The 121,896-nt window shown below is 43.6% G+C and overlaps 1 long non-coding RNA gene across 2 annotated transcripts; it reads right to left on the reverse strand.

The window, feature by feature from the left end:
• Positions 1-6,477: 6,477 nt before the first annotated feature.
• Positions 6,478-106,398, reverse strand: LOC146079689 (uncharacterized). Of its 2 annotated transcripts, none has more exons than XR_014474700.1 (3): positions 106,215-106,398; positions 94,300-94,501; positions 6,478-6,562 (listed from the first exon to the last, which is right to left on the reverse strand). It is a non-coding gene; the product is annotated as an uncharacterized LOC146079689 (long non-coding RNA). The 2 variants fall into 2 exon arrangements; XR_014474701.1 differs by lacking the exon at positions 6,478-6,562 and adding an exon at positions 73,052-73,802.
• Positions 106,399-121,896: the final 15,498 nt, after the last annotated feature.

Genomic DNA, 121,896 nt, shown 5'->3' on the forward strand with positions numbered 1-121,896 from the left:
GTACACCTTGTACAGTCAATCCTAAGTACCTACACCACAGGTCTTCAACCTGTGGCCCTCCAGATGTTGTGGAACTACATGTCCCAGCATGCCCTGAGGTTTTTTGACATGCTCTTATAGGAACAAATGTGGCAATGCATGTTGGAACATGTAGTTTCACAACATCTGGAGGGCCAAAGGTTGAAGACCCATGACCTACACCATGGGTCCTCAAACTGCGGCCCTCCAGATGTGGTGAAACTACAATTCCCAGCATGCCTTGCCACAGTTTTCCTATAAGGGAGTGTTAAAACTGTGGCAAGGCATGCTGGGAATTGTAGTTTCACCACATCTGGAGGGCCGCAGTTTGAGGACCCATGACCTACACCATGCAAAATCATACATACAAAAAAAACCTTATCCACTCTTGTATGTTATGTCATGAAATATATGATCATGATGCTGCCACCACACCCACACACTTGTGTGACATATACATTTCACAATCTCTATATCAGAAACACAACCACACTTGAGGATCACTCACACTTGTCCTGGCCAAAGACTCCTCACTCAACTCAAAACATACACCCGCTACAACATGCCACATTGACCCATACATATATACCTGCATGTTACTGCTTAATAGCTAAACTGCATGATAGCTAGATAGATAGCTAGATAGAATAGATAGAATATATAGAATAGATACCACAGGAAAATGCTCGGCTACTTCCTCTGCCCATTACTTCATGATTCCTTGTCACATTTGACACATAGGTGAAAGGGCAGAACTAATCCGCTTCCATCCAACTATCAATTTCTAAGCTCAATCCATCATACATAATACCTTACAAAAATACATGACAACAACACGGGCACACTGTCTAGAGGGGGGCCCATGCAAACTGTCCACATGGGACTCCAGTATAAATCAGGCCTGCCCATATTCCATAGAAGTGTTTTTGTTGCTTCTATACAAAGAGCATCCATAAATTAACACTCATCACCTACATGAGCATCCAGATTGCACGTTAGCAGCATGGGCCTATAACACCAAAGTGTGTCTGTTGTTTTCCATTTTTTGGGACTACTCTTTACTATATTATAGGAAAATTGAATCAGCTGTGCGACATAACAACCTGTACCTAACTCACTAATGAAGCATTATGTCTACTTACCCCTGGCAGGCAGCTCGACCAGGTCATCCTCCTCCACATTGGGAGGTGGTGGAACATCCTCCAGGGGTAGGGGCACCTCCTCCTCCTCCACTTCCACCTCCTGCCCGACCTCCTTTGCCTCCTCTGTGTCCTCCTCTGTGACATAGCTCAGGTCCTGTGACTCGTCGTCAATGGCCCCCGCTTGTCTGGCCTCCTCAATGGCCATCTCCTCATTGGCCACCTCCTCTGTGGCCTCCGCACTGGCCACCTCCTCTGTGGCCTCCGCACTGGCCACCTCCTCTGTGGCCTCCGCACTGGCCACCTCCTGGGCCTCCTGACGGGCCTGTCTTGCTCTCTCCCGTGCTGTGGGTTAAACATACAAAATGGGTGAGTGTCATTTCACATTGAAATAACTCTAACAAGTACATCTCATAACCACAATATATATGTGTTATATATCACACATATAGTATATGGCTTTTCTATGTCATAAACTCCCAATTGACATCATGTAATATTAATATTTAATAATGTTAAAATGCAAACACTCAATGGCCTAGATGCACTAGCCTTCAAAAGTGATACAATGTAGAGTGATAAACACGCAGCCAATCAGATCCTTCCTGTCATGTCACAGACTGTAGTTGTAAAAGGCCAGGTAGGAGCTGATTGGCTGCCTGTTTGTTACTCTCCATTTTAAAAATTGTGAACCAGACCGAATCCTGCCCTCTGTCAATTATATGTATTTGCCCAAAATACTTACAGCGTTGCAGACGCCGCCTCAGAGCCTGCAGACGCTCCGGCTCCCGCCTCCGCAGGTCGGACCATCGCCTCTCTAGTTGGGCGATGGTCCTCCGCACATGTGTGCGGGCGAATATGCGGCGACGGGCCGCAACATATGCCCAGCGCTTGTCCCTATTAGTTATGAAGGGGCCTGCCTGCCCCAGTCTCCTCTCCATCACTCCTACCAGCGCCAGTAGCTCCGCAGTGGAGAAGGGTTCTGCACGCTGGTAGGAAGCCATTTTAGGAGTGGCACTAATCAAACTATCATGTGCTGTCATTGGTTGGTTAGAGTGATATTTGGTATTAACTTTATTGTTCATTTTTACACTAACAGCGTGTATGCGCCCGAACATACGGCTAACCCATTGTATCGCACCCCCATCCTAAACACACAGTCTAAACTAAGATGTAAACACATTATATATAATCTATAACATTCCCCAAACATGGGTATAAGCACCAGGTGAAATAGTCTGCATCACTAGACACTAACACCTAACTCAACAAGGTAGTAAACAGGTATTTTATAATGAAAGCTATGCAACAGAAACATAGCAAATAGTGGCAGACCTTTTCAAAAAATTTTCCCATGCTGCCATGTGTACACTTACCTTCTACTGGCCCCTAATACAGAGGTGGAATGAAAAGTAGCTAGCATACAGCCTGAATTTGGAGTGCTTTCACATGTGATTTGGATGCTAGCACTGATTACTTGTGGCTAAGTGGTGGACTGGATTGACATATGGAATGGGTAGTGTCAGTTGTACTACATAGCAAACAAGTGCACAGTACAGAAGTACATTCAAATATACATGTCATGTCTGACCTCAGTTGTATTTGGTCATTGGTGTTGGAATCTGCATTTAGCAAATAAATCAGACTTACTGAGTTTGCCAGGTTTTTTGGGAATATTTTTCCACACCAAGGGGCGGCCCGTATGCGCCGCACGGTTGACGCTGGCGTACGGGACGCGGCCGTACGGAACGCAGCTTGCAGCTGATTAACGCCAATTACAGAAATAGTATTTAAAGTGGTCCTAGAAAGGCAAACACTTGTTGCAAACATGGCAGGGTCAGACTCAGAGGAAGAGCAGGTGGTGCATAATCTGTTGGCCCGCATGGAGGCCAACACCACCTATGTACCCCTCAACCCAGAGGACCGAGCTGGCCCGTCAACAGCAGGCCAATCAGCAGCTGGGCCATCCTCAGCAGAATCATTGGGAACACAGCAGGTGGCTTCCCAACAGAGTAGCCAGCCCAGCACTTCAGGTACAGCAACCGGTGGGCGTGGCCGTGGCAGTGGCAGTGCCCGTGCCAGTGCCCGTGGCCGCAGTGGGGCAACACGGGAACCCACAACAAGAAACATGGCATATGAACCGCGGGAGCTTGACATCCTGGTGACCCGGGCACGTGATTTAATTGAGTGTCCAGCGGTGAAGTTGACACACACAAGGAGATGGAAGATCTGGGAGGAGATAACGGCGGAGATTAATGCAGTGGCTCCACAAGTTCGACAGGCAGAGCATGTTAAGAAGAGGCAAGTACATGTGTGTTACATTAGAGTAGTACAAGTCCAGTAATGTTTACAATCAATATTAGATCTAGTTGGGCAATGGGTGTTCACGTTGCTTGGACGCACAGACATGTAGGCCATGACATTGAATTGATAGTTATTGGAGGGTGACTGTTTTTGTATCTTCTAAGGATTGGTTTGAAAAAAGAATATAATGTAAGTTTGGTGTCAGTAGCCACATGTTGTATTATGTTTCAGATTGCAATGGGTGCTACAGCAAACATGAGGAGTTACATGTATTAATATGTACACTTTGATTGCAGGTGGCACGACTTCAAAGGCAACCTCAAGAAGAAATTGACCGACCGGTGGCAACACAGCCAGACCTCTGGGGCTGGCCCCATGCCATCCAAGCTGAAGCTCACCCCCCTGGAAGAGATGGCCCAGTGCTGTATAGCAGTGGAGGAGGTCCGGGGGGTGAGCACTATAGACAGCGAGTCCCCAGCGGAAGTGATGGCTTCTACTCTAGAAGGTAATTATTTGCAAGGCCATAAGTAGATGTTTAACATTTTGCATGGAATGTGTGGTAATTTCAATTTTCTTGTTCAACAGCATCGCCACCGCTTGGTCAAGATTCTCTTGAGGAGGTTGTGGAGTCTGTGCCACCTGGCCCCAGTAGCAGGCCCGTGCAGCAGCCGCCGGGATTGTCTGCGGCTGAATTGTCCATGTGGGGCCGTGTGCTGGATAGTATTGTGCAGCAGGGAGAGTCGGCATTCGAGCGGGTGCGTAGGGCCGAGGAGGTGCTGCAGGGTTTGACCACCAGCCAGCAGAGTATTGCTGAGAGCCTGCAGGCTATGAGTGCCAGCCAGCAAGCTATGGCTGGCAGCCAACAAGCTATTGCTGGTAGCCTGCAGGTGCTGGCTGATCAAGCCCTGCAGCAAAACGACCTCCTCCTCCGCCATAATGAACTTATGGTGGAGCTAGTTAACAGCAATAGGGCCCTAATGTCACCCGCTTCGGGTGCATTACCATCCTCATCACTCCCTGCTGCCAGAGGGGGAAGAAGATCCACCCCCTCACCAGCATGCGCTCCACATGAGCCACCATCAGCCTCTGGCCGTGGACGAGGCACAAGAGCTGCTGCACGTGGCAAGGAGCCTGCCAGGGCCAAACGTGCTCGCAAATGAACTTGTGTCCCCATTAATCTCCACCGTTATGTCTTCCCAAATCTTCCATTGAGCTGTGTGTGTCAGCAGCCTGTGTCCAAATCCGTGCCCAGGGTCACCACTTTTGCCCTCGGTTCAAATGTCATGTTTGGTTCCTCTGTTGCCCTGTTTCAGTGTGCTGTACTTGAAGTGTTGGTGCTGTACTTTTGTTGTGAAGCCACCTGATGTGTTCCCAATGATTCTGCTGTGGCTATTTATTCTTTATTATTTTATTTGGTCCTGGTATGGTACCATTTGTTTTGTTATGTATTTTCATTTTTTGCCTAAGTTTGTTTAATAAATGTTATTTTGGCCCCACAAATGTCTGTATTAATTTAGACATGCAGAAGTGGCATGTGTATTAGTATTAATATTATTAAGTTGTGTGCATTATTTGCAATGTTAAAGTGTGTGACAAGTGCAGCATGTAATGTTCCCTTTAAGCTGCAATGCTTCCAATTGTAGCAGTGAGAAGCGTGTAATTAACAAGTAATGGGTAAAGTATGTGATTGTATTGGGTTCAGGTGACATTGGTTGAGGTGCGTCCGTCCTGATTAGGCGTTCCGATTGCCTAGCGCATGACCGAGTGGTGTCCGCAAAGCAAGAGTAACCTTTTGGACACCGCACATTTCTTCCCTTTTTGTTCGCGTGCATTCGGCGTGCTGTCCGAATGCACGCCTACCAATATATGTGTACTCCCCCGTGTCCGCCCATGTTTCCGCCCAGTTTAGCCCACTTTTAAACTACGCCCCTGTGTCATTCCGCATGACGCCCATAACACACCCCTATTGGCCGAATGTATGCGGTGCACAGTTCTGTACGGGATTAGTGAGAACAAGTACGGAGACCATGTGTGGCACATGCGCGTCGCGTTCTCCACGCATGCGCAGACGGCTAAAAAACGCCATCCGAAAGAATGCGGAAAAGTCCGCACCGATCAGAATAAGGGCCATACTGACAGGGAGTGCTAAAGATCGCTACTGTTCATTTTCATTCAATGGGTCGGACCCAATTTCTTAGCAGGCAATTTCTTAGCAGAAAACTATATGAGCTGGGCCTGGGGTCCGCTAAGCCTCTGGGCCCCAAAGCAATGGCATATCTGATGCATGTCATAGAAACATAGAATTTGGCGGCAGATAAGAACCACTTGGCTCATCTAGTCTGCCCCCTTTTTTAACCATGTTACCGCAAACCTTATTTGATCCTTATTTCTTTGTAAGGAGTCCACCAACCTTCCCACTTTCCCATTAATCTATCTTTTTGCTCCCATTTCAGAACCATAACAACTTCAGTAGAGGTGTGAATTCAACCAGATTAATAAAGCTCCCCAGATTTTGGTCACTGGCACCTGCATTAATAGATATGCACAACTAATACATTTATGCAAATTTTTTTCTTATCCATCAAACCTCCAGTAGGTTTGTAGAATAACATAATAAACATAATCAACTTCCATTCTATGAAATAAAACCAAAATTCCCTCTTATGGAATAGAGTAAATTGTACCATTTTTGTTATAATGCAAGTTTTGATACAGTTATAAACGTACAATCCTGTAAAACACAGTTCAGTTCTGTCCATCTGGCAGCTCACAGTGCAGGTGCAGCCCCCAAGGCAATTTAGTGTCCCCCACCTTCTCCGACAATCTTTATAGGAGTTACTCGTTTTGTTAACAGTATTTACCCTACAGGCACATTGCTGTATAATTGATGCCTTACCTATGAAACCACATGGACAGCAAGACTGTAGTTCGTGTTTCATCTGAGATAGAAATAATGTTATATTATCTTGGGTTCTGCATTGTTTAGATTAACATCAGCATTGCGATATTAACATACCTCAATACACAGGAAACGCTTAAATGCAGAGTCAGCTGTTCTTCCCAAAGTTCTAGCAGACCGTTGGCGACATGGACTTTGGGGTCTATATAAAGATGAAAAGTATCAGTGATTAGAACTGAGTTTGAAATAGTTCACATTTTAATGATTTAAGACAAAATTGAATAATGTTGTTGGCTATAACCCTTGCTTGATTGCTGAAGTGGTCGATATTTAACAGTGTCAATTCATCACTGTCTACCTGGTTATATTTAGCACTTTCTCCTGCTACCAACATGTCTCTAGATATCTGCTTTACAAAGGGGTCAGCGGGCCATTGTTGTAGGTTCATGTGCCCTGGCTTCCAGCTGCCTTTTTACTGTCGTTATTAATACAATGGGCCAGTATATATTTTAAATGGATTTGACCCGCAAACAAATAATACTGGTAGGAGGAAGGAACCAAGCTCTGTGCTCTCTTGATTAAAAATGCAGGTGGATAGATGGGTAATGTGCTTCTGCCTTTAAAAATCAAAACATCTATGTTGTCAAAATGCTCAGTTCCTGGACTTCCCTCTTATTTTATGATTGCCGTCACCTGCGTTGAACTAGTTATTTTATAAGAAGGAGTTTCACTCTAGGTGATGGCAATCATATATTAAGGGCCTTGTTCTGGATCAATTGCTACCACCTGCGCTTTCGCAAGGGAGATCGATGTTTTGCATCTGCGCATAGGCATGTGCAAATGCCGGGTGGGAGCGGGCATGGTGAACTGCAAGTTTGCTGTCCCGTTCGCACCTAGCAGTGCGTGCGGCAGTGAGGGGTCGCACCCATCGGAGCACCCAGCGTTTCATGGGTGTTCCCATGAAATGACTGGGCATTCAGATCGTAATTCGCCCGTGACAAACAATAAAACACATAATCAGTCCAATTTTTATAAAAATATAATAAACATATGAGGAGGAGGAGGTTGAGACTAAAACATAAAATATCATATTGTGATTAGTTTAATTTTCATAAAGAAACCATTAGAAATAGAGAATCCTAATGTAATAGATGGAATTAATTCATTGGTGAATAGTGGTCACCTGTCAAGGAATGGACAGGTTTCTAATTGGTCTATCATTATTAGATCAAGATGCTAAACATACATTGGCTAAATTCATAGTGCAAGCTTAAGATACAGCTTTATTATTGGTTAGACTTGCTACCCTACCTAACTAATCAATAATAAAGCTGTATCTTAAGCTTGCACTATGAGTTTAGCCAATGTATGTTCAGCATCTTAGTCTAATAATGATAGTGCACTCAGGCCTGGAGTCCCTGGGAGGAACCAAATTCATCACAGTTTTCAATTAACAGGTGGACGGTAATTCAGCTCTTGCACTTGCACTTTATATGGTCCTGATTCAAGGCATTATAGGAACAGACAGCCCCCCCCCCACCCCCTTTCCCAATTTTACATGTGAGGCCAATCCGCATCTAATACCAGCAATCCCCTTACGGTTTTTCATTGTATGTAATAACATGTATTTATTTTCATGTAAAATCAGTCCAATTTTGTTTTATTTGATTTTAATCAATTTAGTCAGCGCTGCTTCTTTCTTTTTCGTTTTGGTATTTGCATAGTTCAGGTCTGACTAACCTGACACCTACAGCAGCTGCTAGTGATCCAGCCCAAGTCCAAGCGCCACCTTCCCCCTCCAATTATGAGGGGAGCATTCCATTTTGACCCTTACCCTCCCCACTAGTGTCTAAACCTATCCCTCCCATTGCACAGCATTACCTTACCCTGTGTAGAATGTGTAAGAGAGGCATTAAGATTTGAGATCTATTGTCTAATGGGCATTTTGACATGTGGCATAATGTGTAATGAACATTGTAGTGTTTAGCATAATGTGTAATGGACATTATAGTGTTTAGCATAATGAGTAATGGACATTATGGTTTGGGGCATAATGTGTAATAGGCATTTATTGAATTGTGGCTCAATCCATGTGGCATTATGTGAATTTTGTGTACAATAATGTGTAGAAGTGGTATATGGTGTGGTACACTACACCAATTTGGGCTCATTTCCTATAATTGGGTCTGCTATTTTGTTGCATAATGTGTAGAAGTGGTATATGGTGCGGTACACTACACTCAAGGACACTCCCCCTTTTCACGAGGCCAAACCCCCTTTTTTCAAACCACATCCTTCACTTTTGTCGCCAAGGTGGGCCTGTGTACTTTAAAGGCCAGGGCCTATTTATAATCCCATTACCACCCTCTCTCTGCTCTCCTCCTCTATCTCTCTCTCTCTACTCTCTGAGCGGGCACACTGGCACCACTATCACCCCCCCTCCCCTATCATGGTGCACCCGCTGTCATTTTCTCCTGGATCCGCCCATGAAGGCTGCGAATAGATGTTTATGCTAAACATCCATTCGCAGCCCTGTGGGAACTGGGCAAGCGAGGGGAAGGGGGCGGCCATGCAGGCGGCATTACATCCACACGCAATGCTGCAAATTTCGCAGCATTACGTGTGGACCAGAATAAGGTCCTAAGAGGGAAGTTTGGGAACAGAGCACAGCTTATCTCTGACATTGCTCCACTGGGCAAGGCAGATGTTAGTTATATAAGTAAACATATTCACTAATCCTAATAGGGCGTACACACATTTTTCTATTCGATTTTGCTTATATCACACATTCGATTTCGATTCGATCCCAATGCGGGGCTCCGTAGCATCGAAATCAAATAGAAAAATAGACTGTGCAGGCAAGACTAAATAGTACAGATCTGTGCTATATAGTCTAAATCGAATATGTACACGGTGCAGCATGATTCGATCCCGATTTGGGATTGAATTGTAAGTACATTGCACCATGTGTACTCCCCTTAACTGTTAGCTAGAGCAGAGTGTATGTTTCATTTAAATCCCCAGAGTGGTTGGGCCATGGAAGAGTGAAAATACTATGGGCCTAATTTAAAGTGTTACAGATCTTGCTTTTTTTTTTCTAGCTGCACATGCACCATAGCTAAGCATATGCAAATTGTATGGCTATTCAGAGTGGTACATATCTCATTCACCAGATCCACTTGTGCCTGAGGTGTTGTGGGCATTTTGCGGGTGGAATTGAGGGCTATTACGGTGCAAATCAGCGGCGTAGCTTTGTTTGGGGCGCCCCCCCGCCGTTAATGGGGGGGCGCCCCCCCTCCCCACCCGTCCCCCGGCCCCCCGTGCCTTCCCCCCCGTGCCCCCTGTGCCCCCTCCCCCCATTGCCGCATGCTTACCTGTCTGCGCGTCCCGGCTCCCCTCCTGGCTTCAATAAATTCTATGCAGACAGACCACGATAAAATGGCCGCCCCCATACCGCAGACAGTTTCAGAGAACAGTCTGCTGTATGGGGCGGCCATTTTATCGTGGTCCGTCTCCATAGCATTGATTGAAGCCAGGAGGGGAGCCGGGACGCACGGACAGGTAAGCAGGCGGGGGATGGGGGGCGGGGGGATTACTATAGCACCGCAGCCCCCCCAGCGCCCCCATATGCACAGCGCCTCCCCCGCGACCGCGGGGGCTGCGGTGCTATAGTTACGCCACTGGTGCAAATGTTAGCTTATATTGATGATACATTAGCTACTTTCTCTGATGGGCAGGAGAAGTGCAACTGTCGCAAACATACATACCAATCCAATTAGGCCTTAAATTATGTAATCCATTTAGTCATTTAGATACTGCAGAGAATCGATAGGTGAAGAACTAAAGGTAGCCATACGACTTTTCACAGCAGTGTAGAGCCAGCTTATCTCCCTTAAGCCGCGTGGGACTTTCCCAGGGGGCGGAACAGAATTGCATGCAGTCCTTTTGCGTGTGATATATCACATGTGATCCCAGCAAGTGCTGCCAGAGGCTGTCCGATTTAATTAGCCCTACATTCAGCCCTGCAATGCGCAATGGATGGTGCATCGGAGCAGATCAGAAATATATGTGATTTGACTGCTTGACCTTGATTTCTCGTACCGATACGTCAGAATCAGGTGATCGGGCCAACTCACACTAGGGTGTGTCCACCTTAAGAATGTCTCATTGAATTGCTGGTCTATTTATCCAGTGTGACCGAAGCTTGTTATGTACAGAAACAAAATATGACACACCACTTCTATTGCATACTGAGTAAGCTAAAGATTATAATGGTGAGAGCAGAATATTTTTAGAAAAGACACTTATTATTATTGGTCCCGCTTTCACTCAGAGCACATGGCAGGGACTGCCTCCTTTTGGATCCCTTATCCCTGCAGGTGCTCTTTAATAAATTATGCACTTATAATCGCATACTTCATTACAATTTGGGTGCCTCTATTAAGCCCAATGCAAATGCAATTATTTATTAATATGCACCCAAGTGAAAGTTGGACGTCAGCAGTGAACCACCGGTGCTCATCGTTTGCTGTCACTTGGTCCCATAACCAGAGCCAGATTAAGGTCTAAATGGGCCTGGAGCTGAAAATGATCAAGGGCCTGTTATGCACAATAATAGCAGTAGTGGCCAGCACCTAATAATGTGGGGGGCGTGACCAGTGTTCTGGTTGGGTGGTCTGCTCATGGGTGTGTTTCTATCTGTGTAAATACTTTCAACTAATTATATATGCCTGGAAAAGGCAGGGGGCGGGCATATGAAAAATGCAGGGAGATATATTGGCGGGTGCCCTCCAAAGGTGTGCACCCACAGGATGCCGATGTCCTAAAATATATGCGGGGTGAGGCGGCACTCCAGTCATAAAAAAAAAATTGAAAGTCGAAAACTTGGTAGACAACATTTCAGCACCTTTTATGTGGTCACCTAAATTCACTACACCATATACCCCTTATACAAATCATGCAACACAATAGTAACCCCCTTATACTGTACTTGCCTCTTATACAATATGCCACATGGATTGAGTCAAAATTCACGTTATTGCCACACAGATTAAGGCAAAATTCACATTTTGCCACATGGATTGAGCCAAAATACACACTATACCAAACAGATTGAGCAATAATGCACAATACGCTTCATAAACAGGGACATTGCGTGAAAAGACACGCATTAAAAATTTACACCATAATGCCCATTACATGTTAAGCCGCACACTATAATGTTCATTACGTATTATGCCAAACACCATAATGCCTATTAAAAATGATGCAACATAAGTGCTGCTTACCTACATGCTCATTGCCAGGGGTTCCATGCTCATTGCCATGTGGGATTACATGCTCATTGCCAAAGGGGAATAGATGCTCATTGCCAAAGGGGAATACATGCTCGTGGTAACTGGGGGACAGCAACCGCCGGGCAGAAATGACAGCCATTGACAGCAGGGCAGAGTGCAGGGGGCTGCCCAGCTGTATTCAGAGCAATGTAGGTCCCAGCTATTTGATATAATACCCCTTTCATACCAGAAAATGCAGGCACTTATCCAGGAATTTGGTCCCATGATCAGGCAGGGACATTCCCAGACTGGCCCCTTTTACACCAGCCTAGTCCCTGCATTTTCTGGTGTGAGGGGTAGAGAAAACCACCCCCGCACCCCTTTAAACAACCAGCTATATCTTCAGAACCAACTGACCCATTTACATGTAGGCTTCGAATGATTTTGGTCCCGTGAAACTGGGCCTTTTGGTTCCAGAGAAATCTGTCCTCAAACAACATGAACAGCCATGAAATTACATTTCAGAAATGAAAAAAAATATATATCTCTAGAACCACTGAACCCATATGGACCAGGTATCAGAATGAAGGCCCAGTGATTTGGGTTCGACGGGATAAACCTCGAGCTTCTGTGATGCTGTAGGGGGAACTGGCAGCCGTTGGAACCGGGTGGAGGTCGGAATTAGCAGTTCCCATGTTATCCTATGGGGAAAACGTTCAAGGTTTGCCTGTCGGTATCTCCAGTTCCCGGTGGGCTTCGAGCTTCTGTGATGCTGTTGGGGGAACTGGCAGCCGTTGGAACCGGGTGGAGGTCGGAATTAGCAGTTCCCATGTTATCCTATGGGGAAAACGTTCCAGGTTTGCCTGTCGGTATCTCCAGTTCCCGGTGGGCTAGAGATGCGGGGCTGGGCTTGTTGGAAAGCCCTGGCCCTCAGCTACAAAATGGGCCTATTTGGAGAGCTGTAGCTCCTTCAGGCCCATTGTTAATCTGGCCCTGCCCATAACTTACTACTTCTGTCAGTGTATTGCTGCCATTATCAGTAGAACTGAGGGCCTGATTCAGAGATGTAACATAGAAACATAGAATTTGACGGCAGATAAGAACCACTTGGCCCATCTAGTCTGCCCCTTTTTTTTAAACATGTTACCTCAAACCATATTTGATCTTTTTTTTTGTAAGGATATCAATATTCTTATCCCAAGCATGTTTAAATTGTACTACTGTATTTGCCTCTACCACCTCTGATGGGAGGCTATTCCACTTATCTACTACTCTTTCTGTGTAGTAATTCTTCCTCACATTCCCCCTGAATCTTCCTCCCTCTAGTGTCAGTGCATGTCCTCGTGTTCTGCTGCTCCTCTTCCTGTGAAGAATGTCTCCCACCTGTACCTTGTTCAAGCCCTTGATATATTTGAAAGTTTCTATCATGTCACCCCTTTCCCTTCTCTGCTCTAAAGTATACATATTAAGATCTTTTAGTCTTTCCTGGTACGTTTTGTGATGTAGGCCATGCACCATTTTAGTTGCCCTTCTTTGTACAGTCTCTAATGTATTTATATCTGGAGATATGGCCTCCAGAACTGAACACAATACTGTAGGTGAGGTCGTACCAATGACCTATAGAGTGGCATTATTACTTCTTTCTTTCTACTGCTGATACCTCTCCCTATGCAACCAAGCATCTGACTTGCCTTCCTCATTGCTTTGTTACATTGCCTACCTGCCTTTAAGTCCCCTGAAATAGTGACACCTAGATCCCTCTCTTCCTCAGTAGTTTCCATTATAGTGCCATTTATACTATATTGAGTCTTTGGATTTTTGCAACCCAAGTGCATGATTTTGCATTTTTTGGCATTAAACTGTAGTTGCCATTCTCTTGACCATTTCTCTAATCTATCTAGATCCTCAATCATTTGTTTTAGCCCTCCTGGTGTGTCTACCCTGTTGCATACCTTTGTGTCATCTGCAGTCAATGTACACAGTGACTGTGTTAATATATACCAATGACACAGGAGGCATCTTGTTTAAGTAGACTCCTGCCACCGTCTCTGATCTGCTGCTGATGCACACGTAGACGCATCATTGAATCATCGGAATAACCATCGGTCACTTCAGGAACCCAGTGGCCTTGGCCTGTGGAACTACGGTACAAGCATTTCTTTGTTCTTTGTGGAACGACAAATCTTTTGAATTTAGACTTAGGGTGTGCAGTCCAAGGCCCCTCCCCATAAGTACTATTAGTAATGTTTGCTATTTATAAATAGTGTGGCAAGTACATTTTAATTTAATGTGGATGTGACCATAGGAGCTTTGTAGAGAATAATCTAAACCATTTGCTGTTTCTGTTAATACGTTAGAAAAGGACGTCAGTCTCTTAACTAAAACCTTGGGAGTAAGAGTAAGTGAGTGTTTTAATTACATTCAGCCTTAAGTATGGAGGACTGTAGCACACAGGAATGTGGACGCACACGCTGTATGCATGGCACTCTCATGTCTGGCTGAATTTAGTTAATTTGCTAGAATAAGTGCATGCTAGAGTTACAGAAAATGAACCCACCACATGACATTGTATTATATTACTGGCCTGAAGCTTTCCATCGTCATAAAACCCGTCAGCCCTCAACATCACTAAGGACACCAATGATTCAGGAGTGAATTAATGAAATAAAGTGTCAGTAGAATGACTTTATAATTAAAATATATACCGATAGGAAACAAGTGCCTCGCAGCCATTTGATGAGGCTGTATAGGGTGTAGCTTATTCTATGCAGGGAACTGCTGCAGCTGCAACAAAGGAACAACTCCTGATCTGCTCGCGCAGCGCAGCATACAGTACATCCTCATCTTCAATAACTCTGCTCCTTTATCTCACTCTGGCTGACTCCTCATAAAGTGATTGCTGTTTACTTTGCACCAACAACTAATCTGTTAATAATTGATTTTATATTTGTGTAGCCATTTGTCTGTGACAAGAGCTGGGTCTGTGGATTACTGACGTTCTTGGATTGATGAATTAAGATTTTTAAACTCTTTTTCAATGTAAATATAAAACAGTGTTGTTCGGAAATGTATCACCAGCATAATTTTTTGGCTACTGGAAGATATGATAGGAGTGTACTTTTAGGCAACCAGCACCAGCCAACCAGGCAACTGTTTGCATTTTTCTACTTGTACCAGGGCCCAAACTAGGATTTCTGCCCCCCCCCCCAAAAAAAAATCCCACCACGACTATAGACTTTGCCCTAAAAACCTATGGCTGATTTACACTGTAATGCCTAGAACACATTCTACCACATACCATAATGCCCATTGCACAACATACCATAATGCCCATTACATATTATACCATACACCATAATGACCATTACACATTATACAACACACCATAATGCCCATTACACATTCTTCCACATACCATAATGCCCATTACACGACATACCATAATGCCCATTACACATTATACCACACACACCATAATGCCCATTATACATTATAACACACACACACACACACACACACACCGTAATGCCTCTTACATAATTATGCCACACGCCATAATTCCCATTACATATACCACATGTCGTAATGCCTATTGCACATTATACCATACACCGTAACGCATATTACATAATATACCACATAAGTGCCGCTTACCTACATGCTTGTTGCCATGAGGTACATGCCCATTGCCAGGGGTTATGTGATACTTTCAAAGTGTTATAATTGATTTACAACATGTTGTTGTAATAATTAAATATGCTTAAAATGTAATAATGTATTTGTTTGCTGTTACCCCTTACAGAGGGAAGTAACCTGAACCCTCACAGAGGGAAATTTATAAGTCCCCCTCATGGAGGGAAGTTAAACTGAGCCTAAATGGTCTCAGCCATTTACTTTAACAGGCCTGAGACCATGGATCAGACAGTACCACCACAATAGAAGGGGGTAAACAGGGCCGCATGTGTATTAAAGAGAAGGGCTCGAGACCAGAGTGGGAGACACTGCTGGTCCTAGAGGAGAGAGTACAAAATGGGGAGCACGGCTCCAACTGCTGAGGTCAGCCTTCATTGAGGTGAAGGGCTATAAAGACGGAGCAGCACTGAGGGACTGGGCAGTGATAACAACCTTACCTGACAGCAGCGGCTGAGGAGCGAAGATGCTGGGCTGTGACAGGGAGATGCCCAGGCTTCCCCAGTAACACTCCCTTTGATCAAGATGGCTGAGAGTTACAGCCTGCACAGAAGGGACCGCAGCAGGTGGAGCTCCTCGGAGGTTCCCCGCTGCATCGGATGAGAAGAGGCGAAGCTGAGAGGACACTGGCGGCTGAGTAGAGGAGCTGTGCTGTTAGATGGATCAAAACTGACTGGCTCTGTGATTACAGCAGGAAAGGCTGGCCATGGCATCTCTTCTATACTGGTGGACAGATGGGGGCTGCAGCTTCTCCCACCCACCTCCCTTGCCGTCTTCCTCCCTCAGAAGCCTTCTTCCTCCCGCACCATGGCTCTTCCATGTTACTAGGCTGTCACTTTTTCTATTTATTTTATTGATGCAAAAACATTGAGCACATCAATGCAATGTTTACATACTGTATGAAACATTGGGGGTGATTCTGGTTGACTCACTAAGATGTGAAAAATTACTGCTTAGCGAGCCATCTCGCCCTGAGTGAGCAAATGCCTGTCCCCCAGTGGTCCGAACATCCCCGCCGCTTTGCAAATGGATGTTTAGCATAAATAAATGTATTGCCCTGTGTATACCCAGGAAGTGAGGGCACACATTTGTATGTAGGCAGATTTGCATGACACTGGTGGAACGGGAAGAAAGAGTAATTCTTACATAGTACAGTAACATCATGTTCGTGCTGTTGTGATCTCCTGCAGACCAACACACAGATGTATTTAAACCTGTAAAAGTCACATTATCTATGAGCAGTCTGGGGCAGGTGCAGATAGCAGTTGATGATGATGACAGTCACCAGCACCATAGGCTACAGCGGACAAATGCCTACAGCTGGGCAATCTCCGGAATGCTTTGTATTTTGGAGCTAGGTAAATCTGGACACTTTGCCCCTCCATAGAAGAATGTCTTACAATTGTGTGACACTAAATTTTTGCAGTCCACCTTGCCCCGAAAAACATGTATTTTGGGGGACAGCGATGACAAAAATGCTGGACAATTGACAAAAACATCCATTTACAAAATTGGTATCAAATGGGTTTAATTAACTTTTTTCTGGCATTTTTATTGTAATTAGTTCCGATAAATTATTAGATTTTTGATCCAATCAACCAATTAGTTTCTGGTTGAACATATGTTTAGGTTTATTAGCTAAGATTATCTGTCCAACTAATCAAACAACGAACCAATCAAATCTTTGGTTGGACTGAAAATCTGTTAATGTAAATGGGAAAAAAATGGTCTTTCATACAAATTGGTTAAATAAAGAAGATTTACCCAATTTGTCTGAATCACTAGTATGGCCAGTTTTTCAGTGTTTGGAAGAAGATAATCTATGATCATTCACTCCCATATATTACCAGATTTCATTCCAATCAGTGATTAAGAAAATTTACACAATTGTCGGTTTGTTCAGTTAGTTGGACAAATAATCATAAGCTGTGTACATATCAGACGATATGCTGTCCAATGCCACAGATCAGAGCAACTTGTCATACACATCATCTGACGTGTTCCCTTAATTAGTACTGTGGATAAGTACTGTGGATTTTTATTTCTTCTTGGGACAGCAGGTCCCGAGAATAAATAATCACTTAAGATCTCCATGTTTAATAGTGGAGACCAACATAATTAAATATAACTCTAGTGACAGAGAGGAATCTTATGTGGTTTTGGGGCACTTTTTATATAAATTGAAACAATTAAAATATAACCTTTATTGATATAAACTAAAATATGTATATTCAATCACCCTCAATAGAAAGTTTTGAGAATTAAAATAAATAAAAAAATAAATAGATGTAACAGCCAGTTTTAAATTATCCAATAGTTTGGATAATATAGTATTATGTAAATCACACTGGTATGGCTGTATTTGTTAATCAAAAAAAGAACATATGGTCGGGTAGTAGAACAATATGGTGTCCTAAAGGATGACATTTTGAACAAAAAGGAGATCATAAGTAATCATGAGTATTATTCTTTAATCTAAAGGTCATTCAATATGTGGATGTGAATTCCTGTTATGTAATGTTACAGTGTATATTAGCAAGTGTCAAGGGATAGTAAAGTAATCCTGTGACTATAATCACAATAGGAATCAGATGTCCTTCCATTTGCCTAGTGTCAGTGGACGTTGGATGAGAGTACCTATAATACCTCCTTCACACCAGAAATGCAGAGACATACCAGGGAATTAAATTCCAGGGACAAGCAGGGACATTCCCGTGTTGGGACCCATTCACACATGCTTTTGAAGCAGGAACAACCCGGGTCGGCACCTTTCACACTGAACTCGGGATGACCCTGCATTTCTATGAGAATAGCATTGAAAATGGCCTTTTTTAGGCTCACATTAGATTATTGATTATTAATAATTAAGATACAAAACATTTGTAGTGTTTCAGCCTTTGTTTACTTGTATAAAACAAAATAAAAGGCATATGAAAGCATCTTACCCTCTAATGTTTAATAGCTCTCTCACCTCCTCATTTGTCCAAGACATGGCACACATTGCAGGCTTTCAGGGGTTAAAATGAACTTCTGGAGTCTGTGGTGCCAGAGAACATGCACAGTGTCCCCCTGCATGCTGTATGCTGTCTCTGGGCGTGTCTGTGAGTGTCCACCTGTGGAAGTCTAGGTACACACACGCCATTTTGTGATAGTATGGCCGCCATTTTGGTTCGCAGAGTTGCGCAAATAAAGTTTCCATACCCGAGTATGTGTGACAATGTGGACCTGAAGGGTAGACATACTATCACATATAAAATTCATAATAACACACTTACACGAAATGAAAATAGTTAAAAGGTTTAGAACGCCACACATAGCTTAGTTAGCCCTGCACACACCTGTCTATATCGTGTTTAGTACCGTTCCATTCAGCTCATTATGCGGAGTATTCCGGTCATTGCGAATATTTCGCAATGTACACTGTCCGATAGTTATGGATTAAATCCATATTCCAGAGACAGTTTCTGTTGAAAGTAGTTAACAAAGGAAACTAGATAAAACCGGTTCTTATCCTTGCTGACGCCGAAACCACCGAACAAAGGACTCTTAAAGTTCACTCCCCTGCACCTGGTCAGACCAGGTACAGCGTCTAACCCCCAATCACAGGGGACCGGACATATGATCTCTGGCCAATGAGAATGGCCTTTGACCTCCCCCTTCTGACCCTATAAGATAGGCGACCCGGAGCAGGCTCGGTCACTTCGGCACAACTAACTTCCCTGGACTTTCCTACCGGACTATCGCTCATTCCTGAACGATAGTGAGCTCTGACCGGACGGCGCTTCGCATACTAGAGTAAGACGGGTAACGGTTGCATTTCACGGTATTTATCCTTGTAGTATTGTTGGCTGGTTGTGTCTTGTATTATTGTATTCTTTCCCCTTAGCAGAGATTGTTAGTATTCATTGTTAGTATATTGTATCACTTGTTATACCTGTTTATTCTTATTTCTGTAACCCCCTTTTGTCCATTAGGGACTTTAATACAACCTTTTATATGGAGTTCTAACCTCCTTACTTCTATTCAGTGGTCGTGTCTGGTTATTCGCATAATAGCGATAAGGTACATTGCGGACTCTGTCCTTTAAAGTATATTCGCAGAATTAGAGACAAAGTCCTGCGAAGAGATCTCTTATCAAGGTATTGGTTCTTAAGTGTATAACATACAATTAAAAGGTACGCTACGCTGCGCTACGTTTTGTTCGCACGTAGCTAGGTATAAAGGGTAAGCAGGTTACGGACACATTACGTAACCTGCGCTTTCCACTTATTGTCTCCCTGGTCATATCACATCAGCATTAACAATTGGGGACATCGTCCGGTCGTTTCACATTCCAGAACTCAGTACCAGGCGTGCGGCCCGACCTATACCAGCAAAAGGGTGGAGGTATTATCCATTGCTGGATAGGCCAGGTCCGCGGCGGTGCGGGGTTCGGGAAGTGCTAGCGTTGAAACCCGGGGCACAATAAGTGAAAGCCACGTGTTTAAAAGCATATATTAAGTGTGTAGTAAACTGTACTTCTGCCTGCCACAAGTAGTTTAACGGGGTATAGTGTCTTGAGTTGCTTGTTCATTACAGTATATGTACCACGTGCGATAAGGTTCGCACACGTGGAATCTGTGTTTATTATAGTACATAGAGGATCCCCTCTGTGCAAAACTATAATTGTTTATTGTTAGTTACCGCAAAAACAGGGACTCCGCCACGTGGCGACAAGTCCTGGGCCTTTTGCAGTAACGTAAAGCGTCTATTGTGTATTACGCAAGGTGCGCGCGCACGTGCCCACATCGGGAAAGTTTCGCATCTTTGTACGTGATTTACGGATTAAGTGCGGGATTTATTTCGCATCTTGGTACGTAAATCTCGGACAGAGTTAAGGGACTTATTCCACATTTAGACGCAATTACTGCGTATAGCGAAACCCGAGCGCAACCCTGCAAATACACTATAGAACACGTGGGTGGCCGATTCATCGGCGGCCTGTGAACAGCGCACGTACACACGTGGCTGTTCATTGGTACTGCACATGCAGCACACATAGGAATTAAGAAGTGAACAGTATTAAACCACTAGCTTTATTTAAACCGTATAGTAATATACTGCGAATAAAGCGGTGATTAATAAAAGAAAATAAGTTTTTCTTTTTGTTCATTTTCTCATAAGCAAGCAACTCAAGCATTATTTTAATAGATTCCTATAGTTTATTATAAGGGATTTATACCTGCATAAGAATCTAGTGAAAAGCTACCGGCCTGGGAAAATTTTCTGTACAGAAATATTTCAAAAATAAGCATAAGACCTAGGTGTAACTAGCGCCCAGTGTAAAAAAATAACTGAGGCGAACGGGTGTGTGACGGCACGACTCAGCGCAGTGTAGTCCAGTGTAGGACAGTCCAGTTAGGACCCGGGTTCACGTGACGACGTGCCCATAGGAACTGCCCCTTCAGTGGAATTAATTCCGCTAGGAGGGTACAAGAAGATATATCGGAACGCACTTGTTTCCGATTAGCTACTTTAGAAATCCGATTTTTGGGGGTATAGGAAAGCAAGTTTGCTATACCCTGGAAAAATTGTGCCGCATCAAGCAAGTTGGCTAGAAGTTCGCTGCTAGTTGAAAGACTTGGTGATTGAGTAACATTACCTCGCATTGTGGGCTCTTCGCTTGATTGCGTTGAAGTGTCGCTGTGTGGAGAAGTGAGTGGTTGGGGAGCTCTCAGATAAGAAATAACCCACCGATTATCTATTAAGCTGTGAACGTTTGTTCCTGTAACTATGGGTAATAACGGGTCACGCTGTGATAACGTGCAGGATAGGGAGGAAGCAAGCCGGCCAAGAGGATCGGCTGCTTTTATTATGTGCAGGAAGCACGGTGAACTCGCAGTTGTTTACCAAAATAAATGGAGAAAAATGACACAAGGCAGCAAGTTAGAATTTCCCAGTGTTGGTAGCTTCGATCCAGAAATCTTATCGGCAGTAAAAGATGAAATATGCCTACTCTCCAGTCGTAAGGAGAGAGTGAAGCATATAAATATTCTTAAATTGTGGCAGAAGGAAGGACAGGAACAATGGGGAACCAGAGGTCTGGCAATACCTGATGCAATCAGCCACAATAAAAATGCAAATGCAACCGCTGCCACACTAGAATCAGCTCCCCCACCCCCATATGTGCCGAAGGGGTTAATGTCTCATAAGAAAGACCTAAGTAATCATGTACCTGTTACTAACTTGTACCCTGTTTTATCCCCTTACAAGGAAACCCGAGAGGAAAACGAGCAGCTGTTGGCACTGGCCGTCTCTCATGCAATAAATATGATTGAGGGAAAAGCTCAACCCGCTGTTGAGGCCCCAGCACAGGAGGAGGAGACGGCTGATGCCAACAGCATAGTATTGGACTCAGGTAATGATGCACCACACAGCACAGACACAAATGACTCCCAAGCAGGTCCCAGTAATGCGAATGTGGTACAAACATACCCTGTACGCACACTGGAGGTTCCCTATGGTAAGGCAGACAGAGAGGGTGTGATACCTACCAGAAAGATGACCATGCTAAACCCATGGACACGGTTAGAGCTGCGGTCCATCATTACAGATTTCCCTGATCCTAGGAAAAATCTGGCTCTGTGCCGGAAATTTGTAAGGGATCTGGGAAACTCTGATGAGCCCACCAACAAGGATTGGAGAATCATGTTGAGGGCCTGTCTCCCCACTCACATTGACATCCCGAAATTCATTCAGGATAGTGGATTGAAAGTGGACAAGGAGATAAATGATGAGATCAACCAGGAAAATATACGCCTGATTAATGTACAGTTAGGAGTGTATTTTCCTGCAGCAGTGGAATATAGCAAGATATTCACTATCAAACAACAAGATGGTGAAGTAGCTAGCGAATATTTCAACCGGGGTTTGATGGCGGTATCAAAGTACACTGGTGTCTCCGAGCCTAAGGACGACCCCCACCTGAGGGAGCTGATTGTCTCTGTGCTGGTGGAAGGGCTTAGCGAAAACCTGAGAACCAGAGTCCAAACTTCTTTCCCAAATTGGCGTGGAATGACAGTGGATGCCCTACGGGAATCTGCTGTGGACCACGACCGCAACATTAAAAAGCGCAAGGAACTGCAAACTGAGAAACTAATGATGGTTAGCATCCAAGCCCTTACTAATGCCCCAAACAAAGTTGCATACCAACAACGAAACACCAGGGACACAGGCAGAAAGCCCATTATTTGCTACAACTGCAATAAGGAGGGACATATGGCAGCACAATGTAGGTCAGGAAACCCAAGGAGTTACCAAACACATAGGCGAGAATGGGAATCTCACAAAGGTGAGACACGGAGATACCCAGCCCCTAGACAATGGGAGGAGACAGACAGGTCACGCAACATGCCTCCTCCCCATCTGATGGCTGACACTGTGCTAAGGGCAACCCAGGTCAGACCATAGGAAACAGGTCATACCTGTATCCTACAGCCAGTTAGACTAACACAACACCTTGGAGAGGAACCTCAGGTGAAGGTTGATATAGCTGGAGTAAGACAAACCTTTTTGGTTGATACAGGGGCGGCCAGATCTGTTCTCAACACTCCTCTTCACTTGGGTTTCACTAACCAATCAGTAGCGGCAATTGGGGTAACAGGAAAAATACAACATTACCCACTGACGAAACCAGCGGAGGTTACAATCGGGCCTCTGCATACCAAACACTCTTTTCTGTTGGCTGCAGCGGCCCCGACTAACCTCCTGGGTAGAGATTTACTTTGCAAAATGGGATGTGTCATCTATTGCACCCCCGATGGGGTATTTCTGGACACTCCTAGAAATCTTACACAAGAAGTGCAAGATATGCTGGATAGTCCTCAGAGGCTAATGTTGTGTTCCACTGTTGTAGAATCAAATCCATCTAGGGTAGCTGAAATTACAGCACAAATACCGAGTTCCCTTTGGACTAAAGATGGACAAGATGCTGGGCTGATGGCAAATGTAGCTCCAGTAGAAATCCGCTTAAAAGAAGGCAGGATAGCCCCAAAAATACCGCAATACCCTTTAAAACCTGAAGTTGAGCTAGGAATATTTCCAGTGATCCAACGATTGCTCCAACAGGAAATCCTAATTAGAACTTCCAGCACGGCCAATAGTCCCATTTTTCCTGTGAAAAAGAGCGGGGGGAGGGGCTACAGACTAGTGCAGGATTTGAGAGGGGTAAACAAGGTAGTTGAGAGCCAATTCCCCGTAGTGCCTAACCCAGCTGTCATCCTCATGCAAATCCCACCTCACTGTACCCATTTCACAGTCATTGACTTGTGTTCAGCATTCTTCTCCGTCCCTTTGCATCCTGACAGCCAGTATCTGTTCGCCTTTACTTACAGAGGAGTACAGTATACCTGGACACGACTCCCCCAAGGGTTCATAGACAGCCCCAGCATCTTCTCCCAGGCCTTGCATGATTGTCTGCAATCCTTTCAACCCATGAGCGGTTCGATACTGATACAATATGTCGACGACTTATTGTTGTGTTCTGAGTCACTGGAGTCATCAGTGGATGACACTAGACAGCTACTGATGCATCTCTCAGAGACAGGACATAAAGTATCAAAGGATAAACTACAATTATGCCAGATCAGGGTTAAGTATCTCGGTCACTGCCTTACCCAAGGGCTGAGACACCTCACCGACGACAGAATCCAAGCGATTCAGAACATGGTACTGCCACAGACCCAACATCAGATCCGTACGTTCTTAGGCATGTGTGGATACTGTCGCAATTGGATCCCAGGATTCTCTATTCTGGCATTACCACTGCAAGAGATGGTTTCCTCAACTAAGCCTGATCGGGTCTCTCATACTGAGGAATCTGAGCTGGCTTTCGAGGAACTAAAGGTGAGCCTAACAAAGGCCCCAGCACTGGGAATGCCAGATTATGGGAAACCCTTTGAACTGTACGGAACTGAATCAGGTGGGTGTGCGGCAGGAGTGCTTGTACAAAAACATGGTGATGCCAACCGACCAATAGCGTACTACAGTGGCCAGCTGGACACAGTAGCACGCTCACTCCCAACTTGCTTACGAAGTGTGGCTGCAATAGCACAACTAGTAAGTAAGAGTGAGGACGTAGTGCTGGGACACGATTTAACTGTTCATGCTCCCCATGCTGTCTCTGCTCTCCTAAATTCTGCCCAAACACGTCATGTGTCCTCAGCACGGTTCACTAAGTGGGAACTGGCGCTGATGGCCCCAGTAAATATTACCATCAAAAGATGCAACACATTAAACCCAGCCACATTTCTTCCTCATGTGCCCTCCAAGGCACAAAGGGTGGAGGGTGATGGAAATGTTGCTGAATATGGTAAAGCAGAGTTTAGTGAGAGTGAGGACAAACATGATTGCATGACCTACCTGAATCAGACCTTCACAGCACGTCCTGACATAAGCGACAGCCCATTAAGTGAGGTAGACATAACCTTATTCACAGATGGTAGCTGTCATAGACAGACGGAGACAGGAGAGCTTTGCACAGGCTACGCGGTAGTAGATGGAGAAGGTATTGTGGAAGCTGAACCCTTAGGACCACCTCACTCAGCGCAAGTAGCGGAACTGGTGGCACTGACCAGAGCATGTGAACTGGCTAAAGGGAAATCAGTGAACATATATACCGACTCCAGATATGCTTTCGGAGTAGTCCATGATTTTGGAGCCCTATGGCGCCTCCGAAATTTCATGACGGCGGCTGGCACACCAGTGGCGCATGCGACGTACATTAGGAGACTTCTGGGAGCTATCCAGCTTCCAGACAGAGTGGCTGTTATCAAGTGCAAAGCTCACACATCAGAGAAAGACCCGGTGTCACTTGGTAACAGCCGCGCTGATGAGGCAGCGAAAAGGGCCGCATGCCCTGTAAATATTTTTACCCATCCCACCAACCTTTGTACACTGAACATGGTATCCACATCCAAACTGATAGACATGCAGAATTTGTGTTCCCCACAGGAAAGAGCAGTATGGAAGTCGAAGGGATGTGGCCAAGAGTCCACCGGACTTTGGAGAGATGGACACGGGAAACCAGTGGCCCCCAGAGCATACCTTCCTAGTCTAGCCGAGGCGGCCCATGGGCTGACACATCTTGGGAAGGAAGGTATGTGCAAGCTGGTAAAGGCCTACTGGTGTGCACCAGGGTTCGCTTCTCAAGCAGGTAGAGTGGCAATGTCATGCCTCACCTGTTTGAGGAAGAACGTTGGAAAAGCCATCCCAACAGAGCCATCCCACATCCCTCCTACAGAAGGCCCTTTCCAGGTAATACAAATCGACTTCATACAGTTACCACCCTGTAGGAATTTGAAATATGTATTGGTTTGTGTTGACATGTTTTCCAGCTGGGTGGAGGCTTTCCCCGCTGCCTCCAACACCGCTACCTTTACAGCAAAGAAAATATGTCAGGAGTTTGTCTGTAGATATGGTATCCCAAAAGTCATTGAGAGTGACAGAGGCACTCATTTCACAGGAGAGGTCTTCCAAATCATGTGTAAACTCCTGGGGATTAATAGTAAACTTCATACTCCATATCGTCCCCAGGCGAGCGCCAAAGTTGAGAGAATGAATGGTACTATTAAGAACAAATTGGGTAAAGTTATGGCTGAAACAGGGTTGTTATGGCCAGAGGCACTGCCTATTGTGTTGTATAGCATTAGGACCACTCCCAGGACTCCGCTCAACCTGTCCCCCTTCGAGATACTGTTTGGTCGGCAGCCACACATCATGATAGACCCACAGGATGATCTAAAATGTAATAATGAGCTAACTGTACAGTATATCCTAAAGCTAAACAAACAGCTAAGGGAGCAACAAAAGCAGCTGAATTTTCTGAACCCTGATATGCCTACCGAAAATTGTCATAATCTTAAACCAGGAGACTTTGTTATGATCCGAAATTTTTTACGCTCAGGTTGTTTGATAGACCGTTGGGAAGGACCGTACCAAGTTTTGTTGACCAGCACTACATCGATTAAAGTCGCAGAGAGAGAGACTTGGATACATTCGTCCCACTGCAAGAAAGCCAGTAACCCAGAATCCCAGTGTGCAGAGAGCGAGAGAGAAGAAGTGTCGCTAGAAGCATTGTTTCGGGAACACTGAGAAGCAGCCAAGGTCGAGCAACCTGAGTGAACAAAGGTCTAAGAGCAGAGCAAAATAAAAGTCTCCTGGGTAGAGATGATGGAAGGACTCCAAGCAAAAGGTTCACAGTTATGCATATATGTCTTTGTTTTCTTTCTGTGTTCTTTCTTTCATCCAAAAATACTTGGTGGCTGCCACATTCTAGAGCGATCGGAGCGGAGTCCTGACAGTGTAATAATGGACCCAGATATGGGTGAGGTAGAATCCCTAAACCAGCTTGACACTTTGCCCATGACAGGAGAAGGTAAAAGGTATGAGGAAAACGTAGTTCAAGGGCTATGTGATGATTTATTGTCTGGTGAGTACTGTGTCTGTAGGTATTGTCAACCTAAAATGGAAGAAGGATGCATCCAGCGATGTCAGTCGACCAGTAAGGCAACTACCGGCCAACATCCTTTGAGTGATTACCACTCATTAGTGGGTAAGGTTTTAAACCAAACAGAATGCTGGGTGTGTTCTCAAGTATTACATAAAAGGAGTAGTGTAGGCCTAGTCCCATACCCGCTTAATATTTCAGAGATAAGCGTATTAAACAAGGGGAGGCCATTGGATAAGAGATACCTGTATACCAGGTCCCCTAGTCTTAGATTACACCCATACCAAGTGGATAAATCCCTGGTATGTATGAACTTCTCAAGTTCCAGAACAATTGGTACTTGGGAAGTGACATGGCAAAACCAGACAATAACTTACTCCCAGCGTCCAGATGGAGAGCCCATAGATAAAGAATTATTGTTAAAAATCCGAACCAGTGGAAGACACTATAAATATGTTTACACGGTGAAGAAAAGTAAAATGATGGCCGGCAGAGTATCAGCCGGCTACTGTAATATGACCCTACAGCCAGAAACATGTGAGGAACGAGTCAGGGAGCAGGGGACGGGGATGTTCTTATGGATAATGTGTGACAAGATAATGAAATACTCTGTCCCTTATTTTCTCCCTGACGATGTTTATTACATTTGTGGTAGAAGGGCGTACAAATGGCTCTCCATGAACTACGTTGGTATTTGTTATCTAGGCAGAGTGTTACCGGAAGTGATGACCCTCACACACGATGAGATGATGAACGTACACAGAGGTATTTCTCCTCCTTACACTCATACCCATTATGACCAAATCCATAAAAGGGATTTAACAATAAGAAAAGAACCCCTAGCTTCTGAAATGATACACGAGTCGTTCGGTATCCAATTCCTCATTGCATTAGATATCACCCATACCGCCAGAGGAGTTATCAATTTTAAGTATATACAAGCATTAGCAAGCTTGATAGATAACATCACTGAGATTTATGATGACACCTTTAGATACACTGGGAAGGAGTTACAAGCGTATAAAAGAGAGCTAGTTCAACATCGAATGGTGTTGAACTATCTGACAGCGATGACAGGAGGATATTGTGTCACCCTCTCTACACAGTTTGGGGTGAAATGTTGTACATATATCACCAACAATACTGAAGACCCAGAAGAAATCATCGATCACCGGATGGATGAGATTCTTCAGCTTAAATGGGAATTTAGAAGGGAACATAATATCAGCCTGGCAGAAATAGGTAACAAAGTTAGCGAATGGACCTCCTGGTTGAATCCAATGCACTGGTTCTCTGGTTTAGGAGAATGGGCGCAGGGGATCATAGCTAGCATAGGAAAACTCCTTCTCTGTATCGGTGGTGCCATCATAGTCTTTGTGCTATTGTTCAAATGTTTAAAGGTGGTGACCCGGGGAAAGGCAAAACGTACCGAAATCATGAGTGTAAGAACGAGAGATACAGAGGAAGACCAGGGTTTGGTATATGACCCAAAAATCGAAACCACCTCCCTTTAAAGAAACCATATTTGTGAACGTGTATATGTTGTAACCGCCCCTGTTTTTATTTTTATCCCAAAATTGTACATTATCCTTCGTGACCCTGAGTAGATTGTTCGATAAATGCGGCCCATCGTTTATCCATGATCCTGGATCGGCCGAGAGCAGATGGTTTACTCCCCTTATATGTTTATTTCATGTATCCTAATTTCTCTGTTTGGATTATGAATTTCTGTATTGTCGTGTGAAATGTTTTGTAATGTAACAGTTTTATATTTACTGTTAAAGGGTGGACTGTGGAAGTCTAGGTACACACACGCCATTTTGTGATAGTATGGCCGCCATTTTGGTTCGCAGAGTTGCGCAAATAAAGTTTCCATACCCGAGTATGTGTGACAATGTGGACCTGAAGGGTAGACATACTATCACATATAAAATTCATAATAACACACTTACACGAAATGAAAATAGTTAAAAGGTTTAGAACGCCACACATAGCTTAGTTAGCCCTGCACACACCTGTCTATATCGTGTTTAGTACCGTTCCATTCAGCTCATTATGCGGAGTATTCCGGTCATTGCGAATATTTCGCAATGTACACTGTCCGATAGTTATGGATTAAATCCATATTCCAGAGACAGTTTCTGTTGAAAGTAGTTAACAAAGGAAACTAGATAAAACCGGTTCTTATCCTTGCTGACGCCGAAACCACCGAACAAAGGACTCTTAAAGTTCACTCCCCTGCACCTGGTCAGACCAGGTACAGCGTCTAACCCCCAATCACAGGGGACCGGACATATGATCTCTGGCCAATGAGAATGGCCTTTGACCTCCCCCTTCTGACCCTATAAGATAGGCGACCCGGAGCAGGCTCGGTCACTTCGGCACAACTAACTTCCCTGGACTTTCCTACCGGACTATCGCTCATTCCTGAACGATAGTGAGCTCTGACCGGACGGCGCTTCGCATACTAGAGTAAGACGGGTAACGGTTGCATTTCACGGTATTTATCCTTGTAGTATTGTTGGCTGGTTGTGTCTTGTATTATTGTATTCTTTCCCCTTAGCAGAGATTGTTAGTATTCATTGTTAGTATATTGTATCACTTGTTATACCTGTTTATTCTTATTTCTGTAACCCCCTTTTGTCCATTAGGGACTTTAATACAACCTTTTATATGGAGTTCTAACCTCCTTACTTCTATTCAGTGGTCGTGTCTGGTTATTCGCATAATAGCGATAAGGTACATTGCGGACTCTGTCCTTTAAAGTATATTCGCAGAATTAGAGACAAAGTCCTGCGAAGAGATCTCTTATCAAGGTATTGGTTCTTAAGTGTATAACATACAATTAAAAGGTACGCTACGCTGCGCTACGTTTTGTTCGCACGTAGCTAGGTATAAAGGGTAAGCAGGTTACGGACACATTACGTAACCTGCGCTTTCCACTTATTGTCTCCCTGGTCATATCACATCAGCATTAACACACCACAACAGGAAGTTGCCCTGCTAGCAAATCAGCACTAGCAGAGGCAACACTGGAAGCAGGGACACGCACCTTTCACACCAGCCAGTAACCCTGGAAGGACCCGGGAGCAACCCTGCTACCTAGCAGGGTTGAATTGCCGGCAAATTAACCCGGAAATTTGTCCCTGGAACCTTTTACACCAGAGCTAGTCCCGGGTTGTTCCCGGACCCAACCCGGGAATTTATGCTGGTGTGAAAGGGGTATAAGCGGTACCAGCCTGAAGGAAGGAATATAATACCCCTTTCACTTAAGAAAATGGAGTGATTTACCCGGGAATATAGTCCAGGGATCAAGCAGGGACATTCCTGGGTTGGCCCCTTTCACACTGGCCCAGTCCCTGCATTTTCTTGTAGTAGTCATTTTACACACAGATATCTTGCAGTTGCAGGTGCTTAGAATATCATGGTGCAGACACCCACAATAAGTTACATGTAATAAGTCAAAGTCCACCTAGGTTAATGCAATAATGAACAGTACATTAAAGTAATAAATTGAGAAAATTATACATATTACCAGGAAGAATATGGTGGGCCGGTCTGTACACCAAGCTATTGTGATCATTTTAAACTAACTTTTACAGCACGCTCCTGTCAGTCTCTATTGTATTGTGTATAAGGATAAACAATATACTGTATCATTAAAGCGTTCATACCGTCGGCCATGATAAAGATCGCCGTGACGTGTACACAACCTTAAGATATATGGCCAGCTTAACATAGAATGTGAAAGTGATCAGCCTAATAAACATCCTAGCATCTGATGTGGGACCTTTTGCATGTATAACATTTCACATTCAATTATCTTACTTATCTAAACCTGAAATAAAGACTCGGAGACTTAGGTGTGGCAGAAATTGTTAGCTGATTTATTTAAAGCACATTAAGCTAATTAATTTGATTATATTAATTAATTAATGGTGGCCAAGAATGAATGGCTAATTATCTCAGCTCCACCCCACAACTGACATACATAAACAAACATTCCCTAACACAAGTGGTATCTGTTCCACCTTCTATATTGACTGCTCACCCGTCCATGTGGGGTCGCTGTCCCTGAGCAGTTGATCCAGCGAAGGCCTATAGTTAATGAAGGCGAGCGCACCGAAAATAAACCAAATAAACTGAAATCACCACTTAATGAAGACCTAAATCAATTAACCTGCTGTTCTTTCCATCCAATCAGCCAACAAAATTAACACCCACTCCCAACCATAAAAAAGGGGAGGGAGGGCCGTAAACTTCAGAAGAAAGACAAAGACTCCTCCTTTTCCTGTCCGTAATATCCCAGCTAACTCTGCCAACCCCTGAATCCTTATTGGTTATCCGAGTCACAAGCTTCCCTAGGTGCACACAGCCTTGGATGTTTAACTCTCTACATGCCTAGTGCAGTCATTCTGTTATTCTTATCCTGATAAGTCAACAATTGAATTTCATACAATTTGTCCACACATATGAGATCATATTAGATAATAAAGCTGTTTCCAATTGCTCGAGTTGAGTGGCAGTATTAGCCAATATTTATTATTTATTTATTTAGAGTTTCTTATATAGTCATATTATGCACACATATTTCCTTAGGTTCAAAAGTTATATTCACATATTTATGTTTATCATATATGTAAATGCAATAATGAGGCATAAAGAAAAAGAAAATCACTTTATTTATTGGATTTGAAAAAATCCTTGTTAACCATCTTAGAAATAAAAGTATATTATCCTATTTATATGGAGCCACAAAGATTCCGCAGCCCCTAAAAAAGTTCACAAACAAATTAGCGAAACAAGAAAACAGCGAGTTAAGGTACATGACAATGTCGGACAAGTACATGGCATATAAACATTGCTGCATCAGCGGATATGACACTGCAATACGCATCAAGTTGCCATTGTATGTTGTATTCTCAACTCAAAGAATATGTATATAGACGGCAACATGGATGGTGTTATGGTTAGCATTATTATTATTATTATTATTATTATTATTATTATTATTATCCTTTATTTTATATAGTGCCACAAGGGATCAGCAGCACCCAATTACAGAGTACAGAAATGAGTAAGCAAAATAGGAAACAGTGACTTACGGTTCACTACAATAGAGTGCAGGGTACAGAAACATAGCGGCATCAGCAGTCAACACTGAAATAATAATCAGGGTGACAAATCGAAGTTGGTTCCATCGAAGTTGGTTTAAATAAGATATGGAAAAGCATATGCAGTGGCGTAACTAGAAACAAGTGGGCCCCATAGCAAAAGTTTGTAAGGGCCCCTTTTTATTACCTAATGCTGAAAAATGTATACAGCGCATGACACTTTGACAGGCAAAGTGGGCCCCTCTCAGCAGCTGCACCCCCTACACCTATGGTAGTTACGCCCTTGAGCATATGAGGGGAGAGGGTGTATATCGCCCAGTGTGTACCATAAAGCCCCGTACACACTAGGCGATAAAATTTTAGCCCTTCTGAGGGATACCGCTCATTATTTCGCCCAGTTTGTAATGCTGTAGTTGGTTAGTTGGACTGAAAATCTGGTACTGTATGGGGGCGAATGCCAATAAGGAATTTGCTCACCAACTCAGAAGAATGGAAAAAATCATTCAGTGAAATTTTTTAAATCAAATAGGTCCAACTACACTACATTGTCTGAGTGACAGTTGTTGTCCATTTTCCGATTTGGGAAACAAATTACTTAAATACAAATTACATTTGCTTCTATCCATTACCAGATCTTTATTCCATCCAACCAACTAGTTGGATGGTTGGAGGAAAGTTTGTCTGACTTATGGCCAGCATAAGCCTCCATCGATGGCATATGCGTGCTCCTGCTGGTCATTACCGCCCCTCTCCATCGGGAAGAGATTGTTGACCAGGGCCGCCGAGGGGGGGGGAGGGCAAGGTTCTAATTACCCGGGCTTGCTGGAGGGGCCTGGCGGGGGCCCTCATCCGACCTTCCCCATCAATCCCTCCCGAGCAGCAGCAGCACACACCTACAGCATGTGCTGTGCTGACAGCAGGCTCAGCATGAGCGTCTCACTGACAGCGTGAGAGCTCATTATGAGCTGATGGTTTTCTTTAGTTAGCTTGATAATATCCACCTGGGCTTTAGCTATGTCATGTGAAACTGTCCCAATCTGGTTCTCTGTTATGGAGACTCTCTGTGACAGTTGTTTAATCTGTTCTGTGATCTCATCCACTGCTCTTGTCAGGAGTGGAGTCATAGTGGCGTTTATAGCTTCCACTACCTCTCTATATGTGACAGGCGTTTCCAGTCCCTTCTGAGCCTTCCCCCCTTGTGAAATACCTTCCACCGCTGATTTCTTTGTGGCAGGGAGAGCAGGGAAATCAGCGTCTCCGGGCGCCATATTGTCTGCCCCACGCCGTCTGTCTGTTCGCAGCGGCGTCTGCTGTGTGTGCTGGTCGGCATAAGATTTCTCCATGCTGCCGCTTTTTCAAGTGCTGGGGAGGTTAGTGTAACGGGCTGTGCTGTTTAAAAGCTCCAGGAGCCTTGTAATAACGGCGGTACGGGAGAACGGGAGCGGAGCTCAGTGCAGGAGCTCCGTCGCCATCAACCCGGAAGCGGAAGTCCTCAAGAGTAAGTGAGTGTTTTAATTACATTCAGCCTTAAGTATGGAGGACTGTAGCACACAGGAATGTGGACGCACACGCTGTATGCATGGCACTCTCATGTCTGGCTGAATTTAGTTAATTAGCTAGAATGAGTGCATGCTAGAGTTACAGAAAATGAACCCACCACATGACATTGTATTATATTACTGGCCTGAAGCTTTCCATCGTCATAAAACCCGTCAGCCCTCAACATCACTAAGGACACCAATGATTCAGGATTGAATTAATGAAATAAAGTGTCAGTAGAATGACTTTATAATTAAAATATATACCGATAGGAAACAAGTGCCTCGCAGCCATTTGATGAGGCTGTATAGGGTGTAGCTTATTCTATGCAGGGAACTGCTGCAGCTGCAACAAAGGAACAACTCCTCTGCTCGCTCAGCGCAGCATACAGTACATCCTCATCTTCAATAACTCTGCTCCTTTATCTCACTCTGGCTGACTCCTCATAAGGTGATTGCTGTTTACTTTGCACCAACAACTAATCTGTTAATAATTGATTTTATATTTGTGTAGCCATTTGTCTGTGACAAGAGCTGAGTCTGTGGATTACTGACGTTCTTGGATTGATGAATTAAGATTTTTAAACTCTTTTTCAATGTAAATATAAAACAGTGTTGTTCTGAAATGTATCACCAGCATCATTTTTTGGCTACTGGAAGATATGATAGGAGTGTACTTTTAGGCAACCAGCACCAGCCAACCAGGCAACTGTTTACATTTTTCCAACTGGACCAGGGCCAAAACTAGGATTTCTGGTGCCCGGGGCAAGGCAGTAATTTGGTGCCCCCCAATGCCCCCCCCTCAACCATTTACTTTAACAGGCCTGCTGGTCCTAGAGGAGAGAGTACAAAATGGGGAGCATGGCTCCAACTGCTGAGGTCAGCCTTCATTGAGGTGAAGGGCTATAAAGACGGAGCAGCGGAGGGACTGGGCAGTGATAACAACCTTACCTGACAGCAGCGGCTGAGGAGCGAAGATGATGGGCTGTGACAGGGAGATGCCCAGGCTTCCCCAGTAAAACTCCCTTTGATCAAGATGGCTGAGAGTTACAGCCTGCACAGAAGGGACCGCAGCAGGTGGAGCTCCTCGGAGGTTCCCCGCTGCATCGGATGAGAAGAGGCGAAGCTGAGAGGACACTGGCGGCTGAGTAGAGGAGCTGTGCTGTGAGATGGAGCAGCGCTGACTGGCTCTGTGATTACAGCAGGAAAGGCTGGCCATGGCATCTCTTCTGTGCTGGTGGACAGATGGGGGCTGCAGCTTCTCCCACCCACCTCCCTTGCCGTCTTCCTCCCTCAGAAGCCTTCTTCCTCCCGCGCCATGGCTCTTCCATGTTACTAGGCTGTCACTTTTTCTATTTATTTTATTGATGCAAAAACATTGAGCACATCAATGCAATGTTTACATATGAAACATTGGGGATGATTCTGGTTGACTCACTAAGATGTGAAAAATGACTGCTTAGCGAGCCATCTCGCCCTGAGTGAGCAAATGCCTGTCCCCCAGCGGTCCGAACATCCCCGCCGCTTTGCAAATGGATGTTTAGCATAAATAAATGTATTGCCCTGTGTATACCCAGGAAGTGAGGGCACACATTTGTATGTAGGCAGATTTGCATGACACTGGTGGAACGGGAAGAAAGAGTAATTCTTACATAGTACAGTAACATCATGTTCGTGCTGTTGTGATTTCCTGCAGACCAACACACAGATGTATTTAAACCTGTAAAAGTCACATTATCTATGAGCAGTCTGGGGCAGGTGCAGATAGCAGTTGATGATGATGACAGTCACCAGCACCAGCACCATAGGCTACAGCGGACAAATGCCTACAGCTGGGCAATCTCCGGAATGCTTTGTATTTTGGAGCTAGGTAAATCTGGACACTTTGCCCCTCCATAGAAGAATGTCTTACAATTGTGTGACACTAAATTTTTGCAGTCCACCTTGCCCCGAAAAACATGTATTTTGGGGGACAGCGATGACAAAAATCCTGGACAATTGACAAAAACAGCCATTTACAAAATTGGTATCAAATGGGTTTAATTAACGTTTTTCTGGCATTTTTATTGTAATTAGTTCCGATAAATTATTAGATTTTTGATCCAATCAACCAATTAGTTTCTGGTTGAACATATGTTTAGGTTTATTAGCTAAGATTATCTGTCCAACTAATCAAACAACGAACCAATCAAATCTTTGGTTGGACTGAAAATCTGTTAATGTAAATGGGAAAAAAATGGTCTTTCATACAAATTGGTTAAATAAAGAAGATTTACCCAATTTGTCTGAATCACTAGTATGGCCAGTTTTTCAGTGTTTGGAAGAAGATAATCTATGATCATTCACTCCCATATATTACCAGATTTCATTCCAATCAGTGATTAAGAAAATGTACACAATTGTCGGTTTGTTCAGTTAGTTGGACAAATAATCATAAGCTGTGTACATATCAGACGATATGCTGTCCAATGCCACAGATCGGAGCAACTTGTCATACACATCATCTGACGTGTTCCCTTAATTAGTACTGTGGATAAGTACTGTGGATTTTTATTTCTTCTTGGGACAGCAGAATAAATAATCACTTAAGATCTCCATGTTTAATAGTGGAGACCAACATAATTAAATATAACTCTAGTGACAGAGAGGAATCTTATGTGGATTTGGGGCACTTTTTATATAAATTGAAACAATTAAAATATTACCTTTATTTATATAAACTAAAATATGTATATTCAATCACCCTCAATAGAAAGTTTTGTGAATTAAAAAAAAAAAAAAATAGATGTAACAGCCAGTTTTAAATTATCCAATAGTTTGGATAATATAGTATTATGTAAATCACACTGGTATGGCTGTATTTGTTAATAAAAAAAAGAACATATGGTCAGGTAGTAGAACAATATGGTGTCCTAAAGGGTGAAATTTTGAACAAAAAGGAGATCATAAGTAATCATGAGTATTATTCTTTAATCTAAAGGTCATTCAATATGTGGATGTGAATTCCTGTTATGTAATGTTACAGTGTATATTAGCAAGTGTAAAGGCATAGTAAAGTAATCCTGTGACTATAATCACAATAGGAATCAGATGTCCTTCCATTTGCCTAGTGTCAGTGGACGTTGGATGAGAGTACCTATAATACCTCTTTCACACCTAAATGCAGAGACAAACCAGGGAATTAAATTCCAGGGACAAGCAGGGACATTCCCGAGTTGGGACCCATTCACACATGCTTTTGAAGCAGGAACAACCCGGGTCGGCACCTTTCACACTGAACCCGGGATGACCCTGCATTTCTATGAGAATAGCATTGAAAATGGCCTTTTTTAGGCTCACATTAGATTATTGATTATTAATAATTAAGATACAAAACATTTGTAGTGTTTCAGCCTTTGTTTACTTGTATAAAACAAAATAAAAGGCATATGAAAGCATCTTCCCCTCTAATGTTTAATAGCTCTCTCACCTCCTCATTTGTCCAAGACATGGCACACATTGCAGGCTTTCAGGGGTTAAAATGAACTTCTGGAGTCTGTGGTGCCACAGAACATGCACAGTGTCCCCCTGCATGCTGTATGCTGTCTCTGGGCGTGTCTGTGAGTGTCCACCACAACAGGAAGTTGCCCTGCTAGCAAATCAGCACTAGCAGAGGCAACACTGGAAGCAGGGAAGTGTCCCTGCACCTTTCACACCAGCCAGTAACCCTGGAAGGACCCGGGAGCAACCCTGCTACCTAGCAGGGTTGAATTGCCGTCAAATTAACCCGGAAATTTGTCCCTGGAACCTTTTACACCAGAGCTAGTCCTGGGTTGTTCCCGTACCCAACCCGGGAATTTATGCTGATGTGAAAGGGGTATAAGCGGTACCAGCCTGAAGGAAGGAATATAATACCCCTTTCACTTAAGAAAATGGAGGGACTTACCCGGGAATATAGTCCAGGGATCAAGCAGGGACATTCCTGGGTTGGCCCCTTTCACACTGGCCCAGTCCCTGCATTTTCTTGTAGTAGTCATTTTACACACAGATATCTTGCAGTTGCAGGTGCTTAGAATATCATGGTGCAGACACCCACAATAAGTTACATGTAATAAGTCAAAGTCCACCTAGGTTAATGCAATAATGAACAGTACATTAAAGTAATAAATTGAGAAAATTATACATATTACCAGGAAGAATATGGTGGGCCGGTCTGTACACCAAGCTATTGTGATCATTTTAAACTAACTTTTACAGCATGCTCCTGTCAGTCTCTATTGTATTGTGTATAAGGATAAACAATATACTGTATCATTACAGCGTTCATACAGTCGGCCATGATAAAGATCGCCGTGATGTGTACACAACCTTAAGATATATGGCCAGCTTAACATAGAATGTGAAAGTGATCAGCCTAATAAACATCCTAGCATCTGATGTGGGACCTTTTGCATGTATAACATTTCACATTCAATCATCTTACTTATCTAAACCTGAAATAAAGACTCTGAGACTTAGGTGTGGCAGAAATTGTTAGCTGATTTATTTAAAGCACATTAAGCTAATTAATTTGATTATATTAATTAATTAATGGTGGCCAAGAAAGAATGGCTAATTATCTCAGCTCCACCCCACAACTGACATACATAAACAAACATTCCCTAACACAAGTGGTATCCGTTCCACCTTCTATATTGACTGCTCACCCGTCCAGGTGGGGTCGCTGTCCCTGAGCAGTTGATCCAGCGAAGGCCTATAGTCAATGAAGGCGAGCGCACCGAAAATAAACCAAATAAACTGAAATTACCACTTAATGAAGACCTAAATCAATTAACCTGCTGTTCTTTCCATCCAATCAGCCAACAAAATTAACACCCACCCCAACCATAAAAAAGGGGAGGGAGGGCCGTAAACTTCAGGAGAAAGACAAAGACTCCTCCTTTTCCTGTCCATAATATCCCAGCTAACTCTGCCAACCCCTGAATCCTTATTGGTTATCCGAGTCACAAGCTTCCCTAGGTGCACACAGCCTTGGATGTTTAACTCTCCACATGCCTAGTGCAGTCATTCTGTTATTCTTATCCTGATAAGTCAACAATTGAATTTCATACAATTTGTCCACACATATGAGATCATATTAGATAATAAAGCTGTTTCCAATTGCTCGAGTTGAGTGGCAGTATTAGCCAATATTTATTATTTATTTATTTATTTAGAGTTTCTTATATAGTCATATTATGCACACATATTTCCTTAGGTTCAAAAGTTATATTCACATATTTATGTTTATCATATATGTAAATGCAATAATGAGGCATAAAGAAAAAGAAAATCACATTATTTATTGGATTTGAAAAAATCCTTGTTAACCATCTTAGAAATAAAAGTATATTATCCTATTTATATGTAGCCACAAAGATTCCGCAGCCCCTAACAAAGTGCACAAACAAATTAGCGAAACAAGAAAACAGCGAGTTAAGGTACATGACAATGTCCGACAAGTACATGGCATATAAACATTGCTGCATCAGCGGATATGACACTGCAATACGCATCAGGTTGCCATTGTATGTTGTATTCTCAACTCAAAGAATATGTATATAGACGGCAACATGGATGGTGTTATGGTTAGCATTATTATTAGTTATTATTATTATCCTTTATTTTATATAGTGCCACAAGGGATCAGCAGCACCCAATTATAGAGTACAGAAATGAGTAAGCAAAATAGGAAACAGTGACTTACAGTTCACTACAATAGAGTACAGGGCCCCTTTTTATTACCTAATGCTGAAAAATGTATACAGCGCATGACACTTTGACAGGCAAAGTGGGCCCCTCTCAGCAGCTGCACCCCCTACACCTATGGCAGTTACGCCCTTGAGCATATGAGGGGAGAGGGTATATCGCCCAGTGTGTACCATAAAGCCCCGTACACACTGGGCGATATAATTTTAGCCCTTCTGAGTGATACCGCTCATTATATCGCTCAGTTTTTAATGCTGTAGTTGGTTAGTTGGACTGAAAATCTGGTACTGTATGGGGGCGAATGCCAATAAGGAATTTGCTCACCAACTCAGAAGAATGGACAAAATCATTCAGTGAAATTTTTTAAATCAAATAGGTCCAACTACAGTACATTGTCTGAGTGACAGTTGTTGTCCATTTTCCGATTTGGGAAACAAATGACTTAATTACAAATTACATTTGCTTCTATCCAGTACCAGATTTTTATTCCATCCAAGCCATTGTACAGACATATGATAGAAATATTAGTGGTGGAAATGCTGGAAAAATTATGTGTTCTAATATAAGCCAAGGTATTTGTCTGGTGCAGATACTAGTCAGTTAAATGTGAGGTATGCTATCATGTAATACATGCCTCTGCAGATAATGCTCAAATTCACTTCATGTTCTGCTATAAAACTTGACCTCTGGGCGCAGGTCACACAGTGAGTCTCCCCTACATCGCTAGTGGAGCATATACATGGCATATGCCATCGATGGAGGCTTATACTGGCCATAAGTCACACCAACTTTCCTCCAACCATCCAACTAGTTGGTTGGATGGTTGGAGGAAAGTTGGTGTGACTTATGGCCAGCATAAGCCTCCATCGATGGCATATGCGTGCTCCTGCTGGTCAATACCGCCCCTCTCCATCGGGAAGAGATTGTTGACCAGGGCAGCCGAGGGGGGGGGGGGGGAGGAGCAGGTACTAATTACCCGGGCTTGTTGGAGGGGCCTGGCGGGGGCCCTCATCCAACCTTCCCCCTCAATCCCTCCCTCCCGAGTAGCAGCAGCACACACCTACAGCATGTGCTGTGCTGACAGCAGGCTCAGCATGAGCGTCTCACTGACAGCGTGAGAGCTCATTATGAGCCTGCTGTCAGCACATCACATGCTGTAGGTGTATACTGTTGCTGATGGAGGTGACAATAACACTCCCCCCTTGACTTTAAAGTGTTTTTAAACCCCCCTAAACAGTTTGGGGGTGTGGCCTAATTGCGGGAGGTGACCACGCCTCCCATGCTTAGGCCACGTCCCCAAAATTTTTCCCGGGCCTGACATATCTCTCAGCTGCCCTGGATGCAGCAGCGTCCCTGTGCCCCCCCCCCCTCCTTCCTCTACCACCATCACCATTGCCCGTCGCCATTGCCAATTGTGTACGGACCTTAAGATTGGCTATTTACAGTAATTATTCAATGTAACTATTTCAAAATGACCAAAAAGGACATGACCACTAACGTAAATGAGATATTCTGTAGATTTCTGAGGGCTAAATGTTTTATGTTCCGTAATGTCATTAGTTCCTAGTAAATAGCAGAGCGTATTGGCCCGGATCTGAAAATGACCTCCACACCGAGTGCAGTCGACAGGTTTATTTAAAAGCTCTCAGGACTCTGAAGAAAACAATTGCCTAGCAAGCTAAACTATTTTGCAAAATGTTACCACATGCAGATTTGTAATGTTGTCAAAGTAGGGCAAGGACAACATGTAGAAGAAGAATGTTTCTTAATTAGTCTAATGCATCACAGAGGTCAGTGCTAACCATTCCCAGCTGCCTCTTTAAAATAACATTTCTTGAGAGTAGAGTATAACATTTTGTTAAATGTTAAGGTATTTACTCACTGAAGAGGAAAGAGTCCTAAATGTCAAGTAATCTTGTTTTGTTTTTTTCTTGCCCTACGTTCCTAATCCTTCTAAAGAAAGTACATGGCTGCAATGCTCCACTAGCGATGCAGGGGAGACTCACTGTGTGACCTGCGCCCAGAGGTCAAGTTTTATAGCAGAACATGAAGTGAATTTGAGCATTATCTGCAGAGGCATGTATTACATGATAGCATACCTCACATGTAACTGACTAGTATCTGCACCAGACAAATACCTTGGCTTATATTAGAACACATCATTTTTCCAGCATTTCCACCACTAATATTTCTATCATATGTCTGTACAATTCCATCAAGAGCTTTATAAGAAATTGTTCTCTGCATTAAAAAAAAGCTTATCCCTCTTGGTAACCATGCAGCACACCTCCCAACATGAGCCATTCCAGGAGTGGCTGGGTGCTCTGTTCCTGTACTTACTTTTCAGTGGCAGCTGCAGAGTTGGGGCTGTAGCACAGTTAAAATAGGTGAGCCACACCAACAGCCACCCCAAACACTGTCAAACATTGTCAGCCAGGACTCGCTGGCTGTTGGTGTGGCTCCCTTATCCCCATTTCTTATCATACCTCAGATAACCGGCATATACTAATCTGCCATAGCATTCGTTTTTCCCGATGGTGTAGACGGACGTATTTTTTAAATTCGTATTTATATTCCAGTAAGATTGCTCTGATCTGCCTGGATAGCTGTGTGGAGTATCCCATTCAGCATTGCTCTGTGGCAGTGAATGGGTGGATAATAGGAAGCAATGCACACCTCACACCATTGTGATATGGATACAAGGCCATGGCACCTGTCCTGATTTTCTGCAAGCTGCAGCAGTGGATTTATACAGGATCTTACTTGCAAAGTGCAAAAGAGCTGGGGCTCAGAATTGTTTCTGGTGGTTGTGAACATTGTGAAGATACGAGTTCTTCAATCACTCAGACACCGAGCAGATGAAACCAAAATATGTTTTTTTTTATCACAGCACACACATATAGATGAAGACAGGAACAAGAGGCAAATGTAGCATATAAACGTTATCGGGTAGCAGTCCAAAATGGCAGTCCTTGTAGCAGCAGTTCCAAATCACAAAACTATCACTTCTCCACACAGCAGTGATAGCAGATAAGTCCACACGATACCTAGACAGAGCACAACCTCTTATACCCCTTTTACACCAAAAACCCTGGTCCGACCCTGGTCTTTGAACGCTGGAGTTTCAAGGGTCTGACCCTGCTTTATACTGCATTTACACAGCACTTCGACCTGGGTCGGACCTGGGTCTGCACCATTTACACTGAACCTGGGTCAGCCCTGCCTTTCCTTGTTGATATATATATATATATATATATATATATATATCTATATCTATAGATATCTATACATATATATATAGATATATATAGATATATATACATATCTATATAGATATATATATCTATATAGCTATATCTATATATATCTAGATAGATAGATATATATATATATATATATATATATATATATATAGATCTATATATCTATATATATATATATATAGATCTATCTATATAGCTTGGAGGGGGTAGAGGGGGGAAGCTGTCCCCGGGTGCTGTGGGGGTAGAGGGGGGAAGCTGTCCCCGGGTGCTGCGGGAGGAGGGGGGTCCCTGCGGCTACTGAGTGGAGATGGGGTACCTGTCAGCGGCCAGCCTGACACGGCGCTGCCACTGCTGTATCTCCCCCGCTGCTGTATCTCTTGCGGCGGATGGCGGTCCCTCGGCGGTCAGTGTCGGCGGTCCCTTTGACAGATTGCTTGTATACTTCTGCTAAATACAGAATTTTTCCTTTAAGCTGTGAGTGCCGCCTGTTCTTTCGGGGTCCCCACCAGGATCCTACATGGACATTTGATCGCTGCTATCCCTACTATGAGGAAGGCAGCCCAGCATTAACCCTTTTGATGAGAGTGCCGGACAAACCTTGCGCTATATATATATATATATATATATATATATATATATATATATAATATATATATATTTATATAAATATATATATATATATATTATATATATATATATATATATATATTACTACTACTTGAATAACATTTTTGAGGGGGTGGATGGGGGAAGCTGAGGAGGGGGGCCCTGCGGCTGCTGAGGGGCTGGGGGGGTACCTGTCAGCCTGAGGTCGGAGGGGGGTGTCTGCAGCTGCTGAGGGGAGGTGGGGGTACCTGTCAGACTGAGGTCGATGTGCGCCGCTGTCCCCGTGTGCTCCCCCCGCAGCCGCAAAGTTCCTGCAGCGAATGTACAGTCAGTGCCGGGGTCCCTCCAGCGCATGGGAACTAGTACTAGTTCCCATGCGCTGGAGGGACCTCCGACACTGACAGTCCATTCGCCGCAGGGACCGGCTGCCGGGGGGAGTTACAGTAGCAGCGGCGCACATTATCCCTCAGGCTGACCGGTACCCCCACCTCCCCTCAGCAGCTTCAGACACCCCCCTCCTCCCAGCACCCGGGGACAGCAGCGGCGGCGCCGCACATCGACCTCAGTCTGACAGGTACCCCCCCCCTCTCCTCAGCGGGCGTAGGGACCCCCCCTCCTCGCTGCACGCTGTGGACCCGCTGCGGGTGCCTGGACCCGCAGCGGGACCATTTATACCAGCATTTACACGGGTCCTATCCAGGTTCTACCCAGGTCAGGACCTGGGTAGAGGACCCGTGTAAATGGACACGGATATACCCCTTTTACACCGCCGGTGATCCGGGTCTGACCCGCTGCTGACCCGGATTTTTCGGCGGTGTAAAAGGGGTATTAGTCTAGGACAGTCCAAAAAATCTCCCCCCTGGCTTGTGTGCAAGTCATTTTAAAACCTTCTAAATTCCCACGGTACCTGAACTATCAGTGGACTTGCACTGGGTCCGGATTGGTGGATTCAAGAGTCAGGTTTATTCCCCCCCCCCCCCCTCAAGCTGCTGCTGCCCCCCTGCTGGGTCAGGCTCCAAACAGTCTACTAGAGTCCAGAAAGGCACAGAGGACTGTAAATACAAGGAACAAACACCAGCTGATTACGTTGTGTGCTGATCACCCCCTGTGAAGATTGTCCCTCAGCTATCACCCTCCTGTAAATACCAGGAACAATAGTATGGTAATTGGACATAACATTTTGGTGAATTCATACACTGTTCTTTTCTGGGTATTTCCTGTCCGACCATATTTGGGTAACAGCATCTAATACTATGGTACACACAGATATGGGGAATAGAAACATCTGCAGAGAACAAGAGGGTACAGACGGACTAAAAAGTACATTAATCACTACACCTAATAAAATATAATAATTACAGTCTTACAGTGAGTCTGATAACTTCACAAACATCATGATTTTCACAGGTTTACCTAATTTTGGAATAAGCCTAGGTTTGTGGTGTTGGTGTGGTATTTGTGGAAGAGCAGAAGTTCTTCCTGGATAATGATGGGTTTTAATGAACCAAGACTTCCCTTGTTCACTAATACTTATAACTTTAAATTGCGGTCCAAATAATAGATTTTATATTGGGTTGTAAAATAATGAAAATTAAATAAAGGGATAGATACTAGGTTATCTATTATGCCTGTTCCTATTTTCACTTTACATAATTATGTACTGGTCGCACAAGTCTGAGCAGACTCAGGTCTCACTGTAACCGTATTTGGGCACATATGGCTCCTTGCAGCTGTACTTTAGTAGAGAAACACATTTCTATGAGCACATGGCTTAATATGAAATAAAAATGTAACACAAACATTGGACAAGCAGTAGAGCAGGCATTCCCAACCACGGTCCTCAAGGCACACCAACAGTGCAGGTTTTGTAGATATCCAGGCTTGAGCACAGGTGACTTAATTAGTATCTGAGGGATTCTGATTAAACCATCTGTGCTGAAGCCTGGATATCACTAAAACCTGCACTGTTGGTGTGCATTGAGGACCGTGGTTGGGAATGCCTGCAGTAGAGGATGTCATGATGGACGTCTCTGATGATTTAGTTAGCCAATTTTTTTGAATGAAATGGGCCATAAAAATTGAAATTAAATTTGTTTCCTAGCAGGGCGCCCAGATTTATTACGTACGCAAGCGTAGTGAAATCGCATCCCATTGCATCGCATCACGTACAGTAGTAGCATGCGATGCGATTTTCCCGTTCCTGCTCCTATTTAAGTAAATTAGTTATTAGTTAACACATGTCGTCATTACTGTGTCAGGTGTATGAATGTTCAGGTGTGAATGTGTTCCTAAAACACCAGCACTATCCACACCACCCCGAAGCGTGGCGAGCGGCGGCTGAACGCGTCCTCCGACTTTTTCATACCCCCACTATCCACGTCGGTGTGGAGTTGATTGTTGATTGCCTCAGTGCTAATATATAACACTTTTAATAAAAATTCCATATATTGTAATCATCGCGTGGTTTTTCAATTGTTTTAGTCACTACATGGTTCCTAATGGAGCTTTTCAATTGATGCTCCATTCTGGCAAGGGGTGCATAGGTGTATAGGAATGGGACGTAACCAGGGGCATAAGTTCTCAGTTGCCCAGAGGTAAATTTGTGTTTGATGACCTCTTCCTTAAAAAAAAAAATAGAAAACAATTATGGTGTGTGCACGTGTGCATGCGTGTAGGGCCATGGTTACCTTGTTCCCCAACACCATGAAGGTGCAGCCGGTGTACAACTCCTTAGTACTGAACCAAGCGGAGGCTACCCAGGAGGGCAGGCCAAGGATGAAGACCTGGGCCACAGAGCAGATGAGCTGGGCCAACAGGATGACTGGGAAGAGGTCAGGCTGGGTACTGGCACACTTGAGCTAGGCTCCAGGCAGATGAGGCTGGAGCCCAGTAAGGCAGTAATGTACAGATCATGGGTGATGATGAGCCGGGAAGATGAGCAGCATGTAGACCATGAATAGCCAGTCTATGCGCTGCGTGACTCGGTAGAAGCCGGAGAAGATGCTGCTCAGGATGCTGTACACGCTGAATAGTAGGCACTGGGACAGGCAAGTCTCCATCCAGGGAGCCGGAGGGGCAGCATGACTTGGCTCGCCTCTGCAGCCACCATCTCCAGCCTGAAGAGCACAACCCCACCACATCCCTGTGACATAACATTTCACTCAGGATCTCAAGTGATTTCACTATCCCCAGGAAACTGACTACACGGAAGAGATCCTCATGGCCACTGTTATTGAACAGCTGAGCCGCCGGAGAGAGACTGCATTCAATGTGTGTGGGGGCCCCAGGACGGCTGCCCCTGCTGCCCCTCCCGTAATCTAGCCATGCGTGGGTGCACCTATGTGAACCACACAGGTGCTTCTGTACCTGCAGATGCCCCTTCGTGGCTTGGAGCAGGTGCCTAAACCTAACTATCTGGTTTCCAGTACAAGCTTTATGACTTTATAAAATCATCAGACAGTAACACTTATGGGGCCTACACACGGGATATGTGCTCATAAATGTTCTGAGCGATGCTAGATCGCTCAGTAAAGCTCAGCATTGCTCATAACGATGCTTAACAATGTGCCACTGAGCGATCTGTCAGGGCCAGTGTTCTCCGGTGAGAATACTGGTCCTGGCTCCGGGGATTATAGATTTATCCACAATGCCTCTGCACACACACAGTGATATAGGGGCATTTTCTAAGCGATCTATTGAGATCTCTTAGAAAATGCTCCTAAATTGCTACTTTTGTAGGCCCCAGTATTATATGAGATATGGATGAGATTAACTTTCTGACTGTGTATATTTGAACCACTTGGACACATTCATTTCTGTGACCAAATTGATGAAACTTAGATGCAATTCTTTCATTATTAATACATTTTTTTCCCATTACCAATAATGTGTTGTGATACTGTATATTTCTGTTCTTAGATAACACCATAACAAAATGAATAAAATGCTCATAATACTTGAAAAGAATTGACAATCCATGATGCGATATGCCAATCATATCCAATAGCATTCATTGGGGAAAAAACAACTAAAGCTTCTACAAATGAAGACTTGATTCTGCCCATCATTTTCTAAGATGCAATAGAGAAATTATAGACATAAGCTGATTGGTTGCTATGGACAATATCACCTCTTATTTTTTTTTAAGATTTAGTAATTTTACTCCAATTATCTTGGCTATGACTGGATCATCTGCCTCCTGGATTGTTAATTGTTATATTCTTTAAGTTTTATGATTATTTTATAATTGTTTAAAAAAAAATGTAAATGACTAAGCTGTAAAAGATTGCACAAAAAAACACACTACCAAATAAAGTGTGCTTAAAAATATATACGAGATATTGTGTAATTGAAATCACATATGGGATATATTTGCTTCTTATATATTTACCTAACTGGAATTGACTGTACTATAATAGCCAATTTCTTTGGTCTATTGGTTGTTAACCTTGAAGTGAATAGGGTATAGCTGGAGAGGCCTTCTCTGTCAAGCCTGACCTCTCACTGTGCACAGAAAGGGGCTGCCATGACAACCACGACAGATGTCAGCTAAAGCAATATGTGCCATAGATAGACTCCTGTTCTGAGGAAATCGATCTCACCGTGGTACTAGTGAGCACATTCAGTGAACTGCCAACCGTTCTAGGTTTAATCATTTATTTCATCTAACAGAGGGAGGAAAACATAAAAGGAATGAAATGAATTTGACCTCTGTTTCAGGTTGACTATAATACTACACCGAATTAAAAAAATACATTAAGAAAAACATTTTGAAGTGAAATGACTCTTATAATGCCAACCCGGCAAAACATGTTATTTCAAATGTCAGATACATAATAGACATTTGCTGTTTATGCACGTACTGTATCTGGAGGCTATCTGCGATTTGTATCCAAACCAAGCTAATGGAAAAATTCAGAAAATTCATTTTATTAACGGTACGATTATATTACTACATAAAATTAGTGACTATGTGACTCCAGAAGCATATTCAACAATACATATTTGTTTCAGTTACCCATCTCCATTAAGTTCATTATTAGAAAGAATCAGGTGCATTGTGAGTCTTGATAATTGGATTTTTCCATAGACAATGGGGGAAATCTGCAAGCTTTAGCAGGATTTAAAACTGCAGTATATTTTACACCGCCTCGCAAAATATTCACGTTTAAAGGCTCTGATTGTATCTAAATTGAATAGTGTTTTTTTTTTTTTAACAAAGTGCCATGCCGGAAATTATTGCATGCCTTGTTAAGCAGCGCAAACAAACTAGTTTTCCCAGAATTCATTGCTCTCCTGACCCTTTTACAGACGTCAGGGCATTGGAGAAAAAAATAACGTAGAAGTGTGATAAAATTGTCTTCACCAATAAATAGCACAAGCAAGTGATAGGGAGAAAGCAAAACCCTGTACAGATTTTCAGTGCGATATGTCTGCTTCTGAGGCTGCAGGATATTTTATTGCACATTTGCCCTCAAGTGAAGCTGATGTTGTAATTTAAATCAATAAGGTCCTTTTTACTGTGGCTATAAAATACTTGGATAAACCATTGAAGAGGCCACAGTTGAATGCACCGTGACCACAGTGTAAATATTCCTGGATATATATCTCACAGAAAATACTGTTAAAATATCACTGACTAAAAAACTAAAAAACAAATATAGAGCCGGTGGTTTTAGCACCTTTTGTGAATAATGGTAAATTGTCACGACCAGTTCTGATCATTTTCATTCACTGTTCACTGACGGCATGTAAAGCTGTTAAAAACAAGCAGTCATAATTGGCACATTACCCAGCTGCAGCTGTCAGCTTCCCCCGCTGAACGTTCCCTCTGTCTCTTTGACAGCTTTCTTGGGATCTGGATCAAGTTCTAAACCAATAATCCACATCTGATATGTTTTTATGTCAATTAGCTTTTTATATTTCGGTGATGGCTGGGGGACTATAAAAAGGACATTTTGCTCATTGCTTTTTATCTCTGAGCGCTGTGTTACCCGTCTACTGTGGTTAATGCTTTTTCACCGTAAAATTCACTTTGTTCGAGCCTATCATTTAAATAACGTTGCAACCTACATATAGGTTTTTATTCCGGGCTACAGACTTCCATAATTACATTTTAATTTACTATTGTGAGAAATAATGAGCGGATATATCAAGAAAAAAATATATTTAAAATTCTGTCTCTTTGCAATAATGTATCAGTCATTGGAGGGGATTTTTTGTCCTGTAATGTATCTCTATTTGTGTAATTGAGCTTACGGTAGATGTGAGTTAGCTAGGTGCACACCCTTGTTATATATTTGTAAAGGTTGGAAACAGACAACGGCCCATCAGCTCAACCTTTCATAAGTTCTAATTGGAAAACAAAACTCCCAGTGAGGCGTTTCATAATTAACCCCACATGAGGGAAATAAAATATCTCTTGTTCCTTAAAAAAACAAGATTAATTCCCCGGATCAATCACTGTGTCATTTCCACGGCTGATTATAATATAATAACTCACTCGCTGTAGGAATGACATCCAACGCATTCTAAATTATTTTCATTAATATGCCATTAGCACCTCATAGGACAGAATTCTAATGCTTATCCAGCCTTATAGCGAGCCTCTTCCGATGACGATAAATGTTATTCTTCCATTTGCAGTTGATGTACACTTCTCACAGGTATGGTCTTGGGCAGGGGTAGATAACTTTTTCCAGAGCTCACAGAATCAAGTAAATTATTTAGCTCCACCTGTGGATCTTTTAAAATGTGGCAGTTATTAACGAGTGCACCAGTTAGGTGGTTTGGAATATGTATACTGTTGGTAGCTCTCGAGGACAAGTGTTGGCTATCCCTGGTCTTGGGTAATGTGAGATTAATTGTTATATTGCCATTGGATTCAGTGCGTATATTGAATTCAAAGAATAGGTACATAGCTGGCAGCAAGGACGATGTAATGGTTTGCATTACTGCCTCACAGCACTGAGGTCATGGGTTAAATTCCCATCATGGCCCTAGCTGTGTGGAGTTTGTATATTCTCCATGGGCTTGCCTGTGTTTCCTATGGGTGCTCTGGTTTCCTCCCACAATCCAAAAAATATACGGTAGGTTAATTGGCCCCCAGCCAGCAAAATTAAGCATAGCATGAATGAATGTGCGTGCGTGTACATATGGCATAGCTCTGTTTCCAGCACTGTGAAAGTCATTGGTAGATAAGGGAATGTACTGTCATTGGAAACATTTAGATACAATGCAATTGACTGATTCTTAGGTAGTTTTACATCTATACCTGCTGCTCATCCTGTCCTTCTTGTCCAGTGGTGTCAAACTCATGGCCCTCCAGCTGTTGTTGAACTACATGTCCCAGCATGTCCTGCCACAGTTTTAGCAATCCATGATATAAATCTGGCAGGGCATGCTGGTATGTGTAGTTCCACAACAGCTGGAGGGCCATGAGTTTGACGCCCCTGTTCTTGTCTTTGCCCTTCATTTCACTCTATTGAACATGCCCTTTATGTGCTATCAGACCTGTCTACATGCCCCCTATATGCCATTAGACCCCTCTACATGCCATCAGACCTACAGATACACCCGACACCGGTGTCTTGTGTGCATTGATCTCTTTCACAAGCCCTATATGTGCCTTCACACTCTTCCACATGCCAGCTGCATCAACATTTGTGTTGTATGGTTTGTCGGCCGTTGGGACCAGAGTTAGTGCGTGTAAAATGCACAGTAAAGCGTTCTCTGCACCAAGGGTTTTGCGCCAAATAAACTCCTGCAGGTAGGAGACAAGGTATGGATGCACAGTGCTCCTGTCTCTTGTTCCTCCACTTGCATGAGCCCCAGAGCCTTTCAATATTTTGGGTATGAACACCAGTGTCTGGGTCCACGAAATTGTAGCGGTGGTTGATGCGTGCATGATGTTATCCTGCCTGCTCAAGTTGTTGTGTGTTGTATGCGCACCAACAGTCTGAGTATATGGTGGTCCCCGATTCAATATGCATCTGGATGGCGGACATCAGGGTGCTGGCGTCATGGCTGGCCACTGGTGTTACAAAACATTCACCTGTCTCATGGGATATGCCACCAAATAGCCAATGCTGAGGCAGGACGTGTCCAACATGATTTTTGCTCTGGGCAAATAGACATTCATCCATGTCAACAATTTTGCCAGGTCCGCCAATCCGGCATTGGGGCTGCGACATCAAATCAAGGGTACACGCCTCCCGCATAAGGTTGTTATAAATCACAGCGATTTTGTTGGAAATCATTAGGTGGCGCTCACAAAATGTTTGTCAGCTCCTCTGCCCAAGAAAATATGAAGCACAGAAGGGTCAAAAATGCCAGGTGACATCCACAAAACCATTGTGCAGCCCGGAGACTCAACTTCTTGCCACAGCTTCTTATGTGGCAGCGCCACATACGCTCCTTTACTTTAAGCCTCATAGGATGCCCGTTGACACAGGTCTGTGTCTATGGCAGCAAGTCGTGGTGTTGTAAAAACTCCACCGACTCCTCCTCCGTCTGCAGCAGGTTAAAGATGGTTAGTGCGTCAGCAGCCATAACTGACACAATGTAATAAGTGGTGACAGAATGCTGACTGACTACGCTAACTGCGTAAGCTCTGGCTCAGAGGCGGATTGGCCCACCGGGAAACCGGGCCATTTCCCGGTGGGCCAGTCCAGATTCCCCACTGGCAGGGCCGCCGACCGTGCCTGCGGGGCTGGCATCATCCTAGATGCAAGCGGCCGCAGCCTGGTCACAAACTGCAGCATTGCCCAAAACAAATATGGGCGCCGCATATATGCATATATTATATGCACATATGCAGTGCCCATATTTGTTTTGGGCTATGCTGCACTGTTTCCAGTGACCAGGCTGCGACCGAGCGGACAGAAGCGTGGCGGTGCGGTGGCCGAGGTAAGTAGTCACACACACCCCCCCCCGCACTGTGGCATAAGCCCCCCCCACACTGTAGCATCAGTCCCCCCCACACCACCCCCTGCGCTGTACCGTCAGCCCCCCGCACCACCACCCCCCGCGTGCTGTAGTGCCAGCCAACAGTCTCCCCCCGGGCTGCAGCGTCAGCCCGCCCCCGGGCTGGATTCCGTTCCCAATCCGCCCCTGCTCTGCGTAGCCGCGAATGTACTGACTATGCTGGCTGCGGGACGCTGATTCTGACAGGGACGCTGACTACGCTAACTACGCTGTCCGCGGGAACACTATGCTGATTCTGACAGGGACACAACGCTGACTACGTAACTGCCGCCATGAAACTACACAAGTACCCTTATGTCTACCCCATGCATTTATAAATGGCTCTAATGTCTTAGACTCTACCACCTCTGATGGGAGGATATTCTCCTCTACCCTTTCTGTGAAGTAATTTTTCCTCAGATTTGCCCTGAACCTCTCTCCTCCCAGTGTCAGTGCATGTCCTCGTGTTCTAATACTTCTCTTCATTTGAAGTATGTTTCCCTCCTGGACCTTGTTCAAACCCTTGATATATTTGAACATTTCTATCATGTCCCCCTTTATTTTATCTGCTCCACACTATACATATTAAGATTTTTTGTCTTTCTTTCCAGTTTTGTGATGTAGGCCATGCACCATTTTAGTTGCCCTTCTTTATACCATCTCTAGTGTATTTATATCCTTTTGGCGATATGGCCTCCAGAACTGAACACAGTACTCTAGATGAGGTTGTACCAATGACCTATACCGTGGCATTATCACTTATTTCTTTCTGCTGCGGGTTACTCTCCCTATGCAACCAAGCATCTGACTTGCCTTCCTCATTGCTTGTTACATTGCTTACCTGCTTTTAAGTCACCTGAAATAGTGACACCTAGATCCCTCTCTTCCTCAGTAGTTTTCAATGTAGTGCCATTAATATCAAATATAGCTTTTGGATTTTTAAGACATAAGTGCGTAATTTAAATTCTTTTGGCATTAAACTGTAATTACCATGCTCTTGACCCTTTCTCTAGTCTAACTAGATCATCAACCATTTGTCTACCCTGTTGCATATATTTGTGTCATCTGCAAAAAAGGCACAGTTTCCCTTCACTACCATTTTCAGTATCAGCAATAAAGATATTAAAAGCACTGGTCCAAGTACAGATCCCTGGGCTCCTCTACTGGTAACATTACCCTCCTGTGACTGCACTCCATTTATTACAACTTTCTGTTTTATGTCCTGCAACCAAGATCTTATCCATTCAACAATCTTGCTGATTGGTGAATGTCTAGAGCTATCCACCAATCAGAGTACTGACAGCATGCCCTGACACAGATTTTCTATAATGGATTGCTAAAACCATACCTTTGGGGACGTTCCCACGTCCCTCCCGTAGCCGGCCGGCGGTGCAGTGCCGAAAACGGGGACGCGGCCTAATTTGCATAAGCTGCACCCTGATTTGCATACGCCGCTCCCCCTTTTCGGCCGAAGCCGCGCAAGTTTCCCTATTCAACAAATGAAACAGTTGGGAGGTATGGCTAAAACTGTGGCAGGGCATGCTGGGACATGTAGTTCCATAACAGCTGGAGGACCATGAGTTTGACACCACTGATGTAGAAAGACTTGGGGACTGCAGGAGGGGCATGTTATAATTCATTTTGCATTTCTTTGCCCGGGGCCTACAATGCTGTTAGAGAATTCAGCATAAAATGGAAGCCTAAATATATATATATATATTTATATTTTTTCTTATTTCAAGGAAAAACAAGGTGATGTCTATCATTTTAAATATTATGACTTTGCTTCCTATTACAACTTGTGTGGAATTTCTAGAAATTAGAAAAACGAAAGAGAATTATTCTTCTAATAGACTCTAAAGATTCCAATTTCCATTCTGCCACACAAGAGTGAAAATCCACTTGTGTTCAGTTATCTGTATCAGTACCTCATTTTCACACCACATCAAGATTCAGGTTCAGGTGTAGGTTAAAAACATGCATTTACCTCTAGAACTTATTAAGTGTCTCTTCACAATTAGCAGCGCCATATCAATAAGAATTTTCATTACGTGTTGTCAATCATGTGCTCAATTTTGCTTCAGGGAAACAAAACAATTTAAATAATAGCGAAAGCCCCTCCTCTGTATTTCTCTTTACGGGCTACCCTTTAAATTGGATAATTATGTGGCTTTTCATTAGCTTTCTATGTGCATAATAGATGAGGATTTTCACCCCTTGACCCGAGTGATGAATGTTCCAACAGAGAACATGTGACAAGCACAGTCTTGTAATGAGGATAGACCACAAAATATCAGTGAAATTTGTATAATGAAATCAGAGAGCCAGAAAAAGGTTCTAATATTAAAACCCCCAAATTCTGCACAAATGATGGGAACTGAAGATGGTGTACATATGTTTGCCCTAAAAGTGGTTCTCTTATCTTTCAATTATTAAAATTGCAACTAATGCCTTTTTTTTCCCACATATGCCAAACATTTTTATTATACAGCCACGCTGCAGGGAATGATAGATAATTTTATTTTTAATGTCAAACATAATTTAATTTCAGCAGAAAATAGATTTTTGTCTTCTGGTCTTCTCAATAATTTAGAGTCTTATGTAGATTTGTAAATTCCAATGTGTTTCATTATTCATATTATTGATTACAGCACGATCCGTAGTTAAACAGTTCACAGACTTTTTTTATTTGATTCACATTTAATCGTATTTTTAATTTAGGTAATAATGCTTCTATAGTCATTAAACGGAATAATTAAATGCTGATACACCTAAACCTGAAAAATAAAGGCACATTATTAACTCAAATATTCAAAAGTGAACGATAAGTTGCAGAATACAGAGAAATAATGAAGTGCATGTAACCAGAAAGTTCTATTACTCCATCCCGCCAGGGGCGGATTTAGGGGTGAGGGCGCCCCTAGACACAACAATAACAGCCATCCCCTGCCTAATTGTATTATTTTTATTGATTTCTTATTATCATTTTATAATAGCCAATTTAATGGATTAATAAAAAATTAACTGTGACATTTTTTATTTTTTATTATGTATACATATTTACTAAGTAGGACAGTTTACAGAGGCAGTATCTGCATGTCGTATCCATTTACACTCTGGGGGTCATTTAAGTTCATTCAGTCCCCTGCACGTTCGCACATGGACTCGCGAACGAGCAGGGCGACTTACATATTCGCTGGACTCGGCGACTTGCATAGTCGCTGATGCGGGCCAGGGGCATGGGGCGTGAGGTGGTGGAGTCGGGAATTGCCCATGGAAACGCCCAGCTGGCTGGGCGTTCCCATGGGATTGTGGGCAGGAGGAGGTGTGCTGGTGGCGGGCGGCTGATGTCACACTACCCACCCTGTCTTTGAACGGAAGCACACATATATAAATCAGTCTCCACTCTCCACTGACTTATATTTGCGTGGTCGGCTACCGTTGAATGATTTTTCCGGGCAGCGGGAGATGCGAGAAGACGTGTCTTTGTGTCCCCTTGCATGGTTGCGAGAGAATACGGCGTTGGGGGGGTTGGGATGTCGATTCGTCAAGGCAGGCACTCTGGGAATCGGTAAACTGTGAGCTTTGTAGCTTACTAAGTCAACCCGAATCAGGGCCTCTATTCAAGATGGAATATGGTACAGTACAATGGATATTTTGCAGTTACTGGTACATTTCAGGCTCACAGTACTATCACAAGCATCCAAGTGCCATCCCCAAACATGTGCCCCCCCCCCAGGTACATGCCTCATGTGCCTAATGGGAAGTTAGTTGAAAGGTGTGTTCTATATATTGGGATATGGGATATAACAACATTAGTATGCAAGTGGAGCGGGATGCAGTCATTTGGTCTACAGCATTATGGTCGACAGTCATTAGGTTGACACCATTAGGTTCACATGGGAAAAGGTCGACATGGTTCTAGGTCGACATGGGAAAAGGTCGACATGGTTCTAGGTCGAAAAGTCATTAGTTCGACAGGTCATTAGTTCGACAGGTCATTAGTTCGACATTGTCTAGGCCGACAGTCAAAAGGTCGACATGGAGTTTTTCACTGTTTTTTTAGCCAACATGTGCCGACAGGCGGTATTTCATGCCCTACCATCCACTAGGGCGTGGTGGGAGAATAAAATAGTGTGCCCGACGCATTGCGAGCGCAGCGAGCGATGCGAGGGGATGCGGTGCACTTTAAACTGTGTCCATGTCGACTGTGTTGACATTCAGGTAAAAAAAACCATGTCGACCTTTTGATCCATGTCGATCTTTTCTCATGTCGACCTAATGGTGTAGACTTAATGACTGTCGACCATAATGCTGTAGACCAAATGATCCCAACCCAGTGGAGCCAAGCAGAAATAATATATTGTTTATGGTGGTTCAGCCCACCCCAGCATCTTTGAGGAGCTTGTGGGCATGTGCTTGAAAGAGCTGGCCTGGGCCGCGTCTGCCGTGGAAGCAGTGGTATTACACGGCGTGCCATCCTCGTAGCACCCTCACCGGTTGAGTCAGGGCCACCGCCGCCGCGATGGGGCCGGGGGAACACGGCTGAACTCTAGTGTGTGTGCCCACACAGGGAATGCCACCCGTCCAGACTCTGCTTAATTACCAGACTTCCAGAGTAATCCCAGCCGGGTGGTAACCCTAATCAGTGTTCCGCCATCGATACTCCTGCTCCATCTGCGTTCCACACCATTGGTGTTCCACCATAATTGCAAGCGCCATCGGTGTTCCGCTATCGATATCTATACGCCATCGGAGTTCTACCATTGATTGAAAGTCCATCGGTTTCCTGCCAACGCTATCTTCTTGCCATCAGTGTTCCGCCATCAATCCCAAACTCCATCTGTGTTCCACCATCGATTGCTCCACACCATCAATGTTCCATCATTGATCCCAAGCTCCACTGGTGTTCCACCATCAGTCCCAAGCTCCATTGGTGTTCCACCATCAATACTCAGCAACATTGGTTCACCATCAATTCCACAGCGACTCCTCATCAGTTCCAGCCAACCTCCTGAGTCTCCTACTAGCTTCCCAGCTATTCTCATGTGTCATCCGGACACCATTGATTCAACATCGACTCACCATCGATTCCTCATCAGTTCCACCTGACCTCCTGAGTCTCCTACTAGCTTCCCAGTTAGTCACCTCCATCAATGTTCCATCATCGTTCCTGAACCAACTTCACCAGTATTCACAGTAATGTATCCTCCAGTTTATTGTGCTTCACAGTTAATACCTGCAATAAGAACTGTATCAGTGTTTACACTGCACCCATTGCCTCTGACCATCGATGTTTATACATCTTATGCCATGCCAATGACTGTGTGATATTATTAGGTTACTGCATTTATTCAAGTTACCGATTGCAAGTCTTTTCATCGCTGTTTACCATTGTGCGTGATTAATAAAGACTTTGTATTATACTTACCTGCTTCCTGCATTCTGGTCATGCCCTCGGGCAATCTTACCAACTACCATATTCATGCTATGCAATTACTGGTGCCTGTCCTTGTATTTCCGTCTTATGTCCCTATAGATTGTAAGCTTGCAGCAGGGTCCTCTTATCTCCTAGTCTGTGTGCTGTTACCCAGATTGTTTTACCACTGTCTACAATTGTAAAGCGCAACGGAATCTTCTGCGCTATATAAGAAACTGTAAATAAATAATAAATAAATAAATAATGTCAGGTGTTCAATCTGGAACTTTCTTATGAGACCACACTGACCTTGATGTAGGGTCCTATGTGCATATCAAGGTTTCTTTATATCCATAGGCGTGCGCAGCACATTTTATTAGGGGGTGCACCTTCAAAGAGGTGTGCCTAACACCACCTATTAAGCATGTCAAACACCGCCAATCAGGCGTGTCTACCATCATCTATTGGCACTCGCTACAATATAAAGCGTCTCTCAGCCACACGATAATTTCATGAATATTTCAGTTTTTTACTCTGTGTAACAGTACATGCAAATATAGTCAAAAACATATATGGATGACGCAGGTATGTAGTGATATGACAATGGTCTAGTACAATTAACAATGCAAAACACACATAATTGATTGATGGGCTCTTCTTTTAATAGAATACAGTTCTAAAAATCTAAATGCTTTGGTAAAAGGTATTTCTGGTATTGCTAGTGGCAGTGAGGTGTTAATAAAGGGGCACAGCATTAGGGGGTGCCTGTGCACCCCTAACACTCAATGTGCGCACACCTATGTTTATATCCAAAAATGTATTTCCTCCACTCTTGACCACACTTTAAGGTTTGTACTGACCTTGGGATTAATCCCTATTTGCAAATAAAGGTATCTTTATACTTCATTTGTCTTCACACATCATAAATGCTTTATATGGATCAATGTACTGACCTGGGAATAAATCCCTACGTTCGCATAAAAGTATCTTTAGACTTGATTTCTTATTTGCATGAAGTAGTCGACACCTCAAATTCTCCATAAAAAAAGGAGGTATTTTATTCTTAACAGATATCCATAAAACATAACACAAAAATTCTTAAATCAGATAGATGGCTTCCACAAGTGGGACCAGTACACTGCTCAACATGTGGCAGAAACCCAAATGGTAAGGGAGAAAAGTACTGGATCCTCCTATTGTGTACCCGTCCAAGCACCAAACAGCAAGCACCATCACATTTTGGACAGGCAATGTCCTTCCTCAGGGTGTATACATGGCTCTCCTTTATATACCATATTTATACCCATATGCCCAGCACATGGTTGTGGCCATATGTAAAACCAGGGATGGGTCAGCTACTGATAAATTACGTAAAATACATTATACAGCAGTGGTGTCAAACTCATGGCCCTCCAGCTGTTGTGGAACTACACATCCCAGCATGCCCTGCTACAGTTTTAGCAATCCATTATATAAAATCTGTGGCAGGGCATGCTGGGATGTGTAGTTCCACAACAGCTGTTGTCCTGTGAGTTTGACACCACTGTTATACAGCCTTCACTTTCTCAATGGAGATCTATATTTGCATACATAATATATCGGACAGATCATTGTGACTGGAGAAGTACAAACAGAAATGAGTCTCTGAGACATGAGGAACATGAGGATCGCAAACACCATTGAGATATGTCAGGTGACCACGATAGGGGGAAATGATGAAAACAAGAAGAAACATAGGGGCAAAAGGGCGGGTTTAAAAATCCATCTGGGCAAAAAGAAAAGGAAAAATAGAGATGAGAATAAAGAAAAAAACAACAGTGGGAATGACCAGCCTATAGGTGAAGAGGTACCCAGCATTCTAGACCCCACACAGGAGAAAGACAAAACCAAAATATATCATTTAAGTAGACATTTATTAAGGGCAGATGAGGTAAATATATTAGTTAAAGGTTTAAAATTTGCCCCGTCTAATCGTCTAGAAGACTTCGAGGAATTTGTTCGCCTGCAAATATTTGCTTGAAAGTTAGCCCTAAAGAGGTTTTTGGGGAAACCACTAAACAAAATATAGAGGTGTCTGGTGAAGAAACCTACTTAGTGTTTCGTAAAAAATCAACATTTTACCCAACTCACAAGAAGGGGTGCTATGTTGAAACTTTTGAGCGTTTGGTTAAGGAAGATTTAGACGTACTAGAACTAAAACCAATTAGGTAAATTAATTTATCTAAAGGTGAAAGACAGGCAATTAAGGCTTTTAAAGAGACAATAAAAATATAAAAATTCAGCCAGCCAATGACATTTTGATGTTATGTGAGGGTAGTTATTACAGTCCTCATCCCAGATGTTATAAAATCAACAATGTGCTAATTGAATATATTATAGGGAAGTGTCAGGTATCACCTGCATGTACAGAGCTTGTGAGTCCCTTTACTGGGTATTTTTCACAAAAAATACTCAGAGTATGTGCCACCACCACCAACACCGCCGGGTAAACCCCCCTTTGCACTTACCCAATGACCGGTGTTTCAGTGTGCTCCTGCAGCAGTAATCCAATTGGATCAGCAGGTGCTACTTGCCGGATGAATGCATCTGTGCCCCAGGCTGTAGAGTCCCAGGCAACAGCCCTGCCAGCCCATCCCTTAAACCACCTCTGACCATGATGAGCCTTTGGGTTCATCCAGACCTAGTTTTGTGCAAAATGTTTATTGTTATTTGTATCCCATGTTCTGCAAGGTTTTCTACTGTCATTCGTTTTAATAATATTATTAATAATAATAATAATAATAAAAATAGTAATAATTATGAGTTTATTGAATAATATCACAGTGGACAGGAATGTCATCCCCCGGCACTGAGGGGAGCACTTGGGGAGTATGACCAGGGGGCTCTCTGGCAGGAGTTTCCATGTTCTAGGCATTGCTGTTTTTCCCATGGTCATGGTTGGTTAACTGCCATCTAACTATATCGGCCCTAGTATAAGTGTATGCCTGTGGTTGGGAAATTAGATTAGCTCGGGTGACGGAGTGACTAATATGAAAGAATTAACATTTTTTGTACAGCTCTGTTTAAAATGTTATCAGATTCTAAATACGTCAGAGTGTTTTGGAGTGTGGAATAAGAACATTCCAACCAATGCTAGGGAAGCCATTAATGACTGCTTAGAATCAATTCTGCTGTATTCCCCAACAATTTGAAGGCATTGAAACTATATTTACTTGTGTAGAGAAAATATAGCAGATTTGAGAATGGAATTAATTCTTTGGACTTCTCGTCATCTTCACTTAATACAATACAGACCCTCCATGATATGTCGTTCTCCAGGTTCAAAGCATTTCAATGTGGCTGACATCTTTTCAAGCCGGTTGCCATAAAATTGAATACAAACAGCACATGTTTTAGAAAAGCTCTGCCAATCACCTTTCATTCCGCATGTTCTCCCTGACACTTCTCTCCTTGCCTGATTTATTTCATATTAAAAAGGCTGTCACTCTGCTTCAAAATAACATTATTATTAAGAACTCCAATGGATTTTGAATCAAAAATACTTTGTCCGCCCACTGGGAGAAGATAATTAAGAAAGTCCACGTGTCTCATTCTCTATTTAACAGGCAAACATGTAGACAAATACAGAATAATAGCTCAGTGAAACAGTGTATTGGAATACTGTTGGTATTATTTTATGTAGATCCCATCAGACTCACACATACATCTGATACACATTTCTTTTCTCTTTAATTCAATGAATGTTCCAGCAGATATGAATTAGATTTCTATGAGGCAATCACTCTACCCTCTGCCGTCCAGTCAATATCGATACCGACCCTCTTCCTCATGGCAAAGAAACCAGAGTCAAGAGGAAACCAAGCCATATGTATACAAATGGAACATAAGCTGGGTTCTTGGCAGAGACAGGTACAGGGAAAACACCCACATGTTTGTATAAATTAATAATGGGCCTAATTCGGACCGGCTAAAATTTTAGCAGTTGGACAAAACCATGCTGTAATGCAGATGGGGGAAAGGGGGTAAAATGTAAAGGCCCATACACACTTTCTGAGCGATATTGTGACCAATATCGCCTAGTGTGTATGGGCCTCAACTCAACTTCGGATGAGTTATTTTGTTTCTGTGCAGGGTAGATACTGGCTGTTTTATACTTTTTTTATTGCATTTTATTATTTTCCTTTATAAAAATACAAAAAACAATGGGTAAAGAAGCATACATTAATCAATACAACATGTACAGTAATTGACATCTTATTACTATTACCCAAATAACTATTGTAGGCAGACATTACATATAAGACAATAGAGATACTCCCGGTCAGTCATCTTACCTATCAATTATAGCTATAGTATGTTATTAGACATTAGACATTAAAGGTCCATTTGGTGTGTCCAAGGATTCCCTAAGGCAAATACTGGTCGGTTTTAACATAGTACCTTATTCAGATACCGTGACCTATTATTATATTCCATCCTCTCCCTTTTACACTTACATTCACTCATATACAACTGTGATGAAGGTACATCTTATTATTTTTATTAATATTTTTGTTATTTCCATGTGTATTAAGTTAAATTCTGGTACTTGTTTCCTATCTGGGCGCCCGTCGCGGGCATCGCGGGTACATTTATGTATGGCCGCGACGCGACCGACGCGATGCCCGCGATTTCCCATTGAAACCAATGTTAAACATGAAAATCGTGTCGGTCGCGTCGCGGCCGGCCATAAATGTACCCGCGATGCCCGCGACGCGATGCTCCCGATTTCCCATAGGAATCAATGTTAAAAGGCGCGATGGCCACGATTTTACTGTTAAATGCCTCAATCCACCCGATTTGGCCATAGGAATCAATGTTAAATGGGCCACAGAGCCCATTAACCCTTAAATGTCCCCCCAAATTTTTAACGCCACCCCACGATCCACGCCAACCCGAAGCGTGGCGAGCGCAGCGAGCCCGCGAGGGGCGGCGGTACGCGTCCTCGACCTTTTCATGCCCTACTATCCACTAGGGCGTGGTGTGAGAATATAATAGTGTGGCGAGCGCAGCGAGCCACCGAGCCCGAAGCGTGGCGAGCGCAGCGAGCCCCGCGAGGGGACGCAGATACCTTCACAGTTATGCGCGTCCCCTCGCGGGCTTCACAGGTGTCCGTGGCGAGGCGGACACCTGTGAAGCCCGCGAGGGGACGCGTCTACCTGTGAAGGTATCCGCGTCCCCTCGCGGGGCTCGCTGCGCTCGCCACGCTTCGGACTCGGTGGCTCGCTGCGCTCGCCACACTATTATATTCTCACACCACGCCCTAGTGGATAGTAGGGCATGAAAAGGTCGGAGGACGCGTACCGCCGCCCCTCGCGGGCTCGCTGCGCTCGCCACGCTTCGGGTTGGCGTGGATCGTGGGGTGGCGTAAAAAATTTGGGGGGACATTTAAGGGTTAATTTGGCCTTTTTGGCCCAAAATCGGGTCCATTGAGGCATTTAACAGTCAAATCGCGGTCAATCTGCCGTTTTAACATTGTTCCCTATGGGAAAATCGCGGTCATCGCGGTCATCGCGGGCATCGCGGTCATCCCGATTTACCCGCGATGCCCGCGATTACCGCGATGACCGCGATTTTTACCCCCGATGACCGCGATTATGATCGTGGGCGCCCAGATAGGAAACAAGTACCTAAATTCTATTTTCATGCCCTTACTATCATGTGATTATATATGATTATTATGAGACATTCTCTGAGGAAACTGCTGAACTTCTATAGGTGGCGAAACGCGTAAGTTATCTTTTTCTTTCTGGTACCAGTTATCTTCTGTGGACAGCAGTGTTATTCCTGTGGGCAGATCCAGATAAGGACAAGACTGGAAGTGCTAACCAGACCAGGAGCCCCATATTTCTGCTGCTATCCAGGTGGCCACCTGTCCATCTACAAACATGCTTTGCTAAAATGGCAGCAATCAAAGTCACTGCTAAAAAGGAGTGGTAACTATACTACACTACTAACAATTGAATATTTGCTGCTATGATGCTCCGTTAAATTACCTTGATGCACTAATAGACTATAAACTAATAACCTACATGGTCACAAAAGAACCCTCTTTTCCATATACTAACCAACAATATAAAATCATAGAGACTCTCTTCTTGACATTGGCTTACTCATATTGTTGGAACACATTGTCCTTTTGTATAATTTTTGTATGAATAATTTATCTATTTTTAGGGGGGTATTCAATCTGGGGGTCACGGCTGTCGTGCTTGCTCAAAGTCATGACCCTGTCCCGTTCTCGGTCTGCTCGACCGAGAACAAGAAGAGGGATTCAATGTCCCGCCTGTAGCGGGACGAGAAGAGTGCGTGTCCGCGACTTGCGGCCGGGAAGAGACGAGCTGCAGCCGGCAGCTCGTCACTTCCCTGCTGTTCTCGGCAGAACGAGCCCGACTGGTTGTGAAGTCGGGCTTGTTCTGCTGAGCTCCCCTGTTCAATGCTGTCGGGGAAGACAGCATTGAATAGGGCCCGGCAGCCATCTCCCCCTCAGGAGATGGTTGCCGGTGATGGTGATGGTGGCCCTCAGGAGATGGTCGCCCCTTTAGTCAGTTAGTATTCAAATGTATTTTCTATTTTAGCTCAGTGCATTTTTTGTCTTTCTGAGATTTCATACAAACTCTTATTTACTACTATAATTCATATGAAATGTTCCACTTATATGTGTTGTGTCATATTGTCCTTTTACAATATTAAATTATCTTGAACTAGCGTGATACCACATTTTATCTAATTTACCCATTTACTCCAGATTCCAATAAATGTATTTATAGTGTTTCTACTAATGTGAATATATATTTCATGTGAGACAGTGGGAGAAGTTTACTAAGGCAAATACGCCTAAAAAAATTGTATTTGCATAGCAAAATACAATTTTTTTTAGGCATAATCGTATTTTTGGCATTTACTATGCCAAAAATTTGCATATTAGTATTCGTATTTATGGCACATTTGTATTTGTATTTACAAATACGAATGTATACGCCATTGGGTAATACAAATAGGAATAACCATTCAAAAGAATGGTGATTCCTAATTTACTAGCGGCCCTATATATACGGCCACTAATACGAATGAATACGCCATCGGGGATTACAAAGCACTTGTATTTGACTGCTTCGTAAATTCCCCTCCGGAATATGAATTTGCATACGGTTAAAACAGCCGTATGCATTCGTATTCATTCGTATTAAGAATACGAATACGAAAAGTCGTATTCGTATTCTTAGTAAATTTCCCCCAGTATATTTAACTAATGCTATCCAACCATCAAAATCTGGACTAGTATTTGCCATCCATGTCCTGGCAGCCATTACTTTGGCCAAAGAACAGATGTTGACAATGTAGGCCTTTTCCTCTTTCCCCATACCCTTGTCTGTAATCACACTCAATATACAACATTTGGGTTTCAGACTGGGTTTGACTCTTATCCAGAGCTCTTGCACCATTTGGCACTCCCAGGCTAAATAATAGAAGGTGCTCAGAGCTTTATTATACTTTGGGCATTTATCTGATACTCTACCTCTAAATTTTACCATTGCCACCATAGTAAGAAATGACCTGTTTAACATATATAATTGCACTTGTACTTTAATTGAGTTTGTAGCCGTTTGCCCTAAAGACACTGCACTTTCCATTCCTCTGGATCAGTGTAACCAATGTCAATTTCCCATTTCTCTTTTAATCTACACAGGCCCCCTCCTATATAGCTTGTAATACTGGTTATATATTTTCGAAACCTTCTCTTAATATCTTTTAGCTGGCGATACCCCCAATTCTGGACCATTTACATTAAACTCTGCTTCTAATGCACTTCTCAGCTTTTTCACTTGTATGTATCAATATAAATGAATAAAGTTTTGACAGTTTCCAGCTTTTTATTTATAATAATTTATCATGTATTAACGCTTTATTGGATACGTATATGTAGGGTTTCAAAACCTGTTTTTACTATCATATAAACTCCAAACTGCAGTACTCTCCTTTGTGATACAGGGCACTATGGGGTTCACATATGCCTAAACGGTAAGTTGCCCAGAATTGTACCTCTAGCGAGTGTATATTGTATCACTCGTTGTTTGCAGTTTGTCTGTGCTAGATTATTAGTATGTGCCGCACATATATGTGCGGCACATACAGTGGTGCAAGTAGAAAAAATTTCATAGTGGTACTGTCCTGCGAAGGCGCGCCCCGAAAATGGGCGTGGTAATGGGCGTGGTCATATGACACTAGGGGGGATGGATACATGACAAAGCATTAGAACACGAACAAATAAACTACAGAGATATTGCGTGCCTAAGGCGCGAGGACAAAATTTACACAGTAATGCCTGTTACGCGTCACACACCCAATACATATTACCCATGCCATAATGCCCATTACACATTATGCCCATTGTGCCGCTGCCTCACAACTGATGATGTCCATTACTAATATGCCCCCACAGTGCCAGATATACCCCCACAGTGCCACACATATGCCCCCACAGTGCTAGGTATGCCCCCAGTGCCAGATATGCCCCTAGTGCAGATATGCCCCCACAGTGCCAGATATACCCCCACAGTGCTAGGTATGCCCCCAGTGCCAGATATGCCCCCACAGTGCCACACATATGCCCCTACAGTGCCACACATATGCCCTCACAGGGCTAAGTATGCCCCACAGTGCCAGATATGCCCCCACAGTGCCAGATATGCCCCCACAGTGCCACACATATGCCCCCACAGTGCTAGGTATGCCCCCAGTGCCAGATATGCCCCCACAGTGCCAGATATGCCCCTAGTGCAGATATGCCCCCACAGTGCCACACATATGCCTCCACAGTGCCAGATATGCCCCCACAGTGCCAGATATACCCCCACAGTGCTAGGTATGCCCCCAGTGCCAGATATGCCCCCACAGTGCCACACATATGCCTCTACAGTGCCACACATATGCCCCCACAGTGATAAGTATGCCCCCAGTGCCAGATATGCCCCCACAGTGCCATATATGCCCCCACAGTGCCAGATATGCCCCCAAAGTGCTAGATATGCCCCCACAGTGCCAGATATGCCCCCAGTGCCAGATATTCCCCCACAGTGCCACACATATATGCCCCCACAGTGCTAGGTATGCCCCCACAGTGCCAGATCGCGTAGTTACATTAATTTACATCCATCCAGGCTGCCCGCCCTCAAGACTTCTGTGACTGAGCAGCAGCTGCAGCCCCCAGCCATCTGTGGTTAAATCAAATGACAGGCAGCTATTGTTGAGAGGAGACAGAGGAGCGTAAGAGGAGAGAACTTACATTAATTTACATCCATCCAGCCTACCAGCACTGGGCGCCCTGTCACATGTCCCGCCTTCCTCCCGGAGACAGTGGCGGCTGCTGCCAGAGTCAGAGGATGCCACGGCTGACTCCCATCCGCGGTCCTGAGTCAGGCTGCACGGCTCCGCAGCCATGTTCTCCTTCTCTTCTGCCGCCGCAGTCAGTCAGAACTAGAGATGGATAAACTCAGCATAGGGCCTAATTCTGATCTGCTCGGTAAGCTGCAGTTGTGGCGCTGCCGTGTCCCCTCACAACCATATGAGGGGATGTGTTATGAAAACACATCCCCTTGCATGTGCCTGCATCAGGAGAAATGATTTTCGAATGATTTCACCTGCCCTTGCAAATATAAATCAGTGGAGACTAACTTATAATTGCGGGCAGCGGGACGAAGACAGGATGGGTGGCTGACGTCATATGCCATCCACTCCTGATACACTTTGTCCTGCCCGCATTTGCATGGGGATCACCTTGAAACGCTGTGCAAACACCATGTTTCAGTGCCACCAACGCCCTTGACCGCCCCCGTCCCATCTTCCCCTGTGTGGGCACCACGCCGATTGTGCAGGATGGTGAGGGCGACCACACAGAAGTATTGAATATAATGTCATTACAGTCCCTGCCGGTGCAATGATCAGGTATCCGAATACTTTAGTCCATATAGGGGGAGGTTCTCTAAACTAAAAATGCGGTAAAAACCCAGTTATCTGGGTTTTTACCGCATATTGGGATGCTCTAAGAAAAATCTGGCGATGCCCCATAGAAGCCTATGGGCTACTAACGCAAACCCACTGCCGCCCCACACCGACCCCCGCCGCCCCGCACTGACCCCCCCCCCCCTCACCTGTGTCCGGGCAGCACAGAGCTGTGCTGCCCAGACCTGTGACCTCCTCCTCCCTGTACTATGATCCTCTTCCGGGTGCAGGGAGGAGGAGAGCCCGGCGCAGCAGCAGCGCCAGGTAAGGGAGGGAGGGGAGAGCCTCCGGGTCCCCATGGGACCCGCTGACTCTCACCGCAAAGGACAGCTCTTAACGCAAGAGCTGTCCTTTGCCATAATTATCACATGTTAGTGCATATGCGATAATTATGAATGCGGTAGCCGGCGATAGGGGGCGGTAAGGAGGTGTGGATGTTAGAGCATCCCCCCACTGTGTGTGTGTATAAATATATATGTGCATATATGTGTAACTATATGTGTATATAGGTATATAGGTATGCTTTATTGTATCATTTCTTGTTGATCTATGGTCTTAAAAACGGAGTAAAATCCAAAACTTGACCGCATCCCCTTGTGGTGTCTTACTTTTGGAAATCCAAGTGAGTGCTGCTAATCCTCCACCTGCTACATGCCCTCCATGTACAGCACCCTATATATATATATATATATATATATATATATATACTAGGTGATTCATCGCGCCCTACGGGCGCTCTTCACACCGTCGTAAGGGGCTGCGCCCCCTTAATTTGTGAACGTTTGTATATGAGAAATATGGTTAGAATTGTATGAAAGATGCCCTGTATTGCAACTTAGGTGTCCGTGAATCGCGGGAGGGGGGGTCGCGGAGGGTGCCGCGAATTGCAGGAGGGGGGGTCGCGGGGGGTGCCGCGAATTGCAGGAGGGGGGGTTGTGGGGGGGTGGATGCTGCGAATCGCGGGAGGGGAGGGATTGCAGAGAATCGCGGGAGGGGGGTCGCGGGAGGGGGGTTACGGGGGCGGGGGTTGCGGCGAATCATGGTAGGGGGGGTCGTGAATCACGGGAGGGGGGGTCACGGGGTGGGGTGCCGAGAATCGCGGGGGGGGTGTGTGTGTGCTGTGAATCGCGGGAGTGTGGGTTCCGGGGGGGGGTGTGACTCGAATCGCCACAAGAAAAAATCAACACAGAAAGGTCAACACATGTAAATGTTGACATAAGTGTGGCACTTCATTGGTGTCCATGTCGACACATGAGAATGAATATGAAAACATTCAAAAAATAAAAAAAAAAACTTCAAAAACTCATGTCAACCTTTTTCATTGTCGACCATAGCCATGTCAGTGTTTTCCATGTGCAATTTAATTCTGGAGCTGCCGTGAATCGCGGGGGGGGGGGGGGTGCCGCAAATTGCGGGAGGGGGGGTCGCGGGGGTGGGTGCCGCGAATCGCGGGAGGGGGGGTTACGGGGCGGGGGTTGCGGCGAATCATGGGAGGGGGGGTCGCGGGGGTGTGCCGTGAATCACGGGAGGGGGGGTCACGGGGTGGGGTGCCGAGAATCGCGGGGGAGGTGTGTGTGTGTGTGCCGTGAATCGCGGGAGTGGGGGTTGTGGGGGAGGGTGGGGGGGGTGTGACGCAAATCGCCACAAGAAAAAATCAACACAGAAAGGTCAACACATGTAAATGTTGACATAAGTGTGGCACTTCATTGGTGTCCATGTCGACACATGAGAATGAATATGAAAATATTCAAAAAATGAAAAAAAAAACCTTCAAAAACTCATGTCAACCTTTTTCATTGTCGACCATAGTCATGTCAGTGTTTTCCATGTGCAATTTAATTCTGGAGCTGCCGCGAATCACTGGGGGGTGCCGCGAATCGCGGGAGGGCGGGGTTCAGAGGGGTTCCGGTGGGGGGTTTCCGCGAATTGCGGGAGGTGGGGGGTCACGGGGGGTGCCGCCAATCGCGGGAGGGGGGGTTGCGGGGGTGTGTGACGCGAATCGCCACAAGAAAAAATCAACACAGAAAGGTCAACACATGTAAATGTTGACATAAGTGTGCCACTTCATTGGTGTCCATGTCGACACATGACAATGAATATGAAAAAAAAAAAAAAAAAATCTTCAAAAACTCATGTCAACCTTTTTCATTGTCAACCATAGCCATGTCAGTGTTTTGCATGTGCCATTTAATCCTGGGGCTGCTGCGAATTGCGAGGGGGGTGCCGTGAATCGCGGGAGGGGGGTGGCAGGGGGGGTGCCGCCAATCGTGCAAGGGGGGGTCGCGAGGGGGTTCTTTTTGCCGCGAATAGCGGGAGGGAGGTCGCGGGGGGGGGTGTTTTTTCCGCAAATCGGGGGGGGGGGGGGTCACGGGGGAGGGTTTGCCGCGATTCGTGGGAGGGGGGGGCGCGGGGTGGGTGTTATGCCGCGAATTACGGGAGGGGTCGTGGGGGGGTTCTTTTTGCAGAGAATCGCGGGAGGGGGGGTCGCGGGGGGTGTTTTTGCTGTGAATCGCGGTAGGGGGGGGGGTCACGGGGGAGCGGTGTTTTTGCCGCGAGTCGCGGGGGGGGAGGTTTTTGCCGCAAATCGCGGGAGGGGGGCGCTCACCTGGTGGCTGTGGAGTAGCAGTGCTGGGCAACATGGGAAGGCAGTGGGTGTCTGGCACTGTCTGTGGGCTCACTGGGCTGGTTCTCTGTCACATACCTCCCAACATGACCCTCTCCAGGAGGGACACAATGCTCTGTTTCTAGACTTCCCCTTAATGTATGATTGCCATCACCTGTTTTAAACAGGTTAATTTCTCAGAAAGGTGTTCAGCACAGATGAAGGCAATCACACATTGGCCCTTATTCTAATTCGGACGGTACGGCCCGCGTGCGGCCGTACCGCCGATGTTTTTACTCTGCACATGCGCAGAGGTGAATCTGCGCATGTGCAGCCCCCTTCGCCGCAGACGTATTTCGTCCGCCGCAAAGGGGGCGTATAGGGGCGTGAGAGGCATCATGCCCTCATTTCCCTATGTGTACGCCCCGCGTTTCATGGGCGTTCCCATGCAAACGCGGGGCGTATGCATGGTAATGAGGCCATGACGCAACTCATGGGGGCGGAAAGCTGACGTCGCCGGATGTCAGCTTTCAGCCCCCATACAAGCTACCACACGGACGATTGTCCGTGTGGTCTCAGCTTGCGGGAGCTGCCGCGGCGTGCGGACCTGCCTTCGATGGTCGACGACCATCGAATGCAGGGGGCAGCTCCCACCATGGTGGAGGCGTACGCCTCCACCATTTTTATGCGGATCGCCAGCCGTCCGTGTACGGACGGCCGTGGCGATCCGTAGGGTGGGCGGGGATTGGTTTGTGCGGCCGGAGCCCCGTGTGCGGCTCTGGCCGCACCAACCAGAATAAGGGCCATAAAGAGGAAAGTCCAGGAACAGAGCGTTATAGACACAGACACCCACTTTGAGTGACAGATGTAGCCAAATATATAGGAGATATAGAGCTACAGTATATAGATATATACAGTACATTTATACAGATATATATATAGAATTGTATAGTCTAGTATGTCCTCGTACATAAGAAATGAGAAAAGAGTAATTTTATGGAACAGAGCTTCCTTTTCTTGAGACATAAGATGACTATAAATTAAATGCTCATTTAATTTATATCTTGGGTTTATGGTTGTAGGAGTTTTCTGAAGTCATATTAATATGAGAAATAGCACTTTTCTGCAATTAATGGACAGTAAAGATTATTCAGGATCACATTACATGTGTTACATTCCCTAGTGCTAAATTGCTATGGACTTCCTCACACAAATTATACTCACATTATTACCGAATGAGTTTGCTGTGATAAATGTTATTACTACAAATACCAGAGGAACAACTTGAGTAATTATTTATCGTGAATAGTAAAGTGCTCTCATGCTGTGTGTGCTATGGTTCTGTCAGGACTGCCATAAATACATAGAGCTGTGTATGGGTATATGATAAAACCTTCCTGTAATGTACAGCTGGATACCGGCCACCATGTATATGGCAGCAATATTGTGAAATGGGTCATGTAGGACTATTTTTAGTTTATTAAGTCTGTTATGTCATTAAAAAATGACAACGGTTTGTGTTATATAATAGTTATATTCCAGAATGCATATAAGCCAATGTTGTGGAGGAATTGCCCCAATGGGCGGTTATGTAAATAGCATTATGATAATTCTGCTTTCCATAACTCATCAGTCCATTTGGAACTACATAACTAGAACCTGTCCTTTGGAAACATTGCTTGTAAATCTCCCTATTCTTGTTTTTTTAATATAGTATTTCGCATGCTGGGCAGACAACCCTAGGTTTCACGTGCTGAGCAGACAACCCCATTGAGGATGCTGAGTAAAAGCCTGTTGGTAGGTCCAAACCAGGCTGACAATGAGGTATGAGAGACAGCTGTTTCCAGGGTTGGACTGGCCCACTGGGATCCCGGAGAAACCCCCAGTGGCCCCACTGCCTGGGGCCCCCACTTTCTCTTCTAGGGATTAGGTTCCAGACTGTGTACTGCCCAGGACTATGGTGTATTCTCTATTGTGCATTCCAGTTTTTAATTTGGAACAAGTTTGTTGTATATCATCTAGTACATGGGTCTTCAACCTGTGGCCCTCCAGATGTTGTGAAACTACATGTTCCAACATGCATTGCCACATTTTTTCCTATAAGAGCATGCCAAAAAACCTCAGGGCATGCTGGGACATGTAGTTATACAACATCTGGAGGGCCACAGGTTGAAGACCTGTGATCTAGTACATCACCTATCATTAGCTCCAGAATGGGCAATGTTCTGGATTTTTACAAACTACTCCATTTCAATCGGATGTAGAAAACTATTATTATACAGTACCTTTAAAAAATTATATTAGAACAGTGTATTTCTACCACCACACCATGACTTTAAAGAAATTTTTTCAAATATTTAAACTAGAATGGACTTAATCTACTCCCCATAAGGAAAGTCAAACAAATTGTTTTGGGAATTATGGAAAAGCTACATTGACACACTACCAATGGAGATGAATCGACATTCATAAATGTTTCCGCATGACTCTCTGGTATGAGACTAGAATACTTTTACAAAACCCACCAATAGCTCAAAAACATTTTATTTTTATTTTTCTCTTTTTCTTTTTTTTTCTTTTTCTTTTTTTTTTTATTGTGCTCCACATATGATCCATAATGCACTGAAAAGTAGTATAAATGTAACAAGAGGTTTTTATTAAAAAAAATATATTTTAAATATATAATGGACTCAAACATTAGACTCATTCATTAAAAATTTAATGCACCAGACTAATAATTGAATGTATGCATGTAACATTTTTATTACATGACTTGTAATTTTACAATGCATATCTAAAATTATGTAATAGCTACCACATGAAGAAAAATGTTATGTGAAATCTTTTTGTATTATTTACAATTAAAATATTCATTTATTACGTCATGGAGAAAATATAAAGAAAATGTATGCAAATGTATTACTATGGTTCAATGTTTCTTTTCATTGTAATTTTGCTTTCTTGCAATAAAAACACTATTGAAATTTTTTTTGGGGGTGAACATTATAGGATTTATTATACATATATATCATATATATCAAGGGACCCAGACCATGCACTCTCTAGTGGTCAAGGGACCCAGACCTTGCACTCTCTAGTGGTTGGTCAAACAAATATGGTTGCTGACCACACCCACTCAAATGGCCACACCCCTAAGCATGGGCCCCTAACACAGCTTTCCTAACTTGGTAGCTCCATCGCTCTGATCTTCATGAACCTGACCATTATCAGCCTGTTCTGTGATTGTCTGATATCATCCAGATTCCTATTCTATAGTCATTGACAACTTAAACACGGTGTAATAAGAAGTGGTAATGTAATATAAAGAGCATATGTATTTGTGTGTTTTTCATTCTCTGGCCAAATGGAATAGTTTGACTGATTATAATCAATTACCCCTGGCGGCCAACACCGCACACACTGCACCCATTTCGGTGATACTTATCCTTCAGAGTCCAGTGGCAGAAGCGCGGGGTGGCTCAGACTCCACAAAACAGCGGAGGTTCACACATGTGCAGTAGGGTCTGAGCACTAGAGCATTCCGACTCTACTGCTCCCGTCTCTGCTCCTGAAAACATTTTGGCGCCCCTGCCACCAGCGACTGTTCTGTGCCAGGAACTGGACTTTGTATTGCAAGCTTGGGTACAGTTGGCTTCCATGGACTTTGCTTGCAAACACTGAGCTGTGTATTGTACATTACCCAGCAGACAGTGAACTCTGTAATATAAAGTAGCTACCAGTTAATATTACTATATGTACAAAGAACAATTTTGTTTTCTATATCACAGGAATATATTCATTCAGAACTTGACATTCATTGAATATTCATATGAATTACATTACCAAGTTTAAAATTCATTCCTTGATGGAGATTGTGTTCAGGGGTGCTCAAAGGCTTGGGTCATAAATGACTGAGCCTGGACCTGCTGGAGGGGCCAGTTGCTGAGGGGGTGAAGTGCTCCTTGGCAGTTACAATGCTACACATAACCATACCTCCCAACATGACCCACTCCAGGAGGGACCGAATGCTCTGCTCCTGGACTTCTCTCTTAATGTATGATTACCATCACCTGTGTTGAACAGGTTATGTAATAAGAAAGGTGCTTCAACTCAGGTGATGGCAATCATAAATTAAAGGGAAGTGCAGGAGCAGAGCAATGTGTCCCTCCTGGAGAGGGTCATGTTGGGAGGTATGCATAACAATTTCCATTGCTGTCTTTCAGCGTGATCATGCCTTCTGTATATGATCATGCCCCAAACAGGTACACAGGCCCTTTGGCTGTCTCATCGGCCCTGTCTATGAATTCTACCAAGACTGCACATGCCATTCTGTGGTGCACATGACCCGGAACCATAGTGTTCCCAGGATTATTTTAAACCATTGTTAACAATTTTAGGACATAGTCATGAATCTCAGTGAACAAATATTCAACTTTCTGTAGTGGGTTTTACATTCTGTCAACAGGGATCTCATTTGAGAAATGCTATCAATTAACTACAAATGTCACATACTTAGTTGGATATTTCTACAGTAATGCACATTAGAGTTAATTCATTATTTCTTCACTGACAAACTGTATGTGCTAAGTGGAGCTCGGGGCATCTAAAACACATTAGCTGTTCATGGTTCATTTGAGCAGACACAGGGATGGCCCTGGGAAAGCAAGACCAATGCAAAAGGTATTACGAACATGACATGTACTGTCATACTGTTCTCTTTGGCGAATTGTTAACACTTTAATCACAAGCTTCTGAAAACAGTGCCATCTTTGTTGTGTTTCCCCCACAGTGAACTGGAACATTATTATTTTTTTGGAGCAGAACATTAGCTCCAGGCTCAGTGATAATATCTGTAATGTGAATAATAATATTTTTTTATTTTAGGCAGAACAGCATGTAACTGCACAGAAGTGGCTCACAAGGGGGCTGAATATCATATTTGTGGGAAGACATCAGATTCCATTAAAATAAGACCAGAGCATCAGCTTGAAGTATTCATGCAGCCCAAACAGCAGATTAAGCTGCCCGCTGGCTATCTAAAGGCCAGCAGACATTAGCATAGACTGTGACTACACTGTGTTCAATATATGACATCCAGGGGTGGATTAGGGGCCATATGAGCCCGGAGCTGAAAATAGATACATAAACGTGGAAAAATTGCATAATTGAGGAATATAGGAATACAGGTTTAATACTTAAAATTTATGGGCATTCCTGTGGCCAGATGGGCAGCTGTCTATCGTCATACTGTCATGATGCCGGGCCTAGTTATATGTAAGGGCCTACAGCAGGAATCTCATCCGCCCCATTGTTAACTTGTCCTGATGGCATGATAGCACCTCATGTAAATCGGGTGTGCATTCTAAGATCCCCCCCCCATAAGCTAATATTGTGTACACCTGTACACCTGAAGGTTGGGACTCCTTCAACTCAGAGTAGCACCCCGCCCACCTGATCTGAACATTAGTTCACCAGTTTGGTCCCTGGTAGCCACAGACTGCAAACTGAGGGCACAATGAAGGTAAGACCTTAACATTTACACTAATTGTTAGTCTTGGAGATGGATTTGGGGTGCGGCTCCCATTGGGTTGTTGTAACCGAGTTGCTTTCGGGGTGGCACACCCTAACATTTATTTAGAACTATTTATTTTCACTAATATTATACTTTCTAGCACTACACTTTTTAACCTCTAGCTCCTGCTTCTTTCTTATTAACACACTTTTAAAGCTTTTAAACCGCCGGCAACGGTGCGTGTGTGGGCTCCTTAAGGCTTCTTGGCACCTTAGGCAAAACTTGAATCTACCGGAAAAGCGTGGATGTGGCGTATTAGTAGTTCCACTGCCGCCACCTGTATCAGGTACAATAATGAGGTCTTTCTCATAGACATACATAGGCAGACTCAGCGGTGCCCCCCAGATCCTGCTGCCTAAAGCCACCTAGCGGTAGAGTCGGCCCTGACTGTGTGTACTTCATATTTATCTGATATTTTGTGTTCCATATTGCTTTATAGTGTACATAGTTCCTTGGCAACTCGTGTCTGTAATAATTTATATACTGCAGGATTTTATTATTTATTAATGCGTAAAATACAAGATGGCGAGATTATTTTATAGTGACCAGTAAATGTAAACTATATAACCTGAAGGATTCACAAATTGGATCTAGAAAAGTGTATAGTATTACCAGTGAGGGAACACATTGGCATCTTAAGATACACTGTAATTTAGTGTCCAAAGTTAACAGATAATGCTATGTTGGGGCTGATTCAGCCCTTTTCTGAGGGCTGTGAATTCGCTACCTTTCTATTATTGAGTGGCCGTGCATATGCACATAATGCTGTGCGTGGGTCCCCTTGTGAACGGAGCATGCGAAGGCTAGTGTTTTCTGGCTGTACACAAGGTGATTGATTGGCGCAGGGTGTTTGGGGGTGGAACGGCTGCATTTTCCAGGAGTGCCTCAAAAAATGCAGGTGTTGTCTGGCCGTTGGGAGGGAGGGCTGCTGATGCCAGAAGTAGCTTCCTTCCCCCCGCGGCCTTCACAGCCGCCGGCTAACAAATTCACAGTCATGCACCGGGGCAGAGGTACCGGCTGCCGGACAGAGGTACCGGCTGTTACGGGTCGATGTTGACCTGCTTGCTGGGCTCCAAACACTCGCAGCCTAGCAAGCAGGTCTGAATTGGGCCCATAGTCCACTAAGCTCAATCAATCTCCAGGGTTTATGTTTTAGCTTTGCTTTGTACTGTAGCTCACTAACTTTTTTTTTTCAGGAAAATAAATTATCCCTAAAAAGCAAGTAAGTGGCTCTCAGTGCTGTTCACCCCAGTATTTCCCAGATACCTCGGATCATACATATTATCATGCGTCTTATCATCTCCATCAGGGTAGAGTTTGTCTTCCTTTTAGTTATCTCACTCAGCATTTCTACTTGGCAGCCATGCACTGTGTAATGCCGCTGCCCCCTCCCCCTGTCTCCAATTCCCCTACTTCCCAATCCCCCCATAACCAGCGCTCCACATAAATTCTCTGTTTTATGTCCTATAAATTACATTTTGTTAGTCACAAATATGAGTGGATTTTGTTACTGCTACAGTGTTGTAATTTTTTCTATACTTTAGCTTTGTACTTTATCAGAGAAGTAACTAGGGGGTAAAGGGTAAATGTATGAAACTTCGAGAAGTGGTATCTATCGCCATAAAGAATGTTATGTGCAATGTGATAATGTTCTAGCCAATTAGCTTCTAACTGTCTATTTACATATTAGAGCTGATTGGCTGGTGCATTATCACCTTGTGCATAATAGGCCAGATGTATCAAGCTTCAAAAAGTGATAAAGTAGAGAGTGACAAACAACCAGCCAATCTGTTCCTAGCTGTAATTTTTCAAACCCAGCCTGTAACATGACAGGTAGGAGCTGATTGGCTGGTTGTTTATCTCTCTCCAATGTTCTTTATGGGGATAGAAACTATTTCTCCAAGCTTCATATTGTGCATTTACCCCAATGTATCTTAGTCACCTGTAAAAGTTTATATGGATCTGCTGTCTCCTTATGTAGGGGTGGTGCGAGGGAGTGGTAGGCGTGGCATCATGTGTAGCGGCATAGCCTAACACTGCAACCGTCTCATTTCATCATTTTGGAAGTAGCTGGGAAGCTTCCGGCTCCCCTACCCAAGGCCTGTGAGTGGGACAGTGTCCAATTGGCATGACTGTACTGCTGATTAATCCATTTGTGGTCCTTAATTTCTGATGATGAACATACTGTTTAGTGATAGTGGAGATCTTTTGTTAGATCGGACTGTTACAGTCTGACTTTCAGCGTCTGTGCGGCAGGCATCTGTGTCACATATACCCTGTATATACATCTATTGCGTCTCTGTGTGCTTGATCTCACTTGTTTCAGAGTGGGGATGATACAGGTGATACTATGAACTATAATTCAGTTCCCCATAGACAGGGATATCAGAAATATACAAATTGTCCAGTTCAACCTGAATTAGTCTATAATACTGTAGTAAAATGAGGTTTATGCGATTACGCTATCAAAACGCTTTGGGGGAAATTTACTAAGATGTGTTTTCTACTTCACATGTGCAACCAATCAGAATCTACTTCTTATTTATTTTGCACACTCTTGAAGATAGTAGACAGGATCTGATTGGTTGCCCATAGCAACATCACATGTGAAGTAGATTTTCCCTTTTGTGTAAAATATGATAAAAAAGTTATTTCAATGAACCAAACAACTTTAAACAATATGGGGTGAAAATGAATAGGATGAGAGAATCAGAAAGTGAGAGATTTGGTAAAAAATCTATAGTTTTTTTAAAGCGGCTATCATTTACACTGCAAATTCAAACCGGGTTTGCAGTGTAAGTGATTGCCGCTTTAACAAACCTGGAGATTTCTTACCAAATCTCTCACTTTCTGATTCTCTCATCCTATTATTTGCTGTGCCTTTATATAATTAAATATAAACTATTGATGCACATGAGAGATGCTGCCAGTGGTTTATTACTGTGCTTAAATGCTTTACAACAAAGACAGCAATAAAATAAGCAGGCGAGTTTTGGCCTAGTTCACTGAGCACAAGTATTGTAGGGTTACAGAAGCATCAGCCTCTCAAGAGAGCCAGACAGAAATACAGTAACAGTCACTCAGTGCTGAGAAGAGCCGCAGAGGACCGCATTGACCTTCTGATGAGTTCAGCTTACATTAGAGCCCACTACACCGGTTGGATCAATGTGGTGCATTAGTCGGCTATTGAACCAACTTGAGTTTTGTTTATGATACAAATGTTTTTTCGTCACATTCTGTATTGCTAATGCATGGCTTTAAATAGCCCTAGTATACAATAACAAGTGTCATGAATAGTAAGGAATTAAATAAAGGTAAATATTTTTACCAATACAATAAAGGATCAAAACATGGGTCCATATATTTTAAAAGGCAATAAAATATGACCAACAAAAATGTGTTTTCACTAATAACACGGTTTACTTTATATATAGTATCGAGGGGTTAACAGCGGCCATAGCACAGCGATTTTCAGCAATCATATTGGCCAGGTTAACAGCCATCCTGTCAGTGCAATACTTTTTCTGTTATCCCCACCGGATTTGAAAAATGTATTTTATTCTTTAAATAAAGTGTTTCATTCTATGCATCTATTTTCAAATTAGTAATATTTTAGCAGATCCACTGAGACTAGTCAGTTACTGAATCTTTACCGTTGTCAGAATTAATGAGACATTAATATCTCTGCTGACTGAGATTTTATTAGTAACTTGCAGCCTTAAATTAATGCTATTCGTTACCTATATGTATCTTCTTATCTAATCCCCAGTTTCACATGATACTAATGAGATTTTCTATAAGTATTATTGCCTTTCAGAAGCATAACGATGGTCAATGGCACCCAGAGAAAATAAAAGCATCTATTGAGAATGTGTCTTATATTGTGGTCCCCCCAGTGCCGGTGTAAGGATTTTTAGGACCCTAGGCAAAACTTCAACCTACTGCCACTAATAACCACTTTCCCACCCCTTAAGGCATACTTGCCTAACATTCCAGAATGGCAGGGTCAATTCCCGGGCCTGAGGATAGATGCTTCCACCCATAAATTATATTTATTCGTGGACGACGCCCTCCTCTTTGTTATGAACCCCAAGGAGACCCTACCCTCCCTAAATGAGATTTTGAAGCAATATAGCGAGGCTTCTGACTATAAACTGAACACTACAAAGACAGATGCTCTCCCAATTAATCTCTCCGACTCCCTCCCCACCCTCCGCGCTATGTATTCCTACAACTGGTGCTCAGTAGCGATTAAATATCTAGGCATAAATATCCCAGCTGACCCTGTCAAGTGTTTGAGGTAAATTTCCTCCTCCTCATTGCGGACATCACAGCCCTAACTAAATCCTGGCTCTCGTTCAATATATCCTGGCTGGGCCGCCTCTGCTACCAAAGTTGATGTACCTATTTCGAACAATCCGCTATGCTATCAAAAAGAAGATCATGCCAAAATGTACTAAGGTTATGACTAAATATGTTTGGTCTTCTAATCCCCCTAAATTAGCCCACTCTAAAATGACCCTCCCTAAAGCCAAAGGCGGATTAACTCTACCTGATTTGACTTTATATCATGAAGCATTTATCCTAGCTCAGTTAAAAAATTATTTTAGAGTAGATTCCGTTATCAGTTTGTGCTCGATACCCTTTTAAAGACGCCTTCTTACTCTCCAAATGTATACGACCCACCCCCACACCCATGCTCCCATCCATGAAGGCCTCCTTATTTGTTTGGGATAGGTTAACCTCCAAACTCCATCCTTCTTCCCATACACTAACTAATATCTCCCTTCAGTCCATGTGAACTCTTATCCCGAATCTAAGCCTAGCATGATGGTCTGACTGTGGCGTGGCAACACTGGCAGACCTATTAACAAGCCCCACTCTAATGTCTTTTCCAAGTCTCCAACAAAAATTTTCTCTCCCGAATAGTGAATTTATTCATTATCTCCAGATCTCACATTGGTGGCAGTCCACCCTTATGGCTGACAACCCCCCTAAACCACTACTTTCATCTGTCACCTCCAGGTTGTTGCAGTCTAATTCTAAACATGATATTTCCTTTTGGTATGAGCTCCTACAAGACTTGACACCCCCACTAAATCTAAGGCCCAGAGGAAATGGGAAACTGAATTAGGTCTGGATGTAACTGATACACAATGGAGCAAAATATTCCTATCATCATACACTATGTCCAAATGCTTAAACCACATTAAAATGCATGTCAAATTGCTCCATAGACTTTACTTAACGCCAGATAGGTTGCACACATTCTGGCCCTCATGCTCTAAATTCTGCTGGCACCTATGCGGGGAGGTGGGAAACATATTTCATGTGTTCTGGACGTGCCCAGTACTGACCAAATACTGGTCAGATGTTTTTGATCTACTCAATGTTGTACTCGCTCTTCAGCTCACCCCATCCCCCTCCTTGGCTCTGCTGAATGTCATCCCCGTTTCCATCCCTAGCCACAAACGTTATGTTTTAGGCCATATTTTAATAGCTGCACGTGCAGCCCTAGCACAACTTTGGAAACAGGCAGGCCCCCTTTGATCCTGAAAGTGATCCATAAAACTCATTATCACTTCATTATGGAAACGGAATTTAAAACTTATGGCCCCCTTACACTTGTCAACTTATTGTCTCAACAAATTGAACCTGATTGACTCGAGATTTATCCTATGTGCAGGAGGTTCAATCTCATCCAATCTCTTGGTTATACCCAATGGCACAGGATTGTGGATTGTGTTCTACACATCAGGCACATAAGATTTTTTCAGACAGCACATCAGATCTTGTCAGATAAATTGACTCAAATTGGATCAAATCTCACAAAATCTCACAAGTGTAAGGGGCCCTTTACACCTGCTCGGCATCCTCACCAATAGTCCAATGGGCTTACTGGCACACATATGTCACAAGGGTGAAGGAGCTCAGTACTTCTCCGACCTATCCCGAGTAAGCCCCTACAATTTAATGTCAATGAAAAAGAAACTACCTCCCCAACCTATATCACTACCCCAGACAATACCTAAACCGAGCTGTTTAAACTGTAATGTTTCTGCTCCTGTTGCTTATAATGCTTGATATGATTATTTAAATTTTTATGTATATTGCTGGACCCTGTGTGACCTCCCTCCCCCCCCCCCCATGGTTTTGTTTCCCTACTTCTTTTTTCTGTACCCCATTTCTATGAAAACATTTTATAAAAACTTATTGATGTGGAAAAAAAAAATATTCCTAAACTAGAATGACTACCCCATTGATAAAATAACAACAAGCCATTCTAGTAGTCCCTCAATGATCATGTCACAAAGCATGTAATAGTAAAACAAAAAGGTTATTACAGAGAATGATTCCTGATCATAAAAATGACATTATAAATCAGAATGAAAACACAACGTGACATTTACAATGGCAAATTAGAAGTAAGTAATTAGGTGATTAAGAGCAAAGTGGAACTAACATATTCCATAGATTATCATGCAATACAGAAAATAATTAAACTTAGCCTTTAGATTGTAAACACTCCTTTAGATTGTAAACCTTTTAGCAGGGCTTTAAGTTATTTGATATAAAAGTGTTGAATTCATCATAGAATTCTCTATATGTGTTACTGTACAGCACAGTGGAAGATTTAGACCATTTTTAAATTAATTATTATTATTATTATCATTAATAATAATAATAAGTGCTTTAATGCACCAAGGATCAAAACACATCCTGGCATGCACATATGCATATGTGCTCAAGTTTAGCTAGTTGCTTTTATGTATTACTGCTCTTGTCCTGTAATAGCACATCCCTTCATACCTTCTGCATCCTAACACTTGGCAAAACAACAAACTGACAATACTATTCTTAAAAGAGCCCCATTGCAAGTTATAGGCCACTCTCCATAGAAATGAATGGGGACGCTTTGATTGGTCACAGTGTTGGAACTTTGGTTTATTGCTTTGCCAAGTGTCCGGAAGCCTACATGGACCAAAAATAACATCTTTCACTTTTTTGAAAGACACCTCTAAAAAATCTTACACTACGCTTGCATCAGTTTCCTTAGCCATACAGGGGTCGTGGTAAAGCAATCATAAGATCCTTCTCCTGAGATAATGTTTAGTTTTATACCATCTAAAGATGCCATAAGCCATTCGGGGTCAAACTCCGTATATAGAGGTCAAACCGTAATCCCCACTGTTAGTAATTTGCCATTTGCGGTGGATTTCTGTGAAAGCTACTTTGTCAGTCACTTCCTTAGTTATCTGTGATCTACCATATTCAATACAAAATTCTTTTAATCACACACAAAGCTATAAACCAAACAACACCAACATACATCTCTTCAATTATCGCAAAATGTCTTCCAACCTGACCTCTTCGCTCCTCACAAGATCTACATCTTTCATCCACACTCATTACTCGCTCCCATTCCCGATTGCAGGACTTTCTTCGGGCTGCACCCACTCTGTGGGACATTCTACCACACACAATAAGACTCTCCTCCAGTCTCCAAACCTAAAAGCTTTCACTAAAAACTCACCTCTTTAGGTAAGCTTATCAAATTCCAGAACCAGTTACTTAACCTTCATATTTACCGTTCCTATCTAATCACATCCCCACTGTACAGTCCACACATATCCACTCTCTTTATTTTTCACATTTTCCATCCTCCTGACCCCTGGCCAAACTGCTGGGTCACCGTATCATACAGCACACCAGGAACCTTAGCATTCTGATGGAATGAATGCTTATTTCCCTAAAGATTGTAAGCTTGCGAGCATGGCCCTCATACCTTTGACTGTCTGTAAATACCCAGTTTGTTGTACCATTGTCTCCTATTATAAAGTGCAAAGGAATATGCTGCACTATTTAAGAACCTGTTAATAAATAATAAATTAATAATAAATAATAGGCTGTGAAGTTACATAGAATAAGTTTGTTTTTTGCATAATTGTATTACAATTGGCCCCTAAACCCAATGGTATAAAGTTATGGCAATGACATACATTTATTTATTTATTTATTTGCAGTTTCTTATATAGCGCAACAGATTCCGTTGCGCTTTACAATAGTATACATAAAAAATAATCAAATAACTAGTAATCTGCTGAAGGCGCTATAAAATGGAGAGACAGATAATAAGATTGAATGGTACGAGACCTATGCAAAAGTTGATATTTGTCATTAAAGAACATTGTAGAAAGTCATTATGAAGTTATATAAATGTAAAATTCAAATTCCATTCAGGGATACTGACATGATTCATGATGAATCGCATTCATGGCCACGCCCAACGCTGCCACAAATTAGGTTTTGAGGGTGGTATTAGCATGAGAACCAATCAGAAGCCAGAATTATAGAATTATTTCAGGCCAATGTATACAAGGCCCGTAAAGCTACCAAAAATATCACCACACAGTTATGCTTTTATACTATTTCTTACCAGTAATGGTAGGGTTCTTTTATGTCCTATCTCTACTTTTCATTTATGTTATTATAGTTGTTAGAAAATAAAAATAATAAGGAAAATTGAGGAGAGTTCCCTACTGATTCATGCCCTGAGTGAGCAAAAATCATTTCAATTCTTTTTACTTATGAGGAAAAATATTTTTATCTTAGTGCTTTTGTCAAGTAGATTTGCGAGCAATGTCAAAGGTTAAAAGCAGTACAGTGATATAGTGCATTAATCTGCACTGTCATCCAGAACTGGCACTGCCCTCTCTTACTTCCTCATGACGGTGATGTAGTCCGGGCAGGCAGCCTGAAAATGGAACATGGGAGACGAGTCTAGTACAGTGATTGCTACATGGAACATTACAAGCTGAGCTCTGTCGGTGATACTGTTCTTCCATTCTCTGTGATGTAACTGAGTGATTTTTGCAGCAGAAAGCTCCAAAAATTAAATGTGAACTTTCCAAATAGCTTCTTAATAACCGTTGCCCAAATCAATGGAGCTCCATGAATATTTTGACACTGTTTAAATGGGTTTGTATCCTCACCAGTGGGATCTGGTGATTTAGTCTGTCAGGCTGCAAATGTGGAAATATCACCTCTCACTGAGCAAAGTCCAATATCTCATTAGAAAATGAAAATAGAGGAGAAGGGAAAGCACAAATGCTGTCAGTGGCAGTGAGGAAAGAAATTAAACCTCCGAAGGCTTGTATATCTTATACAAAAGATTATGCACTGCCAGGTTGTATAAATCATACTGAGGCACACAGGCTGCAATGGGCTAGAAAATAAAGAACCATAAAAGTGTCATATTGAAATACAGTCCCTGAGAATTCTTTTATGATGAGTCTAAATTCGCCTGACATTCTCTAGAATTCAGGGGTGTGTTACAATTGTTTATCGACGACATTTTATTCTTTTGGAGGGGAGAGGAGGAAGCTCTTAATAATTTTTGTATGTTTTTAAATACTAATGACTGCAATATCGAGTTAACTTTTAATAAGAGTCAGTCAACGGTAGACTTTCTTGACATCACCATCAGCAAAGGCGTGAACCAATGGGAAACCAAAACGTTTTCTAAACCCACGGATACACATTCATACATCCACCGCACAAGTTGCCACCATCAAAACTGGCTGAATGCTATCCCTGGGGGACAGTTGAAAAGGGTTCGACGCAATTGTACCAACATTGATACATACAAGGAACAGGCTGGGGCTATGGCCAAAAAATTCATCTCCAGTGGATACGATACAGAGAGAATTACCTCTTTGGTGAATGCAGTAGAAGAAGTAGAAAGGAATGATCTTCTTGACACAAAAGCATTTGAAGATGAACCACCAAAAAAAGATTTTAAAATGTCATTCATTACAGGCTATAACGCCCAATATAAGAGCATTGAATCCTCCTTCAGAAAGAACTGGAAAATCTTGAGACAGGACCCCATCTTGGGTGAACATTTACCGAGTCAACCAAATTTTATATACCGCCGTGCACCCAACATCAGGACTAAGATCGTCAGCAGTGCCCTCCCTATACCGAAACGTCCTGGGAGAATCCTCACCAAAGGCTTCCACAGATGTGGTTTATGTAAGGCCTGCAGGGAAGTTAACAGTAATGGAATCAGTAAAATCTCTGAACTGTCCATTAATGGTGTTAAACATATACTCAGTGATTTTATCACTTGCAACACCAGCAATATAGTATACGGGATTGAGTGCACATGCCACAAGTTCTATATCGGCAGGACATCACGTCCTTTTAAAACGAGACTCAGCGAACATTTAAACAATATTAAGAAGGGCTTGGAGTCTCACTCCTTATCCCAACATTTTAAAATTTTTCATAAATCATCTGCATCAGCCATTGTCAGATTTTTCGGTATTAAAATTGCACACACTGGCCCCAGAAACAAAAATCAGGGTACCTGCTTAGCGAAAGAGGAGATGAGATGCATATATAAATTTGACACTCTCAAACCTAATGGCCTCAATTCGGATTTTGAGGTCAAATGGTTTTTATGAATTTTTTCTCTCTGGCGTTTTAAATTGTTTTTTAATATTAATTGTTTTTTAATATACAGGTTCTGTGGCTTTTTTCAATATTTTATCATGTTTTCTATCATGTGTCATATCAAATTGTTTACTACCTCCTTGTTATTCCATCTACTCAGAAATTTTTACATATTTATATTTTAATATGTATTTTTCATTTTGACCAGTTCACCGTCTGTTTTTAACTTATGGATCTTAACCACATATGTTTTACACATTTTTTGTATATTTCTAGTGAAGGCTAATTCCGGCCACTTAAACACCTAATTGAAGCACTAATATGGCGACACGCTCTGCATAACTTCCCCAGTCTTGGAATGGGATAAATGCTGAAAACTTCTCCATCAGTCAAGCTTATGACGGGAACCCAAACCCTATGAAATGGTGTTAGTCGGTCCCCAAATACAAGCACACCGCTCCGTCTGCGTTCACCGGAAGCGGGTCCGGAGGAACATCAGAGCTTGATACACGTAATGACGCTTGCGTGTCACCAAGCAGGAAACAAACTGCCAATACCGGAAGTCCACGCAGCGCTATGCGTGTCACCTAGCCGGAAGAGAGTTTCCGATACCGGAAGTTTACACGAATTCTGACGGTTTTCACTAATTGATCACCCTTTAAATAGACTGCTCCTATTCACACAGCTACACTCCTTGAAAAAGGACACTGGTAGTGTCCGAAACGCGTTGGAGTAGCTGTGTTGCCATCCGGACCAGGGGACATTAAAGAAGGGAACTTTTGCCTGCTTGTGGGACTGTCTGCTGTGACCGACCCGGGTTCAGATCGCCGCATACATGCCCATTTGAGAACCAGTTCGATCAGGTTCTCCACCCCCTGCGGTAAATTCCACCCTTTCTACATATCACCTGGATGTTTTTATACATTGTATGTTAATTTGTGTCCCAATAAATTAGTCTGTACTGCACCATATATTTCTATTTCTTCTTATGAGGGAATTTGGATACCTATATGGGATTGGACGCATGCAGTGATGATCGAGTAACGGATTGTTTAAACCCAGGCTATTTACTTGTGGAGAAGAGGAACGTTACTTAATCCTGAGGGAAGTGTATTTGTCTCTTATCATTAGCGCTGGTGTTAAGTATCGACCCCCATCTGGTACTTCTAGTACCTACCCTTTTTTTGCTACTGTTCAGTCGCCACTGGGAAGAGGCGAATAGGGGGCATGTGTACTCTACACTAGCAGCTGTTCAATATATCAAGACTTTCATCAGTTGCGCAGGACTTGTGAGTCCAGATTGAGATCATTTTGTCTAATTGTTTATACCCGGGCTTTTACTGTCAGTGCCGAAGTCCAAATTTCCACAGCAAATTATTCTAAACAGGGCATCTTATGAAGACATCTAATGGTAAAACGCAGTCAGAGTTGTTTTACCTAAATCCCCCATGAACCGTACCGGCGGCGCTCACCTGTCTTGCGCCAGGTTTACCGTCCATTTATTGGTTGAACCGAGGTAGTGTAGTTGTAGGACAGTGGACTGGAGTATTCAAAATGGAATTAAGCATGAAGAAAGTCATGACTGTGTTCTATTGCCCATGAAATATGTCTTAGTCCATCATTTACAGGACGTGATATTTTATGGACTTGCTTAGAGGAAACAAGCCTGGGCAGAGTTAAACCACTGAAAAGAATTTTCTAGAAAGCCAATGACAAGTAAAATATTAATGCATAGAACACACTATGCCTTCCTTCATTCGTGACAGCTAACCTTTTTTGCACAAATACTGTATGTATGCATAATGATTTACTGACTTCCCAAGTCATGCGTTACACAAAATCGCCTACACACTTCATTGTGTAAATGATTTGCGTAAGGTTATAGGGGGCTAAGTGATCACGACGATCGCTGACAATCTCAAAATACCAATTTCAGGATTATTATAAGTGAACCCTCATAATTTCATAAAGAACATCTCCTCTGGAAATTAATTTATTGGAATTTTCACTCAAAGTGTAAAATATAATATTGCTTGGACTTTCCAAAGTTAAGATTATTATTATTATTATTATAATTGTATTTATAAGGCGCCACAAGTGTTTCGCAGCGCCGTACAAAGGAACAGTACAGGGAGATAAAACTTGGCATAACATTGAATAAATAACAAAAATAAAGTACAAATAAAGAGCGCCACAGTTCAATACACATTATAGCTTAATATAAGATAAAGGGATAAACCTTCTAGAAAGGATAGTTAGTGTTGCCCATGTCAACAATAAGATTCTTTCTATCATTTTCTGGGATGCAATAGAGAAAAGTGTTAACATGGGTAACTTGCTTATCAACTCTAAATGTATCTAAAAAAACTGGTTCTGGAGTTATATCAGATACATTTAGGTACTTCACTGTTCTGGTAAGGTACAATGAAATGTGTCTACTCAATGGCCAAATGTAATAAGGTGTGAGATTCAGAAAAATTTTGGGAGAGTTTTCCCCATTTTTTTTTAAGCAGCAACGATTTACACTGAAAAAAACAGGTTTATTTTGCCATGTAAATGATTGCCGCTTTAAAAAAAAAAAGTGTGAAAACTCTCCCAAAATCTCTCACTTTCTGATTCCCACACCCTACTACATGTGGTCCAATATATGCATAGCTGTGTCATATCTTTAAATAAATATTAGAATTTAAAAAAAAAATGTTTTTAATGAAAATTGTGACGGAATATGTACTGTTATTTGCTGTCCAATTTTGGACAACAGGTGAGTAATCAGGCTTACTAAAGAAAAGGAAGATATGATTTATTGGCTTCTGCATTCCACACTCTGAATAGGTGGCAACTAAGTACACCAAACTTCATCCATACAGTCCCAAGTGTAGGATGACACTTCATCAAACTAATGTGATACAAGCAAAGAGGTGAGCAGGACAACATGTCTTTCTTGTTTCATGACAAGTTGAGTAACTTTAGGCAGTTATGACTGCATATGTTACTGCTGCAATTGTAAAAAACAAAAATACAGTAGAAAATTTACTTATTCTGTAATATGTAATCTGTAATGTTAGGCATTAATTAAAGGATAAATATTTGGCATTAATTAAAGGACAAATTAAAGGATAAATATTTGGTTGATCTCCTTTATAAATATTGTATATAGCTCAGCATGACCGACATTGGCATTCCTATATACAGAATGTGGTAAGTATATTGATTCTGTCCCCCCCGGAGATGTGGTCATGACTGAGTCTTTTGCCACAGACACTTTTGTATCTTATGTTAATGTGGGAAATGGGGAATACTTGAGAAAGTGCATTTTCATCTATGTGATTATATAGCATTATATTATTTTATTGCCCCTTCACCTCTACAGTGTAAATCTGGGTACAAACTACATGTGGGTACAGAGCGGTATCACTACCAATGAGGGCCTAGTGGGGTGCCGACATGCAGCATGTCGCCAACAGCATACAGTGTGTATACTGATGCCGGTCATAACGAGTGATCATGTGTGTGCATGTGTGTGTGTGTGTGTGTGTGTGAGGGGGAAGGTAGCACAGGGGCCATGCAGCATTCTGCTGCATGGCCCCTGCGAGCAATAATACCCAACAGTCCTGCATGCAGGGCTAACATAGGAGGCTGCTGATGACATGCGGGAGTGCACATCTTCAGTGACATAGTGCATATAAGCTGGACAATATTTAAGTTATGTTGTACCGACCCAATGGAGTCTGCAAAATCATTACTAATATCGTCTAATGCAGTGGTGCTCAACTGCGGTCCTCAAGTACCCCCAACAGTGCATGTTTTCCAGGTCTCCCACAGAATTACAAGTGAAATAATTAGCTCCACCTGTGGATCTTTTAAAATGTGTCAGTGAGTAACGAGTGCACCTGTGCACCTGCTGGGTGACCTGGAGAATGTGAACTGTTGGGGTTACTTGAGGAGCGAGGCTAAGTCTAATGGGTAACCAGCTTAAGATCTACCAAGCAATGCTCCCCAGCCTTCTGATACATTCATGTCATTGTATGGCCATTACAGTATGTAGTTTGTCTCCCTGATTGCTTAGAAGTGTGAAATATGTGGGTGGTGCATAAATTAATAATGATACTTTCTCATGGGCCCAAAAGGTATTAATCTGAAATAGATGTGAAAAAAATTGATTGTTGCGTGTTATTAATCTTCTCTGTATTCTATCATATCAATAGATTGTATGTTTCTACTGAGCCTACAGTTTAGCTGCAGTAATACATTTTAATACATTGGATGAATATCAAAAGCAGGATTAATGAACAGAATTGCTTAAAGGTCATTCAGTGACAGCATCCAACTTCAAGTTAGACAATTAGATTACACTTTGGGTAGATGCCACGAGAACATTATATTGCAGGGTCATTTATTTTCTATCCTCTGTTGCTCAGTTTCCACAATCTGCAAATTATTTTGCTGTCGTTTATATAAACCATTGATGGGCAAATGCTAACATAACAACATACTTTATATAGGGGCATATTTATCAAGCTGTCCTATACCATAAATAATGAAGAAAATTAAACAGTAGATTCTGCTTTATTTAAGTAAAATATATGTTTAACATTTTAAAAAGCAAAAGCTGTTCTTCAAAAGGATTTCAAAAGCATAATTTTACCTACACGCAGGGCCGTAATGACAGCCACAGGTCCAAGTACGTAGACGGTGTGGTAAAAAGCTTAAGGCTTCTGCATGGAAGCAGCTACAATAGCACAAATATGGTAATGCAGCAGGAAATGTCCAATATAAGGCTGCATTAGTGATCCGGGTATGGATCATTAGGTCACCACAATGTTGGGTGACACCATTAGGTCGACATGCATTTTGATCAACAAGAGTCTAGGTCCACATGGGTTAGGTCAACAGTGTCATTAGGGTCGACCTAACGCATATCGACCTAGACTCATGTCGACCTTCCTGCATGTCGACATAGACTCATGTCAACCTAAATGCATGTCGACCTAATGACCCTGTTGACCTAGACTTATGTCAACCTTCCTGCATGTTGACCTAGACTCATGTCGACCTAAATGCATGTCAACCATCATGCTGGTGACCCAATGACCATATCCCAGTGATCCTTGGTTCGATTTACCTGCTGGCTATGTGACCCATGGGGTAGTGCAAGTCACCTCCACCTGATACAACAAAGAGACCAGGAGAGCCTGGCCTCATCACTGCTTCCCAAAACATCATACCTTTATTTTGGGAAACAGTGGCCATCACCCACCCCTTTCCTTGCCCCCAAATGGCAAGAGACTGTGAATCAATGACAGTCTACTGTCAATCTGTCCACTGTGACGTACCTAAACTGTATATGCGCAGTAGGGATCTGGTGCACCCACTTCTGTACTTTGCGATCTGTGCAGAGCAAATGGGACGTGAATCAGGCCCCATGTGTTGCACAGGGAAGTAGTGCCACCAGCTGCAAAGGAGGACATTTGTCCCCCTCAGCAGCTGGCATGGGTAAATTGTAACCGATCCCCACCGTCCATGAGTCCCAGCCACTGCTCTATAATAATAATAATAATAATAATAATAATAATTTTATTTATAAAGCTTTCTCTCATAGGACTCAAAGTCGCTTAAAATACATCAAAAACATGGTACAGATAGAGCCCCTCTCATTTAGCCCTAAGCGCTCGCCAGAATGTCCCCGCTGGTGAGCGCTGGCTGAGAGGGACTCCATCAGACTGGGATGCGTGAGCGTCTCACACACACACGCTTCCCAGTCACTCAGCGGCTCAGTGGTAGAAACTCTGTCCATCTCCGCTTCAGGAAGACGGGCATGGTTAGGGTTGGGGGTGCGGGGAGGCGGCGGGGACTGGCAACGGCAGATGGGGAGGTGGCAGATGGCAGCGGGGAGCTCCATCGGAACGGGGTGCGCGAGCGTCTCGTGCGCTCACAACCCCTTTCCGACCGGATGGCAGGGCCCGGCGGCTGGCGATTCTATTGCCAGCCCTCGCAACAATGAAGCCCGCTCCATCTGTACATTTAACAAAGGCATTAGAATTGCATGAAGTTAAAAACATAGAGATAGTTGATGACTTAGGGCCTTATTCAGATCTGAGCTCAGTACAAATTTGTTTGGAAAATGGGCAAAACCATGTGCACTGCAGGTGGGGCAGATGTAACCTGTGCAAAGAGAGTTAAATTTGGGTGGTGTGTGCTGAAACTGAAATCTATATTGCAGTGTAAAAATAAAGCAGCCAGTATTTACCCTGCACAGAAACATAATAACTCACCCAAATGTAACTCTCTCTCTGCACCTTTCATCTGCCCCACCTGCAGTGCACATGGATTTGGCCATTTTCCAAACAAATTTGTACTGAGCTCAGATCTGAATAAGGCCTTTAAAGTAGAGAGCACAATAAGCATACTGCGGGGTTGGTGCAGACACTTTGGGTAATAACTTGTACGGGTTATATATATATATATATATATATATATATATATATATATATATATAGCGCTCTCTCTACATAAATACAGCATAAATGGACTTTGAATCAAGATAACGGACATAGAATGTCAATCATGTATGTTTGTGTCAGTCACAGAGAGGAACTTCAGAGTCATTGCGGTTTTAAGCCCAGAGGGTAACTGGTAAAATAACAAAACTTTACACCAAAATGAAAGATAATTAGAGATTGTGAAGCTATCTTTCCTTTAAATGCTATATTTGGGGGAAGCGCAGTATACACCTTGTGTAGTGCAATCATCAGATTTTACATAATAAGCATTATATGGCCTCTTGTGACAAATTATTTTTTTTGCTTGTAGTCAGAAATGTAGCAAATTCGACATCTCAGACACAAAGCGCTGTACCTTATGTTCAAGGATTTTCCTTGACATAAGACAACACAGAATAAACCCCAGATGAATAGTACAGAATATCTGCCTGACTCTGCAGGGCCCCAAGCTGAACTGATAGCCATTTAGTTAAAGAACAAGCTCCCTTGTAGAGACACTGATGAATTAATGAGTCTCCAATGTGCTTATAGTAGACATTACCGTTGTTGGTTCATGGTTATTATTTTAGATCTGTATTTAAACATAATAGACCAAAGTAATAAGCATATTACAAGTAATTACTATAGCTATACATCAGCACATAACCATATGTTTCTATATAACAACTTTTTGTAACCTTACCCATACTGAAAGGCAGCCGCAAATAAATTAGGAAGGAAATTGTTTTAGAATCATATTTTACTTTTATTATTTCTGATCATATAAAAACTAATAAATTCAATATCCTACAGAATTTAGACATTGCACCAGATGCGATAAGCTTCAAAAGTGATCAAATGGAAAGTGATAAACAACCAACCAATCAGCTCCTAACTGACATTTTTTCAAACACAGTCTTTGACATGGCAGGTAGGAGCTAATTGGTTGGTTGTTTATCACTCTCCATTTTATCACTTTTAAAGCTTAGTGCATCTAGCCCATTGAGAGCTACACTCAACTAACTTATCATTAAAAAAATGGTAGTATCTCTTAATAGTTTCCTGATATTTCTTAAAAGCAGCTTCACTAATAGATAAGTTAGTCTGAAGCTCCATTAAGGTTACTAAAAGAACAAGTGGTCGGAGCCAGAGTGTTCATAGATGTGGCATATGTGTTATGTGCCAAACCCTGATTCCTCTTTAAGTTATATATGTTTTTTGAAGACTTAGTAATGTAATATTCTATTTTTTAATCTTATGGATGTCTCTTTTTATAGCTTAATTTATGTATTTGCATGTTTATGGACATTTTATGGACATGGGGCATCATGGACGGTGTAATGGTTAGCATTACTGCCTCACAGCGCTGAGGTCATGAATTTGATACACACCACGGCCCTAACTGTGCGGAGTTTGTATATTCTCCCTGTGCATTCCTCCCAAATTCCGGTAGTTCAATTGGCTTCCAACAAAATGAACCCTATATATATATATATATATATATATATATATATACATAAATTGCAGAAATAGGCGGCACTCCCGGATTTTTCAGTGGAAAAAATGCAAGTTTATTGCATATTCAGAGATCCGACATGTTTCGAGCCACCTGGCCCGTCCTCAGGGATCAAATACATAGTGCATCACACATGTTAAAATACTCACAGAAAATCCCGCCCCACAATTATCATAAAATACACCTCACCTGCGGGGGTCCAACGTCTCCCGTTTCACATCGCCGTAGCACGGGTCGCCATGTTGCTGACGTCATCTTAGGGTGCCTTTCGGGAGTCTCCATCCGGCTCAACCACCTGACGTCATCACGCACATCCATGCTGTTGGCTCTAGAACCCGGAAGCGTCTCCTTCCCCGCTGCGTGGTGTTGTCATAACAACATATAAACAAATCTGAAAAACAAACACAGTGAATATACGAGGCTTACAATCGCCACATTAAGAGACCCATCGGGCCATACGTGTGCACATCTAAAATGACAAATAAATGAAAAAATAATTCATGTTACAGATGTTAGTAAACAATCGTGTCATACACATTGCGTGCGCCTCTGTCAGATCCACCCGCTGAATCAGCAATAGTGTGTCCCGACAGTGCCCACGTTAGGGGCAATGGTTCTGTACCACTTTCACACTTATACATAATTATCAATAATAAAAACGACTATATTCCATAATAATTATAAATAGTGGTACAGGCCATGTTGTTCATTTAACCCCTTTGGTGACAGGGTGTCCAGCAGAAAGATCCACTTGGACTCGGCCTGCAGGAGCATCTTACTTCTATTACCACCTCTTGCTGGGATCGGAATGTGATCAATTATTTTAGTCCTGATGCTGGCTACATTATGATTTTTTAACAGACAGTATCTGGCTACTGGTTGATCACTATTCCCAGTGTTCACTGCCTGTCTGATGGCCAGTCTGTGGTTTGCCATACGTTCTTTAAATTGGCATTCTGTCTTGCCCACATAGTAAAGACCACATGGACAAGACAGAATGTATACCACAAAACGAGTTGTACATGTAACCGGGTGCCTGATGTGGAACTTTTTACCAGTGTATGGATGATTTACTGTGTTGCCAATCAGCATCGAGCTGCATGTTGTGCAGCCTATGCACTTATAGCATCCTGCTGGTCTGGATAGGAAGTGTGGTGGTTTCTCTATTTTGGTAATTTCAGTTATATCAACATTGACCAATAAATTGGCCAGATTGCACCCTCATTTGTATGCAGGCATTATCCTAGTGTTGTTAAGACTTTTAAGATTTTTGTCAGTCTTGATTATTGGCCATAGTGTTTTAACTTCCTTAGTGACCTGTTCACTACCCCCTGTATATTGTGTGACCCATGGAATTTTCTCCCCAGGGTCTTTCTTCGTGAGTGTCCCCTGCAATATGGTCTCTATGGGGATAGCAAGGACTTTTTGTTTTGTTCTTTCTAAATTTTCTCTTTTATACCCTCGTTCTTCAAATTTAGTTTGCATAACTTCCAGATCTTTTACAGTTTGTTCCTCACTACTCGTAATTCGCCTTACTCTCAACATTTGAGAGTAAGGGAGACCCTGTTTTAAAGGGGTAGGGTGGCAGCTTTCAAATCTGAGAAGCATGTTCCTGTCCGTTTCTTTAACAAACAATGCTGTTTCTATTTTGTTGTCATTGACCTTAATTTTTACATCAAGGAAGTTTACCTCCTGATGGATAATTACATGTAAATTTAACAGGACTTGAACTCTCATTTTGTTGTTTAAAGATCTCAGTTAATTCACTCTCACTCCCCTTCCACACAATCAGCAGATCATCTATGAAACGTGTGTATAGTTGGACTTTGTCTGCATGTGGCCCCTGAAAAAACAATGTTTGATCCAGCACGTTCATATACGCATTGGCGTAGGATGGGGCCACATTCGACCCCATCGCTACGCCAAGCCGCCGTAGGTAAATGGAACCATTAAAACAGAAATAATTTCTATGCAGTACTAAGGACAAAATTTCAAGAAAAAAAAGATTCTTGGACCCTCATACACCAGGCTAGATTCCAGTAGTGACTCCACCGCCTGCATACCCTATGGGTGGATGAGCCGGACGGAGACTCCCGAAAGGCACCCTAAGATGACGTCAGCAACATGGCGACCCGTGCTACGGCCATGTGAAACGGGAGACGTTGGACCCCCGCAGGTGAGGTGTATTTTATGATAATTGTGGGGCGGGATTTTCTGTGAGTATTTTAACACGTGTGATGCACTATGTATTTAATCCCTGAGGACGGGCCAGGTGGCTCGAAACATGTCGGATCTCTGAATATGCAATAAACTTGCATTTTTTCCACTGAAAAATCCGTGAGTGCCGCCTATTTCTGCAATTTACATGTGGGCTGAGAAGTCTTGTATGGAAGGCACCGGGTAAGACAACAATTGGAAGCTACTTGGAGAGTGCCGGTTCATTGGACTGTATATATATATATATATCAATCCAGGACACTATTGATTATGCCCACACAGCATGATTGAGTAAACAATCAGAGGGCAATTATGGATCGGTTAAGGAATGCAAACCATATACAACATCATTGTCACATTGTTCATCATGTCTACAGACTTTACAATGTGGCCAAATTGTGCATGATGGGTGGTTCATCTTTCTGCCCGCTGAAGTGATGAGCAGGCTTAATCAACGACCGGGGGGCACCCGCACAAATCTATATGGGCACCTTAAAACTTTATTTTACAATTTTACTTATTTATACTGTTGGACATTTATACTTGTGGGACTTTTTTTTGCTAAACTGCACATATTTGTTGCAGGCAAAGATGGAGGCTCCATTTTGTCTTTCACAGGTGTTTGCGCAGATTTTAAATCATTTTCTATATAGTGTTTTTTTTTATAAAAAAAGGGCATAAAGTCGTGGGTCCTGCTATCTATCTAGCGATAGACTGAGGAAAACCTGATATCTGCATTTGTGTTTTACCACCATATTGTTGAGTATTTGATCAAAACTCAGGAAGTGCATAATATCCAAAAGTGATGTAAGAAGTTAAATTAACGAATCACTACACACCCATGTGCCTAATGCTGATATTATCTGCTTAATGTTGACGATAACTAATTGCATTATATTAACCATACTGTCACCCATACATTTAAAAAAAAACATTGTACAGTATAACAAGTGGTCACATAAATACTGTGGAATGGTACTGGCGTTGGAAAGGTGACATATAATAAACATTTTCTGTTTGCTTTAGTTAAAAGGGGAATATTCTTCATCTGATAGGAAAGCTGACTATTTATTCCCACCCTTTCCCATTCTGCTGACATTCTCTGGAGCGGTTCCTACACAAATAAACAAGCTATGCTAAAATATTAGGGCCATAAATGTCCTTGGAAGTAGCAAAGTGTGTATAATAAGAAAGGAAAAGCTAAAGAGAATCTGCTGAATTACTACAGTAATAAAACTGCAGTAATTACTGTCATTTAACACGGCCATTGAATGCTACGAGCTCCTGAATACATTAAAATATTTATGATTAAACAATTATCATTCTTTAAAACTGTAGATATTGTCTCATTTAGATGTGGGTTACTATAAACTACACTTAAGCACTGGCTTGGCAAAATATTGCAAAAATAAGTTCAATATGTATAACGTAGTATAATAAAGAATACAGTTGCTGGAGCCCTTGTCAAATTGTTTATTGTAAGAGGAATTAAACTATATATCAACGATTATGCAGTGCATCGGTTGCAGTATCTAACCTCATTTTCAATCTATTGGGGTCTTTTTCCACTGGCATTAAATACTTACTTTGAGTAGTGTACATGTAAATGCATGGGTGCCGGACAGCTCCCCGACAGTCGGGATTCTGACAGTCATTACTCCGACGTCGGAATCCCAACTGCTCCCTCGTGGGGGTCCACGACCCCCATAGAGGGAGAATAAAATAGGTGGTGAGCGCAGCTCGCCACCGTGCCCACAGCGTGGGAAGCGCAGCGAGCCCGCAAAGGGGCTTCATTGCGCTTCCCCCCCCGCTGTGCAGTCGGAATCCCGACTGTCGGACAAATATACCACACCCAAATGCATGTATACAGGTGTGAGAGAACAGAACCCATTTGATCCTATCACCCCATATGCACTAGCATTTGTGCCACATTTTTGCACACTGCATGGCCAATTTAGATGTGTTCACCAGAATTGAATGAATGTGTATCATACATTAACCCACCCAACTGGAAGTACAGCATTACTTCATTATCATTGCATGATGTTGAATTAAAATGTGACTTGCATTTACCTAGCATTTGGTATAATTGCAGTGTTTTTTATTTATTTATTTTGAATAAACTATTACTTTATAATGTTTCTGTCAAATACATAATGTAAAACCTCTTCTAAAACTACAAGGGCCATTGCCTGCACTGTGATTAGCCTGCAAGTGTGTGTAGTAGTCTATCTGTGTCCCTATCTTTGGACCTTATTCTGGTCCATGCAGGGGCGTAACTAACTATTTGGCGCCCCCCCCGCCGCACGTTTATTCGGCGCCCACCACCCCCCACACACCTAACCTGCCCCCCTTCTTACCCGTGGTCTGCGTCTCGCCCGGCTCTCTGTTGGGACCTTCCTGACGTCACGGTCCCGGCCGGCTCCTGCTGCTACAATGAAAACGGACTCTTAGAAAATGGCTGCCCCCATACTGCAGACAGAAAACTGTCTGCAGTATGGGGGCAGCCATTTTCTAATTGTCAGTTTTCATTGCAGCAGGAGCCGGCCGGGACCGTGACGTCAGGAAGGTCCCGACAGAGAGCCGGGCGAGACGCAGACCGCGGGTAACTATAGCCCCGCAGCCCCCCCGGCGGCGCCCCCAATTTCTCTGTGCCCCCCCGCCACCGCGGGGGCTGCGGAGCTATAGTTATGCCACTGGGTCCATCCGCTGTTGACATTCCTTCGCACGAGGACTGATGTTTCTGCAATGCATTTATGCCCATGTGCATGCTCAGGGTGCATGCGGCAATGGTAAACAGACTGTTCACATGGGTTCCCATGAAAACGCTGGGCATTCCCATTGTAATCGCCGGGTGACGTGGGCACCGGGGGCGGGCAGCTGACATCGCCGGATGTCAGCTGCCCGCCTATTTCAGCACGAAAGTGCACATGTATATTAGTGACCTGTGATTTACTTTATTTATCTTTGGATGGTCGAAGGTTCCCTATGGCCCGCGAATAGATGTTTATGTAAAACATCCATTCGCATGCCAGGGGCGAATCACCCATTGTGCGAATGGTGGGCCGGGATACAACCATTCGCAGGAGGGTTCTGATTGACTCGCAAGGGTGTGAATTCGCATCTAAACGAATTGACCAGGAGCGAATTGACTAGGGTTTATCTTTAACAATAACCTCAGGCTGACCATAAACACCCTAATGCTAGCCCTAACAAAAATATCAACATTATGAAAATGTCGACATTAATGTTTAAATATGTCAATATCAACATTCTGCAAGGGTCAATATAAATTATGTCAACGTGTTAACTGTTAATCCATGTTGACTTGCTGTCTACATTGTAAATGATGAAATTGTGATTGGCAGCATATTAACTGTATATGTGTATGTGGAAATGATCTGGCGATGTCTACCACATCAAGGACATTTGAATATATACAGTGCAAGAACATTTGCATCTGTCTATCAGGAGAGAGCGCTTTCATAAATCGTCCTATTATTGAGGCTCAGTTAAAAAAGCATCTAGTGCTTTAGTGTCATTTTCCTGTATTTTGATGTCCTCTTACAAAACAAGGGATAAAAGGACATCAACCCATGCACAAAAAAGAAGGTTGGAGATGTGGGAGGGAATGGAGTAATTGATGTCTTAGCTTGATTATTTTTGTTCATATCTTGCATTTAAAATATACTACATAATACATTCAGTCTTAAAGAAGTCCCTTTGAGTACCGCATAATTTGTCCTAGATGATGGAGGTTTGGATTTTCAATTGGTTCATTTAATATGGCTCAAGGGCAGCAGTAATCGAAACAGAGCTAGTACTGGACTATCAGAAAAATATATGTGATGTCTATATTATTCTTTGGAAATACATGTATGGAAAGTCAGATTTCCTGTTATTTCTCCTGCAGTTGATTCTCCAGAATTGTTATGCCAGACCTACAGAACAGTGCAAGAACTGTTAAGACAAGCCAACAAATTTAAAAGCTATAACCGTTAGTCATGATTCTTTTATTTATTTATTAACAGTTTCTTATATAGCGCAGCATATTCCGTTGCGCTTTACTTTTCCAAAATGTCTTATCATTATAAAGTATAAATATAGACAAAGGCCTTTATTCAATGTGGCCGATGAAGGGTGTTAAACGCAGGGGTTCGCAGAAAACAATTGATCCTCGCTGTTTAACCCCTGCGCCGGCCGCTCACCATATTGACATTCTGGGGGAATCCTCGCTGTCACAGGATGGCGAGGATTCCCCCAAACAGCGAGGCTCGCGGCTAATGCAGAGAGCCCGCTGCATTTAGCTGCGAGTCTCGCTGTGTCAGCAGCCGCATACACCGATTCCCCCTCGCTCCAAAAATGGAGCGAGGGGGAATCGGCATATGCAGGGGGGTCAGTTGAATACTGACAGGGCGAGCTGTGATGGCATACACCCCATAAACCAACTTTAACCCTTTGCAGTCCAAATTTTTTTTGCACTTTAAATAGTCTGGTTTAAATGTTTCAATTAATTGTCATTTTTTTATTTTTTTTTATTCAAAAATGGTCTACATTGAATGTTGAATGATGTTAATGTTCTTATTTTAAATTGGCTCACTATTGGATCTGCTACTAGGGCTGTTGAGCCTGACTAGATGTTGTCTGTGTAAAGGGTCAACCCAGGTAGAAAATCCTGGGTTGCCGACCCTGCTCAGCAATTTAAGACCCTGGTTGACCTTTTTTTACAATGAACAAATGACCTGGTAGAACAGCTTCACCCGGGAATTTGATGTTTGGTGTAAAAGGGGTATAAGTTGAAGAGCAACTTTCCTCCAGGTTGGAAGGATCCCATATGAACTAAATGTAATATGAATAAAATGTTGTGTCACCAGGAGCTGTCTTGTGGTTTTGTTGGACCATGGTGTAAATGATCCTTGTATAAGAGATAATCTATAAATCTATAAGTATGCAACAGAAAATGCTCTACAGCTGCGTCCAGCTTCCTGTGAAGAGATAGCTACACTAGGAAAAATATGGTGAGGACTTCTTAGTCAAACTGAATGTTAGCTTGATGTCTACTCTTTGTGTGGCTGCATCTTACTACCACTGTTCATTAAATTAATCTTCAGTATTAATATGTGAATTGAGAACAGTTGTTTTATTTAAAAGATTGAACTTGTTATAAATGATGGTATCGTCCCGATGCTCTGTGCTATGCAGGTTTGATTTGTTGGAATATATGTGTACGATTGGCAGTGGTAAGACAGTGATGTACACACCAGTGAATGCCATGTGTCAGCAGGGCTGCCAAGAGAAATCCTGGGCCCCGGTACAACAGCGTCACGGGGCCCCCCTGGAGTGGCCTGTTACACACACACACACACACAGCCTGTTACACACACACACAGCCTGTTACACACACATATATCCATACATACACAGCCTGTTACACACACACACACACACAGGCTTTTTGTCTGTCCCCCCTGTCCATAGCCATGCATTGCGGGCGGCATTACCTTTTGAAACAGGAACTTGGAGCAGGAGCAGGACAGCTAGGGGCTGGCTGGCAACTTTCAGCCCGGGGGGCACACACAGGCCAGTGGCCCCGCTTTTTCTACAAGGGCATGAAATGGAAAATGGGCATCGAAATGTTGGAGGCCTGGTTTGCTTAATGTGGGTACATGCAGCATTTCCAATTTCCCACTCCGATTGAATGCGGCCCTAAAGCTGGCCATGCACTAATGCAATTTTCCCACCTTTCACCCGATTTCTCAGCCTGATCTGTCAGAATTGGGTGAAAAGTGGACAAATCGCATTAGTGTATGGCCAGCTTTAGGGCCGCATTTATCAAACCATATTTGCGGCGAAATCCCCCAAAACACCCGTTTTCAGGGGTTCGCTGCAAATATTAAGTATCACTGAAATGTACCAAAGGGGAACCGCAGCAGGAATTTTCGATCCCTGCTGCGATTCCCCCTGCACCTCTGCCGGCCACATCCCCAATAGGTTTTTATGGGGGATGCAAAGCTGCCCAATGTATCAACATCGGGCAGCCCGGCTTTGCATCTTTGGGTTATTGCCATTCTGAGACGGTGATAGCCCATTGTAGCATTATGGGATACAGTGGCGTAACTATAAATTTTGCTCCCCCAAGCCAAAATATTTTTAGGCGCCCCCCCCCCCCCCCCCCCCCCCAATAATGCCTCATACACATTACCTCTCTGTCTCCCCTGTGTCCCTTTCCACCACATGCCTCTCCGTGTCCTTCCTGGTCCTTCCCGACCACATGCCTCCCTGTGTCCCCCCAGGTCCCTTTCCACCACATGCCTCCCTGTGTCACCCCTGTTCCCTTCCCACCACATGCCACTCTGTGTCCCCCAGGTCCCTTCCCACCACATGCCTCCCTGTGTCCCCCAGGTCCCTTCCTAACACATGCCTCCCTGGTCCCTTCGTGTCAATCCTAGTCCCTTCATACCACATGCCTCCCTGCATAGGCGTGCGCAGCCCATTTTATTAGAGGGTGCACAATTGGAGGGGTGTGTCCATCACTGCCTACTGGGCGTGTCTATCACCACCTACCGGGCATCAATGCAAACTCATTGAAAAAAGGAATGAATACTTTACTATAGCAGAACTATATATGACGTCATCCCCCAAAGATAATAATACAGCACATACTTTATGTCCCCCCCCCCCAGAAATTAATACAGCATATAAGTCGGCGTCCCCCAGATAATAATACAGCACATACTGTAGGTCCCCCTAGAAATTAATACAGCATATAAGTCGGCGTCCCCCAGATAATAATACAGCACATAAGTCCCCCACCTCGATCTTAATACAGCACATACTGTAGGTCCCCCAACAGATAGTAACACAGCAAATAGACCCCCCCATATAATAACACAGCACATACTGTAGGTCCCCCAACAGATAGTAACACAGCACATACTGTAGGTCCCCCCCCCACAGATACTAACACAGCAAATAGACCCCCCATATAATAACACAGCACATACTGTAGGTCCCCCCACAGATACTAACACAGCAAATAGACCCCCCATATAATAACACAGCACATAGGTCCTCCCTCACAAATACTAATACAGCAAATAGAGCCCCCAGATAATAATACAGCACATACTGTAAGTCCCTCCACTGATAAGTACATGATAAGTCCCCACCCAGATAGTAATACAGCACATAGGTCCCCTCCCCCCACATTTAATACGGCATATAACCCCTTCCACCCCAACCCCCACAAAAAAAAATCCAAATAAATAATACAGCACCTGGTCAGTCACCCACCACCAGTTTGCAGAAAGGAGGCCAAGGGGATGGAGTAAATTTGTTCCTGCACAAGGGACCAGACCACCAGCTGAGAGAAACAGCACTGCAGCCGCTGCATGTTCAAAGCAACAGCAGGCAGCTAGCTAGGAAAGCAGCGAGGGAGACTTAAGCCACAAAAAGCCAGTCACTGCCTGACCTGTTCGTGCTGGCACTGTAGTAGCAGCGCTGGGTCCGGGCTTTCAATGTGGGGTGTCTCTGGCTGGATTTAGGACCCTGTGTTAAGGGTAGATGGTGCGGCGCCAGCAGTCCCTTCTCCCTGTTGCCCCGATATTTGTGTGCCGCGAAATGAGTGCGAGCGGGTCCGTCCGTGTAGCTGCATGATGTCATGGTGCCCCGCACCTAACATGCGGGATTACTCTTAAGGGGGTGGGCAGTCATTAGGGGGTGCCGGCATTGTAGCGCTATGTGCCGTCGGGGCGGGAAGCGCTGCTGATTTGAAAAGACCGGCAGGACGCTGATTAGCTTAGAGAATACAACTAGTCAGTGTCCGGCCGGTCTTTTCAAATCAGCAGCGCTTCCCGCCCCGACGGCACATAGCGCTACAAGGCAAGCTATCCGCCGCTGTCACGATAATCCTCGCTGCTGTACATAAGTGAGGGGGGAAACCTGCGGGCTGCGGCAGCCTAATGTCAGTAACGGGTGTCGCTGACACATGACTGGACACAGTAACGATAGCTATCCTGTGCTGGGCGCCCACCACAGACCCGCTCCCCCAAGCGGCTGCGGGGGCTGCCACACGATAGCTACGCCACTGATGGGATACTGATTGCACTGCTGCCAGGGCAGTGTGGTTAGCTGGGTTGGCGGGGGTCAGCGTTAACCACATGTGCAGATCCCTGGCTTCCGGCTGAGCATATCACAGGGACAGACTGGCAGGTGATACATTCCACTTTACAATGCGATCCTGGGCGGTAATATTCTGCCCAGATCGCATTGTAAATGCGATAATTGATAAATGGACCCCTTAGTACCAAACAAACACAAACACACTAAAGAAGAAAACACCCCCCCCCACCACCACACACACACAGACATGTATGCTGCACTGTTGTATTTTTCTGCACAAACACACTCACTCATATGGAAAACAGCAACCCCCCCACACACACACATACATATATGCGCAACACTTACACATATTGTTACACACACACACACACACACACACACACACACTGACATGCAGACAGACTTAAACACACACAAACACACAATAAAGAAGAAAACTGTAGAGATGGGCAAAACGGATCTTTTCGCGGACCCGGCTCGACCCGGGTCGGTCACTGAAAAGATCTAGATCCTTTGGGCGGCTCTACGGATCAGTTTGTGTAAAAAAGACAGTTATTTATGGTTTGAGTTAGTGTACCATACCTCCCAACATGACCCTTTCCAGGAGGGACACAATGCTCTGTTTCTGGACTTCCCTCTTAATGTTTGATTGTTATTACCTGTGAGGAAACACCTTTCTTATCCATTTACCTGTTTAGAACAGGTAATAGCAATCATTCGTTAAGAGGGAAGTCCAGAAACAGAGCAAAGTCGTAGGTCAGAGATGGGGAACCTTTGGCCCTCCAGCTGTTGTTGGACTACACATCCCAGCATGCCCTGCTACAATTACTATTTGGCCATGATAACACTGTTGCAGGGAATGCTGGGATGTGTAGTCCAACAACAGCTGGGGCCAAAGGTTCTCTAACCCTGACCTAGGTGGTGCACTTAACATAGATAGTCGTTTGGTCGACTGATCTAGGTCGACATTAGGTCAACAACACTAGATCGACATGCTGAAAGGTCGACGTGGAACAAGATCGACATGGTTATAGGTCAACATGAGGAAGGTCGACAGGTCATAAGGTCGACATGGGGATTTTCACTGTTTTTTGAGCCGACATGTGCCGACAGGCGGTATTTCATGCCCTACCTTCCACTAGGGCATGGAGTGAGATTATAATAGTGTGGCGAGCGAAGTGAGACACTGTGCCAAAAGCATTGCGAGCGATGCGAGGGTCCGATTCTCACTTCCAACTGTGTCCATGTCAACTGTGTTGACATTCGGGTCAAAAAAACAGCGAAAACCCCATGTCGACCTTATGACCTTCCTCATGTCATCCTAACGTCCATGTCTACCTTTTCCCATGTCAACCTTTTCCCATGTCGACCTTTCTGCATGTCGACCTAGTGACTGTCTGACCAACGCTTGTCTGACGAACAATCCAGTTCCAGGACCTGGGTAGAAGTCCCGTATAAAGGGACACGGCGTGTCCATTTACACTGCCGCTGACAGGGGTCTGAGCCGCTGAAGACCCGGGGTTTTGCAGCGGTGTAAAAGGGGTATTAATTTGCTCGTTGCCAAGGGAGACTAAATTTGCTCATTGCCGAGCCCCCCCTCCCCCCCCCCCCCAAATGAAAGTTAAAAGAAGGCCCCCTCCCCCTCCAAATTAAAGTTAAATGTACTACACAGCCCAGCAAACAGAGATCTAGTAAAAAAAAAAAACATGTGCACTGCCTAATTTATGTCTGTGTGTCTGTGTGTTCATACTTCTACTACACACCTTTCTGTGATACTACTGGTGAACTCAGGTGAAGCAATCTTGAAATGCCTGCCAGTGCCAATGCCTCTGCTCTGCTTAGTCTGCTGTTGATGTGTAGTCACCAGACCTCCCTCAGGGCTTCCAGATTCAGAAGAATCTAGATCTGCACGTGACACAGCAGCAGCAGCAGCAGCACAAGCAGCCAATTAGAAGAAATATCTCAGCTGCCAAAGGGGGCAGTGCTGAGCTCAAGCAATGCAATGTGCATTGTATTGTATGTAATGCTAAGCGAAACCGATCCGGATCACCATTTTGGGATCGGCGGCTCGCTCGTTCTTTTGATGGATCCGTTCAAAAGAACCGGATCGTTCGCGAACGACACATCTCTAGAAAACTGCAGCCTCACACATGTATGGAACACTGGCACATGGATGTTTCCACCCACACTCAGAGTCAAACACACACATTAAATAAAGAAAATAAAAGCCACCCCCCCCCCCCCCCCCAATACACACACATACATGTATGCCACATTTACACATAGTTTTACACACACACACACACACACACACACACACACACACACACACACACACACACAAAATAAAGAAGAACCCCCCCATACACATGTAAATAACACTGAGACATGTATTGTTTGTTCTTCTGTTTATCACACAACTCTTATAGCAGCTATCCCCACCCCTGTCCCTTCTTCCCTCCAATGCACTCACCCAGCCCAGCTCCTGTAATGGGTGAGAAGGGAGGGATCAGGATGGAAGCTGCTGCTGCTGCTTAGCTGCCCGTGAGGAGAGACGTGGATGAGGTCGCGTTACAGGAGGGGAGGGACCAGCCTGTAGGGCAGCACAGTTCATTGGTGGCTGGCCCAGGGAGGGGCTGGCCACAGCAATGATTGGACAGCCATCGCTGACCGGGCTTAATTCGGGGGCGTGGCCTAATCGCGGACCCGTGGCCACGCCCCCTTTTAAAAAAACCCGTGTTTTTTTTTTGTGTCGGGACCCGGGCCCCCCTGGCAGGCCCGGGCCCAGGTAAAATGTACCCGCCCCCCTGCCTCTCGGCGGCCCTGTGTGTCAGTGAACAGTTCAGTATTTAACCAATGGTTTATTCAGCAGTATATGATACTGTACAGCTGTACTCACATATATGCTACAGAGACTCTCAGGATGGTGCGGAGAATACAGGTCACCAGCTGGTGACTGTATGTGGGCAGTGGTGCAGGGTCTCTCTGTAGCTGTGAGGCACTTCCATATCCCATGATATATGATCTAAGACATTGACAAAGTGATTCTGTGCATGCGCAGAATGGCAGCCATCTTGGTCAGGCATTGTAGCCTCCCTAATCAAGCCTATATGGATTATGTACAGCCATTCTCTCCAGCTTTAACGTGATTGAGTAAATATCACACTAAACCCTGTTTGATAAGCTTGATTGGGGCATAACAGACTGGCAAATGGTCCAATAGTGAGAGATGCTCGTGCTAATGATTTTATTGTAATAATGCAATAGTTTGCGGACCACTCTCATAAGACCTTAACTTGCCCTAGTTTTCCTGGATGTGTACACATTTACTGCTGTAATCAGTATCACAAATGTCATGGTCTTAAGCCAAAGCAGAAATAACTTTGCTGTGATTTGGAACAATTTTATTCCGTACTATTGGTTCACAGCCAGTTCTGCAGGGAAGCTCAATGATCCATTTTAAGCAGCTTGGTTTGCAATGTAAATTGTACGAGCTGACCGCATGGTGAACTCCTGCAAGCTGCCTGCTTCAGAAAGTCATTTGTAAGTGTGAAAAAGTCCTTTATATGATTGTATTGTTGTTAATGTTCTCAGTCCATGTCCGATTAGCCATTCTTCCATTATTACTAGCCACCTCAACTAATTGTAAATTCATCAACTCCCCGACTGAAAATCTTATAAGATCTCTCATCCATTTCATAGGATTAATTTGGTCTGTACACACACCCTACCCACCTCAGCAGCTCTAAGGTCCTGCATGTACTGTATATGCAGATTAACCCTAAATCCTCTTATATATTGCCATGGAACCATAACATTCTCCATAAAATTCTCCTCGGTGTCCATCTTGCAAATACCATCAAGTTCAAGGGGTCTGCTTACATGGGCCCTTACTCAGATCTGATTACAGTACAAATTTGTTTGGAAAATGGGCAAAACCATGTGCACTGCAGGTGGGGCAGATGTAACATGTGCAGAGAGAGTTAAATTTGGGTGGGGTGTGTTGGAACTGAAATCTAAATTGCAGTGTAAAAATAATGCAGCCAGTATTTACCCTGCACAGAAACAAAATAACTCACATAAATCTAACTCTCTCTGCACATGTTACATCTGCCCTACCTGCAGTGCACATGGTTTGCCCATTTTCCAAACATATTTGTTATAAGTGCCAGCAGTGGCGTGCGGTGGGGTGAGGCAGGTGAGGCACAGCCTTTCTGTCATACTAGCATATATGCCAGTGCTTTGAATTGATAAAGTATGTCAACAATACAAATAATTTATAAAAAAAATTCTTATTTTTATTATTCAAATCATTTTTATAGTTAAAAAGTCTATGGCAGGTGAGGCAGTGCCTCACCTGGCTACTTTTTCTGCACATCTCTTATCAAAACTCACTGAATCTCCAGCAGTACACACTGCTGCACATGTGTATAATGCTCGCATGTACCCCATGGCTCATATATTGTGTGCGTAACTGGCTCTGGTACTTGCCAGGGACTCTTGAGCCATTTACCTCACTGCACATCCATGAGTGCCAGTATACACTCAGTCCAGTTGTCTTAATGATCATCAGTCTTTATTCTTAAAGTAATTTCTGATCTGTGAGCTGCACAAACCCCAGAACAGAGAGAGCACGCTTTACATGTGACAAAACTGCCTATGTCTAGTCTGGTTCCAGATATGTACAAGGGTTGTTTAGACTATTCAACCCTCCTTTTAGATGTAAAGAGTATATAAATCTTCCAAATGAAGAACTTCCTGAAGGACTGCCTACAGCTGCATTCATAAGCTACTGTACAGAGGACTTTTCTGGAGCAGCAGATTAAGTGAAGTATGAGATATGCAGATTTGTGACATTGCCGGTGTTGTTACACTGTCACCTCTCTGGTACGTCTCCTGCATAAAAAACAAGAGAAATGCTGTCATCACAGCTAAAGGTTAGTCATCTTCACTGATGCCATCTGTAACTTTTATAGCTGCACCTGTTTTGAGCAAGTACTTTGCATATACAGCTGCCCCATTTACTGTCAGAATAAGTAATGAATAGGCTATAGCATGAGATGCATACATAATGTAACGAAAAGCAGAAGTTTTTTTTATTTGCTCTAGAACACTTCTGAATTAATTTTGAAAGCTTTTCTATGGGGTAGATTCAATTAACCATGGTGCTTATTTGGGCACATTCAGGATTGCAAGGGATGGGGTGTGTGTGTGTGTGTATGTCACCATGTATATTCAAAGTGGAGTATGGTCTGCACCTGGATGTCACCTTCTGCGTGGTGACACTACAATGCCATCTCCTCTTCAGTGACATGAAGCTGGTGCTGTACTGTGACATGAGCTGCAGGGTGGGGTTTCTATCACTGAAGAAAAGATGGTGGGCAGTGCTGGAAATTGAGTCTCCAAGGGCAGCCCAGAATCTCCGGGAATGCTAGGGATACCCCCAGAGTGATGAAACAGGATCGGGCTGTGGGGCCATGCCTGTTCCACAAAGGTCATGTTCCATTTTGTTAAGGCTATTCAGCGCACTGGGTGTCACTGACCCCACTTACATTCTGTGGTGTAGGGGCATAGCTAGATTTTGTAGGCCCCATAGCTGAATCTTGAAAGCCTCCCTCCATAATTGTCATTATGATGCCCCTTAAGGGGCAGACAAAGAGTGAGTGGACTGGGAGACAAAGAGGGTGTCCGGAAAAGAAAGAGAAAATTATAGAGAGAAGAAAGAGATGGTGGACAGGGAGAGTGAGGGCTTTATCTTAAAATGGAATGAGAGAAAGAGAGAGGAGGGAGGGATGCAAGCAGGTATGTGAGAGAGAATGTCAGGGATGGAGGGAAAGATATAAAGGGGAACAAGAGAGTAAGAGTGTCAGAGGGAGAAAGGAGGAGAGACAGGGAGAAAGAGATGATGTCAAGGAGAGAGAGAGACAGCACCAGGAAGAAAGAGAGAGGGGGGATATAGATATAGAGGAGAAAGAAAGAGCCTAGGGGAAGAGAGAGATAAAGGGAGATGAGATGGAGGGGGAGTGAAAGGGCATTGAGCAAAATATAGGGTGCAGAGGGAAGAGAGTGGAGGGAGAGAGACAGGAGATTGAGGGAGATAGAGAGAGCAAGGGGGAGAGAAAATAGATAACAGCAGGTGAGAGAGCGGGTGTGGTAGAGAACATGGGTGGAGAAAAACATAGGAAAGGGGATTATAAGTGAACAAAAAAAGAGGAAAAAGACAGGGTGGTGGGGGTCAGAGGAAGTGAGGGATGGTGGATGAGGGGAGGGGGGAAGAGGGGGAAAAGAGGCAAGGGAGGGTGGTTAAAAGAGGAGAGGGAGAGAGAAGGGGGAGGGGAGAGCGGGAGGGGGAGAGGATAAAATGGAGAGGGAGGAAGACAGGGGGGAAAAGAAGGGCAGGGGGGAAGTTGGAAGTAGGAGAGGGGAGGAAGGAGTAGGAGGAGAGATGAGGGTGGCAGTGGCAGGACTCCCAGTGCACTCGCCAGCACCAGCCTCTTGTCACCCATGCAAGGCTCTTCTGCTCCCAGTGCCGGCAGCTGGGCTCTCTGGTTCAATGGTGCCGGCTGCCAGTGCTCTCCTGTTTCCCCACTGCCAGCCACTATGCTCCCCTGTTACCTGACAGTGGTGGGTCTCCTCAGTGGCGCTAGCAGTGTCAGATCTCCTGCTCCTACCACTGCTAAAGGGGGAAACAGGATGGTAGTGCAGCCTCTGCCCGTGCTGCAATATAAAAAAATTACAAATAATGAAAAGAGTGCAGGGGATAGCCTACTGGGCCTTGGGGCCCCCAATGGTCTGGGTCCTATAGCAATAACATCCTCGGCACCCTCTATAGTTACACCACTGCTTGTGTATATATACTCTGTGTGTGAATAACTTACCTTTTAGAACCAATGTATTGTACCAGGCCAGCAGCTCTTGTTGGGAGCAGGGAGATGCAAATCATCATGCAGTGATGATGTTTTCACAGTAGAAATATAATTTGTTACTGCGCATGCACAAAAAGTCTAGGTAACTCTTACTGCACTCGTGTGGACCTAGTTGTGTTATGATTTGAATTTGATATCGCCATGAAGACATTTGAGATCCATTGGGCATTTCAGAGTGGATGCAGGGAGGTAGCCTGAAGTGACCTCAAAAAAGAGGAGCAGCAATGGGCGTGCTGTGGGAATATTATGGTTGTGTTTCAGCATGCGGCTACATTTTCTTTCATTTCGCAGTGACAGATTTTGAGATAATTACAAGCCAGACTCCATGACAGGCAAGGGTTGCTCAAGATGTCTTAGCCAATGGTGCACCGATTTTGGAGTAATCAGATCCACTAATGTACTTGTGCAGTGCTCAGATTAGCAAATTGGGTGTTGCAGGGTTTGCTCAGTCTCTCGCACAGTAGAACTCAATCCATTACAAATGGCATTCACTACTAGCGTCCTCCACTGAACCAGGCCCAATATCTGTTGATGCTTGTTGATACTGTCTATTTTTTTGTAAAGTTATCAAATCTCTCACTCCATGGTTCTTTTCCTCTGTGAAAACTTCCAATATGGAAACATCATGGCACTGAGCAATTTGTGCTGCAAAGGGTGAAGGATCCTCTTCTGGGATAGTTAAGACTGACAGACTGATGTTAGGTGAAAGCACCTGATCACTCAGGGAGAATACAAAAATGCTCCCAGGCCAAATGATTCATTATGAAGTAACTAGGAGGGTGATTTAATGCTGCTAATGGAAAGATTATACCTCCCCTTATTTTCCAACTGCCCTTGAGCCGCTATGTCTGGAGTAAGCGCCTCAGATTCTAAGTCTGCTGAAAGCATCTATTACAGGAGCATCTGAAATGTGCTGTAGTCCAAGTGCATTTGTGATTCTTCAGCTAGATTTGTTGCTCATAAGGCCCTGGAATACATTGTAATTCATTAGAAAACAAACTCTTAAAAAGCTAATCACCTGAAGGCAAATGTGGCAGGTGTGTAATTGAGAAAAGTGCAGTGGAGTTTTTAAGAGCACGATTAATAGTGCAGTCACAGTAATTTAGTAGCCAAAATTAAACTGCAATTCACCTCAAATCAACTGAAAAGGTTTAATCCCAGAAAGGCTCAACCAATTTATGTAATTAATTTACTGAAAGGACAAGACAGTAAAAAAAATGATACAGTGTATTAAAAATGTAATGGCTTTGCTTACATCTATAAGGGAGGTGCCACGTTTTGCCAATTACTGTCACTGTATGCCAGTGGGATTGTTGCAGTTGGTTATTTGTAGACACACTTACTGGGCCTGTGTATGTAGAAGAGCTCTGTAGGATTTCCAGATATTTTCGGCCATTTTAATGTGTACATGTGAATATGGGGGTTATTCTAATTGCTTCGGTCTTCTGTGCATTCGCATGGAGGACTGATGTTGCACGCATGTGCAGACGTAGGGTGCGTGCACCCACGGCGGACTTTGGTTCGCTGGGTGCAGGAACCCTAGATGGCGTGCAGGGGCGGTGAAGGGCGGGGGGGGGGGCACTGGGCTGCCCTATTACCATATGGGAACGCCCAGCGTTCTATGGGCGTTCTCATGGTAGTGAGGCCGTGACGGGCATGCTGGGGGCGGGCATTTGACATCACCTGATGACCTTGCACAGGACGCCCACAGTTTAGAGTGACTAAAAAGGTCACTCTGAACTGTGTGCAGTGGAGAAATCATTCGATGGTCAGCGACCATCGAATGATTTTTTCCCCGCCTGCGAATGGATGATTATCTAAATCATCCATTCGCAGCCATGCGAGGGGGGGGAGGGCACGACATGCGGGGGGGGGGGGAGATAGAGGCCTCACATGCAAAAGTAGCCCCTATAACTAACCTCACACACAGATACCCTTTTCCCATAGTCCCATTCAAACTTATGGGTTAGGGGTCAGGTTTGGCGGGGGGGGGGGGGTTCTAGGTTTAGGCACTAGTGGGGGGACTTAGGGTTCAGCTGTGGGGGTAAGGTTATGGGTAGACTGTTAGGGGATAGGCTGTGGAGAGGGGGATATAGCTAGGCAAGAGGTGGATTATGGATAAATTGTGGGGCAGGGGGTTGGATTTAGGTGGCAGGGTTTGGAGGTTGGCTGTGGAGTGGGGAGGGTAAGGCACGTCGGGGGAGCGGTTATGGTTAGGCTGCGGGCCAGGGGGGTAGATTTAGGTGGGTGGGGTATGGGGGTTAGGGTCAGGCTACGAAGTGGAGAGAAAAAGACATATAGAATGTTGTGAAAGGCAGCAGCTGAGTCAATGCAATTCTCTTCATCGATGGTCTGTGACGAGGGTGATACTGGGCTAATGTGTTGTTTTCATTCTTCACAGGGTACTGAGAGAGGGGAGTTGGTTGAATGGTCACTGGGGGTACCAAGCACCCCGCTGCACATACCTGTAATGGGGGTGGAGGGAGAAATGGTCATCAACACTTCCAGCGGTGCACTCGGGAGGGAAGGAGGTGCACGGCTACAGGGGCCGGTCTCTGGTGCTTAAGCAGGCAGCAGCTTCCCTGCCTGTTGGATCCAATTACATTTTCATATCATTAAAATGTTTATATTCATGTACAGTATATGGATAACATTTACTGCTGAGTAAAAACTTTTTGGCAACACCAACATGCATTTTTGGCCTTTAAAAAAAAATAATAATATGTGTAATAAATATAAGAAAAACATACAACAATAATGTCGAAGCACGTATGTAATAGTACATGATAGAAAATGCTGTATTTGAGTGTCATTCTAACATATTCAATTTTTGTAAAACATACTTACCAGCATGTATGCAATAAACCAACCAGAAGATATGGCAGAACTTGGGGGTGGGCCTCATTCCCCTAAACGGTATGAACATTGAAAATGAATTCATTAATGGACATTAATGTTAGGTAATGTTGGTTTAGAGGAATAATTAGATAGAGATATTTTGGCAAAAAACTAATCTCGAATCACATATCCCCTCTGCGTAGCTCCTAACTACCTTAGCTGGTGTAACTTCAGCTCTCTCCGATACTGCTGCACTGCCTTCCTCAGCATAATTGCCTTGGCCCAGGGCAATGTTTTGCAGCATGCAGCAAGCCTGGACGATCATCACTACTTTGGGTGGTTGATAAAGCAGTGTCCCTGATGATCGGTCCAAACACCTAAAACGGCTTTTCAGCACGCCAAAGGTGCGTTCCACAACATTGCGAGTGGCAATGTGTGCATCTTCATAGCAGGGCTGTGAAGGGCCTTGTGGATTACGCAGAGTTGTCATGAGCCAAGGTAGACACTCATATTACATTTGCGATTTATATACTTTTGAATGGGAAAACATCTGGATGCGATATGAAGTGCAATTGCAAACCGACAGGTATTAATGTGCGAATTGAACAACAGCAAAAAATGTGAAGGAGTCATTGGCTTTAGGCTGTCCAACTGGCTATGTAAAACACACACACACACAGTACATCTGGACAGGTGAAAACTAACAAGCATGGAATAAATTAATTTTACTCCTTCATCTGTTAGGTGCCACCCCCCGTCCCCCTTGTAGTCCTGGTGCCATAGGCTGCAGTCTAATCAGCCTATTGGTCTATTGCAGGGCTGGGCAACACCGGCCCTCCAGATGTTAGTGAACTACACATCCCAGGATGCTTTGCATTAGTTTTGCTATGTGGCCATGCTGAAACAGATGCAAGGCATGCTGGGATGTGTAGTTCATCAACATCTTGAGGGCCGGTGTTGGCCAGCCCTGGTCTATTGTTTAAACAGTCACTGTCCCAACCCTTCATCCATTGTTCTGCGACTCCAGACATAAATGTGACAAAATCTGTACATTTTCTGGTGCATATGTACAGTACAAAAATGTTCACCTTTTCCTTATTTAATACAAAAACACAAGGCCTAATTTGCATAAACCACAGAATGAGTAGGTCCAATGATGCATATTAAGACAGATGTATATCTAATTGTTTTACTGATGTTTTTCTACAAAATTCTAAAAGCATCCAATTTCACTGAATACAAGGGATTCTATAGGGGAATTTTATTAGTAGCTAGTTATAGCTTTGTGTGTTACGTTTCAGTGTGATGTGTAGATAATATTTGTTTATTTTTAGTCATTATCATGATTTGTGCAGAGAAACCTATCACACAAAGCTGGAACAATGGGGCTAAATTATTCAGCCCCAAAGGTTCCAGCAATATATTTATTTTATGTAACAGTATACTACTATAGCAGTTATGGGAATTTCCTCTGTATTATTACCAATAAGAAAAATAATATAACACTATAAAAACTAAAACGAAGAATTTACATATTTCCAATTAACCAGATTCTATCACACAATCTCATCTTTCTTTCTCTCTCTCTGGGCCAGATGCACTTAGCTTGAAAAGTGATAAAATGGAGAGTGATAAACCACCAGCCAATCAGCTCCTACCTGCCATGTCACAGACTGTGTTTGAAAAATAACAGGTAGGAGCTGATTGGGTTGGTGGTTTATCACTCTTCATTTTATCACTTTTCAAGGCTTAGTACATCTTGTCCTCTATCCCAAGCAGTAGTGGTTTTTACCTATGGATGGGCTGCAGGACTGCAGCCCCTCACAGCAAAATCCACCACTGCAGGAGGGACCCAGTGCAGTTCGTGAGACTGTGACTGGCAGTTACTTTGTATTGGAAGTCCTACATGTCAATCACAGACTCCACAGGCAGTCCCATTGGGAGATGTTTCCTACTGCCAGTCCGGGTTGTGATAGGCAGAGGGCTGGCTTCCTGTATACAGCAACTAACTGCCTTACTGTGCAGACCTAGCCAGCTTCTATGGGCTGCAGCTTATGCAGTCCATAGAACCCAGGGTTTCCACATGCACAGTGAAGCCATAACATGCACAAGTCCACAACACTTGTCAGCTTCATTACGCAGGTGCTGGAATCCAGGCAGCAGCAACAGAGGCTCTCCTCCAGTGAACCAGGCAGCGACAGCACCCCTATGCAAAATAGGTAGAAGCCAAAGCTAATCCAAAGGATTTAAGGAGGGACTGCAGCAGACATTTCTGATATCTGCCAGTCTCTCTATGGTGGCTGCTAAACTGTCAAATTTGACCCCGGCAGTCAAAAGCATATTCAAATAGCTCATCATAACCCATTATTATTTATGCATTACTCCATGTAGTTTGTGCTGTGGAATGAATCGAACCCATGGCCCCAGTGCTGTGAGGCAGTTATGCTAACCATTACACCATCCGTACTGCTCGTGCCATTTGCATTGCATATGGGCTATTCTTGCACTTTTATTTAAATGACCTCATTGAGGTATAATTATTAATACATAATTAATAATATATAAAAAATGTGGTCTCTCCCTCTTTAATAAAAAAAAAAAAAATATATATATATATATATATATTAACATTATCACCACATTATCACCACATCATTTAAGCCATTTTAATTCATAAAGAAGTGAATGCAGACTTTGAAAGTTGTGTTTTAGGAGAGGCTCTGAATGAATTTGTTTATAATATTGCGTTTTGCATAACTCCACGTATTGAACAGAAGGTGTAATCTCTGCCTGACCACCGGGGTATGGAATGAAAACTGTAAAACACATTCTATTAAACAGAGTCACAAGCAATGTGAAAGATCTTGAATCTATTCAGAGCATGTACTTCATTACAGGCTTTGCAAATTAAAACACAAATAGGATTAGAAAAGAATAATGTAACAATCTCTCAGTATGGTCCCTGGAGCATTGAGTCATAAATTGGGTTTGCATTAAATTGTGCCTGCAGTATTGAATTCAGGGAAAGTGCTGTAGGCCGGAGATAAAGCATATATTCGCCACATCCAGCTTGTTCATAGACATGCATTAAATTTGTTAAACAAGATACAAATATATCCTATTTCATATCTTAATACAGAATGTGGGGGTTGCATGTCAAACATTAAAGTTTTTATGCATTTTAGATAGCAGGTCTCTGGCATAATATGACTTGTCCCAGGGGCGGAACTACCGCCGGTGCAGACGGTGCAGTGCACCGGGGCCCATGAGGTTAAAGGGGCCCGGTGCTGCCGTCTGCCCGGCATATCAAAGTTATATAAAAAAATTAAATTAAATGTGCGGCGCGTCCGCGGATGGCTGGGGTTATGCGGCCGGCCAGGAGAGAAAGGGGAGGGGGGTATGCGGCTGGGCAGGAGGGGGGAAATATGCGACAGCGCAGGATGCCAAATCCATGTCGGACAGAGAAGGATGTAGAGGCAGCGGCAGTACCTCTGCAATCTGCATCCATTCCGTCCCGTGACTGCAGTCCTCCTCACCTCAGTGGTCTCGTTTTGTAGCCACAGCAACAGGCAGCCAATCGCAAGGCTGCCTGTTGCTGCTCTCAGTCTCCGAGTCAGACAGGAAGTGAAGTGAATTATTCCTGTCTGCTCTGAGGCTGAGCATGGAGGAGCGACAAGAAAGGCAGCATAATGGCAAGTCACTTAATTGGGAGTAGGGCCGCTGCTGAAACAGCTCAGATTATAAGGGGGAACAGACACAAGTTAAAATATAGCGGGGGTGGTGGTGGTGGTGGGGAGAGGGGGGGGGGGACCACAAAAATACACTTAAAATATAAAAATGAACAGGGGGGCACAACCCCCCCCCCCCCCCCTAAAATGTGCCTAGCTCTAACCATTCAATTACACCCTCTCCCTGAAGCTCAGCTCTAACTATACACCCCCATCCCTGGAGCATAACTTAATTATACACCCCTCCAAGAAGCCCCTATCTATACATCCCCCAACCACAGCCCATCCATTCAATGCCCACCTGCAGCCTAACCCCACCCACCCCCCTCCCCACAGTCTAAACCTAACCATAAACTCATAACCTTACACCCCCTGCAGCCGATAACCCTAACCACATAGGCAGACACACTCTACAGCCTCTAACCCTAACCATAGCCTATAACACTAACCACACACACCCCGCAGCATATAACACTAACCATACACACACACACACCCTACAGCCTATAACCCTAACCATACACACACACACACACACACACCCCGCAGCCTATAACACTAACCATACACACACACACCCTACAGCCTATAACCCTAACCATAGCCTATAACACTAACCACACACACCCCCAGCCTATAACACTAACCATACACACACACACCCTACAGCCTATAACCCTAACCATACTTACACACACACACACACCCTACAGCCTATAACCCTAACCATAGCCTATAACACTAACCACACACACCCCGCAGCCTATAACACTAACCATACACACACACACACACACCCTACAGCCTATAACCCTAACCATACACACACACACACACACACACCCCGCAGCCTATAACACTAACCATACACACACACACACACACACACACACACACCCTACAACCCTAACCATATTCTATAACACTAACCACACACACCCCGCAGCCTATAACACTAACCATACACACACACACACACCCTACAGCCTATAACCCTAACCATACTTACACACACACACACACCGCAGCCTATAACACTAACCATACACACACACACACACACACCCTACAGCCTATAACCCTAACCATACTTACACACACACACCGCAGCCTATAACACTAACCATACACACACACACACACACACCTTACAGCCTATAACCCTAACCATAGCCTATAACACTAACCACACACACCCCGCAGCCTATAACACTAACCATACACACACACACACTACAGCCTATAACGCTAACCACACACAAAAACACACACACCCCACAGCCTATAACACTAACCACACACACACACACACACACACCCTACAGCCTATAACCCTAACCATAGCCTATAACACTAACCACACACACCCCGCAGCCTATAACACTAACCATACACACACACACACACCCTACAGCCTATAACCCTAACCATACACACACACCCCGCAGCCTATAACCCTAACCATACACACACACACACACACCCTATAACCCTAACCATACATATACACACACCCCGCAGCATATAACCCTAACCATACACACATACACACACACACCCTGCAGCCTATAACCCTAACCACACACACACACCCCGCAGCATATAACCTTAAATATACACACACACTGCCCATCTTTGGCGCACACTGTTCCCATTTTGAGTGGGGGGCCCAAAGCATATTATTGCACCTGGGCCCACAATGTGCTAGTTCCGCCCCTGACTTGTCCTATAATATGAATACTGTGGGTGTGATTGGTGCATGGCTTCTTTAAAACCTGGTTCTACTTGCTTTGCGGTTTGCACATGAGAATGACAGTACGGAAAGAGCCAGTGGTGTAAGTTCGTCCCAGTTGCCCAGAGGCAAGATAAATATTGGTGCCCCTCCAATAGCTCAATCATTAAGGTGTCTCCAGTATGTCAGGTCATGGGTTCTTATAATACAAGGTGACAATTTTAAAAATGATAATAGGAGGGGGAGTCAGCCACAGAAGTGAAATTGAAAGCTTTCAATTAACTGATTCAAATTTGCAGGGGAGAAATGGTGCCCCCTTGGGTGCAGGAGCCCGGCGGCACATGCCTCCATTGCCTCCCAGAGTTTCACCTTTGGAAAGAGCAGGTATCTAATAAACATATAATTAAAGATGCTGAGCTAAACGTTCGCTAGCTGGCATATTGTAAATGGCAAAGACCCTGCATTAACCCACAAATAGAACCCACACATATGGATCAATCCAGACTTGTGGATTGGTCCTTAGGTGTGGGTCCAACCACACCTAAGGACCTATAATAAGAAATTATAATTGTTGGGCTGAGAATAATATTATTAATATTTTGTGCAAAAAGGAGCAACATGGATTCACTTGAATAATTTCTCAAACATTTGTTTAAAAATATATTTATAAATATATTTATGTATTCATTGATCCCTTAAGGTTCCAAAGTGTTGAATTCTATGATTAAATCTCTTGTAGGTGTCATGTCCTAGCAATATAGCTCTCAGTAGGGGATGCGGTCAGCATCCTTGTAGTTTAGATGCCGGTGCTCAGTATACTGATGCCAACATCCTGCCTGCCTTCACATCACCGGTGCCGGAACTTCAATAGAATGAGGATACCGATGCCAGAATACCAACAGCTGACATTCAGATCGGTAAGTATGCGGGGCAGGTTAGGATCAGGCCTAGGCATTATTGGAGGGACTTAGGGTTAGGCTGTGTGTGTGTGTGTGTTGGGGGGGGGTTGTTAGGGCTAGGCTGTGGGGAGGGGGGTTAGGTTTGGACACTTACAAGGGGGGTTAGGTTTATGCAGCGGCGTGCGGGAGTTAGGCATTAGTGGGGAGGATAAGGGTCAGGCTGTGGGGCTGTGGGTTAAGCTGCTGAAAGGGTTAGGGTGAGGGGAGTGGGGGGGGGGGGGGAGTGTTATATTCCCTATGGAGCACCTATCTGTTTCAGGATGCCGCTACACGCAGAGTGACACGAGCATCCTGAGTGCTGGGATTGTGTATTATTGTTTATATAGCGCGCCACCATATTATGCAGAGAATTTGCTCACATCTGCCCTGTCCCATAAGAACTTGCAGTGTGAGCTCTCTAGTACACACAGACACTAGGCGCCAAATGTAATAGAGTGAGAGAATCAGAAAGTTAAAGAGATTTGGTAAGAAATCTGTAGTCAATCATTTACACTGCAAAATCAAATAGCTTTTGCAGTGTAAATGATTGCTGCTTTAAAAAAACCTGGAGATTTCTTACCAAAAAAAATAACTTTCTGATTCTCCCACCCTATTATATTTCCCCCTAGGATTTATTGAGTTAGCAACGAGTTAGTCAAATGTAGTAGGATGTGAGAATCAAAAAGTTAGAGATTTTGGGAGAACTTTTCCATTTTTTTTAAAGCGGCAATCATTTACATGGCAAAATCAACCTCTGGCTTTGCCGTGTAAATGATTGCCGCTTTAGAAAAAAATGGAAAAAATCTCCCAAATCACCCACTTTCTGATTCTCACACCCTATTACATTTGGTCATTAGTTTGTTTTTGAGATGTGGGAAGAAACCGGAGTACCGGGCGAAGAACATTCATACTTTCATCACCCTTTCCTTCTTCAGAGAAATGTTAGACAGATAATATTATATGAGTCTGACTGACTGACTGACTGCTGCTTTATACTTTGCTAGACTATGTTTATATTTTTGTCTGGGTAGACACATTTTTGTCACATGGACATAAAAGGAAATATATACGGTATTACTGACATTGTATTCATGTGATTCTATTAAGTATAATGTTTATTTGCGGATGAATACAGAGACTTGTTTCACAGTTATTAGAATAATGATTGGATTGTTGTTACCCTTTGGTTTCTGCAGTATAATGATCTAGTGCTGTTGTTTTGACTGAAGGGAAATGCAGCTCTGAATGATATATCGTTCATTGTGTATGGGGCGGCCAATGTA

This window comes from Crinia signifera, chromosome 5, assembly GCF_055691185.1.
Source record: "Crinia signifera chromosome 5, ASM5569118v1, whole genome shotgun sequence".
Classification (NCBI taxonomy): domain Eukaryota; kingdom Metazoa; phylum Chordata; class Amphibia; order Anura; family Myobatrachidae; genus Crinia; species Crinia signifera.